Source organism: Anabas testudineus, chromosome 1 (assembly GCF_900324465.2).
Source record: "Anabas testudineus chromosome 1, fAnaTes1.2, whole genome shotgun sequence".
In the NCBI taxonomy this organism is placed as follows: domain Eukaryota; kingdom Metazoa; phylum Chordata; class Actinopteri; order Anabantiformes; family Anabantidae; genus Anabas; species Anabas testudineus.
This window is the reverse complement of record NC_046610.1, coordinates 20,824,210-20,968,388: the sequence shown is the minus strand read 5'-3', so window position 1 is coordinate 20,968,388 and position 144,179 is coordinate 20,824,210. Positions and strand designations below refer to the sequence as shown.

Here is a 144,179-nt window from a genome sequence, read left to right as displayed (position 1 = left end):
GCTGACGTACAGACATCCTCACACTATCCTGAAGAATTTTTTGATACACTTGGGAAATCATCTTCCCCGCAATCATTGCAAGCTGTCCAGGCTCTGATGCAGCAAATCATGATGTTTCCTCCATCATACTTTACGATTGGGATGTTTTCACATGTAGTGTTGTGTTTTCTTTCCAAATAGTTCAATAAAGTTTCATCAGTGCACAAAACAATTTGTCAATACTGCTGTGGAGTGTCAATGTCCTCCAAACTTTAGGTGTGCAGCATTGTTCTTTTTAATAAGCAGCAGCTTCCTTCATGGTGTCCTGCCATCGACACCCTGCAACGTTTTACACACTGTAGACTCATAAACACAGATGTTAGTCAGTTCCAATGATGCCTTCAAATCTTAATGCTTTCTGTCACTCAGGGTTGTTTCTTTACCTCATTCAAGAGTGTTTGTTGTGCACTTTGTTGGCCATGCATGTTTCAAATAAGCGTATTCTCCTTGTGCGCAGCAAACAGACAACACCTCCAAACTAATTTACTTAACTTATGCTAACATCTGACTCCAATTAGCTTTTTAGTGGTCATTGTTCATGGTTCACATACTTTTTCCACTCGCACTGTGAGGTTTTCATGGTTGTTCTCAATAAAGACATGCTATTATTATTTTATTATTTTATTTTTAGGTCCATCATATTTGTACTATGAACCTAAAGGTTCACATACTTTTTCTTGACACTTGTGGATATGGAAGGTACCGTCGAGTGCCAGGTTGCCATGGCGCTGCAAGATGCCAGTCTCTGCAACTTGGCAACAGACAAAGTAAAGAGGACAGCATGATTCTTGACTTTTCGAAAGGTTGAACCAAAGCTGTGTTTTGGGTTGGAATGCAGTTATTTGATGAGTCAGTCCTGCTGAGCGTCTTGGCTTGACTCATTAATTCTGACAAACAGTAGCCTATTTCTGGTCAATGCTCCGGCAGCTTTTTGGAGTAGAAATTGAGCACATAATTTTATTATCTTTTCAGTCTGAAAGTGAGGAACAATTGGCATTCACAAGCCTTTGTAAGTGTAAACAAACAACAGCTGTGTTTATGCAACTGTTGGAGTCTGCTTGGCGTATAAATGAAGTCTAGCTTAGACATAGCCATTAAAATCTTGTGCATCACATTGTGCCAAAAGCAAATCACATTTTAACATCAAAACCATCTATAATAGCAGCATTAGTAGAATAAGCTCAGATTTACATGTCAACATTGTAACAACAAGCCAAATGATAACAATTATATGGGACAAACAACTGCAGCATTCAAGTAGAATAGATTAAAAGCATTCTGCTGTCACATGCAATATTCAAGTATGATCAAGAGATCGTGCAGCCTATAAAGCAACTGAGCAAAATGTCTTCCCTTCTCGGAATAGTTTTGATGCACTTAACAGCACTGTTGAACACACTGTGATCACAAATGGAGACACATAAAAATTAAAATGCTGCTGACAAGACATCTGTGCCATCTTCAAATAATGCAGTGTCTGTGGATTTTATGCAATAAAGCCCCGACTTTTATTTCTAATTTTGCAGTGATTTGCAGTGAGCCTTACACTGGGGTTCTCAAGGGAGTGTGACATTGGTAGTACTTATTTTGAACCATATGTCATCATTTGAATCGCTAGGTATCATGTGGTGTGTTGACAACAACTTGACAGATTAAAGAGATAATTACCAGGCCATAAAATGTGAAACATTGTCGTCAGCCTAATTAAATAGCTACCGCTTTCAAAGTGGTATACAAAGTTAGGCCACCCTAAAGGCTCAATATTCTAAAGTAGCAGACATCTTAGATTTCTAATGGTGCATGGCTAACATAAAACCAAGGGTGAATGGTAAGGTGCCCTTTCATAAATCCTCATTTGAATGAGTGGCTTTTTTTTTTGTTCAGTCACATGGAACTCCCACAGAATTTAACAAGGTTGTAAGTAACTAAGTACATTTGTACTTTCCTGGAGTATTTTAATTTGAAGTTATTATTTACTTACAGCTCTGATTGCTACTGCAGTGTGTAGATTCCTATGAAAATATAATAAACCAATAAACAATAATGCACCCTGCACTGTCATACACTAGTTCGAATCAGCTTCACCTTTACCAGTCACTGTTTGTGTACTTCTACAAACCCTGGAACTCAAATGCATCATCACTGATGATGACTGGGTTTTAAATTTTACCCTCAGATTTAAACAGTGATGTAGGATGTTTTCATGAAATGCAGTTTAACTTTTGAACTGTTTAATTTAACGTACAGTAGGCTGTACAGCACTGTGATGCTCTCTAACCATCAGGCTGCTCTCGGATGTCAGTCGACAGTCACAGGTTTGATGCTTTGATGCTGTTTCCTTCAATATACTCAAAAAGTTGAGTTTGATGAAAAAAAATGGAAAAATATGCCCAATAACATTCTAGTTTATTTTTCCTCACACAAAAGTAGGAATTATACTCGAGAGGATGTGTGATCAGCATGAAGCACTGCTGAAAGTGACTCCTGAAAGCCCCAGTCTTTATTTTTCGGTTGAGACCATCTCCACTGCAAATTGCCAGCTGCGGCTTTTAAGGCAGGCTGAGTGCGTGTTGCTAAATTGTTGTTGTCGCTGACTTTGAAGCAAGGTAATGACACAAACATCACTCAAAATGCAATTACACCCCACCCTGTTCTTTTTGAGACCCAATGGAGTGTTAAAGTGAATGAAGGGAAATGTAGTGTGAAACCAGTGAGGCTTCATGGGCTGGCCTAATGGAAGCCACAAATGGTTGGACAGAAACCAGTCTGTCCATGAGGACCCCCCCCCCCTCCTCTCATCCCCCTCCTACTCGCTTCCTTTTAAAAGTCTGGAGTGGGAGAGTGATGGAGTGAGGACTCTGTCAAAGTCAGACAGGAAACAGAAAGGAATTTAGGATATTTTACAAGATGACAAGCACAGTTTATCTGAGCTGGGAGCTGGGGTGAAGTGGTGGGACTCTCATGATGTGTTGTTACAAGGGGGGCATGACACGAATGTGGATGCTCTGAATGAGCTGAAGAAGATGTGTGTGTTTGGCCTGCTTGTGTGTGTGTGTGTGTGTGTGTGTGTGTTCGTGTTGAGGGCATGTCACTATTATTTTTTTTCACTTCAGGCACCGTTTTAAGTTACAGGCACGAGCTGCATTCTCTTACATGCTGCAAACTCCTGAGTAAGCGGAGACAGCTTCAGTCATTCTCTCCACAGGGACTGAGACTAAGGGAGAGAGAAAGAGCCTTTGAGAGAGGGAGCAAATGGTGGAAACATGGTACAGGCAACAGCAAGAAAAGGAAATTAAAATATAGAGAGGATGGAAATAAACAAAGAAGGGATGCAATATTAAGAAAAGTTGGCGCAGCTCATGCAGAGAAGGGTGTCTCTGAGAATCACCGAGGGACAGAATGGAGAGAATAGCCTGTATTGTTTTGTCTTCCCTTTGATTTTCTGCCCTCAGCAATAATACCCCCTTCCATACACATGCACAGACACAAGCACACGCACGTATACAGTGACAGAAATACGCAGGGTTTGTTCTTCCTGTAACCAAAGACATTTCTAACTGGTTCTGTCTGTGAGCAGAAAACATAAGAAATGTTTGTCCTTGTTTGCTTCTTAAGGTCTGTAATGTCTCCCAGGGATTAAATAAATACCTCTCTGAACACCGTTTAGCAGCCAGTATTCAAGATACGCAGGATCTAGTGACTTTGAAAAAAATCCATATTACGAAGCATTAATTTAGGTGGTTGTACCAAGATAAAAAACAAAACTGCTGCTCATGTGTTGGTTGATCAATGTTTTATTTTGCAGAATCAAAATGTTGAGTGTTTTTGGGGAAATAGATTGATTCATTTTTCATTAAAAAATGGAGAAAAGTAATATTCTCACTCTGCTGCCCTAAATTTGAAACTACAAACAGCTGCTGCTTCACTTAGCTCAGCACAGAGACTGGAAAAAGGAGGAGAAAAAGTCAGTGTTGATTTGGACGATAGCTGTGCTTTATTTAATGACTAAATTGTAACGTCAGTGCTAATTTAAAAAAAAATTGCAACAAAAGTCTGAAACCATGACAGAACTTTGTAGAAGTCACATGGAACTCCCACAGAAAAAGACAGTTTTGCACTGTGGTGTAGAAATGCTTGTATTAATATGTTGCTAACTAGACTTTTACATAGATTTAAAAAAAAGTAAGAAAACCACCAATTAAAAATGTATGAACTAGGACTAAATACATAGTGACTTGACAAGACAGGCTTACTTTAACTTAGGTTATACATCTTGGCTCCAGTTTCTCTAAGTGAAGTTATCTTCCAAGGGGAATTTGAAACAGCTTATGAGCAGAACATGAACAAGACCTAAAGGTATTGTCATGTTCTTCATTGTTGTACTAATGCATGCTTCACATCATTCAAGGAGAGCAATTTTTGGATGCCCAACTGCAACTTGTTTTTGGTCAGTTCACCAGATGGACATGCAGTGGTGTTTTGTATTTTTGTGGACACTTCAACATTCAGACAGTTCAGATAGTTACAGTGCTTGCTCTGCCTACACCTACACAGCACAGAGTAGCAATTTATCAGGGGGATTCTGTAGTTCTTGTAAATGTTGCTCCTAGATCAGGATTATAAACTGATGATGACGCAAAAGTGTAACAGTATCACTATTTAACCCCAACTTGAACTAAACCTGATGTAACACAAAACCAAAACAAATCACCAATAACCTCCTCTATCTCCATCCTAGAGAAACCAAGAACATCTCAGAGGTTCATCGAGAGACACCTGCACTGTTTTTCAGAACCTTGTGAAGACCTGGTGAAGCTCCAAAGATGCTGGGCACAAGGACGGGAAGCCATGCCTCTGAATGCCAATCACAGTCTCTTGAGACACCTACTCCTACAAACTCACTCTCTCTCTCTCTTCTTATCTTTCCTTTTTCTCTTGTCAGGCGGAAGTGAGTGCTCAGGGCTACACGTGTTAAGCAGATGTGTGGGAATTGAAGAGAGCATCGATGTTAAGAGGAAAGGTGCACAGAAAGCCCCTAGGCAACTCTGCTACTGGTGTAAGTATTTATGTATGAAAGTCTCAGGAGAGGAAAGATATATTTGCATACACAGGTGTGTGTCAGAGAAAAGGGCATATTTACACTTTATGGGTTTGTGTGGGCATTTTTGTGTTTATGCATGTTGATGTACTGCTCAAGCGTGTCTGTTTTGTGGGTGTAATCAGTATGTTTGTGTTCATATAGGGTGCTGAATAGGAATGTGAATATTTGCTGTTCATCTTCAGGCTTGAGCTCCAGGTGGTACAGTGATAATAATGCCTCTCAGTAATTTCTATTTATACCTATGCATCTTTACATGTTGTTAAGATTATTGTATTTGATTATGTGGTATATATGTGCTCATATTATTTATTTTTATATATATATATGTATATATATATATATATATATATATATATATATATATATATATGTATACAATTTATATATAATGTGTTTCTTTCTATACGGTTACACAAATGTTTGAAATACATTTTGATGTGTACAGTATATTAATGTATAGTAAGTAATAAATTTAACGTGTATATATATAATGTGTGTACAACATATAGACTATATTGTTCATAAAATGTTTATAATTTAATGTATGACAGCTGTTAAACATCCATTAGGAGAAGTTTAATATTACAGGATGTGGAGTTGGAGGGCTGTACTAGTACCATTCACACGGGATCTGCCACAAGGATCCATGACAGCCGTGTGTTACATGTGGATGATGATATGATGGTACAACAACTGTGTTATAATTTTCCCCAGCTTCAAAACTTTCCCCTCTGATGAGAAATCCTTTGATGTCTCATGAGTACAAGTGGTGGTGAGACTGTGTAAGGCTCCTGTAAGTTCTCTTGTTCTGCTTTGGCCTGATACATTTCTTATTTTTTCTTCTACTTTTTTCTTTCCTTTTTTTACATTTGAACCATTTCAAGGTGCAAACTCTAATTGTTAAATCCCTTGATTGAGGGAAACAATGTCCAATATATAGTTCCCTCAAGAAATTCCACAATGAAATTACTTAGTATAATGCACACCACTTCATGCTAACGATCCCACGGTGCAATAAAAAATGAGCAACTCTACAACTGTCAGTGATGATGCATAATGACCATAATTACTGCTCACAATTGAGTAAACTAAGCATCCATTATATAGGCAGTACTGAAAGCTACAGTAGCAATGTATACTCAGACCATGTGCTGGTCCATGTCTGATTGTCTGAACACTTGCCAGCAAATTCTTAGGAAAGAAACACTTATATAAATAAATATAAACCTAAAATAGCTAAAATGAAATAAACTAACACTAAACCGCTCAACTGTTATGCGATTTCTCCAACCAGTCAAGCAGCCATGCATGTGCTCTTCTGTCCCATAGAGGACACAGCTTTAAGAGTGTGGTAGCTCAGTTTACTTCCGTTCATCAGAACATTTACACCTGAAGCTCAGTCTGGAGAACTTAATCTAAGTAAAACACAAAACCTGCGATAAGAAATATTTAAACTGGTTGATGTTTTTTTTTTTTTTATATATTCCTTCTTCAACTAAGTCTGAGGCAGGAATAAGATCCTTTCTGATCATTTAGCCAAATTAAGTGGACAAAACTGCCTCTGGAACTAGATTACACAATTATTGTTTTAAGATTAGCTGTTGTACAGTGTTTGCAGTGTGGGCTCCTATTAGTGTAGTTTCCATTGAACCATGACAAGATAATGGTCATTAGCAAATCACTCAATTACCCATCAATCATGATGCAGATAAAACCCTTCTTTCAGATCACTTTCAGGTCAAAAACATATACCTAAGTGCGTAGGCATTGCTGATTTTGCACTTTTAACACTTTGACAACGCACCCACAGAATAAATGCATGTAGCATGTATGAATACATACAAGAAGATTAAATACACAAATGAGCTATGAAAACAGTGACATCCTTACACACAGGCTTATCACATGGTTCCTGTCCTTTTTTATCCTTCCTCAAATAGACTCCATTTAATGGCAAACACCCTAAACACACACACTTGCAAAGCTAACCCTACACTCTCTTTAGCTGCATAATTAAGCCTGGAATACAACATAAATTCTAGTAGCGGCTTGTAATATTCAAAATTCCTCAATGCCCAGAGTGCACATGGTTTACCAAAGGATATTCATTTCTAAGGACACTCAAAAACTCCCATCTCCTTCGCTCTTAGGAACAAAAGACAATCTAAACCAAAGGAGCCCAAATTTTCTTGCCAGACAAACTCAAAACCATGCACCGGTCCCAGCTGTCACTCCGCAGCCATGCGTAACGGAGACAAACAAACAGTAGGGGCTGCTCTATCTCTGAATGCAAGCCATCGATCATAACACGGCATGGCACATTTCCTGGAAGGGGGAGACGAGATGGTGCGGGGAGGAGGAACAGTGGAGCCAGTGCATTGTGTGTGTGTGTGTGTGTGTGTGTGTGTGTGTGTGTGTGTGTGTGTGTGTGTGACTGTACAGATATAATAGAGCATTCTAGGACATTCTGCAGAGATCCTTGAAAGTTCCACCCAAACATCTGCCACCTCCCAGCCCAGTCTCCTGACGCTTCCTCCACACTATGGTCAAAGTTCTTGTTCCTTCGCCCACCAGGGGCAGACCCGGAAGGTCCAGCCCACTCACCACCCCACACAGCTCCATATTTTGGGCAGTAGAGTTGTTGACTTGTGTGGTACAGTTCTTTTTGAACAACTAGTTGTACTGCCCTGTTTTGCTTCCTTGGTGGAGCTCAAACACATGCTGAGTTTTGCTGATGCAGGATAATCCTTGCTGTATTTGAAAGATGTTTTATTGACAACCGTTTCATGACTGGATCTATTTTAGTTAAGGCTAGATTCAAGAATGCAATGCATAAAATAGCTATTGACTTTTATGACTGCTATAACTGCGCTGAGCGTGATCCGATCTCCTGCTGCACACACAGCGCAATTTGTTTTCCATAAAAGCCATAAAACCTCCCTGTGTTTGTGTCTTCCTCTGACATGATCGTTACAACTGATGCAGTCTAGTGTTAGTCATAAAAAACTCCAAGTTTACATAGGTAGTTTTCATTAGTCCCATTTGTGTTTCATTTTTATTGTTCATTTTTAATACTTATACTTTCTAAGCATTTTGAGGATGTTGCCATCTTCGGTGTGTAGTCAGTTACCATAGTTACAAGTGTTCTCATGAGGTTAGAAGAAAAGGTGGTTTATTTGTTAGCTGGCACTGTGTCCATGCCCCGAGCAGCAAGTTACTCAGAAGCTAGATTCACTAAAGTACTGTTCATTGGGTTTGGCTTGGGCTAAATCATCTGATAATAATAAAACGGTGATATGACTTTAGAAAAAGCCTAGAGGACGATTTAGATGGTTGAGTGCCAACATTAATCCTGCAACTCACTCATCCTTTTGATAATAATACAAAAGATATCTGAATCAAAGTTACATCCAAATCCACAGCACTTAATGTTAAATTATCCAACATATCCTAAACATCAGTGTTGTGCCACCTACATTTGCAGATTTTACCATATTATTTAGTTTATAAACCTGTGTCATCTTCAGTTGTCTGAGGCAGAAAATTATTGATTGCAAGATACTTTTTGTTATACACAATAACTGTTCTCTGAAGGGTTCTGTAAACATTGGTGTTAAAATCTGTTATGATCAGTCTAAGAACAAGGACAGGTAAACAAGACCAACGATTCTGGTACTACTGAGAGATGCTACTGATATTACTTGTTTTAAGAAAATAAAACAATTACATCAGTCTGATCATCCTTATGACAATTAGCTGGCTCTGCCACTGTGCTCACAACATCCTGGAGGATGCAGCTGCTTTAGTGGAGGCGGAATATGAGAGTAGGTGGCCCAATGAGAGGAGTAAAAAAATGAAACCAGTGGCAAATACCAATTCGAGGAGATTAAAGAGGGTAAACAATACAACAGGGTGGGAAGAGGGGGGAAAGACTGGGATTAGAATCCGAGTGATAAACCCATTTCCTCTTCCTTCCTCAAATTCAAAGGCTATCTGCACTCTCTGACTCCTGTCTCTCCTGCCCTCACACACGTTCCTCCAGGCTCTTCTACTCTCATCACCCTACCCTCAGTCCCGGAGAAAAGTTCAATCTTTGCATTTTCATTGTGGTTCTCCACACCAGTCCAGCACCTCATGAAAGTTTCATCTCCTTCTCCCTCTCTTTCCCTCTCTTGTCCTCTCTCTCTCTCTCTCTTAGCCTCTCGTCACGTATGCAACCATGGATGTGGATCCAGCTCCCCAGGTGAGGAATGATGATGAGAAAATGCGAGGCAACCAGCGGAGATTTGCCATGCTGGTTGTACATGATTCTGCTCAGGGGTGAATGAAAACAGCCTGCACACAGGAAGACTCGAGTTGCCTTCATATCTGTACCACAAAGCCCAAAGGAAAGGATGCAGCTGCTCTTATTTGAGGCCTTTTTGCTTCACTGGTATAAAGGTCTTTTGGGAAAATGCCTCTAGTGGACAGCACTGGATGAATTTGCTCTATGCTCCAGAGACTTGGCTAAAATACCTACTTTGAGTTTGCAGTCACAGACACTCATCATGTTACAACCATTCATACCAAGCTAATACGCAGTATGCACAGTATGTACACCTCAGTTGTTGCAAATCTTAAGCACAGTGCCCAGATTGTGTTGTGCCAGGTAGGATATGAAAAGACCACTGCAGCCATTGTAGGCATGCAAAAAGGATTACAAAGGTGAATACATCAAGGTGGCTAACAGAAAGACATCCACTCACTTGGGCTGAAATTGTCATATTATGATGAGAATTGTGAAACACACAAAAATTCTACATGGCAAACTGCATTTCTCTGTGGCGTACGGAGCCAATCTAAGCCTATTTGCCAATTAGCACCTAACTGGTTGTAAATGGAGGTATTGGGGATCATGTAAACAGTTTCAAGGCTGTCCATCTGACTTTTCTATAAATAATTCAAGTCTGGGTCAAAGGGGTGGAATCAATATTGAGGCATGACCGAAAAAAGTTCGAAAAGTTTGGCCATAACTTGACTTTAGTTCATTCTCAAAGCAATCGCGTCTAAAACAGAGAATTAATACCCTCCTGTGAGACATTCACTGACTCAGACCTTCTCCACACCAGATTAACTCCAACAAGCACAGAAGCTAGCAGAAAGATTGTCTCCTGGTACATTCTCTTGAATTCCTGGACGCCAGTTTCTACGCCAGTATCTGTCAGTTGGACTTGGTGCGGCTTAACATCACATAACAAAGAGGATCTGGCAAACTATCCCTCTCAAATAGAACTACTCCACAGAGACTTTGTCTTGCTTATTTACAGTAGCTCCTTAAAGCCAACCAGAATGTCAATGTGCCTCTATTACAGAGAGTGGGAGGGAGAGAGAGAAGGAGGTAGGATAAACAACACTTACTAAATACCAAATTACCACTGGCTGTCAAAATTTAAGGGGGGAAACACTCATATCATATATCAGGGTGAAGGCTGAGCTTTCCAATGTTGAAGCAGGCACGGCTGCCTATAATGAATCTTAATTGCCAGTGCCTGCTGGTTGTATGGCCTTAACTCTTCATTCCCGCATCTGTGTTTCTTTCTTCAGGCTTGTTCACATCCTTACTCTGCTTCTCCCCGTTCTCGTTTCTATATCTCTCACATTCATTCTTGTTCGGTTATCGTAGCCCCTATCGTACGACATTAATGAATCCACTTATTTTATCTCTCCCATAGTTTATTTTCGCTATGTTGATGAAGATTCTCAGTCATTTAGCTGAGGGTTGTCTGGAAGCTGAGTCATGCCAACTGGACTTCTTTCTTGTTAAGTAGAAGTGTTTCACTACTCATCCAAGTAGCTTCTTCAGCTTAAGCAAAGTTGGTAGGAGACTTAAAAATGTATCCACCAAAGTGGTTTCACTTCTCACTTGACTCACTCTTAGATCAGCTCCTACCTCTTTAAAAGTGGGTTGTTAACTTGCCTTCTTGGTGGATGTGTGAAGTGGTCTTGATTTTCCTGGGTATAGATGAAAGGGCGACATGATGAATTGTAAACAGATGATGTCTAATAGAGGCCTCCACCTGTGATAAAGGAGAGGGTTCTCCACTTGAACATGTATGACTTCTCTAATGTCACTTTCATTCACGCGGGCAGCACTGGACCATGTATTCTATATTCCCCTCTTGTGTTTTAGTGTCTGGCCTTGAGGATGAATGAGTCTGGGTATGAAATAGAGAGGTATGTGATGTTTTCCAAATGTCCTTTTGAGCTTCTCTGACATACCAACTACATAAGGATTGATAAGGTTCTTCTTTTGGCCCTGAGTCACAGACTGTTCATTGTCCTTCTGCAGAATTGGGATACTTGTTAAAGAATACTTAGGATATCTGCAGGCTTTAAGGGCTGTTTTCAGATGCCCACCTTCTATCTCCTTGACTTCTATAAAGGTGTAATTGAAAGCTTAATTCGGCTACATAAACGCTCTCACACTTCCCAGACCATGACAAAATAGGCAAAACTCTGAGGTCTGTGTCAGACACACAACACTGGCTAATTGTGTTCTCAGTCTGTGACTCTCTGAGCTATTAGCAGCATTAACAACCCTGATCAATTCTTGGCATACATGAATGAATGTCAAAACCAACTTCTATAGCGCCACCAAGAGGCTCATATTTGTAGTTCAGAAATGTCTGAACAGCCACTGACTGCACTGTAAGTCTCAGTTCAAGAAGGTGCTGATAAGCACATATTTTAGCACTTAGGTATAAGGACTTGTTGGAAAAATCCCACACAGATATAAGGTCAGCTTTCCAGCCTTCTGCAAATATCTTTCTGATGATGACAGGGCTCGCTTATCAGAGTTTTTCTCCGACTGGGAACGTGTTTCTGGTCAGTAACTACATGAGACATCCAGTGAAATGTTCTTATTCACATTCACCATAGCAACAGTGTTTACATGGTTGTACAACATTAGCTAAATGTTTCTACAGTGGTGACACTATATATAATATAGTTACACTGTCCGCTGATACAGTAAAATTAGACTGTGTTATTGCAGTCGCAGGTCTGCTGGCAATACTTGTTCCTCTGCAATAATCTGAGTGGTGCGTTGCATGGAATGACTTAACTGCCATGTTGCTATTCTGGATGCTGAGATATTTTCAGACATCCTTGTGCAGCTCAACTGAGGCTTTTTGTAATCAAACTCTGGAGCCCGAGGCTGAAGGAGGGGAAGATGGATCAAAACAGCTCAGATTCCCAATCATTTCAGCCTTCATTGAGAGCAGATATTGGTAGGCAATGATGTGTATGTCAATTTTACCAGAGCTCCATCTCCCATGGCCAGACTAAGAGGCACCCACAGCGAGAGCATGGAGGAATAGGAAGACAGCTTCGTATGAGGTGTGAAAGACAGGGTGGGGGTTAGAGATGGATAAGGAGGATGCAGTGAGAAATGCCGCAGCGGGGGAATGGATGAGTACACATACAAGGAAATTTAAACTGTGCAAGACATCAAGGGGTCAACAGAAGGAGAGAAAAGGTGTTTGCGTAACCGAATGAGTGAGACCGAGAAAGAGAGAGAGAGGGGGTGGAGAGCTGGGATGAGATGAAATGAGATGAGTCTGTCTGTGCTGGGAGAGATGGATTAGTGTGTCTCCTGCTACCTGTGCGGGGGTCAGTGTTAAACTGCTGGGGCCAGATAAAGGCCTGGCAACAGCTTGAGTGTGGGCAAGCATTGACTGGTTACCTCATTGATTTAGCTGAGCGTGAGCACAGAGCGGTGAGCAGAGTTCAGACCTGTACCACTGTTCATCAATGTGTCAGGGCCTTCAGCGCCCACCGAGGGCCATCTCTATGATCGCATCACCTGAGCTAATGTTGCAAAAGCACTGAAGAGACACTATGGATGAGAAAACGTGTGCAATCTAACCCCGTTTCTGCTCGAAATGACCATGAAAGATTTACTCTGTCATGCCCAGACCCATTTACAACTTCGCAAGTGCTTGGGTATCTGCATGGCTGTACAGTCATTCAAGTAGAAGTGGTGGTTTTTGATAAAAACAATCACTTAGGGTCTCAGCTATTGGCTCTTATACTAATACAGTACCTATACTAGTTCAACAAATCTTCATCAGATGCACAAATACATACTAATACAATGGAAACTCATTTGTACCTGAAAAAAAAGTGTGTTGTTAGCAGCTTCGGACGGCGCTAGGACATCTGTTTCCTTGTTTCCATGATAGTGGAAGTTTGATTTAAGTCAGAATTCCATTTTAATACTTTACCTAAGTGACTGTCAATGCACTATAACTCTTTACTTAGTCTTACTCTTTGTTTTAGTTTTAGGCTCTAACAGGCGTCTGTTTTACTCAGCATGTTGTTACATATAAAAAAATAAAACTTGCACAAACTTTAAAAGAAACTAAAATTCAACATTGTGCATGTACAGACAGTAAACACATGAAAAACACCAGGCTGTGCTTACCAGAGCCTTTTTTATTTCTTGTTCCAGGCCCACTGCTGCTCTGACATTTGTTTTGAGGGTGGTGGTGTTGGTGCAGGGCAGGTGGTGGGAGGTGGATAGCAGAGGAACAGCCCAGGGTAGGATGTCTATAATTACATATTGATTTCTTGGGGGCCGCTGTTCAGCCAGCGCAGTGAAAGTGTAGAATAAATCACTGGGCCTCTACGATAGCTAAGTATTTATTCTTTTTAATTCTGTTTATGGTGATCTTGATTCATGCCCTCCAACCCTGGTCATGCCTCGGTGCAGCTGCCCCCTTCATGTCAGAGGGAGATCACAGTACATAGCCATGTGTATACATCTTAGTGACAATAAAGGCCCTTATAATAAAGAGCAGTTTAGAGTCATTATCCTTATCCTTTCAATCTGAGGAGATTATTCGTGGAGCATTTTTTCCCTTAACTGTGTAGAGTCAACCAGAGTCACCTGCAGTTGGTGCTGATGACAATTATGATAATTGATGATAATTAATAATCAGCTAAAGAAGATTTTCAAGGCTAAAACAGGAGATGTGAACAAGGACAGACACTAAAAACAGCGTGGCTGATGTGTCCCACCTGAATTACTGCTCAGCATACTTCAAACATTCACTATACTAATTTGTGTTTCATTATTAAGGGACTGTGGCTGCGTGTGTTTACTTTTATTTACTTTCTGCTTTGTTTGCTCTCTGATTATATTTTTGAACAACTGAGGAAAGTGGCAAAATAATGTGTCTTTGAGAGTTTGAAATGACACTTATTAACCCCATTGAGATAAATACTAATAAAAAACAAAACATTGCAATTAAAAAACAAGATTTTGTATTTGGCGCTGATTGGCTCAGATGGGGAACCTGCGTCATTGGTTGTGGTAGATTTTTATTGCTGCCTCGTGGTCAAAAGAGGTCAAGAAGATTAGCTCAACTTTATTGATCACTGAGGGGGATTTTTGTTTATTACTGCAGCCAAATTATTACAAAACACAGCATATGCACAATATATTTACTGATTAAAAATGAACAATGCATCATTCTTGAATTATTGACAGCTAAAGTAACAATTTACAGATTTACTGACTGAGTTTGTGTTGTTAACTGCAGAAACAGAGAGATGTTAGCAAAGATTTGTTTTGTGCAGATGTGCATCTTAGATTTGTGCTGTATTCGTGTAGACAGTGAAGGTTTGAGGTGGATGTGAACAAATATTTCTCTGGCTTTTAGTCCAACTTGAAATTCAAATCATTTTGGCTCACTGCTCCTGAACTCGAAGTGCTGCCACGGTTGTGTACATGGACAGAGCAGAAAGGAAAACACACAATAGGTATATGTATTTTACTTTACAGTATACTAAAATGCTGTATGCTGTTTTTTTGCACTTACAAATTTTCTATTAAAAATAAAGATAAATTATTATTTGTAAAGTGACTTGTAGCGACAAGTAGAGTGACCAATATAATAATAATAATAATAATAAATTTATTTATAGAGCACTTTTCTAAACATATGTTACAAAGTGCTTCACAAGACAGACAAGAAACACATGTAGCCCAACAAGATCAACTTGAGCAAGCACTAGGCAAACAGTGGAGAGGAAAAACTCCCCCTGGGGGAAGAAACCTCCAGCAGAACCAGGCTCAAGTTAAACGGCCATCTGCCTCGACCGGTTGGGGAGCAGGAAACAGCTATACAAACAAAACAATAATACAAACAACTACCACATCGGTCCTTGGGGAGACCAGTTCCAACGTAAAGACATTGTAATCTAATGGAGAGTCTTCCCAAGGACAGATTTGTTTTAGCTTACAGAAGATCGCAAAAGGCTCGCCGGTAGAGGTATGTTTTAAGGAGAGTTTTAAAAGATGTTACTGAGTCAGCTGATCTTATATGCTCGGGTAAGCTGTTCCAGAGTTTAGGGGCTCTAACTGAAAAGGCTCTGTCACCTCTAGTAGTCATTCTGACATTGGGGACATACAGAAGATTTCTACCAGAGGATCTCAGGCTACGTGCAGGCTCATAAGGCTTTAAAAGCTGGGATAAATAGCTGGGGGAAAGGCCATGCAGAGCTTTAAAAGTTATTAATAAAATCTTAAAATCAATCCTAAAAAATACTGGCAGCCAGTGTAAGGAAGCTAATACAGGAGTGATGTGATCATATTTTCTTTTTCTAGTTAAGAGTCTTGCAGCTGAATTCTGAACAATCTGGAGCCGATTAATAGATTTCTGGCTGAGACAGGTGAACAGACTGTTGCAATAGTCAAGGCGTGAGGAAATAAATGCGTGTAAGATTACTTCAGTGTCATGAAAAGAAAGAATTGAACGTATTTTGGAGATATTTCTAAGATGATAAAAACATGCCTGGACAAGCTTTTTGACATGATGCTCGAAGTTAAGTTTACTATCAAACCAAACACCAAGACTTTTTGCAGTGGGCTTAGAATTAGCTAAGAGAGAATCTGTGCAGGGCAGAATGTGTCTGGCTACACGCTGTGGACTGATGACAACTATTTCTGTTTTGTCAGAATTCAGCTGCAGGAAATTTTGAGCCATCCAGTTTTTTATCTCATTTATACAGGAACTCAGTCCCCCGTGGTCTGATATTTTAAAGGGACAGTACAGCTGAGTGTCATCAGCATAGCAATGAAAAGAAACACCATGTTTGCGAATAATATGTCCCAAAGGGAGCATATACAAAGAGAACAAGATAGGCCCCAGCACTGAACCTTGTGGGACTCCGTACTTTACAGGAGAAAAAGACGACTTGTAGTTATTAACTGTAACACAAAACGATCTGTTGGACAGGTATGAGGAGAACCAGTCCAGTGCAGTGCCTTCTATTCCAGCCCAGTGCTTTAGCCGGTCTAACAAAATTTGGTGGTCTACTGTATCAAAAGCAGCACTAAGATCGAGGAGGACAAGAATAGAGCACAAACCAGCATCAGAAGCCAACAGAATGTCATTGGTTACCTTCAGTAGGGCGGTCTCTGTGCTGTGGTGTTTGCGAAAACCAGATTGCAATTCGTCAAAGATGTAGAAATAAGTGTTTAGACACGTACTTTTCTAAAATCTTTGATATGAAGGGTAGTTTGGAGATTGGTCTGTAGTTTTCGGGGGATGAGGGATCTAGACCAGGTTTTTTCAAAAGAGGTTGCACAGATGCAATTTTAAAATAATCTGGCACAATCCCAGTGGACAGAGAAGTATTGAAAATATTCAGGAGATAGGGAGCAAGCGAATCAATGATCGAGATTAAGAACTTAGTTGGGATGACATCAACTGGGCTGGAAGATGGTTTCATTTTAGAGACAGTTTGTAGTAGCTCAAATACGGACATGGGAGGAAACTGGCTTAAAGTGCATTCTCTAAAAGGGTGTGAAACTATGACTGGTGAGGAGTTGGGGATAACAGAAGCTCTGATTGATTCTATTTTATCATTAAAATAGGTTAAGAACTTCTCACAATCTGCATCACTTTCAGCTGGGATGCTAGGAGGGGGTGGGTTTACTAACTTGTCAACAGTGTGAAATAAAAATTTAGGATTATGGCAGTGAGCAGTGATCAGGTCTGAGAAGTATTTAGATCTGGCATTCTTTACCATCGTATTGTAGTGGAGTAATGCTTCTTTCATAGCTTCATAATGCACTTGAAGTCCGGTTTTCTTCCATCTCCGCTCAGCTTTCCTACACTCAGCTTTACAACTACGAATGCTGACATCTATCCAAGGCTGTTTGTTGGTGTCTTTACGAGACACATTTGAAGTTTTTAAGGGAAAATATAATATAACGGCAATATAACCCAACCATTCTGTTCCACTAAGCTTTACAAATCATTTTAGCATCTTACCTTCAGTGTTTTCATTCACTTGCACTGTTCTCATCAACGTTGCCTTTTGGTTTCACATTAAAGAAAGCCAAAAAAAAAAGTCTGTTTGCGCTCTAAGCTGTTCCGTGTCTTTCAGCCTATGGTGTCCAGATGTTACTCTGCAAATGTATGGTGTGCAGAAGCACACAGGCCAAAACAGAAACAGACGTTCAATCCCATCAAAGAAGATTTTAACTGAGAGTCCACAGGCTGTAGCATTGTTGTCTGAGTAGGTACCAATTCTTTTTAGCATGTTCCTTAATCTCGGTGTAAGAATTAGGTTTTTTGAGGACCCAAATTATAATGACAGATACAAGTAAATTGGTAAAGGCAGTTTTTTGTGGAAGGAAAGACTAGGTAGTAAAACAAATTAGTAACAGAAGACAACCGAAAAACACAGCAAGGCACAAGGCATACAAAGTAACTACTAAACTGGAGTGCTATTAAAAAAAAATGGGATGGGAACCAAGGGTGCGGCGTAAAACCGGAGAAGTAACAACTGAAAATCACTTCTAAACTGACAGTCTTTAGGAGAGCAGGGGTCCAAAACACAAGAAGGTCCGCAGAAAACCGTATCTCAAAGAGGCGAGGCAGTGGTGAGGTCTGGCTCTAAAGGTAGGTCAATATCACAACAAGAAACAAGGCGGGGGGTTACAAGGCTGGAGAGTAGAAGCTAAACTCAAAACAGAAGACAGGCGAAATCCAAGGGGGCAAGGCAAAGGCAAGGTCTAAGAAAAAAGAGGGGCAGAAAACACAAGGCAAAGTTGTAGAGTAAAAAAAGTATAAATGCCTAAAAAGAGAGGCAGGTGCACAAGTGAAACAGAGGACGTGATCAAGGTGAGTGAGCTGAGGGAGACACAGGTAAGGCTGATCAGGGTGAGTAGTAACACGGAGAACAGGTGCAATACATGACGTGCAGCTGGAGAAGTGAGGACAGGTCTAGGAAAAGGAAATGAACGTCAAAATAAAAGCATAGGCCAGGAAGTGAGAAGCAGGATCATGACACTCTGATGACATGTATTGGTAATTGGAACATTTAGTATAGTAATTCATATTGTTCCTTCAAAGCAGCCAACACACTTGATTAAGGTAAGAAAATATCTGCTAATTTTGGAATGATGCGAAATGGTTTATTTATGGTTTATGTTTTTTTTCTTATTTATCTTATTGGATTTTACATGATCTAATCTTATCTTATTGTCTCTCTGTTAATATGGTGCAGGCATCAAATCACTACATTTGCTCAAGACAGTGAGAAAAATCTCTCTCTCTCTCTCTTTCCATATATATATATATATATATATATATATATATATATATATATATATATATATATATATATATATATATATACTAATATAATATTTTTTTTTTTTCAAATTAATAAAGTAGTATTTTTTGCAGTTTAGAAAATATCCAGACTAAATAGGGTTTGGTTTTGTGACCATCTATGTTAAAGGACAACAAATTGTCTTAATGTTAATAGAAAGCAAACATGTAATCTGGTTGCATTTACGGCTAATACAAAACATATTTGTGATTTCAATTGAGCTGTACAGAAATGTAATTTTAACAGTTTCATCTTCAGACAAGATTTAAATATCATGCATTCACTGATTCAGCAATTATCAGCAACACCTCTTCTTCATGGTGCATTTTACTGTCACCGTCTTAACACGTGTGCAGTGATAGTCAGTATCTAAAGAGAGGTATTAGAGCATTGACAGAAAACACACCTACAACTGTCAACTTGTCACTGCGCCTGTGCCGTCATTCCTCCTTTTTTTTCCTCCTCTTCTTTCTTTCTTTTTTGCTGACAGCCTGGGTTGCACTCTGGGCAGCGCCTCGTCTTTTTTTCAGCACCTGAATTTGATCAAGATGGAGGCACAATGAGAAGCACCATTAGCATGATTTATAGTTGCCATCACAGTTGCTGTGGCAACCCAACTTTCAATACTCTCACCTCAGAAAAAACTGTCTGGATCCCTATTGCTTGACCACTAATGCGCATCGCGTTTGCGCACATACAGTGCGTATATGGAAACACACACACACACACACACACACACACACACACACACGGGATTTCTCAGTGAAATCAGCTCTGTTCTCCCAAGGCCAAGGAGCTTGTGTAACACACTTCATTTGACACATTCATCGTGCAGCTTGAGCTAAAAGCATTGCACTCAAATATGAACTGAATCCATTTGCACTAAAATAAGAGAACAAAAACAATTCAATAACCGCCTGAAATGACACTAGTTTTCTCTATCTACTGCGGCTCAGTGGCTGCAGAGGCAGAATGAGTTATAGCTTGAAAAAAAGAGGAGACAAATCCAATCCACCAGAGCTGTCATTGTGCCTGATGAGTATAATGCCACCTCAACTCATCTCTCAAGTTCTCGCTTGCTGTTCCTCCCGCTCAGCCACAGCAGCTCATTGCTGTTTTGCTCCTGTAGTGACCCATCAAAGTCAAGGTGAGGCTTGAGTCATGTCTGGTTGTTTTCCACTCTTATGTTTTCACCGAGGTGAGGTTTAGCAGTTGCCCTTGTTGGCATTTATCAAAAAGCATCAGCAGAGCACCAGTGCAGTCAACAGCACAACAATTCACACAACGAAATAGAGACAGCCAAAGTGCAACGAATGCATAATCCGCATGGAACGTGTCTGAGTAAGGAATGAGAGAGCATCACATTTTATGACGGATATGCTATCGGAGGGAAAGCAGAGCTGCCAGCAGCTCAGAGCCATTACACGTTCTATCAAAGCTGATGTCTGATCAACACAGCAGTAAACAAAAGGAGTTTGTGCTAAGTTGTTCCCAGAGCTTGTGTCACACACTGATTTTTACCGATTTCTTTGAATATATTTGAACAAAGGAAAATCTCAGTTTTAGCAAAAAACTAAAAAACAAAAACACTAATAACAAATAAAAAAAAAATAAAAAGCAACTCCAAGAAACTCCAATTAAAAACGTTGTATCCAAAGCACTGTTACAGTTTACTGTAACAGCAGGCACATGAACACATCCCCGTTGGTCAGCTTCATGCTCAAACAACCATGTAGGTTTTCTCATTTTATGCAGCAGTGCAGTGCTTAGTAATTGCTTTGGAGTGCTGCTATAACCTGAGTAATGTCTGAATTAATGAAACATGATAGAAAACAAATGTTGAATTGATGTAGTTATTTTTAGGTCCGTACAGTAAGTAATTCAAACATCACAATAATCAGAGTAGCCTGACAATTATGACATTTCAATACCACTCCATTCATTCAGACGGATGCTGTGTTCATCTCAGTCAATCTTTCCTGGCGGGAAAGGAGGCCAAACATCCAGTAGTGAGCATCACTGGCCATTAATCTATTAGTAAGTAACACATGACAACTGTTTCACCTTGTAGGTTATCAGTTTGTGTAGGTTTTCTGCCTTCAGAGGACATGCTGGTGTGGAGGACATGCTAGCTTGGCACACAGGATGGACATGGGTCCTCAAGAATAGCTGTGGGTTGTGCAGCGATTTTACTGTAGTGGCAAAACTGCAGCACTGCACATGATGATTTTCTTTTCCATACACAAACACAGGATTGTGGTGGTTGCAGAATGGTGACCTAATTATTCTGAACATCACAAGCTTTGTAAAATGTCAAAATGTCTGTTTCTATTCATTCACTAACATATGAGAAGTTTAAAAGAGCTGTATGATTCTAATATTTTATCCTATTAATGTATGTGATCAGCAGCAACAACTATTTATTTTACCACCACAGCGTGTCAGGTTCAACATGTTATTTTACATTAATGCCTAAAACATGAGTGCACGTGTTTTTTTCTGCAAAGACAACTTTGACTAAAGGCGAGTGAGAGATTAACATTCTTGTAGCAACATTGTATCTGCTGAGTGATCCATATTATTTAAATGAGTCAATGCTAATGTGAAGATTATTCACTGACACAAGGCCCATGGGCATACCTGACCTGCCATCCCTCTCTCCCTCTCTGCTCTCTGAAGTACGCTCCATCCATCTAACCTCACCCCTCTCCCCCTCTCCACCCTCCACCCCCCACACACTTCATCTTGTTTCATGTCCTGTCCAAATGTCTGGCTCTGGCCTGTCGTGTACCTTTTGTAGCTTTAGCGTTTGAATTGAAGACACTGGATCAGCTGTGCCTAACTAAATAAAACCTCACAAGACAATGTTAAAAGGAGACTGAATAACGGTATCTACAGTAGATATATTTCCTTTTCTCCCCTCAGAATGTGTTTATGTGTGTGCATCCATTGAGTGTCCCTGTTGACTTTCACTCCTGGCTTCTCTCTTTCTTTACCCTCTTTATGAATTGGCTTCCTTACCTTTTGTTTTCGCCAGCAGAGTAATTTCACTGCAGTCTACAACTTTATTTACATCTCTCCCAATTCCCTCAGCAATAAAGGCCACAGCTCAAGGCAACTGCAAGGACATGTGCCGACAAGAGAGGGGCCTTGCTCTATACGTGCATGTGTTTGTGAATACCTACTTGCATTATGTCTGGTCTGTGCTGTGAATTCCAAAATCTCTGCACACACACTTTGAGGAATTTCTATAGCGGCAGAAACATCTGAAAAGATGATTCAGGGCAGCAGAAATTTTGAAAGCACGCAAAATACAATTCTCCCTGTGGACACCTTTAGCCATTCAGTCTATCTCATGTCCCTCAACTTCAGCTCTAGGTCAACGCCTCCCCAAAGCCCTATCAGAACTTTACAATTAGTTGATTGAACCTGCCTCCAGTGAGCCATCTGCCTGGGCACACGCTGGAACCGATGTCCTCACCTGCCAGAGGCAATTAACTCTAAATACGACTCTTTCTGCTCATGCACCGCAGTTCTCCTCCCAGCAGAGTATAATAAGGTTGAACTACGTTGAAGTTGAAGAGGGGGCGGAAAGCCTGCTTCTGGCCCCCAGAGAGTGATGGGTAATTACTTCCGTCAGATTTATACTGGCAGTCATGCGGAATGGTGGCCGACTGTCTCCGACCCTCGTAGATAGGAGAGTCAGGGGAGGTTTTTCTCAGCTGCCTTGGGTCAACTCGGATAGGAGGGTGGGGTGTAGGTGGGAGAAGAGGGGGAGGCTGGTGGCGTGAAGGGAAGGTTAGGTGATTAATTGGAGAAACAGCTCAGGGTCAGCCTCTATTGTTGGGGCGATGGGTCAAATGGGTGCGTCACCTGACGCACAGCTCACCTCCAGTCGAAGAGAAGAGAAGAGAAGAGAAGAGAAGAGAAGAGAAGAGAAGAGAAGAGAAGAGAAGAGAAGAGAAGAGAAGAGACAGACAGGAGACGAGGACAGGGCAGAAACAAAAACACAGATTCTGTGCATTCTTTGGCATTCCCGTCTTGCGACTGACATTTCAATTAAATTGCTATCATAAGTGCCAAGAGTGGTGTTGACTTCATATCTTGCATAGATATGTTTTTTTTTTTTTTTCCCTCTGAAGGATTTGAATTCATTCAGACATGCACCCAAGTAAAGCAGAAGAGGACAGAAGTGCCAGAAACATTCTCAAGTATCAGTGACAGTCAAGAGAAAAGAAAAGAAAAGAAAAGATGGAAACACTGTTGTCCATTCACAAACAGAAGAACTAAGGTAATTCCCCTTCACTCTTCTGCATCTAGACATTGACGTCTTTTTGAAAATTCCTTCAGGGTTACTGTGATGTGAATGTCACCGCGGCTCCGTTCTCCTGCTCAGCCATTAAAGCCGGCCTGGAACATGACAGATCTTTGAAGTCGCACTCCCACTTTTCCCAGCAATGCTCCTGTCCTCGCAGCCTAAAATGTGCTGTGCAGTGTTACGTGGCTGTATCCAGCCTGTTGCGGTAGCGTCGGTGACAACGGTTTATTTTTTGAACCATCCTCTGTTTATTTCTCCTGCATTGCTCTTTCTACTATTCAGAAATGCAATTTTAAATCGTGTTATGTATCCTCAATGTCCTTGAAAAAAAAAAAACAATGAAGATCTACAGAATGCTAAGAGGCACATAGGCGAGCTATCAATCTTTGATACAGATGGCCTATCAGTTGCATGGCTTCGTCCTCGACATGTCTACTACACCACACAGAGGTGACCTTTCAAAGATAATGCACACTAAAGATGATGGTGTTTGCTCTAAAGCAAATTTACTTTTTAGTGGAAAGGCAGCATGTGTTGCGGTGCAGTAGACAATGCTGATAATCATTATTACTGTAGATAATTATTATTTCATTGTTAGTTTATGTCCTGTTTTCATAGGAGCTAATGAAAGCTTTGATGAAATGTTAAATAAATGATTAGGCTATAACCAGCTGCCCATTGTTCCAGCATCACGTCCTGCTTATCAACAGCTCCAAGTTGGCTTTCACAGCACAAGAAAGAGCAGCCGTGTCAATCCTTATTAATTCTCCCAGTGAATTAGAGGCAAAGTAGATGATAGGAAATTAATGTCTGCAAGGAGATACTTAAATTATTCAGCAGTAACCGGATTATGATGAAAGATCACTACACTGGCTTCTTTCTCTTCCAGCCCCATCAATTCTTCATCCTTCAGCCTTTTCATACTTTCTCACTCTCTTCTTGCTTTCGACTGGCGGCCATTGAAGATATACTTAAAAATAAAAAAATCCTAGTGTTATCACTAATGTTGATGTATTGCTGCACAATTTTTACTGTGTGTTAAATTATAATACTATTGTTTTATTCATTCATCTTAACTTTATATTTTATGTTCTGACATTACATACCCATATCCTTTTGTGACGTTGGAGTTAGCTGCCAGTAGTCTGGTCACAGTGAAATATGGTGGAAATACCAATGGACCAAATGTCATGTCAATGTATTTACAGTATGTGCTTATTCAGATGTTTCTGATGTTGTTAACATGTTGTATTTTAAGTGTTTGCAGTGTTGACTGATACATCCAATTATTATCTGTTAATTATTGCCAGGTATCCAGCTGTGGCGCCAGGTATTCATTTTGCCCAGCCAAGAAATAATTTGGCCTTTAACATGTCTAAAATCTAAATATGTCATTTTTTTATTTTTGCACTAATGAAACAAATCAGATTTTGTTACCTGACTGAGCCAGATTAGCCATTTGCCCCTGTTTCCAGTCTTTATGCTAAGCTGAGCTAAACCATCACTGACTGTATTCAATTCAATTCAATTCCCTTTTATTTGTACAGCACCAAATTACAACAAAGTCATTTCAAGGCACTTTACAGTGTTTAAGGTTTAAGATGAAAGAAAATGGCATCACTTCTCACTCTTGGCAAGAAAATCGCTGCCTCTAAATCCCATAATGTTAAACTTCTGTCCATTGAACAGAGCATATAAAACGTTTTCACCTTTTGTTATTTACAACATTAAAAAACAATGAATTAAATTTTCCTTTTTGACAAAAAAAAAAATGCTTATTATATAAAAATAATATAAAATAATAAAAAAATATAAAATTGAAAATCCTTTAACTATCCATCCATTATCTTAACCACTTATTGACATTTAACTATCTCACCTAAATCCATACTACATCACTAGTACCGTACAGCTGATTGTTTTAACCAGTCACACAATTAGATGGAGAATTTAAAGGACAACAACTGGGTATAGAGAGTAAGTTTTAAGTATTGTAGTATAAATACACCTGTATTTAAAAGTTCTAGTTACTGGTGGCTCAGCATCATGCCCAATAACCACACAATAGACATCCACTAACATGGAAGGCAATGCCACAAAACTGTAATTAAAAAACACAAGTTAGAGGAACATTTCCACCTAACTGAATAAGGAATGCAGGTAAATCCATCAGAAAGAATGTGCATGTGTAAATCTGTGTACAACAGCTTTACCCTCAACACAAGAGTGCCAAAAAGGGGACTTGTGAAGGAGACCACCAAGACACCTGTGACTCATTTGTAGGAGTTACAAGCTTCTGAGATGGGAGAGACTGCACACACGGAAACTGTGGCCCAGGTTTTTCTCCAGTTAAAGTTTTATGGGAAAAAGGGAGAGAGAAAAAGATCATATTAAGTCTCTCAGCTAGAGTTTGCCAGAAGGCATGTGGGGGACTCTGATAATAATAATCCATACTAATAAATAATGCAATTTTTACATTTTAATTTTGCATTCATTTCATTTTTGCAATCCTCTGTTTTAATTGTGAGTATTATTTTTAATTGTTTGTCAAAAAAGACAAATGTAATTGATTTATCCATCTATCCATAATCCTAACTGCTTGTCCTCCCCAGGGTCACAGAGTTGCTGCGGCCAATCCCAGCTGTCATTGGGCGAAAGGTGTGTTACACCCTGGGCAGTTCACCAGCCTAGAAAAGACAACTGGTAAATGTTTGTGTATGGGTCATGTTGGTTCAGTCATTTTCTTTGAAGGTTTGATGGCTGTCTATGGTCAACCAGTTGCAAAAGGTGATTTTCTTATGTGGAATGGGGTGCTACTGCTGTGAATCAAAGTATCGCTCATATTTTGTCACTACAACCAAAAACCAAAACGAACGAGAGGGAGACGAGACCAAGCTGCAACCCCAGGCAGTGAGGCAGATAGAGAGGCTATGGTGGTTCTAAAACTACTGCAGTAAAGACTGAGAGCATCGTATAAGATGCACTGACTGGAGTTGAACCAACTAATGACTCAGTTGAGAACCATGAGTGAAAGCAGATTCTTTCTCCACTGAAGCAACCACATTACACTTAAACTACAAGAGAAAAGGTGTCTGAATTTAAATACAATTATTACCACATTAACTTAATTCCTCTAAAAAGAGTAGTGATGCGAAAAAAGACTAACATGACCTATGACCTGTACCTGTCGAATTACATGAATGAACCCAGACACTTGGAATCACAATAAAAATAGACAGGATACTGTCGATTTGTTGTCTGTCATGCTGCTTGACTCCTTCATACTTTAAGAAAGAAATAATCACCCCTGTTGAATTTGACGTAGTTGTAAAAGCTTATAGTTTGTTCTTTCTTTTTAATTGGAGTATCACTTTGTCAAAGGTGATTCGCATAATAGACGCTTTTCACCGAGGAGGGTTGATGCATAGTTCACGTTCCTGCAAAATATTCCTGCACTAAAATTCAGATTTTAAAGCTTGTTATTATGTAATCATTTTGGCTGTATGCTTCTTATACTGTAAGTTATAAAAAGCTTGTTACACCATACATACATAGACTGCACAGTGCCAGCTTACCATGGAAAAGCTAGCCATGAAACACTTCATCTCACTCACCAACAGTTAGTTTGTCCTCAGCTGGTTCTTCAGGATGTCTTCTAACCTGAGGTCAGGAATGTACAATGAACAAGCACTAATGATCACTCTCTTCAGTTAATGGTCAATTAATTATTAATCTGATGATGAGTTAGAGATACATGACACCATTAAGGAGTGAATGGTGCCTGAGTTGAGGAAAGTGCTGTGATTTTTTATTTTATTTTATTATTAACAGCATAATGTGCTCAGGCTGATGTTAGTTGATAGTCAGTCATATTTAGATCTCACCTAATGACAGCAGTGAGGTACATATTTATATATGAAGTCCCCATAAAGCCTAATAATTAAACATTATTTTGAGTGATAGCACTTACACAGAGTGTAGGCTCACAGTGAATAACTGTGAGAACAAAAACAAAAGGTTGTCCTAATGTCAGGGAGCCTGAGGCCGAGGCAAACGTGAAGCATTTGATGAATTAGCTCTTTATACCAAAACAAAAAAAGGCAAAGTGGAACAAAGAGATACTGGAGCAGCTGATTTTCTTTTCATTGTTTTTTTTTCTCCTGAGGTCAGAGAAAGAAGACGAGAGGGGGGAAAGAGGCAGAGAGCGGAAGTACAACGCGAGGCGTAATTAGAGACTTATAGTGAGGATTTTTTACAGTACAGTGAACATGCATCAAACCATCGCCTTGCCTCGGAGATATCCTGTTTTATTCAACAGTTTTCCTGTTCGTCAGCTGAGCTCCACAGCTTGAACTGCAAATAATGTAAGACGTTTTGAAGGATGCGGATCGGAAAGGGTGACACGACTGCCATCCAGAGAAGTTTCATATCAACAGAAACTCGAAAAGCAAGAAAGTTTGCGCAGCAGCCTGCTAGAAAACAACATTGCAGAAGTGTAACTATTTTGGTAATCATTATCATATCCTTATAAAAAGAGTCTACAAAAGAAGGCAGGATCTGTGCTTTACCTTAAACCTGCATTAACATAATTTTTGGCCACTTGGGGACAGCATAAGCTGTTTCATCAACACTGTCAAATTTTGACCTTCTAAAATTAATATAATGGCCTTTTTAGCAAACTGCTGCGTGTTCACACACTCAGTATTGATCAGGAGTTGTGTTTCCTGACATTTGGTAGAATCCAATATTTACTTTCCACAAACCTCTGGGAGAAATGATTGGTGTGTTCACAGCTAGGTTTTTGGAGCTAGGTTAGCTATCTTTGCAGGCCATGAGAACCAAAACAGAGCTGAAAGACACCTATGTAAACAGAAAGCATGTAATAGGAAGGAAAAAAGTAAACTATGTGTAAAACTACTTGTTATATCCACAAGTAGGAGATTCTTTGATTGAGATGTCCCATAGAAACAATCTGAAAAGGAAAACAAAATGTTCAGTTGAACTGTTTACCACTAATAGACTTGTCAGTAAAAACAACAACTTGTAATATAAGCAGGTCATGACATTTTCACTTTGAGAAAGAGGAAAGAACTAAACATCCTACATATTATCCCAATAGCAAAACGCTTTTAAGACAGCATCTCTATGTGCTCAGGGTAAATATCACCATCTGAGAAGCATTTCCCACAATTCCTCCCAATACTGTTCAGGCAGATGTCACCACCCTTAAAGAAAAGAGCAAATGAATCCTTTACCACGCCCATGTCTATTTAAAGCTAGGAGATCGAGTAAGCCAGATGTCAGATGTGTTTTCATATTAGTCACAGCTCACTGGCAAAGAGGATAAAGTTGGCCACATCAACAGGACAACGCTGGCAAACAGCCAGAGTTGTCCAGGCACATACAGACGACAGGCCCATCAACTGAATGACAAAGCTAGGTGGCTAAGATAATGTGATGTAATTCATTGACATTGCATTTTCCTACTGAGCCATTTAAAATGCCATCAACATAAAATGGAGCTAACAGATGCCAGATGGAAATATTAAGTGGACCAGAAATGAAGCTCTCTGACAGTGTCACATTCATACTGATATTCAGCTGTTTGTCCTGTATTGTCTTCTTGAAACACACGTCTGTGGTACACAAAGAAGAATAAAATAAAGAACCACGTTATTATGATGAAACTCCGTGCCGTTGTCGCCGTTCTTGCCAACACTTCATCACGTTTTCCTTTCTTACCTTTTTGTACTTGAGAGCTTTTAGGAAAGCTGCCACGGTTTCTTGAGGGAAATCTGGTGCACTCTTAAAGTATTACAGGGTTACGTGTTAAAATGTCTGGCTTTCCCAGTGAAGATGTGCAGCTCTCACTTCACATTATTTTTGATGCGATCTCATGCTTGGAGTAACTTGAAAATGCACTTTTGAAGAGGCTACGGCACAGACATGTCTGGCCTCTATGGAAAATGACTAATGTTATCTGTGGATGAAAACAATTTTTGATGTTTGATTGTGTGAACTAACAGCACTTTACCGCTTCTGTGGTGAGTTTGAAGTTCAAGTGTTCGAAGTTGTAAAATGTCTCATATATAATCGAACTGAGGCCGACTTGTGTTACACGGTGTGCACACTGCATTTCCCACAAAGCAACATGTAACATTTTATTAAACCCACTTTCTCTGCTGAATGACTGAATTTCTTTCAACTTTAGTTTGCTACAGGTATCGTCTGTCAAATATGTGTTTGGAAAGATAATCCTCTTGACATTACCATGATGTCTTTTCCATTTCTCATACATAATCTATAATTTTCTGTCATTATCTGCCTGGAATAGGATTGTTTCTCTGTTCCTCTCCGCGGGGTCTCCTTTATTTACCCCCCGTCAGAGTTCTTTTTTTCAGTTCGATGATCTATGAGCAAAGGATATTGTGTGTTGATATGTGTGATATTGGGTTATATAAATGAAATTTGATTTGATCACGGGGGTTGTTTTCGATAAGAGAACGGTCCCCTCCGAGTCAGAAAACTCATTATACAGATATTTGCACAGGCTGAGTTTGGCTGGGATGAGTGCATGACTGAGCTGTGTAAAAGCAGTGACGTGTCCCTTTAAAGTTGCATGTATCTGAGAATGTGATACTTAATGTGTCAGTTATGAGACAAGTTTGATTTGAGGAGGAATACAAGGACAGACGACACGCACTCTTCAGAAGACACTGATATTAAAAGTCGCCTCCTTTGATAAATGGCCTCAGGGCTGCAACGTTGCACACGTTACTGTAAATGTCATCATCTATATACATGTTTTTATTCTAACATTTTTGTGACTGTTACATACAGTAGGAGATACAATGGTTACTGTAGGAGTTTGTCATGCCCACATTCATGTGACTTTGTCCAACCTTCAGGAATAATACATGACATTATACATAATGAATCTACAAACTTGTCACTCAGTAATTTTCTCTGTGCTTTGTCTGCTCTGCAGGTGGCTGATGATACATCTGAAGAGGTGCTGCACTTTCCTTATAGCTCAAGTGTGCAGGTAAACGAAATGCCTAGAAAATGCTGTTAGGGAACAGTATGGAAGTACAGTGTGCTTGATCAGTACAAGATGGTCTGTCCTCAAAGCCTTTGAGGAAACCTGCTGTTGTATGGATTGAATGGGTAAAAGGCGATAGGCCTCTGTACAAGCTGACATATTTAAGTGATCTAATGAAAACAAATGATGTATAATGTTACACTGAGGTCTGTATGGCCAATAAGGTAGATACAAATGGACTGTTATTGTGTTACGTTGGCTCAGAGATGGGTGATTTTTTTTGTGGGTGAAAAAATAAAAAAAGCTCTAGAACATCAAACAAAAACCTCGACAGAACAGTTGGACTGCAAAAAAATAAATTACAAAAGCACAAGGGGTCAGAGGTCTGCATTTCTGCTGGAGGACAAATTTGGCTTGAAGCAGGAAAAAGAGTGAGGTGAGGCCAAAGGTCAGCTCTCTGGTTAACAAGGTCACCTGAAGGCAGACCCGACAGTGCAGCCAATCCACAGCCAGACATCCACTCCACTCTAATAAAAGACACCCATTCAAAGGTCAGATCACTGGCTAGGAAAATTGTCAGAGCTTCATTTTAAAATGTACTCTTTTTTTTTTACATGAGAGAAAAATATCCACACAGCAACAGGCGCAGACAGTACAGCACAAAGAGGCAATTTTTAAACATCTCAGTGTCGGATGAGATGGATGTTTTAAAGAGACCTTTAGCAGGTCAGAGTGGTGAAGCTCGTCTGGACAGAGACACTCGAGGATTTCTCTAACACTGAACTTTTCATGTCTACAGCGTAAGTGCTCTTTATAGACAGCTTTATGATTAAAACCTTCAGAGTACATTTCATAAACCGCAGATGAGGGCGAAGTGGTCTTTGCTTCTGGTCCACATTCTCAACCATCAACGCATGTCTCACGACCTTGAAATTCCCATTTGTATCCAAAAAAAAAAAGAAGATGCCCAGTGATGCAAGTCGTGCAAATGTCTGCATACAGGGACAACATTTTTATAAAGATTATAAAGAAGAAGCTGTACTCATCACGCTTTCAGCTCTGAATCACAGCATAAATGCACTGACAATAAAAAAAATGAGTCACTACAGTGGAGGAGGTTTTCACCTAATTTACAGCAAAACAAATGAGAAAATGTGACAGATCAGTTAAAGAAATACCTGTTACAGACATGGTTTCTATTGAATGGAAGTGAATAAGTAAAGAGGAGCGATACTGAATCATAAAGATGAAGCCTCTCTTGTCCATCCATTGGAGAAGGAGACTAATAATGAAAAGCACGTCCATCTGCGACGATTTGAGTGTTTGGACTGCGCACACACACACACACACACACACACACACACACACACACACGTGCACACACACAAACTCACACACACACACACACACATTCTTCATGATTTATTTCCCAGCTATTGCCTTATCTTCATATCCATGAGACTGGTCCAGCCTACCGTAAACAACCTTGTGTCCCCTCATTAGTAGGACAGCCATGTCTCCTTTGGCCTCATTGGCATATAGTGGCACACAAACACTATCCCCGCGAGACCAGGCCAGCCATCACCATCATAAATCCATGGGGCGCACAGTCTGGGAACGAAGGCTGGGCAGCTAATTATCCAGACAAGTAGAGGCGGGCATAGAGGTGACTCAGGCGCACAGATTGGGAAACCCAGAGATACACGGAGAGAGATGGAGGCTGATGCCAAAATACTGTGGGTTGTCCGCTTGAGGGTTGGTGTCCCAATTTTCAGTTCACCACTGAGAATTAATTAATCAATTTAATCACTTGGTTAGTAATTAAGGTCCTCTAGGGTCAGAACTTAGCTGCCTGAACAGGTTTTCATCCCATTACAGCATTTCTTTCGATGAAGATGCTGTAATAAGCATCCCATTGGCCAAACATTGCATGTTTGTTATTAATTTATATGGATAACTGATTATTAGATGGCATCACAGGTGAGGACATGAATCTTATCCGGAAAAACATGGTAATTCCTATGTGTAGACACACTTTGACTGGTAGTGTTTAAATGCAGTATTTGACTTATTGGTAAGTCACATTTTTTGTAGTAAATATACTATATTAGTATAGTTGTAGATAATGTCAAGAAAATAATGAAAACCAATGGATAACTGGAACACCACAGAAAAAATAAATTCTAAATCTTCCTGCACTGAATGTAAAATGTTGACCTGTGATGTAAAGTATACTGTAAATAATTTGTGCTTCTCCCTTGTTATCATGTGAATCCAGTAGTCAACGCTTCATGATGTCTGGCAGTGTAACATCACAAGGCTCAGACAGTCACGCTGATTCACAACTAGACTGGCACATCAGACTCGTGTTTAATTATGAGGAAGGAAATGTCGAGAGGAAATGCAAATAGATTAGATCTGTTGAACTTGAACTTGGACTTCAGTGTCTGTTTTTATTTTCAGACAAAAATCCATATATGCATACTTAAGAATGAGTCAGACCACTTCCCTTCAGAGTTGGCACTATGTGCATGTCTCCCACCTGGTGTTATCATGCTCCAGTAGGTCGGTCCAGTCGGTTCTTGCCAGCCTCAGCCTGGCTGCTGATAGAGTCATACTACTGCTGTTCTGGGTATGTTTTAAAGGAGGCACTGACAGACAGGCGAATACGACCTGCTGTGCTGCAAGGTGCCATGTTATGGTGAGGTGGATGAATGTGTGTGTGTGTGTGTGTGTGTGTGTGTGTAGTGGACTTGACGAGCAGACTGTGAGTGGGCTGTGTGAAGTGTGTGAAGCCAAAAAAGGTGGGGGTAGGTTGGGTGGGCAAGGGGGTGATGACAGCCAGGAAAAGACGTAGGACACAAACAGCTGAATTATAGATTAGAAGACGTCTACTGTGACACTGCCTCATTGAGACATTTGTTACATGACATGACTTGATATTTCAGCAACTGAAAGAATGTACACTATGTTTTCATGTTTTGCCAAGCGTGTATGACACACAGGCTTTAATTTACCATGAAAAGTGACGACCACCATGACACTGACAGCTGTTTCCATTTTTGTATCTGTTTACCAAGAGTCTGGTGTCAGTGGCTTAGCTTGGCACAAATAGAAATAAACAACAACAACAACAACAACAACAACAACAACAACAACAACAACAACAACAAAAACAACAACAAAAACAACAACAAAAACATCTGCATTAAGACAGACGAAAACCAAAACAAACAAGAGAACATACAGAACAACAAATCAACATTGTTTATCAATTAGTTGCAATGGTCCTCGAGTTTTTAAGCACTTTTAACTTTTTGGATTAATTGGTTGCTGTCATATTATCACTTTATAATATTATTCAGTTAAATATTAGCATCCAGCACATTAAAAGTAATATTATACTCCATCGAGAGTTGTTTTTTTTGGCTGCCGGATGAATATAAGTATAATATTCAGTTTCTATTTACCTCTCGTTTCCTAGTTGCTAAATTTGTATGTCTGTTGTTTGGTGTTGAACAGGTAGCACACTGCACATTGTGTTTGTCAGAGCCTTTCAATTAAAAACAGCTGCAAACATTAAAACATTAACCAGGACAATTAGGTGAAAGATGCTACAGAGCTGCAGTATGTGAAACTGCTGAGTTAGCTAAAAAAAATGTCTACATTCAACCAATTTAAACAATAAGCCTACATGTTTTATTCACTTGTAAAAATTGCTATGCATGTAGATGCATGTTTCTTCCCTCTTTGTCTTTCTGTTTCCTTGTCTCTGCTTATTGCTTTGCTCCTCACCATATCCCACTACAGAGCATCAAAGTCTGAGATCTTCATTTCATATCAAAATGTGAAATCCAAATGAACCCAGAGTGACATCTCTGAACTTATAAAGCCTTATCCTCTATCATGTATCTTTCTCAACTGCCCACCAGCCTTTGACATTTGTCAGCACTGGTTCCCAGTGCAATCAGGTCTGTGTTCTGCGTGTCGCACAGCAGCTGGTTGCACTCTGACAACCCAATCAAGAGCACGAGGGAGACAGCAGCTAGCCACACTCACAATGGGATTACAGTACTACCACTACAGAACTTCCCCTACTATTGTAGGACTGGAGAAACCATTTTTTACCAGGTAGTTTGTGCAGGATTATGCTGCAAACAGTCTGAATAATGACGGTGTTTTATCTACAGACGCTGAACAAATGGTAGCTATGCTTCTAGATATAGAGGCCTGAAAATGAGCATGTGCTTTAGTTACAGGTACATAAAACTCCTTATGTAGAGGGAATAGGGAATAAATTTTTGCCGACAACAGCTCAGTGAGGCTTTTCGATCAAATAGTTTCGGCTCCATAAAATGGCTGAGACTTAGAATGAAATTCCACTGAAACACAAGCTGTCTTTACGCTCTACTCGTGCACTGCAGAGTAGCCAAGCTGTAGAAGGGACAAAGGACTTAGTCCAAACGCAGACTATTTCGCAGTGGGTGAATGGAAAATAGAGGTTAGACTCCTGCCATCCCAGCAGTCATTCGACAGAGCATCTATTCGGTGACACTGAGCCGTATACTGTGGATGGTTCTGCCAACTGCCAACCTCCCACCTGCAGTACCAATCAGAGCAGAGAAGCAGCCTCATTATTCAGGACAATTAGCCAATGGGCTGGGTGTCCCCTGTCGTTACTTACGGCTCATTTGGTCCCAGTCAGATGACGGTGCCATGTCCACTCAGGCTGCATGTCACTCAGGGGGGCAGAAAGACGAGAGTGAGGCTGTTAGACCAGCTCAGTCCTTCTCATCTACTGAGTGTGTTAGCTACATGTCTTCGTAATAGATCCCAACAAACAGACGATTGCTGCAAAAGCTGAAACGCATAATGAAGCATCTGAGGAGGAAATATCATTTTATAGCTTTTATGCTTTTATCAAATATGAAGGTGTTGTGCTGATGTGGTGACAGCAAGTGAAGCTTCGGGGGGGGGATTATGAGCGTGCGTGTCCGTACACACACATGTGGAGAGATGAGACGGTGTATGCAAACGTTAACACTGTGCCCCCATCGTCCTGTCAGGAGTGCGTAGTTCACTAACTCACAAAGTTGGATTCTCTGCTTATGTGTGTGTGTGTGTGACAAAACATTTTCAGTGGTATTGAAATGAAAAGCATGAGTTAGGCTGCCTGTGTCTGAATCACCAAACACCTATGCTGCTGTAATGAAATTACAATTTGCTAAAGTCCTAAAAGTTCAGTAATTCTTCAATTAAATACATTACGTCTGATTCATTAATAATCCAATATTCCAACAGTATTTTAATTTTAATTCGAGAGCCCATATCTACACTCATGTTTGAATGGCTTTTATTACCAGTTTAAGTTTAAGGCTATTCAATTTCTACGTGTATTGTCTGGGTTTTTGATGATCAGAATAGTTTAAATTAATTATTAACGTCACTAAATGAAGACTCAATACAAGTGGAAATAATCTTGCCAGTCAAAATGGAATTAAAAATATATTCAATTAACGCTTTGACTAATCTTAAATTAAACATAGATTTCAGTAATGTGAGTTAGCTTACCTTATTAAATGATAAAATGCCTTAGTGGTAAGTGTCATAATTATGTCTTAGTAACTCTAATTTGTAGAGACACGTTTCGGGATATCGTACATTTTTCATTTGTCTGTGCTTGATTACACTTTCAGAAATGTTTACATCAGAGGACGCTGTCATTTTGCTTCAAAATCAAATTTGCAGGTAATTTTACAATAGTCCACCTCGAAACAAATGACAGAATAAATGAAGATGTTAGCCTGCATATGTTACTGTAGCTGCTTAGATGTAAAAATAAATATGACATAGTGAGGGGATAAATATACATTATAAAATGAACAACAGAACACAGAATGGTGAATAATGTAAATGAAAAGAAGTCATAATTCATTAAAAAAACTAAACCATATTAAAAAAATTCAAAAGCACGTGTCTAAAGTGTTGTTCAGTTAAGCCAGATTTGATAAGTAAAGTAAAGATCATTGTTACACAGTTTGTAAAGTATTTAGCAATAAAAATATTTGATGTAAAGCTACTGACTTGCATCTGTTTGATTTGTCTAACGCAGATCTTGAAACATCAAAAAGCTTATTATTATTGATGCCAAGATTTATGTTTGACAGCACGAATATCATGACATCATATTATCTACAAATATCAATACAAATACACATTAATATTTAACCTCATGAGCCAAAAGTGAGACGGTCTGAGTGTCTACACCTTTTAAAAAATCCAGCACTATTAGACATTAAGTCAGACAAGTTGTGCGGTTTGTTTTTTGAACATTACAACCCTATTATGAGGCAGGACTATGGATAGTTATGGTGGTAAATTTCATTGGACACAATTTTCCACTTGGGCCTAGATGGATCTCTCAATTGTTATCAGGCGAATTGGTTCTTTGTTGTTTTACTTGTATAATCTTGTTATTTCCCATGTGAGAATATGTCTCTGTCATGACTCTGACAATCTCCCGCTGTGCACGACGTGTGTGAAAGCACAATTACGCACAATAGACAAACCTAATTCTTCCATTGTTGTCCAGAGATTGTATGTGAAAATGATTTTTGTCTGTCTGACAAAATTGTATGCGTATTTTAAAAATGTATAGTACATTCTAAATATGTTTTGTTGTGCAGAACTTTATTGGGTTTTTTTTGTTGTTTGTTTTATTTTGATTATAATATAACGTTATTTTACAATCCTAATTAATGAGGGTTAATATAATAATGGTATAGAGCACTATTACACTAAATTACAGTGTAGTAATGCATCTGTTCATATTCAACCTTTGGAGCAGCTGCTCAGACACGTCCCCCAACCTGTTTTTTTCACGTGTGTAACAGGTATTGATATCATCCAAAGTAATACAGGATGCACAATGAGCCTTTGGCACAGACTCCTCTAGGTCTTCTGTGTTTTTCATCAAATAAAAGAAGCACTGTATTGTGTAATACTTTGAGTGGGAGGGTCTCCACCGAAGGGGAACACAAATTATGTAGGATTTATAAGCAGGTGAATATATTAAATGACTCCGGTTTCCATTAGGCATGTTGCACCAAATTGTTTATCGACCCATATCTCAGAGCTGACACTCCCTGATTAATGATGTTATTAACAGGGGAGGAGCAGTGGGGGAAAAAGATGACAGGCTGTCCTGTGACTGCTCAGAAACACTCACTGTATGTGTGTGTGTGTGTGTGTGTGTGTGTGTGTGTGTGTGTGTGTGTGTGTGTGTGTGTGTGTGTGTGTGTGTGTGTGCATGTTGTATGGGCCAAGTTCATATGAACTGTTTGTCAGTGGATATGAGAGAATGAACAGAAGTGGTTGTACAGTGCGTATTGACAATCTCATCAAAACAGTAGTGTGAACCAGCTTGGCATGAAGTGCTTTGGTGTTTTTCCACTGCTCTCGGATAATTTCTCAGCTAAACACATATTCGAGTCAATTACTGCAGAAAATACTTATTTTGAAAAATTATCCCCATTCTGGATAGTACTTCCAGCCAAATTGAGGTGCTTTCATTCAGCATGACAATGGCTCTTTTCAGCCTGGTTAAGTGTTCAGCCAGTGTTTTGAACAGCATGTGAATAATACCAGCCACATGCCAAGGTTTTTGAAATGACAAGATTCGATCCAAATTTCAGTTTTGACGCGCTGTTCTGCAATCATCTCTGTGACACTGCAGAAGAGGCATTTTCCACTGCCACCGCAATGGCAAAGAAAGAATCATATGTTAGGAGGGACTAGTAGGCCAAAATCATCGCTGGCAAAGACTTCGCAGAGCTGCCGGCACCACAGTGAGAAGTTTTTGTGCTGTTTTTCTTTGAATGCTCCAAGCAATCTCCATCACGCTGGCTGCTTCTTGAAGTTTTCTGTCAGCCATCAGTCCCACTGGATGAAGCTCCAGCCACTGGCTGCGAGCCCAGGCAGTGAGAGATACTGTAGGTCTAGATGACCTTTGAGCTTGTGGCAGGCTGCAAGTCATCTGACACCTGTCTCATTCACATCTGCTCCAGGACCTATGGGCCACTGATTTGAGTGTATGCGTGAGCTTGGCCTCACATGGCATGTGTATAAGTGAGACAGAGTGAGAAGCACAGAGTGAGAGAAGTGTCTGTGCCTCACTACACCTACGACGGATCAGTAGGGGGGTGGAGAAAAATGAACTAATCAGCCTCTCCAGTGGTGGAATCTCACCCAATTTATTTCCAAGCTAACAGGCGTTGGTTAATGAGCTGAAGCAAAGCATCCTCTCCTTTCCTTCTCTCTCTTCTGCTCCTGTCCTTTGCTGTTCCACTGGTGATTCTGCAGACCAAACCAATTACTTCTAAGCACGTCCATTCGTATGCACGTACATTCACAGCTTCGCGTCCGATCACAAATGTGCACAGTCCAGCACAAAAAAGAAGGAAATGCAGATGCGATAAGAGAGGATATGCTGTTAATTACACACGCCCACAGACAATCAAACTAACTCTCTGAATCTCTCGCCCTTTGTTTGGTCTGCCAATTACTAAAAGTTTGGGGAAGGGTAAAAGACCTGGTATTTAAGAAAACAGAGAAATCCAGGCAGAGTCATCACCGTTTCCAAGACTTTATGAGACAGATCAGTGAGAGTCTAATTGAAATAACACCTTTCTGACTTTTTGTTAAGGCCAAGGATGCAGCACAGAAACAGTCTTTATAAGTGCAAATTCACTGTGCCACTTGAACTTTTACGCTCGTGGCAGGTCTTCAGAATTTGTTGAGAATAGCAGTTTGACTGAAAGCTTGCTTGTACTATAGTGTAGTTCCAACAAATTGTCATGCACAAACTTGTGGGAATTCAATATAAAATGTTCTCAAAGTTCACAACCCTCTAAGCGCTGTTAGCTTGAAAACTTTCACTGTTGCTTTTACAAAATATGTCTTCATAGGCAGACTTATGTTCCAAGATGTCTTGTTCTGTATCTACAGGCTGCATAGTAGCAAGAAATGTAAACGTGTGGGAAGCACAGGATTTAAACTGCAATCAGAGAGATGTTTTCATGGGGAATGTAATTGCAGCCTGATTACGTTCGCTGTTAACATAATGACCATATGTCCTCAAATAACAAGTCGCAAATACTGATACTTAAATCAACTAAATGTACAAACACAAATGTATCTGACTCTAAGTCTTTTTCGATTGGCTAAACCTAAAGTTTCACATTACATACAAATACTGTATTTACTCCCATATATTGAAGGAGCAATATCTCGTGGTCAAAGTACTGAGAATGGTAAGTTAACAGGACTTTTGGTCCATAACTCTTTATTATCTGCTCTCCATAGTACACATTACTGACTCCATGCTGTCTTGTCTTCTGTAGATATGCCACCAAAAAGAGAAGAGTCATCAAGAGTACATGAAGAAAACCCCCACAGACACGGAGAGAATGTGCAAACAACACACAGGACATAATAACTGGTCCGACCTCAGCTAGTGGACAACATACACGATAAACTCGGGAATTCATTTTCCTCTTGATGGTGTCTTGATCCCTCTGCAACACTTCATGATTTGTTTAAGGCAGAATAGTGAACGGAGACATGAACCAACCTCCAATTGTTCCTTTAAGGCGTTAGATTTTTAGCCCACTGCACTGTAATGTTCCTGTTTCTAACTTATTTTGAATAACAAAATCAACTATCAATCAAAATCATTCAATAATGTTTTCTATAAGAGAAAGTAGCTTTAGCCCGCACCATCTGGTTTCATTAGATAGAGCCAGGTTTGCTTCACTTAGCTCTGTTGATGTCATTTAGCAGATGCTACAGTTGTACAGTGGTTAGCACTGGCGCATTATAGAAAGGTGTTTTCTGCACGACCTCAAACCCGCTGGTTGTTCAGGGCCTTTCTGTGCAGTTGTTAATCTCTCTGTTCTTATGTAGCCTCTCACAGACATGCAGGTGACTCTGAATTGCCTATAGGTGTGAATGCGATGGAGACTGTCTGTCTCTCTGCCCTGTGATTTACTGAGGACATGTCCCAGTGTCAGCTGTGACCGGCTCCAGCACCCACTCCCCTCTCCCATGACCCTCAAAGATAAGTGTAGCTGATGGATGTCATTAGCCTGAGGGTGCACATACGTTTTCCAAACTCCGCTGTGAATGTTTGTCAATGTGAAAAAAGGAGAACAATGATTTGTGTTAATGATTAGAATAGATTGTTTGTTCAGGATTGTTACTTTTTATTATTTATACTAATTTATGGATAAATGCAAATGCAAAGGCTTGAAAAGTAGGGTATAACTTGGTTTATGCAACTTGGTATGCAACTCTTTTGCATTCCTTATTTACAGGCAGCTAACTTCTCCATTAATCAGAGCAGGGTTAGGGTTGACTTCATAGTGCTTGTTAAACATTGTGAAGTCAACTTAGATATGGGATATTCATCATTTTAATCCTTTATCAAAGAAATACACTGGAGCAGGAGTTCTCAGAACTAACACTAACCCTTAGAACTGCTTCATTCAAAATAATACACACAGTATTTTTTATTTGTAGTAACCTGTTAATTTGTCTATATTCACATTATTTAAAGTGGTTAAAACTTACAAATGTACAGTATAAATGTGTGTTTCTTCAATATTGATTATGTTTGGTTAGAATAGTAATAGAATCTCATACATCTCATGTGTTTCTTTCGAGTCTTCATGGATATGAATGGAGTGGTTTATGGGGTTTATGGGTTACAGTTAAACTGAGGTAATGCATGGAAGTTTAAGCTTATTTGTAGTGTTGCTATATAATGGACCAACCAGGGATCTTTGCACCCTAGCCAGAATCATACCTCTCACCGGTGGTCACTCTCATAACCCAATATTTAATAATGTAGTAGACCCTCCCATCTTTTCGTCTCCCATGCAAGGTGTTTATTTTAATGTGTGAGATAACGTGCTGAAACAAGTACAACAGCACCAGAAAAAAAAATTGCATGGGAGAGCTACACATTCATTAGATTTTCTTTTAACAACTTTAAATCTGTGTGCAGCAGCAACCTGTTTGCTGGTTATCAAGGCTACAGCAGGAGCTCACAGTGGACAAGCTAATGAATCTACTGCTGCTCTGTGCAAAAATGCACACAAGTGCCAATGCTGTGATGTTAGGTTGCACTTCAGCCCATGGATTTGATGGGTCAGTCTAGAAACTCACAGGATTTGACAACACTAGAGAAGGGTTAAAGAGCTGTGGGTTGCCAGCTTACTCACAAAGGTAAGTTATAGGATACGGAAGCAAAATTTACATGAACTTAGAAGTTTAGTTCAGGACACTTCTGTGAAAGAGTGGACCAAAACTTTTTGTGACACTTGAATTTCACCTCCAGTGTCCAGTCACACAATAACAACAGCAGCTGTTCTCAACAGCTTCAAGTGGCCTTACTAGTGAGACCACTTGAAGCTGTTGCAGCTGAGCAAAAGGATGTCACACCCACTTCCAAGCACCAGTGTTCAGTATAAGTTGAAGTGCTGGCTCAGTACTGGTTGATGAGAATTGGGCAGAAAGAAAATGTGCCTGTAACTCCCTCTTGCATTATTCTTCTCCATAGCTCCGTTTTTCAATAAAGACAGTCATTTTGTTGCTGAACTGTAGGACAAACATGTGAATAGACAGGTTGTTGCGTGAGCTGGATATGTCTGCCAGATAAGCAAATTTCAACAGCCACTTTGTGTCTGAGAAAGGTTTTACAACACTTGAAGGTCTAGCTTCATACCTCAAACTGCCACTGCAAAACACACACCACACAGCACTCTGGGGTATACCCGAAAACCATTCATGCCCACATACACAGCTAAAGTCATTTCAAAGTCACCAGTTAACCTAAACCACATGTGTTCGGACTGTGGGAGGAAACCAGCGTACCCAGAGGAAACCCATTTAGGCACAGGGAGAACATACAAATTCCACACAGAAACACCCCAGCTGGCTGGCAGGATCGAATCCAGAGCCGTCGTGCTCGGAGGCAACAGTGCTAACCACTGTGCCTCCTCTGGTAAGTATATTCCTCACCCTTCCTTCAAAAAAAGTCGGATTATTCATATGCTGCGGGTGCTGCATTGTCAGATGGCACTTATTTTGGTGACAAAGAAAGACAGATCATGCATTGTGGTCTCCGGTTGCTGCTCTCAGTAAAGCCAATCTCAATATAGCCATCATCACATTATGTTAACCTTTGATTAAGGCTCTTGCATCTAGACTGGATATACTTAGCATGCTACCACCAGCAGCATGTTGCATCAAGCAACAGCCAAGTAATCACCCTCTGCCCATGTAAGCAGTTAACAAGCATCTATTTCTGTATACCTAACTATCCTGCTCTGCAGCCTGACTGACCAACATACTGACAGAGCCACCTACAGTATCAAACAACAAATACCCTGTGAAATCATGGTGTTGCTTTATCAATTGCTGTCAGTTGGAAATTGTACCAATCATCACAACTGCTAGATCACGACTGCGGTTTTGAAATGTCACACATACTGTACAGATGAACCTGAACCTGCCACAATGTAATCGATAAATAGAATAGTGAAGTCCACCCATGTGGTGCCAATACTATTGAACATATCAGTGGAAAAAAAGCATACTCTAAAAGTCACATAACTGAATGGTGCATGGCTCAGGTGACCTTTTGAGAAAATGCCAGTGGAACCTTGCAGCAAATTCCCACATTCATGGAACAGCAGTCCTAACATTATGGACGGGGATTTGTAAAGTCTGTGGCAGTGAAAGGTAAAACTGGTTTCCAGTGGGAGCAGTTATCTCTCCAAAAGCCACGGAGGATTTAATATGAATAAGATAAAAGGTGTGGGTACACTCCCTGACAGGACTTAAACATACACTCCAATGTATGTGCTATGTAGAAGGTACCAGGTAAAAATGTCCTCAGATTTTAATTCAGCTTGTCATGTCAGTTCTTTGCTCAACGGGTTCGCGAATGTACCAGCGTCATGTAATCAAAATTGAATAATTGCATTAGTGGCAGTCTGAATAGTGTTACCCTTTAAAAAAGGCACCACTGAATTGTAATGTACAGATGAAAATTATGTACAGTAGAGCTGCATTTTTATTCAAAGCTCTGAAACTGATGAATGTGCATGTTTGATTAAAAGTGACAGCATTTTACTATGGGGAGAGAAAGAAGTTGTCAAAATTTACATCTGTGACAGTGTTCAAAAAGAAAATAATCTCATAAGCAAATGCATATGCAGCAACATTTGTGAGTGCAAAGGAATTGATGTCAACTCTGATAAATCATTTCATGATTTCAAAGCACCTGGAGGAGTGCTTCAAATGAGTTTACATGGACAGTTAATGCTATTTTTAAATCTGCAGGACAAGTTTCATGTACCCTTGAAATGCAGCATAGTCAGGTAAGAATGGAGCTACGGCTTTGACCTCACTCTATATCTTCTGCATCTTTTGTAGCCTGTGCATCTGTGACACCAAAACCCAACTTATTAACCATTAAGGTAACGTGTATCTCCATTTGAGTCTGAGCTCATCTGTGTTAGTCTGACATTTCTTGTCAGGGTTGATCTCGTCAGCACGCTTGATGCAGAGTCACGGCAGAAAAGGCCAAGAGTTCAAACCCGGAGGCGCAGACACCAATCACTCGCGAGCACTGGGCACCTGCTTGTCGTGTTTCCATGATAAGAGTCTTTTCCTTCACTACCGTGGAACCAAGGCGTCCCTCGAGGGTGCAGCGAAAGAGAAAGTCAGAGGGAGAGCAGTCTGTGCTGGCTCAAACTGAATCGTTCAATATTCTATCAGAGCTGAGCTTCATGAAGAAATCAATAGAGACACAAAGAATTTTAGCTCGCGTGCTATTCAACACCATCATTTCCGAGTGATATCCCTCATACAACACTGTGATCTGATTAACTCTTACAGAAAATCTAGGAAATAATTTAAAGTACCCCACAGATCTTAGCTTTATTGTAAGATTGTTAATTTTTTATCTGAGTACGTCCTTTCTGCTCTGCCCTTCCTCCAAACTCCTTTCAGACACAGACAAAAGGGAGCTTCTTTTCTCAGAGGAAGGGGCAATTAAAAGGCGAGTTGCTTTAACAAATTCCTGTAAGAGAGTATATCTGAGCGCTGCTTGGGTAGTAATTAAGTCCTCCAGAGTGGTGCAACCATAAGAGCTCCGAGCAACCAAAGGAGGACACACCCAGCCCAGTGACCAGATTAAAAGACTTCAGGCAGTCCATCAGCCTACAAGGTACGACTTGAATCACCTTTCAATAAGGAACACAAACCTCCCATTGGACTTCTTAACACCAGACATACAATCATATCAAACTAATATTCATATTATTATTTATTATATTTATATCCATTATATTATGTATTCATATATTTATATACATTATACATTATGTGGAGAAATTTCTGTGGAATTGTAGCATCATTTTAGGGTTCAGTGTCTTGACTAGGTACACTTTGACATGTGGGCAGGCAGTGGGGGAAACCAGGAGTCGAACCACCAACCCTGGAGCTCATAGAGTAAATTTGAGTTTAAATGACACACAAATTGGGGTCAGTTTAAGTGTCATAAACTGGCAAGATAAATGTTTAGTTATCCCAAATTCCCAAACCCCTAGCTCTAATGCTAACAGATTAAATGGCGGATATCACTTTACAACATAGTATACGACAATGTGAGCGGCTACTAAGTAACAGGTGGGAAATTTATACTTATAATTGTCATAATTAAATAATCATTAATGACAAGTTTCTGAATAAGTCAGAATCAAGAACTATGTATCACATCATAATGAAATACTAGAGAACAGACTGGGAGATACAATATCAATGGATCAATGGGTTTGTTTCCTCATAGATTGTTCCTGATTGTCTGAACAGTACAATCTACGAATTACAAGAATATGTGTAATAGTTTGGTGTGGCAACACGGTTTAGCGATCCACACACTTTGTTCTGATTACAGCCAACATATGAGACAACAAATTTTTATCATATCAGTGGGATCGAGTCCAGTTCTTTCAATTTGTCTTCCACTTCCAGACCGCCTGAAGAAATATGACACAAGGCTACTTGGGGGCGAAGCAAGGAAAACCCTTTCATTATCCCCAGTGTCTGTGGTGTGGGAGAAATCAATAGAGGTGTCCATGCTGGATTCATCTATATTCTACTGTGTGAACCTAATATCCTCACACGGCGAAAGGAAGATGAGTGGGTGGTTTGAGGGAAGGAGGTGAGAGAGTTTCAGATGCAGGGAGGTGCACTGGAGGGGAAAAGGAAGTCAGCAACGCAGAGGTCAAAGAGTTATTTATACACAAAGTTTTTTGATGCACTCACACAGGTTGAAGAAGCTCTGCTTAAAGCAAGTGTAGGGAAATTTAACATGCAGGTGGGAAACAATAGCTGTACACTTAAGCGCTTGTGAACGGTGAAGAGGAAACAAACCCATAGTATGTTGGTAGTGTGAGGTATAAATGGGAACAAAAGGGACTGTGAAACAAATCAAAGGGGAACATAAGGCTGTTGGAAACGCACTAGTTGAAATAACAGACATTATAACTGCAGAAGTCATGCTAACGATGCACTTGTTCAACCTCTGTGAAAATCCACACCCACACACACACACACACGCACACGCACACACAATCTAACAACCACATCACCTGTCACTGGGAGCCTCATTAAGCTGACAGGCGCTGGCCTCTCAGGGCAGGCCAAGACGTCAGAGTCCTCTCCTTCCTGTCATGACATGATGGATCTTTCCACCAGCTGCCAAGCTGCCACTCAAATCCACCTTCCTGTGGGCTTCCATCAGGAAACACTTGCTAAGCATCCCGCTGATCAGCTTATTTGTATACATCCACTATTGGTGATGTCGAAGGGGCGATCAAGATCGGCTCTATTAGCAAGTTCTTTCCTGTAATTTGCTAACATGTGACTGAATGTGGTTTCAATGGATGACTTTATACTGCACTATGTAATAGTATTTTTCTAGACATGTATTACCACCAGTTTGTTCAGTCATTTTAATTTTGGTATAGGTCTGGTATTGTGCAGTAGGAGTTGATAGGATAAAGAAGGAAGCCGTTATCTTCTTATAAAGCTTGTTGTGTATGTGCATGAAAGATACACTCCCCTCCAAAAGTATTGGAAAGATAAGGCCAGTACTTTATTTTTGCTGTAGACTGAAAACATTTGGGTTAAAACAAGCAATTGTGAAGTTGAGAGAAGATGGAAAATCAATCAGAGCCATTACACATTGGCCATAGTCAGTACAACCATCAGGAATATCCTGAAGAAGAAAGAAACCAGTGGTGTACTAACAGATGTTGAACGAGTAGACTAAGAAAGACGACAGAAACATTGTGAGAGCTGTAAAGAAAGACCCTAAAACAACGGGTAGTGACATCAGCAACACCCCCAGAGGGCAGGAGTGAAGGTTTCACAATTTACTGTTCACAGAAGAACAAAAGTACTGAGGCTACACCAGAAGATGCAAACTACTCATTAGCAAGTTTTATGGACTGATGAGACAAAGATGAAAATTTACCAAAGTGATGGAAAAGCTAATGGTTAAGAGAAAGAAAAGATCTGCTCATGACCCCAAACAGACAAGTTCCTCTGTGAAACAGTGGAGGTGATGTTATGGTTTGGGCTGCATGGCTTCTTCTGGGACAGGCTCAGTAATCTTCATTGATGATGTAACACATCATGGCAGCAGCAAAATGACCCTTTGAAGTCTACAGAAACATTTTGTCTTTATTGTATTTATTATTATAATTTAAAGAAAGATGCAGCCAAACTAATGGGAAAATGCTTCAACATGCAGCAAGACAATGACCCAGTACTATATACTATATTGTAAACCTTTTAATCATGTTGAAAATTTTAAGTTAAAACAATATCAATGAGACAGACTTTGGATTTGATATAATTGTCTCTATGTTTTGGTGTAAAGAGGAGAAACAGTCAAAAGCTCAAGACTAATGACAGCCCTGACTTTCCCACATATGTTTTGGTATCTTAAGGTCCTTGAGGAGACCCAATAAATTGTCAGTACCACTGATGGCCGAGTCTGATTGGACAGCTGTCAGCGAGTGTGTGACAGAGAGAACTGCAGTGTTGTGGGATTGTGGGAAGCAAATAGTTCAGTGATCACAACACAGATATGATGAAATCAGGTTCAACCAAGACCTTATAAAGGTAAAAGAAAAAAAAAGACAGGCAGGGTTTATGACTAAAAGCCACGATATTTGGCTTTGAACACTACGTTGTGTGCAGGATGGTGGGTACAACATGCCATACAGGTCTCATTCACCACTTCATAATCATGGCAGAATCATGTGATATTTCTAGCTGCCTGCGAAGAAAACTGTATAAGAATTTCACTAAATTCTCTAAATTGACCTGTGACTTTTCCAGTGTGGACTAATTATGTTGGACTGTGTGGTAAAATTATGCATGCTCTTGTTTTCAGTTCTGAAAAAATAATCAAGTAATGCAGGATTGACATCACGTTAAGGTTTGTAATTGTACACCCTACTAATCATGATGATGCAGAGTCACTATGTGTGTGGTGCTTAGAGCCTGTTAACGTACCAGACCAGCTATCAGATCCATTTATTAGCAGCCTTTACGGAACCCATTAAGCTTTTATGCAAACAAATGTTATCCTCTCACTGAAATACTAAGGAAGCTCAAAAACTAAACACACAAAAGCTGCGGGTCAGTAATTATCCAATGACTTTCTAAAGACATATTGGACACAGAGTTATATATAGTTATTATTATATTGGTCTTTTTCTTCAAACACACTCCTGAAGCTCATCTAGTATCTCACAGGGTGAAAGTACAGAAACTCTGTCAGCTTTGGTGATAACGATCTCAGACACCTGACACCTCCATTGCCTGATCCTTCTGCCCAACATTTTCTGTGTGTCCCTTCCTGTCTTTGCATCATCAAAGAGCAGCTGGTGGCACACGGTGTCCCATTGAGATCTGTGTCTGTCCGGCTGAGCCGTTTGACAGTAGTATAGCACACAGACGCCTGGCCAGCTGGTACCAATTCAATGCTGGCTGCTCTCATACGTGAGTCTCGGTGGTGACCCAGTGACCTGGGCGCTGCAGAACAGGGGATGCTGTTAATGGCTGGGTAGACATAGGTAATGAGGTTATCAATTAGGGGGAGACTTGCTCTCATTTGTCCCTGTTATGATGTTGTGTATTAGCAAAAGGGCTTCCGGGGAAGGGACGCTCCAAGTGTGAATTTGTAATTGTCATTTCATTAAAGGATTCACTTGTTTTGCAGCAGATGTTTACAATGTGGAGAAGGTTTTCACAAGTTCAACAAAAAAATTACAAGACTACAGGTGATGGTGGACTATTATTCAAAATCTTTTTTTTTTTTATTCCAATGTCTCATCAGAGTTTGCGTAAATATGCACATACTGTACATGTACTGTATATATTGCACATTATTGGCCATTAGTGACCTGCCGATAACAGCGTGACTGTGTGTGTGTTATGGGTGTTCACTTAGTATTCCTCTCAGCCAGATGCTGTGAGCGTGAGAGTTCCAGTAGGTGAGCAGACAGGAAAACAGTCCGGGCCAAGGATCTTATTCCCCCTCCACATCTGAAGCCTCAGAGGACATGTATTATTCACATAGGAAGACAAGGGATACACCACAGCATGAGGAATGGCAAGAGAAAAGAGAGGAGACACCATCGAATGGGACAGTAGCAGAGAGAAATGTGAGGATGACAGCACTCGGGGGACAGGGACGTGCGAGAAAGAGATAAACTGATGGAACCACCGATAGACATGAAATAACTGAATCAAAAGTGAGATGGAGATCGCTTGCTAGTAGGAAAACCGCGTGTCGTCGAGAGCCACGCGTCTGTAGCAAAATACACTTGAGCGTTTGATTTCGCTGATTAGTACACCTTCAGTCAGATGGGGAGGAACTAATCAGTGAAATCACCTGCTGTTGTGTTTAGCTCCTGCAAATTCCTGTGTAAACATGATTTCAATAGCACAGGGTTGGAAGCCGCTGAACTTGACAGTAAATGTTGCTTTGATTGTGGAAGCGTTTTTAAAAAAACATAGATGTCGTGCAGAAATTTGCACCTATGCAAGAAACGACAGCAAATAAGGGCATGAATATATTTATATTCCTACTATGCACAAGGTGTCAATGATTGCATGATTACTTGTACTGTATATGAAAGTAGCTGCTCTTGGTAATGAAGCCAGAGTGGTATGATTTGACTCTGCAGTACCTCCATAAGGTCTATGGCACTTCATAGCATCATAGCATAGCATTTTTGTTTTGGTTTTCAGCCTCAGTTTGGTGATTTGGTTCACTCTGACTACTCTCATCAAGGCTGGAACAAGCCTTAATTGAAAAAGCTCTGAATACCGCTATCCACTACCCGCCCAGCCCCAAACAGCAGACAGTTTGTGGCATTTAGCAGCTTTACTTAGATTTATCATGCAGGGAGAGGGCCAAGCTTCTCTTAGGGGTTGGTGGAGACCATGAACAGGGCTTAAGTGAATACTGGACATACATTTAGGGGGTAGGACACGGCTCCAAATTAATGATCATTTAGCACGGTATTTGCTGGGTGTGTAAAAAAACAACAGTTTGCTAAAAGGCCTTGAAATCACACCAGCACCTCTAAGCTCTACTAATTGATGTGGTAGCTAATGATGTGCCAGCCCTGCCTTCTTATTATGCATAAAGCAATAATGAATGTAAGTTTTGAACGTGACCTCTGTGGAGGAAAATGCAGTGGTCGAGAACAAAAGAAGGAGGGGAAGACCTGTCAAAATGATATGAGAGCTGATCCTTCCACAGTCTGAAGAAGCTTGATCAGGAGTTGTCTTTGTGGAAGGATAGAAGCCAAGAAAGCACTTTTGGTTTTCCAGTTGTAAATATACTACATATTTTCATCATGGCATTATAAAATAAAACAAATCTAATGGTGGCATAAGACTTTTTCATAGTTCTATATATAATCAATCATGAATTGTGAGTAAAAGCTGGAGCTTATTTCTTCCTGCTACAACCATCCCCATCACTTCTGCTCTCCCACACCGTCAATGTTTCTGTCATTCACACATTCCTATGTCATCATGTCTGGTCAGTCATCTTGTTTTCTTGAGCCATTCGATTGTTGGATGCTGCAGTTCCACTATCAGGATCCTGTCACTTTGCTTATTTGGTTGTTTGTTTGGTTGCTGTCTCAATCAATCATGCCATACATTTCTAACCATTCTCTCCTGTTTGAACTTCTGTTGACAGGAATTTTTCAATTGTCTTCCACCATCTGCCACTGCTAACAACTCCAGAGGCTTTACAGTAGCTCTATCCCCGCAGGATTCCCAGTGTCTGTCTGTGTTTAAAGAGACTTCTAACGGATTGTATCTGAATTAATGCACAGCAGGGCATTATTAAAAATGCAGCACAGTGGCTTGTTGATACCACCAGTCATCTTGATGGTTCACACTAAACATATTAATGTCTCTAAAATAATATGCCAATTATTTTTGGGTGAAGGCTGTACACAGTCCATTTAAATTCTGACAGGATTCTGTCAGTGTGTGCTCTTGCACAAAAGATCGCCCACACTACCCAGTCCAACTGTGTCATCTCTTCATCCTCGGGCTAGCCAACAGTGGAGGTCAGTGCGGATTTCTCTCTTTCTCTCTCCACACACAGACCATCCCATCTCCCGGTTTCTTCTTCACTCAGTGTCTCTAACAGACTCTCTGCTGCACACGTCTATACAGCTCTCCTAATTGCATACGGCACCACACACGCACCTATCAAATTACATTTACACACAGAACCCTCTTGTGCTGTCACTTGGCTGACTGTTCACCCACTTAATTAATCCAGTTAATCAGAAAAGGTACGTCCGCTTAATCAAAACATGTGTGTTGCATTTGGCTGCGTCATCAGTGTCGTCCCACCACTGCTCAGCAGGGTGTGAAGAGTGAGACGGGGAGACGGGGAGACGGTGAAACTTCCATTGTTGTTTTCCTCCTTTTCTCATTATCCTCAATCATCTCGAAACATGACACGGAAGCTATGGATGCTAGACGTTGTTTTGGCCAAACGGTTTTGATGGATAGATGGATGAATAGTGTCCTCATATTTACTGTCTTTGTGGAACAGAGATACCTGAGGCAGGACAGTTTTTTTGGGAATCCATTTTTCTTACAAATTAAGCAAATGTTTCAGTGAAGAAACACAGATTTCACACAAACACTGTTGATTGTCCTGTCACTGCGCTGTGTCTGAATTAAGTCAGGCCCACACCTGGCCTGGAAGGGCAGCTTTAATGACTGGTTGAGCATCAATCGATACCAGTGGCTCCGCAAGCTGAATATTTAACACTTCAAGCTCATCCCACTAGTGTACTAAAGAAAGGTCTTAGTATATGGACGCCTTTTGGTCCAGCCTTCCTTCAGGGCGTTAGTAGCCATACTTGCCTCTTTTGTCCTGATCCACAACGTGACTTTGCTCAAGGACTTCGACAACTCCATTTTGATCAACTTCTTCCCCATTCACACACACACACACACACCACACATCTTTCCGTCTCTCTTCCCCTTCTGTTTCACTCCTCCTCCCTTCTCGTCAGGCTCCGTTGACCATACAGATGACGGTATAGACTACGGCACCACTGTGTCGGAACCAAGAGCTGAGGAGAGCGATGAGGGAAGGGAGAGGAGATATAAGACAAAACAAGATGGATAGAGAGGAGGAGAGAAAGAGAGCCAGTCCTTCCTAGACGCTACCAGCCTTTTTATTAGCATGATGTCGGTGCTTTTATCAGAGTGCCCACCAGCAAAAACCTCTTAAACCCAACAGGGCCACAGCTCCGGAGACCCCGCTGAATGGCAAGCGGGTCTGAACGCTCATTTGAGCCGTGAGCCACTTGAGCATTGCCAGCGACTCGGGAAGATACAAGGGAGAGAAAGAAAGGGCTGCAGGAGGGATGGATCACCTCACTGACCTTGTGCAGAATGGAGGGAGAGGAACAGACTGCATGTTGAGGACAGCCAGTGGCAGTGGTCAGTGTCACAGAGAGATTTGTGGACAGGCAGAGGTTTAGAAGAGATGTGTTTGTACATGGCTCACCTTGTGACAACCATGAACCACGATATCCCCTCTTTGAGTCCTGCAGGGGCCTTTTGCTGCATGTCATTTCCCACATCCCTCTCTCCCCCTTGTCTCCTTACTGTCAGTTCTCGAATAAATGCATTAAAACCTAGATAACTGCACTGGTTAAATTGCAAAGTCTTGTTCCAAACACAAACAAAGTGTGGAACAAATTGATTGTTAATTTTATTATTGATTTAGAGAACCTGCTGCAACATTACTAAGTTCCAGGGAATAGTGGAAAATGATATTCACTCATGTATGGTTGCAAAATAGATGGTGCTTGAAGTTGGGTGACACAGTCACTCCACAATAAATGAACCTGCAACATCTGATTCAACTATTTTTGGGACAGTAGAAACAGGCAAAGATATGGTGTATGTAGTTTGAGCTAAGCATTTTTTCTACTCACCACATGACAGGAGTTTAAATATGCAAGAGCTGAATTGGAGATGATGCCAGATTCTAGGAATATCACAGTGGAGCAGCCAGTGTAAACAGTTGCAGTAGAAACAAAGTGGAAGCCAAGGGGGTTTCACAGGCGCAGGCAGCACTGGACAACTATGCAGACTGACCAGAGGGGTACTGCACAAAAGCAGAATTATAGTGGCTTTATTAAGATTTTTCAGCATCCTCGACAGAATAAAGAAAAAAAAAAAACAACTTGCCACCAATGTTGCCCACTTTATGGACTTCTTTTAAACTGCCTTTACAAAATGATCAGCCGTTTCTAATAAACTCAATCACAACACACGTATTCTTTAACCACAAATATACGAAGCTTCACAAAACTAGTGATATAAAAATATGTCTGACAGTAACTACAATTACAACATGAATAGTTATAAAAATAACTATGTTAAACACGTACGTATGCATTATTAAATCAAACACTATCTGTGGTATTTTATATGAAATTAGGCAATATATAGTAGAAAACATTAATTTTAATAGTTCAAATAGCTAAACACAAAGATAGGTCCATATAGGATTAATCTATCCTGCTCTGGACCAGGCTAACTTCAGAGAATAGATCTCTGTAGGAGCTTAATTCAGCTTCATTTGACCTGCTTATTTAGTCTGGGCTAAATAAAACAACCACATCACAGGCAACACAGAATAACTCTCAATGGAAACTAGAATGGGATTAATTTATTGGGCATTTGTGCAACCAAGTCAAGGATAAGTTCAACCAGGATATCTGGAAAATCCCAGTTTAAGCCCTTATCTTGGTTTTGTGCAACATCCTTCATGAGACAGACGTGTATAATAATAAACAAAAAGACCTATTAAGCAAAACAACAGGCTTACTTAGAGTTCTGGATAGCCAAAAGCACAAGAGATAAACCCGAGGCAGGTACGATTAGAAAACACTCCAACATAAGCAAAGAGTTCAAAAAAAGAAAAGCAAATAATAGGTAACCCCTCCAAACACAGGGAAAACTCCAGGAAAAAACATAACTGGAAAGCTGAAGCATGAAAACACAGCAGACAAAATGACAGAGAACGTGCGAAAAAAGAGGCCGACTTTATACTAGACAGACTAATTCCAACAGAAAACAGGTGTGTGTGGAGTTAGAGGGAAGCAGAGCTAATCACAGCAGAGTGGGGCCAGGTGTCAGTGTGTCTGTGAGGGAGGCAGGAAAATAAGGGCAGACAGAGGGATGAGGATCTAAGGTTGTGGAAACAAGACTGAAATAAACCAAAACACAGGCGCGACAAATCAAACCGGGGGCACAACTGTGGCCCCTTTGCCAGCTTCCTCACACACGTTTTCCTGGGCACCTAGTGGAGTTAGTCGGTAAGTAAGAACTTCATTCAGCAGGGTCGCTAAGTATCGAATGTGACTAAAAGACTGAGTGGTCAAATGCAGGCCGTGATGCCAACTGCAGTCAGGCGATAATTCACTTTGGGTTTGTTATTACAAGTAACCCGAGTAGTCATGCGATCCATTATTAAGTTAAAAATACGAATTATGTCTGGTTTACGGTTACACGTTTAATTTAAGGCATCTGCGCTGCTCTGGCAGAGCCGGGATGCTGAAGGCCCTCTTTCATTTTGCCTCCTGCTTTTTATTCGCTCAAAGGTCAGCTCTGTCAGGACTGTGCACCATTAATCAATAGTGCAAATTTGCAGGTCACAAAATTCACCAAAGTTGAATCCTGTGTGTCGGCTCTGAGCATGAAACAAATGTACTTAGCGTCTATATATATCAAGCAGATTGAGGAGAATTGATTGTAATAGACTGCTTTTGCTGTTACATAGTAACTAAGTGACTAAGACTTGAGACTAATATTCTTCCTCTTCGTGCGTTTTTAAAATGATGAGTGATGTGAGACTTTTGCTCTCTATGATTGCGTTAGTAGGGACGGAGCCCCCTAGCTATCTCAGATCTGGCACCCAATAAGTCGGCATTAGGTTTCATAAAAGGGTGACATGACACACCTCTTGTACTGATAGAAACTGGCACCTAGAGTCCGTCTGGGTCACGTCTCCGCACACACACACACACACACACACACACACACACACACACACACACACACACACTTCAGTTCCCACAAAAAGCAGCCAGTAGATACTCTTACACATCATCCTCACTGCTGCCCATCTTATCATCATGCCCCTATGAATATTTAATTTCTCTCCAGCTCTCTGGCCCTCTCATCAAATGTCTGGTATTAATGTGCCACAGACAGTGTGCTGCGCCCTCCACGCTTCCTCCCTCTGCTCTACGATGTCTTGTGTCCAGGCCAATGCATTATGACTGGTAAGGGTGACTCAGGCTGGGCAGCATGCCATTGGAGTGTGCGGCGACACGACTGGAGACGGGTTATGTTAGGTTACGCACTGATGCAAATGCAGCAGACACAGGACCAGTCATGACTCTGTAAGGATTCTGAACTCTCTAAACCATTTGCATAAAAAAAATACTAAATACATTCACTCACAGTCATGAGTTGAATAGATTTGTGAGATAAAAATGTACATGTTTTATTGTAGTTTTGGAAAAACCAGCGGGGACACTATCTGATTTTAAAAGCTTCCACTAATCTATTTTTTGCTGGGGACTTCTCGTAAGCCCTCAAGGATCCCGGAGGGTCTCTGGAATGTAGTTTGGAGCTATACCTACAGACTGTGTGTGGCACACAGATAGTGCTGGTGAAAGTGTTGGTAATGACAGTGATGACACATGTTGGGATGCAGCTGATCTCATGAAATCGTGCCAGAATGTCAGCTAATAGTAGATAATAATCTCTGTGGGAAAAGTGACTGCATCAGATAGAAATACCTCAACAGTTTTCTCAAGGAATATAAACAAGGTGAGAAAAATGGAAATGCCGTGACTCACGTCTGCAGCAGCCTGTCATGTGTTGTGAACTTGAGCGATGAGGTTGTGTGATAGAAATGCTGACCCTGGTGCGCTGTTGCTGCTGCTGCTGCTTTCATTATCCAGGTTGCTTCAGACAGCCGCCGAGCTGAGTGGCTCACACTAATTGGCTGCATCTCATCAAGACAAAATGCCATCTGATGAGCCCAATGCAGCGCCGTAGCCACCATTAAAGGGCTTAGCATTGAGCAACAGGCTTTCAGAGAATGGCACTCATTTTGAGCAGGTATACCTACCAAAGCGGGACCCCTGTCAAATGAGCTGAAAGAACAGGAGACAGGCAAACACTAACAGTGCAGAGGAGAGAGATGAGAGATAATGATGAGCAAGAAAGAAAACCACCAATTCACCTTTTATTGCTAGGTAGGAGAACAGGAGAAAAGTGTAAAGCTCCACATAGCACGGTGAACTATGAAGAGAGAGAGGTAGTAAGTAAGTTATTTGCACTGGAAATGTCAATAACCTTTAACCAATGACAGTACTCAAGTAAATTACAGTGAAAGTCCTTTTCTTATTATTACTGTGAAAGCTGTGATGCGTCTATATTGTCTGTGTATAAGTAACACTTCAGACTTCTTCACCAACGGTGCTTTTTACTGACAACGTTGCTTCTCATTCACCTCTTCACATAACTTGGCGTTCGATGTCATGCCAGGTATCAAGCCACTGTCCACGCAATGGGTGGATGACCACTCTTGATCCACAGCTCACTCCTTAAAAACATATGAAACGTCTTTTTTTTTCCAGTTCCAAGTGTTCACATTTTACTAATCAGTATGTTCATTGCTTTTGGACAGGAGGAGTGAAATTCCAGCACTCTAACAGGTTGATAAAAGCAGCTGGTACGATTAATATTGTAATACAAAACGCTGGTTTGTGCTTGGACCAATGATGCAGGACAAAGAGATCACAAAGACAGTGTGTTTGCATGGCTGGTTCTGGCAGCCACTATGCACTATAAAAAGACGGCTCTTATTACTAATCACTGAAGGTTAGCCTGCACGGCTCAGCTCGGTGCAGCGTTAAGGCATTGTTTTAAGGACACTTCTCTGGTTTTTGGCATCGGCATCGACTCTCACGGCTCTCTGCTCTATTCCCACCAAAGCTGATGCTATGAAACAAGTTCAGACAATCTAAGCGGACGCCAACTTGCCAGAGAAAAATGGCAGAAAACAGGATTAAATGACTGGATGGTGAACAAAGTCCAGCATTCAGAAAAGCTTAACACAACATATTTCTCTCAGAAGTTAGTGAATTGAACCAGAACTAAAATACTAGTTATTACTGGACTTCAAACACAGTGGTGTTCTGTGACTGACTGGATGTAAAAATAGGCAATTATTTGCTAATATGTTAACAATTTGAGAAGCTGTTTGTTTCTGCCAGAATATTAAATCTAATCTAATAACATCCATTCATAAAGTCATTTGACGTCATCGTTACTGTTTCCACCTCTGCTTTACTGCTAGGCCAGGTCAAGACTAACTGTTAGAGCATCACTAAGTATTTTTACTAAACACTAACTTTGGAGCTCCGGCCTCACCCATCTCATGGTCCACCCTGCTACGTTCCAGCTCGTGCGGCCAATATTTTAGTGTCCTAACATCAGATTTATGATGTTTGTTATGATTAGTCAGTCCGCTGTGTAATTTGCTGTGGTCTACTGGCATGGCTGACAACAGCTGACAACAGAAGCTACAGTAGCGAGAAAATAAAAATAGATTTTTTTTTCTACCCCCACCCAGCATCCTGTGAACTTGGGCCTGCTGTAGTTCATTAAGACATTTTCTGACACATTTTCCACCGTCCAGTGGAAAGCAGAGGTTCAGGATTCAGGCTGAATCCTATAAAAGTGTTTCTTTACAGACAGCTCTGCTATTTTAGCACTTCAGCCTCTCTCAGCCAAACAGCAGCTTGACCTGGCTGTGCTCTAATATACCCTAAACATTATAAACCATATGGTGTTTGGAAGAAGAAAGAATAAAAAGATATGTTTATGTGATACTTGTTGATTTTTCCAGGGATCCACAATTAACTTAGCACAATGTCGCTTCATAACACTTAAAAGGATGAAATCTCTAACTTCTGCTGTCTTGTCTAGCGTAACACTGCCCCCTACAGGCAAAACCATGAGATGGTCATGTTCATTTCTTTCCATTCAAACTTTATTATCTCCAAAAATTAACAGATTCTGACCAAATGACAATAATTGCCCCACCTCCCTCGTCCTCCCCCTCCCACCCCAACCAAACTAATCAACTCCCCCTAAATGGGGACTAATTGGAATATCTTTGAACTCGGTAAATAGTCAGTGGCCTTTTCATCTGTCAGTGAACGTCACACAGCAGATGAGTTGAATACAGAAAAATAATTGGGGTCCATAGTTTTCACAGTGCATTACACAGCTCAACAGTAACACAATGAGCTTAAGAAATTACAATTCTGCCTTATCTTTCTAAGTTAAACTCAAGGTCGTGACAGAGCCTTTGTAGATATTCTCTTCGTATTTCACTTCTGTGGTTGTGAGGCTTCTTAACGTTAATGTTGGCCTGTCACACACTTCATCTGACAGAAAGTCATTCAAAAACAGCCACACGTTTGAAAGACATTGCCCAGCGAACAAACCAAGTTATCAGTCGCATCTGATTAGAAATGTTAATAAATTAATCAACTATCAGTAAATCCCTATTGCTTCATACTCCCCACCCCGAGCTACCCTCCTCAAAGACAAAAAACAGACACAAATAGTATTCAAACCCAAAGTTCCAGCATCCCACCACCACTTTCTTGAGCTAACAGAGAAACTAACATCAAGTATCTGGCATCAAGCTTAACTGCTTACAGCCACCATCAGGAGTGAAGTACAACACAGCAACGCATCTGACTGATATGATGTGACCGTGATGTGACAGTCAGTAGAAGTCATTATTAGTTTCTATAATAACAAATTTCAGGGTCAAAACATTTTAAGTTTGGCATTTTTTTCTAAACATTTCACAAATTTTCATTGTTCATGGCTCTTTGGAGACCTGTTAAACATAATTTAGAAAGGATGTACAAAAGTGATACCAATAATAAACTAACAAACCAGAAACATTTTAGTTCAAACATTTTCTTCTTAACGTTTTTTTTATCGTTTTTTGCTAACTTTAATGTAATCAAGTTAATTCTAGTAGCTCTGGTTAGATCATATCCTCTTCCATGTTGTCTGAATTGACACCATTGCTGATTGATGACACACATGGTTATGCATGGTACCTGATATTGCTTTAAAAAAAAAAAAAATGTTAGGACAGATATCAAAAGCATTCACGTGCTTTCAAAACACAAGCGAAAGATTTTAGTTGACCTCAATAAATTACAAAGGTATAAAAATGGCTCATACTGGTCACAAACATCTGGGAAACAGATGTTCGCACAAACGGACAACAACCTGTAAAATGGCAGCCATCAGTCCAGAGAATCTGAACAGCCATTGAGGTGGTGGTAAGGTTGAGTGGTTTATGTGGGCTTCACTTAGGGCTAAGTCACATCTTCGAAGCTAAATAGTTCACCACCACCCGTTATTAGCCGCAGCCACTGAAGACGTTTAACTTGGCTAATGCATTGTTTGCGAGGGCGCGGGTGTTAGTGTGCTATTCGGTGTACGAAGAGGTGAACTATGGTTGTGTTCTCATGTGCGCCTGGCCTTTTGCCTCTTGGCCTGACGTTTGGCTTCATCCATAGCTGCACTTTCTGTGCTGGCTTGGGCCATGCTCCTCACGCCCTGGATACGGTTCACTACCTGTAGCAGAAGGGGGATCACCTGCAAAATAGGTGCACAAAAAGTCAACACTTCCCTACTCAAATGAAGAAAATCCATGATCTACTCCAACTAAACAGAGCTCCCTGGAAACAGAGGAGCAAGTGGTGGTGGATATTTACCTTCTCATGGTTGTACGCTGCTAACAAGAGAAGCAAAGTGAGGGGCAGAGCTATGTAGGAGCCTTGGGCAACATCCTGGTCAGGAACTTTACGCTGTGAGGAAAGCACACAGCACACATCAAAAAAACAAAAACAACTACAAAAAGAACATATTACCCCACAGAAAACACCAAACATCAGCTAAAGCTTAGTGCATTTAAAACAAAACAAACGAACAAGAAAAAGACTCTTACCGTGGGGTTAAAGGTGAATGTGGTGTGCTTGTGGTAGCCGGAAGAGGAGAAGGAGACCTGGGGAAGAGTGAAATCATACTGGGAGCGGGACAGCGTAGAGTACAACATCAGCACATAGCTCTGGAAGAGAGACAAGAAAGAGAATCCAAGGTCATATGTATACGTCTGAAGTGCTCTACAGATGTAATACCATAGTCAAATATAACAGTCTTGGACATGCAGACCTGCAAATCTATTTACAAGCAAATACCTCTCCATCTCTGTCCAGGGGAGGGAAGTGGAAAAAGAGGGACTGTCCCAGAGAGACACTGTTGATTGGATTGTCCAAGTTGTCACTCTTGTACAGTTTGACCTGGATCGGGGATGAGGAGAAGGTAGTCGTAAAACTCTGACTATAAATCATATTTATATGAATTAAAGACCAAAACAGATCAAATAGATTAAGAAGCCATACCGATAGTGTTGGGAGGTGTTCAGGGGATGTGATGACGTTTCCGCTGAGGTCAAACTGATTGATCTGCCTGAAGGCGATGATGTTGATCCCTTCAATGTCACTACTGCCGACCTGAGAGATAACATACAGAGCTTAATGTACAGATACAACCTTGAACTCTTAAGGAAAATAACAACTCTGGATAAGGCTTTTGTACAAGTCACACGGTATGATAATAACAGAGAATTAAGTGGAATTAAGGCATTTCCAGCCTTGCAGAGAGATTAGAGGCCCTGCACTTTTCAGACAAGCTAAAATTATAAACGGAGAGGTTTAGACTTGCAGTGGGATTATCGCTGCTTTTGTTCTGCGTATAGAAAATGACCCGTGTGATAAGGCTGCTGATAAGTCATAATCACAGGGTTCCCACAGTCATCTGAACAATTCAATTACAGAAGTTTTCAACACCCGCCTATCTAGTTTTCATCCATGTGCGACTGTAGCGGGAAACATACAGTAATGGAAAAAATATGACATTGTAAATGTGTCCGTTTTGGATTGGAAGCTAGAGGTGTCCCATTTTAGTAGAGGATCATAGCTCAGTCAAAGGTAATAACATAAAACTCTGAAGTAGCTGTTGACGTTCTACGCCATATTTCATTCCTGCACACATATGCCGCCAGCCTTAATAACAGTAACTGTAATATTAGCATATTGCATTGTTTAATCAATAACACAGAAGCCTTCTTGAGCCTGTGTGAGATCTGCTGCTTACCTCTACAGCTCTGTGCTGTGGCAGGGCTCTCTCTATGTGGTCATTGCCCTCGGCTCGCAGCTGAATCAGATACTTGCATCCAGGCTGCAAAGAAACATTCTGTTAATTAGGTAATTAAAGGCTTACAGTCCTATATAGGAATACAGCTTTTTTTTTTCTTCACAGATTCAACATGCTTGCTGTGTAGAATGCCAAATGAGGCTTTACACAAAGCATTTTACCAGTGCAGTCACTCCTTTTCCAACCGATGTGGGGACAGACAGGTAAACAGACAAGGGGGATTTCAAACCCTACAATCTGATTTGAACAGTTCCTAATGTCCTCACCAGCAGGCCCCTGAGTCTAAAGCGGCCCTCCTCATCAGTGACAGTGTCCTCGCTGTAGAGGCTACACTCTCCCTGTCCCACTGCCTCCACAGCCACATCTCTCTCTGCATCCCCACTCAGAGACTGCACAGCTCCATAGCAGCTAAGGACAAAAGACCACAACACAGATTGGACATTTGTGCAGTGGGCATTTCAGAAACCATACATACTGTTGAATTTCTGTGCTTGCAGGCAAAATACAGGAGTATGAGAGATACAGTTTGTACTATTCTGAGACATTCCAGTACCTGTATGCAGTCTTAATGCCAGTTATATCAATGCTCAGGTTCTGCCCCTCCTCCACAGTGATCATCTGAGATGCGGGCTCAAAGCGGAACTCCTTCATCATAGGCTTAAAGTAGTACTGTCCAGGACTCTGAGGAGAGAGAGAGAAAGAGAGAGGAAAAAAACATGATTATGCCAGACAGAAGGCAGGAAAATATACACTAGCTAGACAACAAAAGAGGTTAAAGAATTTTTACAATCTGCTCTACAGCTTTGAGGAATGATATCATACAGCAGAAAAAGAGACAGAGACACATGAAAGTGGTTGTTGGTTTCTCACCAGGTTATTGAAGGTGAGCAGTCCAGTGTCCTGGGTCAACAAGTTAGACCGAAACTGTCCTCCACTCAGAGACAGGAGGACGCCTGACAGGGGCTGACCATCCTCCGATTTGATCTACAGAACAGACAGAATACTTTCTTTGGCTGAGCAGGAAGGACTTCAACATTTCACAATAAAAGATTACAGAGATAACAGAAAAAATGAAATCCCTCAGTAGTGGCTTAAACTCTGAGCACCAAATTATTTAGTAGTGGCTTTACTCTGGCTGACAAGTGACTTTAGTGTTTTGTTTTGTTTTTTTTAAAGCTTTTACAGATAAAGGACAAACAAGGACACAAAACTCTTTACAAACGCTGTGCAGAAGATTTCAAAGCCATTCATCACACAGTCCGACAGGGAAACTGACACTGATCATTTGTGCCAGGATCTCGTGGCCGCTGTAGATAATTGCAGACCATTTTACCAGAGGCAATACAAAGGCGACGCACTGACAGCACCAAAGTAAAGCACACAACCAATGCTTGCATCATCACTGATCTTTTTCTTTTAATTATATTTTTTTTCATCATGTCATTTCATATGTACTTTAATCAGTGAGAGTTGTGAATGAACAAAGAGCAATAAATGTAAAACACTCTAGATGAAAGTGTCAGTGTCAAGTATTTTGGATTTCAATGTGAATAGGGATTACTGGCATGTCATGTATGCAAATAACAATGGTCACCATCTACCTTGAAGGTAACACCAGCCAGAGCGAATGCCTTGAAATCTCCCTGGGTTCCCTCCACAGGGCTGAGGACGAAGCCTTCTTTACTGGCACTGATGTCGTACTGCCGGTCGCTGTGGAGTGGACCAACACTGAGGGAAAGAGGAGAAGCATAGTGGTTAGGACTGCACTTCTTCAGCACGGATACGTCTATGTTTCGTTCAGGGATCAAGGCAACAAACGGAGTATAATGTTGACGTGTGGTCAGCTGTGGGCTGACCACTTTCACACTGTAATTTTTAGTCCAAATTGTTTTGTGTGTGGTGCATGCAAGTGGCACCATTAAAAGTAGGTCAAATAACTATTACCAGTCGCTGTTTAGATTCCACCCATGGATGTACAGACTATGACTTACTTACATTCTCAGGCTAGTTCTGCAGCAAAAACTGTCTTTTTTCTATAAGGAACTTAATATTCATTCAACATCACAGATAAGTCTGTACATTATGAGTTGTAACCACACGCACAGCTGAAGACAAAAAGCACTGAACAACCTTTAACAAACAACACAAGCAATACATTTCAATATGGTTAATGTCTTTGTGCAGCTTCAGACAGTGTGTACAGTGTGCTCCTTTGAAATAAGCTGCACCATTCAGCTGGTCTCTAACACGAGCCTCGATTTAATGGGCTAACCAAACCTAACGGAGTATTAAATAGAACACACACATTGCTGCTCTTTCCACATTTCTTTTTTTTAATCTACTGTATTTATGATGTTGCAACTGGATGTGGCAGTTGGTATATAATTACACACCAAGCACATACATTTATAGCAGAACCCACAGACGGCATTATTATAATCTGTGATAATGACCTAGACAATTTGCAGTTCTGTTCTGTGTTTTTCTTTTTTTTTTTCTCATTTAAAATGCTGGCTTCTCATACCTGTATACACCCATCTCATTAGTGGCCACAGTAATGAGTGGTGCAGATGCTCCTCGTTCAGTGATGGAAATCTCTACATCCTGTAGCTCTGGTGACACCTTGCCCTCCAGGAAGAGTCCTGCACGCCCTGTGATTTCAACTAACCGCCCTGGACAGGATTCTGTTGAGATAATGTTATTACTTTATAGGTAGCCCTTTAGTAATGCATGCCACATCATTTCAGCAAATGTTTCCTCTTTTCATTACTTATCAAGTTGGGGCAAAAAAAGTAAAAAAAAAAAAACTATAAGCACCTTGGTAAATGATTACTGAAGTAATTACAGTGAGATTGTTAGATTACAATGTGATGGGTCTTACCTCCAGTGATAGTGGCCTCTACTTCAGGAGGATAAAACAGCAGTTCTTTGGAAGAAGGAGTCACTGTGATCTTCTCTCCAGCCCTGTGCAATATACATTTATAATGACGAGGTATTTTGAATTTGCATCTTATTCTCCTAAAGTCTTATGTACCAGAGGCACATTCTCAGGTGAACAGTAGTCTTTACTAAAGTGATAATTAATTAGTTATACTATAAACAGCACAGATGTGGTGTAAATTGACAAATATGATGTAACCGACCTGGCCCAGTAGGAGAACTCATAATGGAACGGGCCTGTCAATTCATCAGCTTTCTCTTGGACTGGAGGACTATCATCCCTTGCACCTCCGTCCTCTTCTGTGGCGCGGCGCTCCCGTTCCTGACGGCGCAGCTGAATTTCTTGAAGCTGCTGCTCCTGCCTCTGCTCTTCTAGGCTCCGCAGGGGGCCGAGCACCAGGGCTGGCTCACTCTCAATGGACGATCTTATCGAGATCACAGCAGCATAACATATTAGCTGGACCATAATAAACAGCTAGTACTTGTACAAAGTCTACAAGCATGTGGAGTCTTTATTACTTGATAGTAACTGTAACGTCTAGGATCTTGTCCGTAGTGATGAGCCCAGTCATGTGATGTCGCACTGCAGTGAGCGTCAGGATACTCGGGGCCGAGCTGTTGCAAACAGGTAAGCAACAGTCACTAAGATTAATTGTTGGCGAGGGAACTTAAGACTTTACGTGAACACGGCATCTTGCTACTTACGTATCGTATGTGTAGAAGTCCTGTTCGAACTGGTGGCAGGAGCGTGGGGTGACTTTGTAAACACCTGGACAAGTCATTTTTAGGTGATTAATTACTTTGCTCCAGTTTTATTTTTAGCCAAGTCTGACACAGACCTTTCGGCCCGAAGCACTGTACTCTAACTATACACAAGGGAACAGTTGGTACCACTCATATTTTTCTCTTCTCAATATGCTAATTCATACTATGTTTAGCTAATAAGAGGTCAGGGCAATGAACCTCACCAGGCTTGGAGAGGCAGAAACGGTTGACTCCCTTGGAGAGGTTATACACACCAACGTTCTCAGGTTTGCTGCCATCTTGGAAAAACTCCTGTTCAGGAAAAACACTGTAGTTTAGAAGTAGAGTAACAATTGTAATCCATAGCGATAATGCTGCTGCAGTCACAAAGTACTGACCAAGGTGATGGCATGGGAGAGGGAGCAGCGCAGGATGTAGCCAATCTGTCTGAACTCCACGCCCAGGACGTCAGCGTCGAGAACTTCCACTTCTACGGACTTATGTTTCCAACACCACTCCTCATGAGAAATACTCACTGACGAGGGCGAAGACAGGAGAGCAAAAAAGAAACAAACAAAAAATAAATAAAAAATAATAATAATAATGAGCAGACAGAAAAAAAGAAAAAGCTAAAAGGTGCTGATATTTGCTGAGAGGGACTAAAGCTATCACACTAGTTCAGGTAGAAAACGGGCCAGTGATTCTATAATGATCTCATCTTTAAACAAATGTTTAAGAAAGTTAACTTCTTGCACTACTCTGGCCTGGCAAAGCTACAAGCTGAGTAAACATGCCTCAAAGATGCTGTGTGTGCAGATAGCTCGCAGGCGCACAAACAGATTGAGTGTATTGAGCAGTGAGGGAGATTGATGCAGCACCAGAAGGTACAGAAACACTGGATGAATACAGGCGTGCCTCCTGAAACTTGGTACTAAACAACAATTATGATTGAAAGGCAGTAATTATGAATGGATTTCCCACACAATCATTAGAGATTAATTACTGTGATTTCCTGATGAATTCTGAAATGCGGGAACAATGCTTTGACTTGTTCCAGTGAAAAACAATATGCTGACTTCACATAAATGTTGAAACAACTGTGAGAAACCCATACTTGAATCCACCAATGTAGCAGCTAATAATATCACCAGGGCTGGGGCCAAAAATAAAATCAATATGAATCATTATCATTATATATATTTAACACCATTATATCACAATCATAAAGAATAAAATGTGCTCATGACAGGGATTCCTCACCTTTATATTTCCCAGGCAAAACATTGTCGAAAGAGAAGCTGAGGATGTCGCTGCTGCCAGACAGAGGCACTGCCCTCCTCTCTCCCTGTCGACTCACTGGCTGAAGGGTTACTGAGAGGTCATCACAGGAAGCTAGTGGTCCAGCAGAGAAAAATGATGTCAGTTTATGAGAAACATTTTTAAAAACTCACTTTTCAGTACTTTTTTCAGCCAGTAGCTTTTCCAGCATCATCTTTTTGCTCTTTCTGTAGCAAGCGATTTATTGACCCACTTCTTTTGTAGCAAATAGCAGACATTTATAGTAGTTTTACTCTGTGCTTGCCTAGACAGTAGACTTTTCCAGAGACAGAGGCCATGAACTGAGTGAAGAGCAGGTCTGTGAGGGGCCGGTCCACAAGGGACACCTCCAGGGCCTGAGGTTGCAGAGCCAGGCCTGCTTTTACTTCTGCCTCAGGAAGAGTCACCTGAACAAATGGAAAGGAAGAATAAATGTTTTTAACCATAAAACAAAACACTTAAGCAGTGCCATCAGGGTCATAGGATGTGGATAGTTGTTCTGCTTGAAAAGCAAATCTCTCTCTAGACTATTGGCTGCACCGCTGTGTAGATGTGTGTAGAAAAACAGTTACGTAATAAAACGCTATCCTGACATGCTACACTGCACTGTGGTTCTGACAACAATCAGTGTTTGGTTGAGCATCTGTGTTCTATTTGCCTTTGTGTGTGCAGGTTGTACATTAGTATAAGTATTAAAAAAGAGATACTGTAAGAGGCTTACATGGATGCTGTAGTCTCCAGGTTTGGCCTGAAAGCAGAAGGCCCCCTGGGGGTCGGAGTCGACAGTTCGGCTAGAAGTCTTGTCTTGGTGTGTCAGGGTGACCTTGTAGCGACCCTGCTGCTTCATGCCCTCAGGCAGGCGACTGATGGCGATCTGGCCACACACACTGAACCTGGTTTGGGACCAGAATCACATTTTTGTAAGGTTTGTTAGCAACAGACCAAACTGACAGCACGGGCATTTACACATTGTAATTAATTTACTCTTATGCCTTTATAAATGGGGGTGGTCAAACATACCCGGCTGTGACGATGTCAGGAAGTTGAGGTGTGTTGGGGGCTATCTTCGCTGTGATTGGCTCAAAGAACATGAGGTCCTTGTTGACGCGGATGGTGTAGGTACCAGCTGTCATGTTCTCCAGCCGGAAAGAGCCATCCTCCTTGCTGATGACTGTCATGACAGTGTAAAAAAAAAAATCATTAAATGCCAAATTGAGCATTTCCAATTTGGCATTTAGTGAAAATACTTTATAGGAAACTGGCAGCTTCTGGTTTGGTTACCTTTTATCTGGTTGTTGAGGGACACGGTGGCATCAGGGACGCCCTCCCCACCTAAACTATTTAGAACTCTACCTGTCACAGAGAAGCCCATGACACGGAAAATGGGCTATACATGGAGAAAAAGAAACAACATACACGTCAAACTGTGGTTCTGTACATATATTAGTTTCATGTTTTCTATGTGATTTAAGACAAATAATAAAAAGTAGAAGCATAATTTGACTCCTTACCTCTAGCTTCAAACTGTTGTGTTCCACCTTGAAATTCATCCTAGAGGGAGCGACATCAAATGTGATCCTTTCTCCCCTGTAGAAAGGCACCTGAAGTGCACAATTTCACAAAAGCAGAATTAGAGGCAAAAGTATTTAAATGTAGTGACACAATGTTTAATATTTTTTATTTACATGCAGATTTTAATAGCCTTGTTAAGCATGGAATTGGTTGAGGAACCTCTAAGGGGAATATTCAGCATTTGTGTTTACAGCCTGACATATATAGGATATTCATGTGAACTGTCGTCAATCTGAAGTCTTCACTTATCATACATAAGTGCTTCGCTGTTCACTGTAGTATTAAACAACCAAGATTAGAAATGGAATTGTTGGGTCTTTGCAGAAAGCTTACCACGGTGTACTCTCCGCTGGCCAGTGACGGGAAGATGAAGGTGCCATCTTCCCTGGACAGCGCGCTGCACAGATAGATTTGAGAGCTGTCCCCTGAATCTGCACCCTCCACTGGGGACATGTTACAGCCTGTGATATCCTGGAAATCACAACAAATACAAAATTATGTAGAACAGTTTAGACAAGTGTGACTACTTGATTTAATTTGATTTCTTACTGTTTCTAAAATAATGTTTTACCTCTCTCTTGACACTGGCTGAGTACAGTAGGAAGGTGACCTCTTTCATGGGCTCTCCATCACTGCGGACCTCCCCCGAGACATCGTAGCCTCCAACCACCAGATGGTCGGCCGCCGGGGCATTGGCATTGGAGACGTGCACTGAGGTAGTACTCTATAGGAAAACGGCAAAGGTTATAATAATGGCTCTGTCAGGAGCAGTGTGATTACCGCCAGAGATCATTAGTTATAAATCTGATAACCTGACACGCGACCTTACAAGCTGAGCACAAGCTGAAAAATAAAGTTTTCTACAGCTAGATGATAACAAATTAAAAAGACCTCCGAGATCATGGATTATGGTCCTGGATAGTATTAATGACACTATTCAGATGTGACAAACGGTGATAACGTGGCTATTACCTGGATACTAGACACAACACAATCTCTCTCAGACACATACAGTTCTAATGTGACCCCTTCAAAATCATTCATTAGAAACATGACATTGAGTCTTCTATGGCGATATCATCTCTGACTTCTGCTCCACTAACCTTCATGGCACGTTGTAATAGGTTTTATCATAAGCTACTGAACTGTTCTGCATTAGAAACAGCTTAAAAACCAAGAAAAAGAAAAGAAATATTCTCTTGCATTAGTTTTAGCTGGATGTACCTAAAAAACTGGCAACTGAGTGTATGTTTTCATTACAAGAGACCAAAGCTTAAAACTATATTTTGGTGGAAATTTACTGGGCTTACAGCTCCACCCATTGACCAAACTGAATTTTCCAGCTTCAATAAATGACAAAAACTGGACCAAATGGACAACACATTTTCTTTTTCGCTATTATCATTCACAACCCAGTGAGACATGATGGGATTGCACCAACCTGCTCCAGAGTCCAAGAGGGATGGGAAGCTGTGATTTCATAATTTCCAGGGAGAACTTTTAAGAAGGTATATCTGTGTTAGAAACACCAAAGAAAGGAAAGGTCTTAAAATCCTGAATATTATGTCTGCTGCACAAACACTTGTGTAAATCGTACAGAAAGATGTGACGAACTTACTTTCCCCCAGGTTGTGTGATGACACTCTGAAGTTTCTCCTCTGTTCCCGGTAGGCTGAGTTTGACTTCTACTCCTGCCGGGCCCAGTAGATGGCCCTTACTCAGAACCTAAACAATGCACAGTAGATTAGAGTATAAAAGACTGTTTGTGAATTGTCTATATTATAAAAGGTTATAGGACTGTGAAAATAGCTTTGTGGTTCTTGATGCATAGATAGAAACAGAGAAAACTAAAAAAAATATATGTGCACAGACAAAACATTGCTGCAAGTGTAGAGAAACCGTGTTTTTCTACAAATAAGATGAAGAAAGAAGAATAAAAAGATGCAAATCTCACCGTTCCTGCAACTGAAAAACCAGTAAAAACAAAGTTGATGTCTTCTTCTTTTGTACAGATGTCACTGACTCCATCCACATGGAGGTCAACACTGGTAGGCTCTGGTGACAGGAGAAAAAAACACACCAAAAGACATGAATAATAATGATAACGATAATAATAATAATGAATACTTTGTGAACAGTGAGCACGCAGCTGTGGTAGTCTTACCAAAACTCCACCCAAGAGGAGGTTCAATCTTCAAAACAAAATCTCCCTGTATAAGAAGTGAAGACTACACATTAGAACCAGTATCAATGAAAAACCGAGTTATATGAATTTCAATAAATGTCTCCCATACCTTGTCATATAGAGGGATCATGAAGTAGCCATTGATTGGGGCACAATCCGTCTGATACTTCAAGGAGCCCTGTTTGGTGTACAGCTTAATCTGTGCACGAAAGATAACACTTTAGTACATTTATGAAGTTGGTGCCTACACGGACAGGCGCAGTTTGATTGGCAAGTTAAATGGAAAATTGGTTAAGTAACTTGCACCAGTCGTCATGAACAAACAGACGAGTCTGCCAGGGATTTAGTTAACTTGACTAATTAGCCAAATGGCTAATCCCACGGAGGTTGTGAATGAACAAATGGGTTTGCAGTTAATCCTGTCAGCGTAGCTCACAGGAACTCTTCAAAATTAGCAGACAGCGTTAACTGAATAACATGAAGAGCGTGTTAACTGTTGTGGTTTGTGTTGTCTATCAAATGAAACACTGAGTTTGTCTTAAAACAAACTTATGCTGGTATTTCATTCAAACAAGTATCCAGTCTCCGCCTAACCTTTAGCTTCCTAGCACAAACCAGCTAACTGCTAGCTAGCTACTAGCTAGCCGGGGCGGCTGCACTCTCACCTCGATTAGAGAGTAATTGATTTCAACGTCGGATTTAACGAATCCCCCACACGCCACCACGATGTCATCGGAGGACACCGCCAGAAACTGAGAATAGATGATACAGAATAAAACCCAAAGGGATCCCATTTCAGCCCGGACCGTAATTCTCAACATTTTGGCTGACTGTGTGATCTCTCGTAGAACCGAGCAGCAGCACGCTTCCTCCGGTTCCGTACCAGCTGAGCCGCTGTCAGTGACAGGGCGGAGACACTGAGGGCGGCAGCGGCCTCTGCTGGGCCGGAGGTGGAATAACCTGACACTCACAACACTGGTGGTGGTAGAAAAGATCAACGTAGATGACAAAAAGGAGAAAAACAGGGGTTTGACTATTTCCAACATTTATTTTTTATGTACATAGTTCAATGTTAAAGGCAGTCACCACAGTCATGTAAAACATAAAACAGATCAATCTAGCAGATCAAACAGAGTGTTTATTATAATACTGTGCTAAAGTACCACCATCCAAAAGAAAACCATTTTAGAAACCTGAGTGACATTAAAAAGAACATGGTTACAGTTTAGTACTGTGAATTGTAATATTTCTCTGACTTATCCTGCAAGCTTGTACCAAATAATAATGACAGGTTACATTTAAAAACATCAAGCCATACAACAAATGTATATTACTATAAAGGCAAACCTGGTAAACGTAAGAAAATGCTAGTGTTAATACTATTAAAGTGCATAGAGTTGAGAAAGTTTTTTAATTCCAGTAATAATGCAAGTCCTTCTTAGAAGGAAAATATGTCAGACAGAATATACAGTAGGAAAAGCACCACAAAAAATATCTCACCAGCCACAACTGTTTTGGTTTAAAAATACTTGACAGCTTAATAGTTTTTATACTAATTAGAAAAAGAACACTGAAAAGGCAAGACGCAAGTCCATGGAAGCTCCCATGTTGTGTTTTTCACAATACAAGAAAAAGAGTTAAGACATGAATTTCCGATCCAGTACTGCCTCTGGCTTTTGGTTTGTAAGATGAGGTCCTTGTCTCACACATGTGTAGAGGAATCAGGCGGCGGGTGTGTCAGAAACAGCCCTTCGTTGAAATTGCTAGAGAAGCTGGTGTGGTAGCTGGGGCTGCCTCCACTTCTGCTGCGGGGATGAGATGGGAACACTGGGGATTTGGCAGCTGAGACACTCTGGGCCTGGCACAGCTTCTGGATCAGAAAACGTTTGTCACGGCCCTCCTGGGAAACAAAATGACAGACAAATGTGTCAGAATGTTTACCTAGAAAAAACAGGCAGACACGACCAATTCCTGAATAAACCTACCATGGCCAGCTGCTCTCTCAGTTGGTTAATAACTCTCTTGTGTGCACCAGCCAGTGCAATCACATAAAACATGGCCAAACTGTAGAGAAAACGAAAAAGAAAAGTCTAAAATTACAAACAAAAAAACAGTTAAAAGCTTCATTACCTGTTTGAAACACATACCATGTAATGACAAAAAAGGAGATGGCAAAGACTTCTGATGAGAGAGCGAAGAGGAGGGTTTGGATTCTACTGGGGAGCTGGGATACTGTGGTTGGCAGCACCTCCCAGGAGGTTGTGTAATTCACAAATGGTCCACAGGCCTGGGAACAGTTTATTCTGTGGTAAAGGGAAGGTGTATATATGGAGAACAACATGTAAGCACATTTACATAGACAGTCACAAATCTGCTTATACTGAATAGAGAAATTCACCATAGTATCTATACTTCCACTGGAGGTTGTATCAAAGCTGCAGAGAAACAAAGAGGTCATTACTCACTGTGCTACACTAACAGTAACAGGTACACAAGCCAGAGCCAGGCCGATCAGCAGCACGCACAGGAAGAAGAAGTTGGAGCTGGACGCTCGGAACGGACGTGTGGCCGGGCGGCAATTTTTCACTAATGACACCTGAAAAACCCAAAAAGAACGAAATGCTGCAGTGACGTCAATCAAAAACATTCTAAATGCCAACGTCAGAAAACCTACATATGATTTTGATCCACACAAGAAAAAACAAACAAACAAAACAAAAAAACACCTTTTTGATGTAGAAGATAAAGAAGTATTTGATGGTACAGATGGCAGGCAGGATCGGGCAGTAGAACGTGCCGATCCAGCAGATGGTCTGACCGTAGACAATCTCTAACACATTCTGAGGAATAGCAAACTCCTGCTGGCCCCACCACTTGACAAGGCCACAGTCACAGTACGTCACTATCAGCCTGAGTAGGACAGTGCAATGTAGAAATTAACAATGGGACAAAACTTTCAAATGAATGTTGCGAGGACAGGCGGAGAAATTGATCCAAATGACTAATTCAAGAATGATAGAATTACACATTTACACAGCTGAAATGTCTCGAAACAGCTTAAGGTGATCTTATTTTTGTACACAAACACAGATGATTACGAATTTTTCAGGTAAAGCGAGAACATACTTTCGGGGAAACTCTACAAAGAGGGTGACAGCTGCAATTATGATGAAGTCAAATATGGTCAGTTTGTACATCTCCTGGCCAACACGGGTCTCCCAACACTGTGGACAACAAGGTGGGTGGACAAGACAGAAATTAAAGACATGCTAACTATATTTCACCACAGAACTTGTCATTGCTTCAGATCCATGCCAGTAAAATAAATGATATTGTACTATATAAGACAAAAGTAGATTTGATGCTGGCACATAAAGATTATAATTATTATTATATAGTATTAGAACTTAAACTAATGACTTACAGAGTAAAGTGAATGGTTATAGCCACAGATGCAGGTCCCTTCTTTACACATAGTGATCTGAGACCAGAGAGAGAAGAGCAAAACCCCAATGCTGGTCAACCGCATGAAGACACACCTGTGAAAACAGAAAAAAATAAAGGTAGCAGTTCAGCCATTTATCCTCACTGGGATTCTAAGGCAATTCATTTCCAAGTTAACATAACCATCGATAGAATGAATGGATGAAAATGTAAGAAGAAAAGTCCACTGCACCTCATGAGAGTGAAGCGAATCTCAAAGGCTGGACTGTAGTCCTCATAATTGATGATAATGGAGAAGAGGAGGGGAGTAATGAAGTTGGCCAAGGTGATAACAATTGAGGGCAGATACTCAATGATGAGATCCATAAAGGAATTGCCCTGCAAAACAGAAAGAGTTATATTTAGAGAATTTGATGGCTACTGGTTTCTGTTTAAAGCTTTCTTAAAACGTTTCCCCAAAACAGAAAGAGTATGTTAAAGAGCGAAGTTCCAAAAAAATCCTAATAGTTTGAATAAAGTTTCCGCATAGTGTGCAGAAGGTCTGATTAATACTACTACTACTACTACTACTACTAATAATAATAATAACAATAACAATAAAGGACAGAAATGAATGAGAAATGGAATAATTACACAAAGCACTTGTCATTACCTTTTCAATAGTCTGTGCTTGCTGGGAGAAGCTGGTGGCTACATAAATGCTGTAGAAGCAACAAGCCAGGACGCTAATAACAAAGAGGTTGAGGATGAGGCGGATGAGGTAAATCCGACACCTCTCTTTGCGCGTGCGATCCGCTATTTTCTGCTTGATCCTCTCTTCTTCCAAATCCGTCTGAGGAAATACAAAGCACTCAGTGGAAACATCAGTCATCCTGTTACATGTAAAACACCTTCTAAACTATGACTCCTTTCAGAATAAAAAAACTACATCCATCTACATGATTGAAAAGGATCTAATCTGTCCATGTTAACATCACCCAGCTTAGTCATGTACCCAACCAAAAACTAATTTCATATCCAGACTAAAACCAAACATCTCTCAGGACTCGGTTCCTCTGGGATATACAACGACTAACCCTGAGCTCATAGAGCAGACTGCTTCTCTTCAGCCTTGCAGCATTCTTGTCAGTGATGCAGAAATCCCAGCCAGCAAAGATCTTGTTGCAAAAGCTTTGGAAGCGATCCTCATCCTGGACCAGGTTACGTTTGAATCCTGTGGCAGATCTTAAAAGAAAAGAAAAAAAAAAACACTTCCAAATACAGTTCATTCCAATGAAATTAATTCATCCCACTTTTGCCCTTTTGGTACCTTTTAACGATCCAGATGAGACTGAAAAACAGATAGGCTACGGTGGCCAACAGGTACGCCAGTGGTAAATTGTAAGTGATGTAGGAAAAGTGGATTTTGTCCACCTTGTAGTAGCCATAGAAAAGATAGGTGTCTTCCAGAAATCCCTGCAGGTGAAGCACAAGCAGTGAGTGAGAAAACTACACGGAACAACATTTTTCTTTTATGGTCCATTTAACACAAAGTGCAAGAACTTACTTGACCAGAGAGCAGATCCGCAAGGTGATCGTGAAACATGACGAGACCTCGACGAGCACTGCTTGGATACACGCTACACACGCTACCTGTCACATGACATGGTAAAACCTCAGCTCAAGAGTACAGTACGTTCCGTTTACGCTCTAGTTCAGAACAAATACGCTTTCACTGACCGTTATTCTGGCTGTAGGTGGTATTTGCAGAAGCATACGGCGCAATGATGATGGGCAACATGACGAAGCTGAACATGAGCAGAAAGATGATAAAGTTGAGCATCACCAGGAAGCGCAGGAAGGAGAAGTAGGACAGGATCCCTGTACCGAACATCCCTGTTGGAAGGAAAAGAGACAAAAGGGAGAACGTAACTCTCGATCAACAAAATCACACCTGATGCATTTTCTGTAGAGCCAAAGAACATTTAATTTAGAAATGAACAGTGTCTCTGTAAAGACACACTTTTCCAACGGTCAGAAATCTCTCACCCTCTATCAGGTGGATGTCTCCCCTCCAGAGCTGCAGTGCCTTCAGCCACACTTGGGCTTCATCCTTCAGCCTCCTCATACACCTGCGAGTGTTTTCCCTCCACTGCCCCCAGCTGCTGAGCTCGCAAGCTTTATCCAGCTGTCTCCTAACAGGTTATGGAGTTAGATAAAACGATTGTTGAGAAGCCAGCATATTATTCGCGGATGTGTTAATCATATGATTTTAAAAAGAAGTAAAAAGTAGAACTAGAAAAAAAACAAAAACAACACTAATTTCTACTGTCCTACTTGTGTGCACGTTTCTCCTCCATGCTCATGGCCAGTTCCCTGATGGGTCTCTGCAATGTAGGACTCTTCTGTATCTCCTGTCTGGTGAATGTGCTCACACTCCATTTCAAACTACCAGAGGAGCTGAGACGCGATCTAGTACTGCCTCTTCGTTTGGTGCTAACAGCCGACGGCTTCCTGCGGTACAGCAGGGACTGATAGCTGGGGAGCTGGTCCAACAGTGGGTTACTGGTCGCTTTTCCACTGCGATCGGTGAAGAACACTTGGAAAAGATTAATAAATATGATTTAGATCCTAATGAATTAAGGATAGTTCATCAATGTAGTACTTATGGTTACCATCTAAAAAAATACATTTTCATTTCTATGTGTTTCATTTCTATGTGTTTCATTATGGTTAAAATTATAGAGTATAATAAAAATCCAACGTAAATGACTAAAATTAGCCAGATGTTGATTCAGACAGTGTGAACAAGAGAAAAATCAGAGTCCCGAACATGTTTGAGGGCATTTAAGCTACAACATTTAGGTAAATAATGTATTAGCCAATAAAACTCATGCCGTCCAATACAATATGTGCCTTTATAGGCATATATGACAGCAAACTGCTTAGAGTGGCGAGAAAAAGTATGTGATGGTCAAGAGTGAAAGCTCACAGTGAACACACACATGTGAACCTTTGAAAATGTTATGGTTTAGTGCATAAATATAATAAAATCTGATCTTCATCTAAGTTATTAGATTAGAGTATTAACAAATCTAATGTGCCTAAAATAATACCGAGAACAACTATAAAACTTCATATTGTGTTAATTCATGGATTCACAAAGAAAACATCAGGCATGTTAATTAATGAGAATAATCTAAGTTGCAGCCTTAATTCAAAAACAATATTTACTGTATGTTTAATACACTATAGTCAGATAGATGCAGCGTTAGTGACTTGAAATCAGGATATGCCAGGATATGTCTATGCAAAACTAAGTTTGTCATATGACGATCAGGTTGTTGTGAATTTGACATTGTCTCCACATTCAAACATGACATCTCTGTGTTCAATCATTACTCAGATGACTGTAATTCACTCCTTTGCTGTTTTTAATCCAGACGAAGACAAACAACAGTCAAACTGCAAACAGTGAAAAAAGACACCAACAAAACTTTGCTAATATCCTAAACACTGGTACCGGTGCTGCCTCATAAGTTTGCTAACTACAAGGATAAAGGTTTTCTGCTAATTTAGCGGCTATTAGAGCTAAGTTAACTTCGAAGCTAGCATTACTAGCTGGTTAGCTAAAGCCGAGCTAGTTAGATCGTAGAGAAGTGAAAAGAAAAGACAGCAGAACACCGAAACTTTTACCTGAATCTACCTCCATCGCCCCCGCCTTTGATTACCAGATTAAGAAAGACTATTAATCGGATAATATTGGAGTCCCAGTTTGCTAACCATTAACCTGAGGTTAGCAGAGTTCGTGCTCCAGCTGTCAGGAAGAAAACTTCCAGACACTTCCTGAATGTGGAAGCTGCTCCAGGAGCAGCTCGGAGCTCCGCACGGTCTCGATCTTTACTACTGTAAACTTAACTTATTGATCTGTTCAGGTGTTTTTATAATGCTATTTTTAATATTTGCAAATTGCATTATAATTATTATTATTATTAGCAATACTTATTCGTTTATATTCTTAAATAAATCCATGTAGTTGTATTGTTATTATTATTAATAATATTTTATTAATATTATTGTTGTTGTTCATGATAATATTTAATATTTGGATTTTTTTAAGTTAGAAAACTTGCAAATCAGGCTTGGAATAATAGTCAAAATCGAGGCAGCAGACCAAAATAGGCTGTGCTGACCTTCGGACCCTCTGCAAACACTGGCCCCTGTGCACCTCATTGTCATGTTTCATTAGGGGTTTCCTGGTTGCTCATTCCTTTCAGACTGCATGTTTCTAACATGCAGTTTTATATTTTATACTAGAAATCTGAAGTCATCATGAAGACACCCTCAGGGCTATTTTCTTTAACTTTAAACTTTGACAGTGGATCCATCTATCAGGTAAAAACAACAACAACAACAAAATACAATAAAATAAACGGAGGAGAAGAAAGTATTAAACCTGTTCAAAGAAAACTGAAGTATGATTTTTTTTTTGTGTGTGTGTGTATGTTCAGGTTAAATGTAATTTAATATCTAAATATTTGTATATGTAAAAATTTTATTCAGTGGTGGCCCATGGGGGAATACATAATCAACAATATTTAAAATGTTATACATGACTAAGAAACATTTCATACACTGGTCAAAACTGCTCCATTGGGAAAAAAATCTGCATATTAAAAGATGTTAAATAGTAATCAGTTACAAAAACTGTAAACTTAACGTGTAGGCACAAATGCCCTGTTCAGAAGCAGTGGACTTCTACCTTTGCGAAACTGGGAGAGTAGCAGGAAGTATTTATATGTAACAAGAACTTCCTGCCAGTTAGCTGGACAGTCCCTTGCCTGATGCCACTGACGGTGGCTGTCATGCTGATCAGGCTGATCGGCAGGTTATTAATAAGTGACTGTTCTTAAACTCTCTTCTACACAATATATTCAGCATCTATTCTCTCAGCTTTACAGCCAGGTAAGCAGAGTTTTTTTTCACAGAGCAGAATGTTATATAAGAGTATTTGTTTAATCTATAGCTACATGTCTTAATACACTATTTTGGTGCCACTTACTGTGTGATTATTTGTTGATTTTGCAGACTGTAATTTCCTAGTTTTGTGGTTTTATTCAGATTTTCCTATCCTGCCATGCGGTAGAAACCAAGCCTGCTGTATGAATTAATGATGATCAGACAAGGATGAGACTAAGAGATTAAATGACACATGCTTCCTTCTGACAAAAGCTCTCACACTGACCACAGAACTCCACGTAGTCTCAAAATGCAATGCTGCTTGTTTAGGTTGTTAACTTAGCTGTCAACTGGAGTCCATATAAAAAGTAGTTTTAATGTAGGCAAACACACTTATCTTTCTCACGATAGCTCAATTCCCACAATTCTAGTTATCTCTTTGTTTATTTAACAGAACAAGTCACTACAGTGCTTTACTGGAACCGGGCTTTACAACAATGAACATTTTGAAGAGCGACTGAAGCAGGGTGAGCTGAGGGATCGTCACCGTCTCCACCGAAAAGAAAAAAAAGGATTAAGTTGAAGGATCCCATGGCAAGTTACAGAAACAGCGGATTTTTAAACCCTGCATACCATGACAGCGAGACTCTGGAAATTGATAGAAGGTCTGTGGAAATATAATAACATAAAAAAATCTGGTTTGAGTGAGTACTGTGTGTTGTATTGTACTTTTAATCAGAGGGCATGCTGTGCTGTGGCAGAATGAACAGGATGTTCTCAAAGAACAGGCAGCTGTGCGGATATGGTATCTGTTGCTTTATTCCAGGCTGTATGAAAGCTTCAATTATAAGTTCTTCTTCTGGGTAGGAACTTTAAAGCTTCAGCAAAGTAAACTTCACAGACAAATTGATTAGACCATCAGTCTCTCAAGTTTACTCCCAGACTTAAATGTAATCCTGCACTTGCTGTTTATCTGTAAAATGACCCACAGAAGGAGAACATTGCATACTTAGCAGTCATATCTATAGCTCTTGTTTACTTACAGACAATCGTGTTGTTTTCATGCCTTGAGATCCCAGTTCCCTTCTTGAACTAGTACTGGTGGGTGCTGTGTTTGACATCACTGAAAAGCACTTTAAGGTTCACATTAAACAGCGTTTGCTCCATGTCCCCTCTAGGTCTTCCAGCAAAGCCCACCATGCTAATCCTTATGCCAGGGAAGACCCAGCCGGGTGGGGTGACAGGGCAGACACGCATCACTCAGCACCTCAGGGCGGATGGCAAGACGAGAGCAGGAGGGGCAGAGAAAGTATCCCCATGGGCTTCATGTCAACTCACCCTGAGAGTCCGTCTTGGCAGCATGACCTCAGTGAGTGAACGATCTGAGTGCATTTTGAAGTCTTTACAGCACTGTATTGTCCTATTAAGTCATTTGGTATACTATGTCGGCTGGACCGGTATTTCTGTATATGCCTCTGTGTGTTGCTATGTGACACTTCTGTTGATACTTGTTCTCCTCACTTTAGATGACACAACTTTCAAAATCGACTCAGTCTCTCATGTTCGATCGCTGTCTCTTCAGCTTCCTTCTTCAATTTCAGGTAATAGTCAAGTTTATTTTATGCCTCACATAACATAGCTACTTTTGACAGTCAGTCTTTGAAAAGCTCCTGTAAGCTTTCACACTGTTTGCTATGGTATCGCTAAGCAAACACAAAGTGCATTACAAGATAATAATTTAAAATAAAGAACACAACAATGGTGCTGACGTGTAAACTTTAATTATCAATCAACCTAGAAAAATCCAACTGGATAATTATTAATAGAGGCTGCAAAACAATAAATGACAAGGAAGGCAAGGAAGTTGGCAAAGAAAATAGAACCTAGGGGAGGGGACTTTTGTGTTATGTTATCTTAAGCTGGAGGACACTCTATACATGCATCAGTAAAAGGGAAAAAGAACTCTAAGTGGACGCTCATTGTGTCCTTTGTGCTGTACTGTAACTTAATCTTTGCATATTTAAAGATTTAGGATAAAATTCTTAGTTCTTGCCGTGTTATAAGGTAGACGCAATTTGACCTGTCAGCATCGGCCCCCCGCTTTGTTACAGGCAGAAATAGCTTGACAACAGGGTTGGATCATTGGTTTTAATCAGAAAAAAAGATCATGTAAAGACATCACCCACAGTAGCTCAAACTGTATATGACGCTATCATATACGCAGCATATATGACACTGCTATCAGTGTATTTACAGTGGTAACATGTTCATCTCAAAGGTGTCTCAAAGAAGCCCTATCACTGGTGAAATAAGTGCTCAGAACTCCAACCTTAAATGAACTTAGTAGTACCACAGTGTAGAAATACTCAAGTCCTTAATTCCTCCATACGTTCATTGAGGCCAGAATTGTAGTGGAGTATATTATAAAGATGTGTTTTTAATGTTTTGGTCACACTAATAACGTAAATTAACATTAGTAACCCCTTTTATTACAGTTCATTCCAGTAGGAACACTCACTGTGACCTTAGTAATAAACATATAGAAGCTGGGTAGCTGAATCCATAATATTACATACATATAAAACACAATATGTTTTCTAAGCATTTTCTTTACTAAAAAGTTATAGAATAAGTATAGCATCAAATAAATAGGAGTATAAACAAAGTACATATATCTTAAAACTGTACTTAAATACAGTACTTGACTGATTGGACTTTCTCTCACTAACCATTGTGGTTCTGTGCATAGGTAAAGAGAAGGGGAATGTTTGAATGTGAACAGCTGCATGTGCTCCTGTACTGTATTTCACATCTGCTCTGTAAGTTTACTTTTAAATATCAAACTCATGTGAAAACCTGTGATAATCACTCTTCTCTTTCTGTGTGTTCATCCAGCTAACGTGACGGTGAGATGGAGGGGCATTAGAAGGATGAGCATGTTTCCTAACACTGATCCCTCCCATCTAGCATTCGCAGAAGACGCCATCAGGGATGAGATGGAGAATGGTAAGGGTGTCAGATCATTTATGTGGATCTGAAATGTAAAGTGTGACACCTGATCACTATTCTGGATGACGGCCACAACGTGTAAACCTGTTTTGTCATCCTCTGTGTGACAGAGGAGCAGAACCTGGTCAAGGAACTCGTTGCGCTGTCAACAAGAGACCAAATCCGGGCCATTCGGGAGCTTCCGATGAGCTTTGGAGAGAAGAAACATATCAGGTCAGGTTTCGAATCACAAGCAGTTAAAGATGATAAGCTTCCTTTTCAGTGTCATTCTGCTGACCGAGTTAACCATTACACCTTGCAGAGGGTCATAAAACAAAATAGCACTGTGCAAAGACTAGAGGTAATGCACAGCTTAGTGGTGTTGCAATATAGATCACTGGGGCGCCTACATATCTGAACAGGCACACACACTGCCATCTTGTTTCAAGGTACATTACACAAGAAAATGAAAGATCAAAAGTTTATTTGCAGACCGCACCATTGTGGCAAGTATTGTAACGTAACAGGAGTCTGTGGATTTGACTAATGACATTATCAAACCAATAAATGCTCTCATTTGCCTCCACAGGACCCAAGTAATGACATTCAAGTCTTCCACGCAATCCCAACAGTTCACGTGTTGTGCAGATTGCTCTGAGAGTATGTCACGGGTAAGCGCTTCTACAATCATAAGAAAAACATGCAGCTGCACCATAACTTAGATTTCAGCTATCTGCTTCAAAACCTATGCTGCTATGTCATACATGATGCAAGCTGTTCTCTCAGACTTTGCGCAGGTGTGGTTACAGTTTGAAGTCAGCGAGCCAGACCCTGGAACTGTGGCAAGGCATCATGAAAGAGATTAGTGGCAAGTTTGGCACCAGCGTCCTCTCCTATTTTGTATTCCTCAAGTGGCTGCTCATGTTTAACATCTTCTCGTTCCTGATTAACTTTGGGTTTATCACCATCCCGCTGCTTGTTTATGATCCCTTGCCCAACATACCTCCTAATGTGAGCTTCAGAGGACTGGAGATACTGACTGGAGTTGTAAGTGGTGGCTCTTATCTTTCATACCTTTACCTTCACAAGCATCTCAATTACCCCTGTGATTACATTTTCTAATGGCAGTCTAATTTAAAACTGCACTTATCATTATTTTTACATTAGCAATGCACCGCAGAGATTTAGTTTTAGTATCTTTTGGCTCATTGTTTTGGTTAAGTTCATAGACGCAGCAGAGAATAGTTCTCTAGTCTCTACTGTCCACCACCACTCTCTGTTAATTACTTGTTTACGGCTTGTTATGCTGCCACAACTGCCCAATAAATGAATTCATGTAGATTATTAACATGTAGCTGCTTGGTAAAAATGCCCAGCATGGTCATATTACATTATCATGCTATGTTATACTTTTCCACTGCATAGTACATGTGTGTGCGTTTCACCAGGGCTACTTCAACTACACTGTCATGTACTATGGTGGGTACAGCAATGAAACCCTTGTGGGGCAGGTGGACTATAACATGCAGTTGGCCTATTTCTTCACCATTGCGGTCTACATGGTACTGTGTGGAATTGCACTTATCTTCAGGTTAGTCCACTATTTCAATAAATTTTCCTGAATTTTCATTTTTGAATATACAGATGTTATCGGATTTTCTATTCTGTGTCATGCAGCATGGCAAGCTCATTTAAGACAAACCATGTACTAGCTGACCCAGCTTCAGAAAGTGCCTGGCAACTTCTATGCAGCTGGGATTTCAGCGTAACCAATGAGAAAGCTGTGAGACAGCGCAAGAACAACCTCTGTGTCCAACTAAAGGTGGCTGTTCTTGTGTTTCAGACCAATTGTTGTCAACTAAGACCATAAGTCAGGAAAGATACAGTAGTGTATGCATTTACAATGAGATAAATTCACAATAGACTGATCTCATTATTCTTCATTACCATGTCCTCTTGCCATTTGTCCAGGAGTCTTTATCAGAAAAGGCCCAGAGGAAGCGACTAACCCTCTCTGAAAAACTGGGCCACTTTGGTGTTTATCTGGGGTCCTGGCTGCTCTCCACCTGCTTGGCTGTTGGCTGTGGAGCTAGCATCTATTATCTCTGCAACTATGAACAGCAGGTACATGCAAAGTCAAGACTGAACCATTTGTCTTATTGTTAAATAATAATTGTTTTGTTGGATATGCTATAGACTACAGTGAGGAGATATAAAGGCTTCTTGTCTATGTGGAAAATGTAATTCCTGTAGTCCTATATAAGAAAATAGAAAGGTCCTTTTATATGTATTTATTTGTATTTATAGAGAAACTGTCAAAGATATTACTTTATGGCATGGTCATAAGCTGATTACTGTCAGCATGCATCATAAGCTTACAGCTTCCTGACAGTAATGTGTTAAGTCATTTACCAGTGTGACGAGGTTTGCTTCTTTTATTTGCACACAGCATGCAGTACTGTATGTGTCATCTTGAACTGATCTCCTTCTGTTAACTTTATAGATACTGGCAACAGATGCTGCAAACTGGTCTCTGCTTCAGGAGGCAAAGACTCTTCTGGTCCCCTTTGTCGTGTCTCTGATGAACCTGGTTGTCCCGCTCTTCTACTCCCTCTTCAACAAGTTCGAGCACTACTCCAGCCATCGGAGACTGATCTATGCTCTGGTAGTCAGGTCAGAAAGCAGACGTAGTTTCTATCAAGAAGAGCACAAGCTGTACAGTAAACAGCAGAAGACGAAGGAGAAAGTGTTATTTTTGGTACTAAAGCTTTTGGAAAATATGCTTATTTGCCCTTTTGTTGATAGTTACATGTAACACCTGATAACACTCACATATCTGTGTGTTCATTGTAAAATATATATTTTAAGCATGATGACTTTAAAAAAAATGTAGTATTCATAAAAAATTATAATAAATAAATATTATTTCAAACATTATTTGTAGGCATTGGCATGGCGGACAAGCTAACAACAACAGTGAGGCTGTAAACATCTCTCTTTGTCTTGTACTTGTATCACGATAAACCATAAATTACCGCTATCATTTGGCCTCAATAAACTTTAATACGCCTTAATAATCAGGCCAGCAGGGCAACATGTTTCTGCATTTGTTTTACATAATTATCTGAACAGACTAAACAATCTCGGTATAACGTGTCAGTCATGGGAGTGGTGTTTTGGTTCCCAGAATAGGATTCATTTAACGCCCCTCAGTGATGCTCTAACCCTTTGTTTCGTGCTTACAGGAATGTCTTTCTCAAGGTGTCCATTCTAGCTGTGTTGTGTTATTACTGGATGAACGTGGTGGCTGAGACGTTTGTGGTACGTTGGACATGAACTTATCATTTGCCTTTTTATTTTAAAATAAACAAACATTAGTGTCACCATATAAATCTTCATTTTCCAAACGTTATGTGTGTTCTCCACAGTGCTGGGAGTCCATGGTGGGACAGGCTCTGTACCGCCTGGTCGTTGTCGACTTCCTTTTTCTGATGTTGGGATCCTTCTTTGGAGAATTCCTCAGCAAGTGAGTTACATAAATTCAGTCATTAACAACCATATGAACAGGGAAAGTTAACTTAGACAGAAATTCTATTACAGCGTGATTGGAACCAGATTACTACCACGAATCGGGGTTCCAGAGTTCGACGTGGCCAGAAACGTCCTCGAACTCATCTATGCACAGACTCTGGCCTGGTAAGAACAATAAATATAAATACTTGTAACTACTTAATACTGTAATATCATTGTCTGTCTGAGTTTTCTAGTACAGTTGTTCTATCGTCTTCTCTCCATAGGCTTGGGATCTACTTTGCTCCTCTGCTGCCTGCCATCCAGATTGTGAAATTTTTCATCTTGTTTTACCTAAAGAAGGTAAACGCAGTGTCACCAGGTTTGGTAGCATGGTAAACTGAACTGCCATAATGACACGCTGCCATTAGCAGAAACAATGCCAGCACTGCCTGAGCAGCTCTATATACTCTTTTAAAGCTCGGGTTACTCTGTTTGTTCCTCTGGGTCGATAATTAATTTAAAGCCTCTCATTACATTGGCTGCATGCTTTGTTTTGTGTTATGGAAAAGACAGACAGGGCTTTGTATGTGTGGACTGAAGTCTTTGATTGCATTGCACAGTACCGGGCAAGGTCAAGCAATTCCAGAAAAGTAAATGTCTTCAATAAAATTTGTAATTTGACCCAGGACAGATCTAGTGTTGCTGAATGCTTAATAAGCATGCTGAATGACCTTTGAAGCAATGCTTTCAAAAGCTCTGATGAGATCCTTGTGTGTTTGATCATATTCAACCAATAAAGTGAGCTCATAGTTTTGCAAACTTTAATAGTGTTAAGTTACGCCAGGAATAATCAGTGAAAGTGGCATCTGTGTGTGCGTGTGGTTCATTTGTGTGGTTCATTTGTGTTTTTTTGCTCTTCTCCAGGTTAGCCTAACACAGAACTGCCAGCCTCCGCAGCGAACAGGCAGGGCGGCTCAGATGCAAACCATTTTCATCGCCCTCCTCTTTTTCCCTTTCTTTGTGGGGGCGTTGTCCATAGTTGCATACGTTTCCTGGAGGTATGCAAACCTATACACAGTTTAATGCTATACAGGAAACAGCTTGGACACTAAATGTGACGTCCAGTTTAATTAATCCAGTTTTGTTCACGCTGTTCACCTGTAGTCTAACTCCCTCTGAGCACTGCGGCCCTTTTCGGGGACTCAACAACTCCTTCAGTGTTGTTGGAGTCTGGATACATCACCTGGAGGACATTCCTGGTTCTCAGTGGGCCATCTGGATTTACCAAAACATCATCAAGAGTGAAATATTTTATTTTATTGTCACACTCATCATCCTGTAAGTGCATTGATGTGGAACTATAGTGTGTGTGACATTGAATCATGGTGGATTTAATTTGACTTATTTTCAAAAGAAAAACACTTAAAACATGAAAAAAGACATCAGACCATAGGAACTTCTTCTAAAACCAATTAACTCTTTGATATTAAAGAGATTCTCTGTGTTGATGAGTGAAACAAAAGTAAAACTGAATCGACCATGATTCAGAGTTGTAAAAAACTAAATGTGGAAGGGGTGTGAATATTTTTATATGCACTGTAGATCCAAAGTTCATTTATGAAGTTGAGGATAGTAGTAGTAAAAACAACGTTTAACTGTTATTGATATCACATCATCCTCCTGTTTATCCCCTTCTTGGTGTATTTTGCATTCGTAGAACATCATGACTTCATATAGAGCAGTTAAATGTTGGAGGAACAGTCTAGAGCCATGCTAGTCCATATATGAGGCATGATTTGTATTTGTGGTGGATTGAGCTAAATGAAAACTGAAAACTTTTTTATCTGTTTATATTTCTACTGCTCAGAATGATCATATATGTCTTCTGGCAAGTCACTCAGGGCCGCAAGGAGCTCATCGTTCTTCTGAAGCAACAGATTGTAAATGTGAGTCTTTATTGAGTATATTTTGTCTCTAAAATGTACAAGCTGCCTTGAGTACGCTCAAAAAAGTCTTTTTTTTAATTCAATTTTCTGTTGTTTTTTTTTAAACAGGAGGGGAAAGACAAGTCCTACTTGTTAGACAAACTCCAAAATCTCCAAACATCTCAGCCTAATAAAACAAACAAACTGATGAATCAAAAAAAGGTTTGATGTAAAAATTATTTAATGCAAACTAATGCCTTTCGTCTTTAACTTTGTCATCAACCTCATTCAGTATTTACTCGTCCTTCAGCACACCAGAGGCTACTCAGATGGCCGCTCGCCAGGCAGTCAGACCAACTCAAGTGCAGTGGTTCAGGCTTTACTTGCTCGGCAGCAGCTCGAAGAACAAGGAGAAAGATGCGACAGAGGTGGAGTGCCCGTTCCCGCCGACATCTCCACCTCCAGCGCCTTGATACAGGCCATGTTGGCCCGTCAAAGAGCTGAGGACCTTGACGAAGATTTTTACCACATGCGTGATAATCATACATCATCCTTCACCACCCCAGCACCTGCCATGCAGGCCGGAGAGAGGGCAAAGGTTCCAGAGAGAGATGAATACTACAGTACAACAGAGTTTTCTGAAACTCCTGTCAACAGATCCAGTGCTCTCACACAGGCCTTGCAGGCCAGACAAAGAGCAGAGGACAGAGCAGATGATACAGATGATCTGCCATCCTCTGTGTCAGGTGTTATGATGCAAGTCATGCAAGCCAGGGAGAGGGCAGAGGCAGAGGACGCGATTCAGTGGGTTCCCGCTTCCCCACAAAACCCGGCTCCTCCAGGATCCAGCGCGCTCATTCAGGCCATGTTGGCCCGACAGCAAGCCCAGAATGAGTATGATGATGGCTACTGAGCAAATGGCTCTGAATTGACCTTAACAGCATGGATTTTTAATAACTGAAATCAGTCGTGTTATGATGTTGCATCACAACAGTGCAGTACTGTAGCAGGCCCAGCAGACAGAGTGCAGGTTCACCTCTTTATGCACTTTTTTTTACAAATATATTTTCATAGTATATAATATATTTCATCATTTCAATTACAGTGTACAAGCCTTTTCTGATAAATAGGCATAGTACTATACAATATAAACACTAGGCTTGATATTGTGCCATCTGTAATGAAATGTGTGTATCATAAGCAGAAGTTGTTCATATTGTACATATTGTCTGTGAAATGTTGATAAATATAAGGTACAAATAAAAGCAAGACAACATGAAATTAATACTGTGACCTCTAAGTTAAATTGTTAGAAATGGTGCTGAAACTCAAAATAATTCATGCAAAATAAGCCACTAACAAAAAACAATGCAGCGTTGAGAACAGTTTGTCAAGACAACACTGCCCTCTGTAGGGATTATGGATACAGTGCCCCAGGCTTACCATTACTGCCTTCTTAAATTTAGTGTACGGCCAGGGGATCTTTGGTCCCTTCAAAGACCCCTTCAGGACATTTCAATACATAAAATAACAATTATAATAATAATTACTCTTCTCCCCTCCGGGATCAGTATTTCCCAACTATTGGACTCATACAGTATGCAGTTTCCCCAGTTTGCTGGATACAAGAAGACATCCATCGTGGCAGTGTGATGGTTTTACATGCAGTGCTCCCTGAGGGCTAGAAGGTCACACACACGATTTCCAGCCTATATTGACTGAGATTTCCCTGAACATGTTCAATTGCAGTCTTTTTGAACTGACCGACAATCGAGTTGTCAGACTCAAAGTCAAAACATACAGCAAATCGTGATATAGTGAAAAGATACATTTTGACATTAGCCAATCTTTATTTTCATCCAGTCAAAGCAGAAACATAAAATGCAAATGATGTGATGGTATCCGGACTAATTGTGCCTTTACAAGTTGTTGTATGAGTGTTTTCTTTTTCAGTGTGGTTCACAGTGGTTTTAAGTAAGTGATTATTAACATCCAAAATGAAAATATGCACGTTTTCACAATGATTCTGTTCACAGCCATACTGCACACCTACACTCTGCCGCTTATTTACAGTTTATATATCTAGGCACGTCATTTGCAGTGAGTATTTGTGGCCCTGTGTTACAATTAATGAACACTAGTTACACTCATAGTTTTGCATTGATTTATTGTTTAGCTGAAACATATTTAATAAGGCTTTTAGCATGTGAAACCCCCTCCCCCTATTCATAGTGGTACACTTTCAACCTTGTGTGATTAAAAATCTGCGACCTGTTGTGGTTAAGGCAGTGTTCAAATGTATTCAATGGAGCTAATGATGTGGATTGAAGTTCTGTTAGGGGTTCATCCCGTACTGAAAGCCAAGCAGAGTGGGTGACAACAGCGCCTCCGTCCATCGAGTTGTCGCAATACCACCACCTACTGTCTCATACATTCAGCACTGTTCTTCTCCTAAGGATGCTGTAATGTCGCTCAGGTCCAAAGAGTCAACAGGTATGGGAGTTTTCCTGCCGCCTTGCATGCTCTGGCTGGAATAAATCTCCACAGATTTGGAGAGGGAGTGCACCGAATGTTCCCGTAAGTATCCGAAAGCCTCCCTTGCGTCCTCCTCACGGATGCTTTGCTCAAAGGTCTTGCGTTTGTGCCTGAACTCGATGACAGTCTTTGTGTAGGAGTTGAGAGTCGTGACTGAAGCGCCCATACAGCAGGTGAAGGATGCCCAGGCAATGCTGACAAAGAAGAGAGAAGAACTCAGTTGAACTTCTGAGTCGGGACACAATCCATATTGTGTTTTTTCATTTCTTCCCTTAGTATTTTGGCAGTGTTTGCAGAGATTAGTGTCAATCATTTTTTAGGTCCTGCCTCTCCCATTTAAGCATGCAGGGGACATGTGAGATCACACAACCAAATCATCGTCTCATGTACTTTTCACACAGGCTGGTTAATGCCCACAACAGGTCAAGAATTGTTCAGTCTCTAAAATGAATTCTCAGCATACTGTGCATATTGTAAAGGAGCGAAATATTATCCCCTTATGCAATTCCAATCACGCCTGTATTGGGGCTTTGGACACCAAAGCCTAATCCGACCATAACATGAGAGCTTTGGGCTTTTTTCATTAGAGACAGTGATGCTGGGGAGAGGTGAGAGCATAGCTACAACTGACTCTCTCAGCATGCAGAACGGTCGATCGTCTAATGGTTAAGTTAACTTTACATTTACAATGAAATGTGTATATATATTTGTAAATAACGTACACAGTATGAATAAATCTGTGCTCTGTTGTGTGTCTGTAGATTCATACCAGAAGGACCAGCCATAGTCCCAATTGTAAGGCCTCCAGTCAGGTGGGCCGTGGCTGACAGTGACCTGGAAGACCTGGGTGTACATCACATGAGCCACCATGCCAAGAAGACCTGAAATCAATGTATAGTTAGCTAGTTAGCTGACTGTAGGACATGGTTCAAAATCTAAATTTACACAAGCAGCTTTCTCCAAGAACAGATACAACGCCTCATACCTATACAAATATATATGGGTAGTAAATCCAAACATACTGAAACAATGTAATCCCAAACCTTAAATCCCTATACCCAAGTAGTTCATGCTTGTTAATACTGAAATGCTCTGAGCTGTAAAACAAGTACCGTCTGTAGTTTCATCTGAGCTCCATGTTTTCATCAACCACCACAGAAACTAACATGTCTTCACCTTTTGACTTGGCACTATGATGGATTCTGTTCTTAACTGTACTCCTGCGTCACCCATTTTAAATTCAGTTTGGATTTATTCCTGACCAATGCAGGACAACTGGTTCCTTGGATTGAAACAGGATGTCAGCAAGGTTGCATGTCATCTTCTAAATTAATTTTTAAAAGCAAATGACGTAGGTTTTCTTATTTTTCCCTAATCATGAGATGGGATATGGGAAATCCCACCTCCCATATTTCAGACAGCTCTTTATCAAATCATCATGGTCATGGAAAATGGAATCACAACCGCCTCAGATTAACGTGCACTACTACCTGAGAGCACAGTGAAGATGGCAGCGAAGGCATTGAGCTTGAGTCCGTCTATGACGTTGCTGGAGTGGACCAGCTCCAAACACATGAGGCTGAAGCCCACCACCAGCAGAACGATGTACAGCATCTCAGATATCAGGGACAGCCACAGCATCCCTGCAAAACAAGGACATTCAATCAAGTGGCACTGTGAGAAACTTCATACTTTAGTTTTACTCATTATCTCATTTAATATCTCATTTATTATTTGTCTTTAAAATGTATTTTAGTATTTACATTTGAACTTTGTATTTATATCACCCCTCTTTAAGAGCAAATATTAATTGGCATGTGAATAAGTCTCCAAGCATCCTTAAAATCGCACGAGATGTAAAGCAGACATATGTTTGATTTAGATTTAATCCATCGTTTGAGGGTTCAGAGCTGCTAACAGGAGCAGATGTCAACATTTTCAACTGACGGGCAGCTGTTCAGTTTCAATTCATCTCAGAGCTCTCCGGTCCGCACACATTCGTATTCTGCTTCCCACTTAATCAAGCCAAATGTAATCTGGCTACATCTTTCTGACACTTTGCATATCAACAGGAAATTAACATTTCTCAAAGGACTATGTCGGCACAGCTGACATTAACACCAAATGTTTATTAGTTCATGTATAAAACTAAACTAAACTAAATAAAAGGCACTTTACACAGACAAACATCCTCTATGAGCTTTTGAAGGATGTTTTCATGATGGACAGATCTTCTGATCATGAAAAGCAGTCACTCACCTTTCTCTGATGCTGGGGCCAAATCAATGAAGCTTCTGCATCTCTCACCTAGCAACAGGAACAGTGGGAAAAACAAACTGTTATATCTTAGCGCAGGACAATTTTGCAGAGGCGTATTTAGCTAATGCTTTCTGCTGGACTGCCTGTGTGGTGATTCGTTTATGGAGGATCAGAGGAGGACATATAAAAAGTTAAAAAGGTCAGAAGGAACAAGACCCAAAGAATAAACAAACACTCTTTGTGCTGAACTGATGCGGAATTAATTCCAAGTCCTAATTTGTCTTTCATTCCCAGTTTCTGTCCAGATGTGTTTCACAGGATCAGCTCAGTCCTCACAGTGACACCTCCTAACAGGTGAAGCCACACAGCTGTTACAGTTCATCCTGCATTATGTCATTTCAGCCCAGTGGCATATCTCATACCACCTCAGTCACAAAGCCAATGCTCGTGGAAGCTGTGTGACGTTTTACTCACAACCTGTTATCTGTTGGATGTATTTTTCTCCTGATGTGTCCCTGTACTGTTCCTGCTCTGATGGTAAATAACTGTGTCTGCGTCTATGCCTGCTCATCATTACTTGTATACTCACCTGAACCTCTTACCACGTGGCTGGCTGTAATAAATGTTAAGTGTGAACTTAATCTTATCGATGGTTGTACATTTTAGTCCCGCTCCATATTTCTAAACTGTCACTGAAGCAACAAGAACATCAGAGTTCACCAGTTCAAAAACTGAATGAGCAGGATGTTAAATAAGAGCTATATCCGAGAGCTGCAGCTCATTCAGTGTCACCAGATGGTGCGCTGGCAAGGACATCTGCTTCTTGTTTTATTGAATTATAGATTGCACAGAATAGATTTTTTATAAAACGTAATAACAGGTGTGTCTATCAAACCTTGAATAGACTCTGACATCTAAGGAGAACCTTTGTAAATGTAGGGTGTAAAAAAATGACTGTCGACACGACACATTCCTGCAGATGTCATTTTTTCATCTGTCGAGCGGGGTGTGTCTCTGGATTTGTGTGGAACACTTTAATCAGGTAGAAGTAGGGTGGCAACAGCTGTTTTGAGGAAAAACTCATCAAGGCCCCTGTTACATAATCCTTATTAAATCAAGCTGTCTCTGCCCCCCCTCTCCAAAGAACAGCCACTTGATGAGATAGGCATGTTCTAGCTATTCCTACTTAGATAATCTCAGTGTGTGCTTCGTTCCTATTGTAAAAACAGGTCTTATTAGCACAGGTTATGCTGATATCAAAGACAGTTGGAGTTCAAATCGGACCACACCTGAACCGGGACGCTCTCTTTCTGATGCGTGTTACCTGTTCAAATCATCTTTCCCCTTCACTCTGTTTTAATGGTTTTAATGTTAGATGTGCCTCTAGACTGGATAAAGCTTGTATTCCAGGTCTGTACAGTTTTATAACCCTAGAAATAGAAGGTGAGATTGCCCACTTGTGCTGTGTGGCATTATGACAAATAGACACCTCTATTCACCTCATTTCAGAGGTAAACATTTGTGTATTCGGGTTCGTTTTTTCAATTGGGAATAGTGAGTCAGTGTGTTAATGGGCTCACACATGTCAGATTAAATAAAATGTGACGATAATAATAACAGTAATCTGTGAAATACATAAATAAATAAAATGGGAGTAGGCAGACACATGTATCTGCAAATGCAATTATAAAGCTGGTAGAATTAAAAAAACAACTAAAATACAGTTTTTCTTCTAAATAACATCAAGTCACTGTCTGATTGGGGAGTTAGAGTAGGTTTGTAGGCGCACACACACACACACACACACACACACACACCTTCGCCTCTTACTTTCATCGTGGATGTTCTCCTCACATGAGGACCAGATGCCGGTGTGGAACTGGCGGAACAGGAACCTGTCGTCCCCGGTCTCCCAGCTGTACACCACCTTGTTCGGGTCCGTCTCGTTCACTCCGTAGTCGATACACTGGTGTGTGCGCAACTTGCTGCACTTGGGTTTGGGCACTCTCTGGGTGCCCACGCACCAGTACGTCGTTATGAACGCGGTTATGGAGAAAAGCAGCGCGAAGAAGTTCAGGCTGACAGACAGAAGGGTCCTGCATTTGCGAGTCGACTTCATTGTCCGCGAAATGGGTGCAGAGCCAGAGAAAACTTCATGGGTGCACGGTGGAGTGTGCGCACGAACGCACCGGGTGAGGTGGGGGTCCCATTTGGCACTTCAACGCGTCCCAAACGTCTCCGGAGATGCGCAACGCACGGACAGCATCCCCTACACTGAGCTCAGCTGGGTGCCAAAGTGTCACATTCCCATGATGACACTGTTCCCATGTTGACACGCGTGCGTCCAGCCTGTAGGACGTCACGTTGTCAAAGGATTTGACGCTCGCCTGCGTCAAGTGTGGGATTTTCTTCATGATGTTACTCTCTCTCTCTCTCTCTCTCTCTCTCTCTCTCTCTCTCACTATGATGCTCCACTGCTTACAACCTACCAGCAGATTGTGGAAGTCAACAGTTGCCACTTACTTACACATCACTATAATATGCAGCCAGAGCTCACTGCAGAGTTTCAGAACATCTTAGAAACTACTGCTGCATAAGTGAACACATTATATGAAGGGCCTCAGTGATGTGACCTGGGTGAGGGTTGGTTGGGGTTTAAGTTTGAAAAGTGTTAAAGGAACACAGTGTCTTTTTAACATCAGGCTTCACTTCAGTCTTAAACCATTAATAAATCTTGATGTCTTTTCAAATACCTGTAGATACACACATAAATGTGCATATTTAGGAATATAAGTAAACTAAGGTTGGACATTACTCTGAATCCAGAAGCACATTGATCAGTCAATAAAACCAAAGTAATCAAATATAACCACTGTGTTCATGGTAAGTTCATGAGTGTAAATGCAGATTTAGTCGTCTTTATTTCTGAGAATTATTTGTGTTTTCAGAGAAGCTGACCTGTGCTCTCTTGTTTCAGGGGAGGTCCCTGAGAGGATGATGAGCCTGCTGCTGCTGCTGCTGCTGCTGCTGCTGCTGACCACACTGACGATGGCCTGTCGAGCTCTGCACATTGTGGCAAGCAGAGATCGTTCCACAACACGCTGACAGTCTGCAGTGACTGTGCTGCATCTCAGAGACCAGACTACGCATGAGTGCTGCAATTATGTGTGTGAGAATGAGCTAAAAATACAAGATGTGGGAGCCTCTTCAGGAACAGTGTTTACAACCCCAGTGTAAATGAGGCCAGATAGGGCCGACATCTATGTTACCTCAGCAGCACGCCTTCATCCTCAGCCCCGGAGGCTAAGCCGCACTTCAACATGACTCTAAAAACTAACAAATCAGGCCAAGGCTCGACACCGAAGTGCCCCAAATACTGTTGAACAAGCTGCTGGTGATACAGCAGGTAATTACCACCTTGGCGGGGTGTTCGAGAAGGTAATCAACGGGTGAGAGGCACATTTTCTGTTGCAATTACACAGGATTAAATCTCCCACTTCACGTGCCACTTGCACTACTTGATCCAGACTTGTAGGTGCAAAAATAGCAAATGGAATTTGATGAACTGCTTTGATAATGGCTGGAAATATTCAGGGAGAAGAACCACGGAAATACCAACAGCTCACTAACTCATTAATCCCCTGTACGTGATTAAAGATGAGAAAAGTGCTCTGTGCCCTTAAATCACCCTGCGGTTAGCCAACAGCCGACAAGAGTCTTATTGAATATCAGCAGCATATTGGAAGTCACAATATTTGGCTTCGGGCTGGTAAACACTGCTTATGACTTCTATGCCACTGGTGATAGGCCCTCTCTTGTGTTTGAGGCAATAACAAGAAGTTAATCCCTGCTCTCAAGTTGACACGTTTTAAGTCCTTTGCCGCAGCATGGAGGAAACGAATGTTCACACATTCACCAGAGCATAACAGGAGACTAATTGAGTTTGTTATATTTCAAAAAAGACAGCAATGCACAACAAGTTATTTACACTGATTCAATAAACATGAGAAAAAACAGAGAGTACAGGCACCATGTGTAGGAGACTCACGGACAGAATTGCCAAGTAGTCGCCATAATGCACAAACAGTGGATTTTAGTTGGCTGGAACAAAGCCTTGTGGACTGCTGAGTCCAAATTTGAGGTGTTTGGATTCAAGTGAAGACCATACAGTGCAGAGTTTATACACAGAGCTGATGAGATCAAGACAGGTGTCACCTAACACCATCAGGGAGGCACGGAGGTGGAAACGTGATGATCTGGGGATGATTTGGCAGCGGGAGAGTGGGTGATCTGCGTCGTGTTCAAGGCATCATCAGCATGAATACCACTCCCAAATGATGAGACACACCATTCCCTCTATGCAACGACTAAATAGCTGCTGAACCATTCTTTATGACGGCTGCCCACCACCTCAGAAAATTACACAGCATAAGTTAGGGGAGGACACCCCCACAGGCATTATTGTGGAACTTTCATGTTATATTGAATGTTACCTGTCATTATTGATTCTGTTCGCTGCTTTTATTAAATTCTCCACCTGTGCAACAAATAAATTATTTAATATGTAATCAAATATCCATTTCAGAATCAACTCCAACTCAACATGTCCGTGCACCATTCAGTATTATTATTTTTATTTTGTTATGTTTTGCATGTCTGACTTTTTATTTGATTCCACTGGGCATGGGTTTTGCTCGTCCTGCATGAACCTGTGGAGAGATGTTCAGCCACTGTTCAATGATGATTCTTTACTTCTCTTCACTGTGGTAGTCCTGGTCCGGAGTAGTTTTACTCTTTGGTTGACTTCGTGCACATGTCCATCGTACCGTCTGATCAGTCACTGAAACACCATTTTCCACAGATAATCCTCATGCCCTCTAATCTCGTACCCTCTCCCATCTTTATATAGTCTGACAATCTGGTTTCCTACTCGTTCAAGCAAATCCTTACCATGTGAAGCCATGTTTCATTAGACACAACCCAGACCAACGCTGAGGAAACAGTAGTCTCTGCAGGTTATTTCATAAGCAGTGCAAGCAATTAGTCTCAACTGGTCTCTCTACAATTTATTTAGTCACAGATTGAATGAAGCGTCAGTTTATTATCTTGAATCATCTGTCTCACTATCATAGTCATAGTGTCATCGTAACATTTTACATTTATTTAGACACACGCCTTTTAATTACTACAGTCAAACTTTGATGTTGGGCCAGTCATAGTTAAACGTAGTTCACACTTATGTAAACATGCTATGACATATTCTATATATAAGTCTTACGTAAGATCTATGGGACAGAAGCCAGCCTGGATTTCTCTGGCTGCTGGACTAGAACTGATCTGTTAGGATTTGATAGGAGATAATAAGAACACACATTTCCTTACAGCTTTGCCTAAGCCTGGGAATCACATGGACATGAGCATCATCAATGATCACTGAAGAAACGCTAAATTGTGGGCTCCGAGAAATTGTAATGTGCTTTTGTTACTCTGAACATCATTGAACATGCACAGCTGTAGCCTTTGCTTGCGTCAACACTTCCAGCATATAGACACGGAGATTAACAGACCTGATTATTTTTCCTTTATAAGATTTGATGTCCATGTCACACGTCTACAGCATCACACAACTGAAATATGCGCAGATCTAAAAGAAGCTTTCAGTATTCTGCAGGGGTATCCATGTCAAAAAAAAAAAAAAAAAAGATTTAAGAGCCTTTGTATTGAATCTTTCCATCTGGCTTTGAATAACTTTGGAGCATATGTGGCTTCATATTGCAAAATAGTAAGTCCTAAGATCTCAATAGACATAGACGTCATTTGTATTTTAGTAGCAACTTCCGCTTAAAGCTGCCAAGAGTAGAATTCGCCTCTAAACAGATAGCCCCTAAGGATTAGTCTTCATAATCTGCCGTTCACTGATCCTCGAAATCATACTGTCTGGGTGCTCTGAAATCAGCTTACAGTGACAGTAGATGGTGTGTGAGTGGTTTGATGATTAGGATTGCATCCTGCGCAGGCTTTCTGTACAGTAGCGACGAATAAAAAAAAAAGCACAATCGTTTAGGCACTGTTGCTTCCAATCTGCACAGAGGATATATCACCTACTGTTGTCATAACATGCTGTGTGCATGCACCATTCTCTCTCTCTCTCTCTCTCCCAGACAGGCACGCTATTGTTCAAATCTGCAATACTAGACAGATAAGAGCACGGCCAGATGCCTGATGTTTGAACTGAGCAGCTCTGATAAGCTCTGACTTCCATGTGAAAATCCACTTTTTACTGAATGAACTTCTGTTGCACGTAAGCATCAAAATTCAAATGTACGGTGGCCACAACATGTCATGAAATGGGAGTCAGACAAAATCAGTTTCCTGTGTTCTTTATAGTGACAGTATTTCAGTAATCTGAATTGAAGACTGTCCCTTTTACAGAGGCAAACTGTGAATTAAAGTTTTATTACAAACACATTCTGGGAGGTCACTGGGTGTGAAATACAAGATGGGGAATCATATGGAATGAGTAGACTAAACTATAGAGTATCCTAAAATCTAAGTTCAAAATAAATGTTAATGCTCATCATTAAAAACAGGAGTCTTCCACTTTTGAGAGAGTCTTATATTACTCAGAACATGAAACCTCATTATTCAGAGGGAATTTTCTTTGAAAACACTTTTCATAAATACTGAGATTAATAAGCTATCGGTGTAAAAACTGTTAAGCACTGTGCATCAAACATTTCTTAGCCAGCTAGAGGTACCATTATAATTTATTATTGAGAAGAACTCTACACATCATCTTTAGATATACACAGAGCAAAATACTCTACATAAGCATCCTATTAAACAGCATCTTTACCCAAGTTGAATGCAGCAGACACACAGTTTAGGACAAACAAACAAAAATAAAGCACATTGAATTAATCCAATCATTCTGCATGTCCAAGGTGGTATCAAATATATAACAGGGAATGTGATATTGCTTTCATGAAGACAGTCTGGTTCTGGAAAATTGGAGCCATTTCTTATAAATAAGAAGTTTATGTTCAGAATATAGTGAAATAAAGTTAGCATATACAGTAGACTCTCTCAGTTTGGCTCAGGAGAAATGTTAAAGGATCCCAATATCAGAGCAGGAATGTTGTGTCACTCCTTTCTTCATAGTGGAACAGAAACGTCTACGTAGAGCTGGAAACGGCCAGTTTCTTCAAGTGGTCCATGAAGACCTGCAGGCTGACGTCATCAGTGAGGATCGGGGCTCCAGTCTCCTGTAGATGCATAAGAAGGACAAAAAGAAAAAAGAAAAAAACAGTAGTGGTGAATAGTGATTTACTTGCTTTGAGGACAGATCGTTTCATGACATAACTCTGATCCCAAGATCACTTTAATGAACCAAACACGTTTATCACTAAGATTAGCTTATGCAAGACCCCGTTTGTCTGGATAATCTCATTCTCAGACTGGCATAGATGTATTGACAGCGTTGTCATAAAGCAGGTTATGCTTTAGCTTTTCTTTGACTTAATGGGAAATAAGAGATTAATGCTATTTTCAGCTTTCAATTTTCTCCACTTAGAGTCCAGCTAATCCAAGATCTGTGTTTGCTGACAGTTTAACTTTAAATAGTCTGAGATTGTTTTTCACCCAGGACACAGACAATCTTGTCTTGATGTAGACAAAAACAAGGAAACTGGAAAAACCTAGGAGATTTTAGAAATGGTTTTAGGCTCGTCTGTTTATGAGTGTTCTGTAGGAACATCAGTTTACTGAAGCTGAATGTGGAGAAATGTTTCTATTGGACAGAACATAATAGGATTTCCCTCTTCCCTACTTTTGATAACCATCTATTTCCACTTCTGGTGAAGAATGTGACCTCTAAAATCAATCTCCCTTTGAGCAGACAAGCACAAAAATAGTTGTATCCTATAATACTGTACCTGTCCCCAGGCGTAGAGGTTGTTGTGGGTCTGTGATGGGTTGACCTTGGACAGCAGGAAGCGGGCCTGTGAGCCTCCGTGCTCTGTGTCGATGTAGCGTGGCATGGGGAAACGTGTCTGCAGGATCTCCTGGGCATCATCTAGAGGAGCCTGCAGCAGCTGTTTGAAGTTCTCATACTCTGCCATTTCCTGGTAACCTGCTTTTCTCCACTGGGCAATAGTCTGGAAAGACATAGGACAGTGTCGGTTTATGAATGATTGCTCATTTCAACAAAGCCTCAAGAGAGAAATTAAGGAAATTCGACTCTCTAATGGATTTTTAAGATGTTTTAAAATTGTAACACAGCATCTGTTTCAAAGCATTCCCTCTCTCACCTCTCCATGGTAGATAACCAGCTGGAAGAAAGTGTCCATCAGCAGGATTCGATCGGGTAGGATACTGCTGCTGTCCAAGAGCACGGGCTGTGAAGAACAGAGAGGTTCAGGACACAGTTTAGAACAATTCAATACCAAAAAACAGGAGCATTGAAAAAGATCAGATGTTCAAGCACTAATGAGACTCGTCTAACATTGATAATAATGCTGTGTTGGGTGTGACGCTGACCTCTGGTGGCCCATGGAAAGAGTATGAGTACAGAATGGGCTGGATCATGATGAGTGACTGGGTCAGGTCCTGCCTGACAAAGTGGTGCCTGTAATAGGAGGACTCATCTGGGCTGTTGTTAAACACCTGCAGGAAGGGCGACCTCCTCAGGTGGAACATAAACTGCAGGTGGATGAGAAAGGAAGATAAAAAAAGTTATTAAAATTAATAATTAGTCTCATGTAATCAAAAAATGACCAACAAATTTTGAAGAGTTAAAGTGGGGACAGAGGTATATTTATAATTAAGTTCACATTTTAAGATACAAAATTAGTCTCAAAAATATAAATTTAGTATAGATTTACTTTCATGTGTTTACCTGTGGGTAGAGGGACAGAGACTCTGAAAGTCTGAAGGATGCAGGATCGTCCTTATTGAACTGGCCGAACTTCTGGCACTGCAACCAAGGGAGACAAAACACTGTTTAAATACTTAACATGCCACATTAAAAACCCTGCATAACCTGTCACGTCACACAGCAGTATGTTCAAACCATTAATGACGTTTTTACTATTTATACCACACAATTCCAACAATGCCAACTATGTACTGTTCCACTAGTCACAAAGCACAGGTAAAGGGATTGGTTTTAGTCTGGGAGTGTCACCTACCAGGCGGATGAGCTGCCTGTCGAGCCAACGCAGCACATCGGGTCCCTCTTCCGACTCTGCTCTGAAGACTCCAAGGCGAGCCATGAGCACGGCGGACGCTTCCTGGTCGAATGATGATTCAATGTGCTGAATTTGAGACTGGGCGTCTGCCCAGCTTGAATTGGGACGGAAAGAAAAAAATAGGGAGGGAGGGGAAGGATGAAGAAAAGGGTAGGAGTGGCACAGGTAAGTGTGGGTGTGAATGTGAATGACGCACACGTTCGTCATGGTTTTGTACTCAATTAGAGGAACCTAAACAACCTTTCTGACGAGGCTAAAATTGATTCTAGCTGTCACTTAGTCAGGTTAAAGCCAGTCTTATTATACAACTAACTTACACTAGGAGGTGCATAAAATAATAATAATAATGTGCCACTTTGAATACAGTCTTGCCTGTTATAAATCACTAAGCTTTCATAACAGCTATACAAAATATGGTCTTACTTCCTGGCGATGGTGGTAACCCGTATCCTCCTTTGTGTGTTGGAATGCTGGTACTGCGTTACAAACTGGACTGCCCCTCGGCCACCCTGGGGAACTGGCGCGTTGTGCTACACACACACAAAACAGTACAGATAGTAAGACTACAGTTGACAATCATTCCCATGTTTGCATGAGTCGAACAAACTGGCACCTCTGGTGCATGTTTAGCATGTTTTTTAGGGTTTCTGACCTGATTCACCACCTCAAAATAAATGCCCAAAGTGGTGGAGGGGCTGAGACTGCACACTTTCCACTGGCTTGTGCCACCGATGCCCATCTCCTATACAAAACAGGGATCATACTATGATGAGTAGCAGAAAATTACAAAGCTTCCAGTATACCAGCTGTGAGAATCTGAACCCATTGTTCAGTTTTTGGGACATGAACTCACATTCTCAGAAACACAGGAACCTTTGGAGTGGAGAGAAACACACGGCCCAATGGCCCCGCAAACCTTCAGCTCCCTTGATGTCTGAAAGTGAAAAAAAGGGTCAATTTTTTCATGATATCTTTAGGTAAATATTACAATGGTTAATGACACTGATCACAACTCCAAAGACTAAATAACTTATTTACCTTGACTTCCAGGACGCCTCCAAAGGCCATGCGGAAGTCTCCGTTGTAGTCTTTACTGAAGACCCTCTGGAAGGTTTGCTTGAATAGGGAGGTGTTGAAGGAGTCTCCCATCACGATGTGACCCCTGATAACATAGCACAACTAATTGTTAAGATGTTAAACGAGACAGATAAATTCCAACCCTTTAGCCAATTAAACAACAGTGCTGACATACCCAGTGAGATTAGATAAGCACTTCATCTCCAGCAGTCCGGTCTGGTCCAGGGCACAGGCATAGATATCAATACTGTGGCCATTAACTGCTGATCTGTTGGCCAAGGCTTCGTAATACTGTATGATACGAAACAAGGAAGCAAACACAAAAACAAAAGACATGAAACAACTGTAAAAATTACACAACCAAAGCTTTTAGGGCAATGGATGGGTACAAAGATTTGACTGAATTTCAAGTACTACACTGTTGTAGATGAGAACTTAACAGATTTGCTCACCTTGGTGGCTTTCTTCAAATGCCGTGCATTGTCCTTCTGTATATCATGCCAGGAACGGATGGGAGTTTTCAGCTCATCTCCCACCACCATGCCTGGGCCCTGTGTGGGGGGCCCTCCAATAAACAGCATCACACGAGCCCCTGTGTTTGGGAATGTGCCCTGAGGGAGAAGAGAAGAGGAATTTGGCTTTAGTAAAATTCACAGATTTACTATGACAACTCAAAAATGAGTTGATTCTTCTGCTACAGGAGGAAATGTTTATTTTATTCAGTAATCTGAAATTATTTCATTCTATTATTTTCTAGTAATCACTCAACCTGAACTATTAAAAATGAAATTATGCATTAGAATTTATGGATAAAGCACAAGTCTGAATGAGCCTTAAAGGAAATTTATTCCAGCTAAGGGAAACCTCACAGCCAACACAACAAAGTTCAGAGTCCAGGACTCTGGGAAAGTTAGAGACACAATGATACATTTGGAACTAGGCCATATAGTCACAAAGCTAATAGGATAATCTTTTAATGTAATGTGACCATTTGATATCAGGTTTTACGTAACCACATATTCATTTATAAAAGGGACAAAGTGTACCCATTCACCCAGAACAATTAAACGAATAAGCCAGCCAACAGTGTGTGCCAAGTGCTTTTTGTAGTTTGCTTTGTATGTAAAAGATCTATTCATCAAGCCAAATGCCCCTCGACAAATCAGTGAATCTGAAGACGAATTTATTCTAATCAGGCCTCATCCTTCTGCTGACAGAGTGCACAGTGAGGGGAATGATCTGTTGCACTAGCAGTTATGTAACCACACAGATTAGCAGAAGAGAAGAGAGGATAATGATGGTGGAAGAGAAGACAGAAAGCCAACAACAAGACACCAGCCTTTGGACTGACAGAGCACACACACTCTTACTGCAGAAGTTAATTATCAGGAAGTGTGCGTGGAACCGTAACGTGGCAGCGTTGTCTTAAAGAGGTTAAAGTTCAGGTCACTGTGAAACATTGCAATGAATGACTGCTAATTAATTTGTAACCAGAGAATTATGTGCACATAATATGTCTGTGTGTTTCTGTTTGTGTCATTTAATTTGTGTCAAGCTGCATGTGTAACATATCTAAACTATTTATAGTGCAGCAATGTTTGTATCCACTTAGTGTACAATGGAATCTGTATGGTTGTCGTACCTCCAGCAGACCCACGGCAACAGACAGAGCAACACCAGTAGAACGGAGTGGTCGTTTGCCCTGAGGGACAGGCCAGGGGTCTCTCTGAAGCTCGCCGAGCAAGTCCGTCAGATTCATATCGACTCGGTGCACGGGCTGAAGGAACCTGGGTATAAACAAACACACCACACACAACTAAGACAAAAAAATACTAATTGCCATAGGGTCGCCAAGCTTGTTGAATTCTGTTGTTGAACTCCTTATCTTCTGGAAACAACTAACACTGACAGAGAAAGACCGGCTCCTCTATACCTGCAAGAGCCTGCAGCATCCTCGGGGGCCGGAGGACGACCTTGTGGTCCTGACGCTCCTGGCTTAGATAAACCCAGCATCTCCTGAAATACACACACATAGTTAGTTCAAACTATGAATTAGGCTGAACTGACAGTTTTAATGTTTTTACAAATTACAAAACCTACAGATTTTCTAATATTAAGTGGAAATCAAATTGAACCAAGTAGAATCTGTTCTCTCTTATTATAATCACAGATTACCATCATCTACCCATCTCTTTATTTCCATTGTTCCTCAAATTCCCCATGACTTTGCCAGCCACCTACCCACCTGGATCTGTTTGGAGGAGAGGTCCTTGGTCCCCCTGAAGACGTAGCTCTTGGCAATGCCCTCACAGCTGAGCTCGTGAACCTGGACCATACGTCCAAATGTGATGAGGCCCACTAGGGAATTGGGCGGCAACAGACTAAGGGACATCTGAAGGGACTCTTTGAGGGCCTGGAGGTCTTCTTCTTCCAAACATGTATCCACAACATATAGGAAGATCAGAGGAGCAGGGGCTCCACGCTGGAGGCAGAGGAAGGACACACTATGATAAGAGTCATAATTATACATACTATCATGTAGTATACACTAAAGCAACCGTATGGTTCTTTTATGGTTTTATTCTTGAATGCAAAAAACATTTTGCTATGAACATATAGAGAAAATGAGGCTGAGTTAATATTTAATGTAGAGTTTATTGTTTGCTGAATTCACGTTTGTTAAAAATTTTTCATTAGTAGAAGCTCTGTGATCAAGAGCTTAGTTTTTAAAAACATATAGAGTATTTATAACCAGTTATGCTCAATAACCACAAAAGCAGCTACACCAAGAATGTTTCACCATAAAGTCAATTACTAATATTTATTATAGTCTCTTTATCAACTAATACTGTGAGGAATCTCAGTGTTATCTTTGACCAGGATATCTCCTTTACATCATACATAATAGAAATCTCTCCAACTGCCTCCTTCCTCCTAGGGAATATTGGTAAAATTAAGAGCATCATGTCTCAAAGTGATGCTGAAAAACTAGTCAATGCATTTGTTACTTCCAGACTACTGTAATTCACTATTAATAGGATGTCCCAATAGATGCTTAAAAAGCCCCCAGTTAATCCAAAATCCAAACCTCTACTGATACACTGAGCTTCCTAAACCTTACACTGTAAAGCGCCTTGAGATGTGATTGTGAATTGGTGCAATACAAATAAAATTGAATTTAATTTAACACACAACCTAAAAACGACAAAGCTCTTTCTAATTGCTTGCAGTTTGGCCCACCTAATCACCAAGCTGATCTCAACAACTTCTTTTTTTTTTTTTTTATATATATATACCTGTGCTTAAACTGTGGAACTACAGTAAATGTTTCCTGTACCGGTAACAAAGGGGCACTGCAGTATTAAGATAGATCAGAGAGGCATTATGTGGTGTTTTAAAAAAAACAGTAATTTTTACTATTGGAAATTGTTAAAGTTCACCTTTGCACTGTTCCTTGTAATATATACAATCTCTGTGAAAATAGCTGAGGTCGGAGTTCACGCACACATGTAGTATTTACCTGTACTATGTACTCAATTGTTGAGAACTGTGGCATGAGTTCAGCTGGCTGGTTCACTTCTGATATGCCTGCATACGAGGGAGGGAACTGTAGAGACAAAGAGTGGATTCATTAGAAATTATAAAGGAATAAAAGAGCCAGTCAAACATACAGGCTTATATAAGACATCAGAAATAAAATGTCCTGTCAACATTAGGACTTACTGGGTTTCTCTGAAAGCAGAAGTTGCACGCCCAAATTTTTGCTCTGAAGTCGACTTGACTGTGAAAGAAGGATCAAAATAATAATAATTAGTATCCAACTGGCAGGAATATAACTTACACACAAGGTATGTTTGCAGTTCTTACTGCCACACCCAGTGCTTATGACACCTCAGCATTCAGAAATGCTTATATACTGAACAAGAAATTCCAATTCCTGCAACCCACACTGCCCCAATTCATTCCTATTGACTCTTGGGCTATGAAAGAATTACAATACTAAAGAAACATCAAGAACTGAGTTTAAAGTGGACAAGAGAAAACCAGAAGTCAAAATAAAGTCTGGTAACACAACATCACTAAAATGCACACAAACGTAAGCCTGGGCAATATTTTTCTGTTTGACTCACCATAGTGGGTTCAGAACTGCCTTGCAGTTGGCCCGGCTGCACAGAACTGGTTCATATTGGACAGGTGGAAGGTCAGGTCTCTCCTTTAGCGGTGTGAAGAGGCAGGAGACGGGGACAACTAGCCTGGTGGCTTCTAGACGACTGGAGGGCCAGAGGTTCCAGCTGAATCTTACCCCATCCCTGTCCTCGTTCTGTTGGATGAACTCCTGATAGGTTGCCATCACCAAGCTTTTGCAAAAATAAATAAATAAATAGATAAATAAAACAAAATGAGACTGCTGTTCCGATTAAAGAAGTATAGTCCAAGTGACACCGGTAGTCTAGACTTGTTCCTGCTTCTCTCCAACTGCTCACACTGCTGGACTGAACACACGCTCTTTATACCGGTACACCTCGTTTCCTGTGTTAAAATAAGACCTAGATCTTCGAAAGCATGACGCACACACAGATGTCACTAGAACCTGACCAGCAAGTTTTGATAGAGATATGAGCTGTGAATAGACATCCCAGGTGGAATTTTCAGACTCCGCCTTTGCTGGCATGTGTCAGTAAAACGTCAATGATAACTTAAGCAATGCATCATTACAGATCTTGCTGTAGCAACTGTACACTCCACCCCTTTCTTTTTAGATACCAAAAATACAATGGTATGTCAGTCAAATTACAAGGAACAATTCTTAATTACTACTTTAAACTTTAAGCTTTTTATCTAGGCGTAAGATTTGCAGAGTGTAAAACGTTAAAGGCCTGTGTACCAAGTAGGACTGCAACTACAATTTATTGTCATGATCTTTGAATCTAACAGTGGTTGGTTCAATGAAGGTATCTGAAAGTTACCAGACTCCAATATTATGTCTTTACATAAATGGTGAATTGTCTAATTAACGCCAAAAAAGGGACAATAAATGGTGGATTCTTTTTTCTGCAGATAAGACCAACTATGTCAGGAATGACCATAACCTTAACTATATTTAGGTTACCCCAGTAGAGCTGAAATGATTAATGAATATGAATAAGTATAATCAGTAACCAACTATTTGGGATTATCATTTTTCAGTAAAAAAATAAACCATCCATAGTTCCATCTTTTTGTGCAATGTTACCGTTTGTCTCTATGTTGTGTCAGAGTAAACATACATAATCCATATCCATATGTTTATTTTAGACTGATGGTCAAACAAAAAAGCAATTTCAAGACCTCAAGTAGTCACACTGACTTTAAAAATAATTCTCAATTCCTGCATATACAGATGTGGCAGTAGTACACAAACAATGCTCATGTAAAAGTACAAACATCAAATACTACTACAGGCAGAAGCACCACTTCAAATGCATTACTCGAGTTGAAGTACTATGTGCATGCTGTAAAGTTAAAGTAAAAACAAATAGCCAACTAGCAAACCAGTACTGAATTTGATGTGGTTAATAGCATACACGTTCAAGTCTAGTTTAGATGTGTTTGACAAACTTTCAAAATGAAATTGATAGTAATTAGTAAGACTTGGTGTGTAACAAAACAGCACCTGGAGCTGGTTTTAACCATGTACAAGGTTAACAAGTGGTAAATCCATAGTAATACATTAGCATTTATTAATTGGTTATATTCTGTAAACAATGCTGTAAGATAAACGTAATTAAGTAAAAAGTAAATATTTCCCTGTAAAATACAGTCAATGCACTCAAAATTGAAGTACCTCAAATTTGTAAAGTAGTCGAGTAAATACACTTAATTATTTCCCCCTTGTCTGGTTCAGATTACTATTCAGTGTTTTCTGAAGGACTATGACCTATGAAGGAGCTGCAGGAATGTTGTAATTTAGGGTATTTTCCTATAAATACTGTATATTCCCCTCACACACTGTGTATTTATGTACATGGAGCGCTTATAACTTTTTAAATAAGAAATATTTATTAAATAGACATTTATACAATAAATACGTTTGGCTACTGCCAGGCCACGTATCATGACCGATGAGACCACCACTGAAGGTGTGTATCCATTTTGAACTGCACTAAGAAATCATTAAAACATGATCATTTTCACGGTGTGTGCTCCCACATGAAGGTAGGAGAGAGACGGTAAAACCAGAAATCCAATAAATCAATCACCAAATGTTATATCATTAAAGAATCGTAGCCATTAGTGCCTCTCACCACTTTAAGCTAACGCTACGTTAGCTAACGGAATGTAGCATTAACCCACTTCCGTTCGGAAATGAAAGCAGAAAACGGCCGACCTACTTTCGAGCAAAATTAAGTCGGTGCTTACCTTTCGTGTATGGTTGGCCTCGGGTCTGGACAAGAGTTAAAGAATATATTCTGTTCCGAACAAATTAAAGCATTTGGGGGTACAAACACACGGATGTAGAGGACGGCAGAGGGACGACGGTGAGAGGATCACTCCCTATCAGCCGGCTTCTGCACTTCACTACACTGACGTGTTACTCCAGGCTCACACGTCTCCCGTTGGCTCCTCTCACCGTGACGTCACTACAACTTCCTGCGTTGGCCGTAGTACGTGTTGGTCGTGGATGCGTGAGGAGGGTGATTATGGGAAATGAAGTTTATAGCATTTTAGCCTCGGTGAACATTGGGATCCCAGCGGTTAGTCATGGAATTGTGGTGACAAAATGTCTAATGTCTAATAACTAAGAACTGCACAATGTGATAATGTGATAAAAACAAGTCAATTATTTGGCACAGAAAGCATTATTATTATAGCTAAAAAGATTATAATTAAGAAGTGTGCTGCTGTAGCCTTCCTCTATTACCTATCAGAGTTTATTCCGCATTTTTAAGTAGATAATTATTTTGTAATACAAAAATTAATTCAGATTAATTAAAAACCTGATAGAGGTTTAACAGTGGCAGCCTACTCCTAACCAGGTTTAGTTAATGATAAACTGTAATAAAGTCCCTTTCAAAATAAGCACTTGCAGCCTGTCTCCATTTCTCTATATTCTGTAGGCTGCAGATTTATAAGTCAAGGTCACGCACGTCGTGTTGCTGTCCATGGTACTGGAGTAAAACTATGCATGTGGGTTTGCTGTTGCGTTCACGTGCACGATCGTTTGGCACCTGTGTGCATCGAAACCACCTGTCCTGTTCTACCAGTACGTGGCAGAATCGAACAGGAAGTGTGAAGAAGGAGGAAACGTGCGTTTTCCCAGTTGCATTTGCAGTAAACCCTACACCGGTAGAGGAAATGAACGCAGCATCTTATGCAGCTTGTTTAGAATAATTCTGAACATTAGGTGGCGCAGTAACCAAGCTATATTTTTCATGAGGCACAAACCCCTAGAGGGGGGAGAGCTATAGAGAGGGGGGGAGAGAGAGATGTGTGTGTGTGTGTGTGTGTGTGTTGGGGGACCTGCGCCCTGTGTGTTTCTGTCATGCACAGCAGCGGGCTGGCTCCTCGCTCTCTCTCGCAGTGTGCTGAAGGTGCAGGTGTGTGCACCGACCGTCCGCCGAAGCTTTATTCACTTTGACTACGTTTGGGACCGGTTCTGGATACTATATCGAGACGATAACTCACGCCGCAAGTAGTCTGCCTGGAGTCCATCTCTGCTGCGAGGATGTTGCAGTAATAGGTAGGAGGTGGAGGGTAGAGCATCCTTCTCCACTGTATCGCACTCAGCCGGCACCGTCAGCTGTTGCTCTGTGGAAGTGTCGGGAGTAACAGAAAAGGCCAAACTATGCGACTGATTTCCAAACGGTAACCCTACGTAGACCGAGGAGCGGATGCGAGCAGGGGTTGTCAACGAGCCTCTGAGTATTTTCTGCCCTTTGTCGGTGCCGGAGGAGCCGAGCCAATGGAGAAAGCGACTCCGCCGCCCCAGCCCCAGCTCCAGCTCTCTATAGCGAAGACCGAAAGTCCAGCAGAGGACATCTCCGGTCTGACTGACGAGGAGCTGCTCAAGTGGACCAAGGAGGATCTGGTGCGGCGGCTCAGGCGGTCCGAGGCCGACAAGATGAGCGTGATTCTGGACCACGGGAATCTCATCCGAGAGGTCAATCGCAGCCTCCAGCTGCACTTGAATGAGATCAGGGGGCTGAAGGTGAGGGGGCGCGCATTGGTGGAAGGATGAGATCATAGGTTTGGAGCGCACCTGAGAACGCGCATGGCAGGAGGAATCTAGCTACTACAGTGTAGAGAGCGCCTCTGCAAACGTGGTGTGAGAATAGATGGTATCACAGAAGTTCCCTGTGCCACTGTGCAGGCCTGTGTGGGGATCTGAGACGTCTGAGTGTCGAGCCTGTGTGCGCAGGCTAAATATGCATGCTTAATGTGAGACAGCCTTACAGTTTCAGTTTAGCTTTAGTTTTTAATTTTTCAAAATTAACACTTTTTTTTGTTAATTTTTGTTGTTTTATTAAGAAGGAAAACCATAACCAGCAACAAGGTCTGTCTACAAGTCAGCTTATTCTGTAAAACAGAGAGCAAGTAAACGTAACGTGCAGGCCAGTGATGTGCATTCTATTGACACTGCAAATCTACAGCTCTGTTTTTATGCCAGTGCTTAAATCTGGCGTCCAGACCTCTCTCTGGCTTAGCTACACACACCTGATACTCCTAAACTACTGTATGTGCAGGATACTCCATTCCTGCACATACAGTGGCAAGAAAAAGTGAACCTTTTGGAATTTCGTGGTTTTCTGCATTAAAACATGATCTGATCTGATATAACGTGCTTAGAAAATAACACAAACAATTCCTTTTATGTCTTTATTGAGAACAACCATTATAACCTCATGGTGATAGTGGAAAAAATATGTGAACCTTTGGAATTAATTACTGGGTGACCCCCCTCTCCTTTTGCAGCAATAACCTCAACCAGACGCTTCCTGTAGCTGTGGATCAGACCTGCACATTGTTCAGGAGGAATTTTATCCCATTCTTCCTCCAGAACTGCTTTAGCTCTGTCATATTCTTTGGACGTCTTGTGTGTCACTCACCTTAAGTTGTTCCATAGCATCTCTATTGGGTTAAGGTCTGGGCTTTGACTTGGCCACTCCAAAAGATGGATTTTGTTTTTCTGATGCCATTCTGTTGTGGACTTGATTTGTTGTTTTTGGTCAGTGTCCTGTAGCATCACTCAACTTGTACAGAGTGTCAGCTGACGTACAGACATTCTCACATTATCCTGATTCAGGCCAGGCCCTGATGCAGCAAAGCAGGCCCAAATCATGATGTTTCCCCCACCATACTTTACAGTTGGGATGATGTTTTCATGATTATATGCTGTGCCCTTTTTATGCCAGATGTAGTGCTGTGTGTTCTTTTTAAATAGTTCAATATAGTTTCATCAGTGCACAAAACATTTTGCCAATACTGCTGTGGAGTGTCAATGTACTCTTTGGCAAACTGTGCGCAGTGTGCAACAATGTTCTTTTTAGTAAGCAGCAGCTTCCTTTGTGGTGTCGTGCCATAGACACTCTTCTAGTTCAGTGTTTTACACACTGTAGACTCATGAATACAGACGTTAGTCAGTTCCAATGATGCATTCCAATTTTTGGCTGTCATGCAGGGTTGTTTCTTTACCGCATCAATGAGTGTTTGTTGTGCTCTTGAGGTCATTTTGACTGGTTACCCACTTCTTGGTAGAGTAGTCACAGTCCCAAAGTGTTTCCATTTGTAGATTGTTTGTCAGTAGACTGGTGAATTTCTATAGTCTTTGACATCACTTTGTAACTCTTTCCAGCTTTATGTAAACCCACAATTCTTCATCATAGATCCTCTGAAAGCTACTTTTGGTGAGGTATGGCTCACATAAGGGTATTCCTCTTGTGCGAAGCAAGCTCAAAAAGTTTGAGTGGTTTTGTTTCAGTCAAAGTGGCCTTTTTCTTTCCACTGTATGTGCAGGAATGTTTAGGAGTATCAGGTGTATGTAGCTAGGACAGAGAGAGGTCTGTATATACATGTATGCAGTATGTGCAGTACAGTTTACCACTAGAACAATGTGGCATGGCATTCTGGTTTTCAGTAACCTTTACTCGCTGCCTTCATTTTCTGCACTGCTAATAACAGAGGCGTATGGCACAATGTTTACAGTTAAAGCTGAGACCTAGCCTGAGGTAGACTCAGAAACACATGGGGATCATTTGCTGTTCGTGGAGACCTTGTCACCTCTCCACCCATCCAAGCTCCCTAATTACAGAGGAAATAGCTTGAGGGTAAGAAAGGGAGCGAGAGAGGAGAGTTAAATCACAGAAATTACTAATCGACAGAGGAGGGATGAGGGAGCTGAAGAAGATACTTTATGGGTAAATAAATGTTGCATGTAAAATGTTCTTGGTGTGTGATTTAACTGCCCTTACCCAGTCTTATTTCTTTGTGTGGCCTCCCCGTTTGCTATGGAGCATTCTAATCTAAATTATGTAGTTCACATTGAATGGTACACAGTAAGTCAGTGCTTTTATGGGAAAGACAGAGAGGATTAGGATTTCATGTCATTATGATTGCATACAGTATTTGACTCATATCTAAAAGAGCAGTGAAATGGATTGAAATTGGAAAATGGCTGCAGCGCTTTACTTTGGAATGCAATTAATAAAAGAAAAACGATTTTGTTTTGTACGAAACCAAAAGCACATTTGCGTTCTTGCTACTCTGATCAGCACTGGCTTAATTGATGGTGCTTTCTAATGCTTAGGTCTAATGCCCTGTTTAACACATCACTATTTTTCTCCCTTTGTTGCTTTTTAATTGTTCTCCATCTCAGGACATTAACCAGAAGCTACAGGAGGACAACCGTGAGCTGCGGGACTTGTGCTGCTTCTTGGATGACGACCGCCAGAAAGGAAAACGCGTGTCCAGGGAGTGGCAGCGACTGGGACGGTACAGCGCCAGCATCATGCGCAAAGAGGTGACCCTCTATCTCCAGAAACTGAAGGAGCTGGAGCTTCGACAGGAGGAAGTGATCCGGGAGAACGTTGAGCTAAAGGAGCTCTGCTTACTGCTCGATGAGGAGAAGGGGGTTGCAGGTGGAGGAGGTGGTGGAGGAAGTGGAGGGGGTGTAGGGATGGGAGGGTGCCGCAACTCCATAGACAGCCAGAATAGTTCACTGCTGGTGCCAGGGCAGGGGCTCCTGATGAGAGACATGGGGGATGGGAGCAGCACCTCCAGCGCAGGAAGTGCTGACAGCTCCGATCACCCTCATCATAAACAGCCTCACCTGACTACAGGAGTTGGCGGAATTGGCAGTGCTGGGGAAAAAGGGAGCCCTGAGCTGGTGCATAAACCTAGGTGTAGCAGCATCAGTGGAATAGTAGGAGGAAGTGGAGGAGACAGGGAAGTGTCCAGCCCTGAGCATCCAGGTGGGCGCCACCGGAGTACAAGCCTGGAGTACCCCTACACCCTGCCTCAGCTCTGCAGACCCCGCTGTGGCTCTATATCTGTGCCTGACCACAGTCGAGTCATGCGTGGCCTCAGCCCTGAAAAATATGGAAGGAACCTAGGCCGAGGGAGTCCGGAGCAGCACCCGAAGCACCACAGCTCTGATCTTCTCCTGGGCCAGCGGCAGCACTTCCTGGGCCAGGGAGGTAGTGGGGAGCTTTTTCAGAGGCACCACAGGAGCAGCATTAGCAGTATAGGCTGTGGGAGCCCCGAACCCCGGCAAACACATATAGGAAGCGGTGAGCACCATGAAAAAGACTGCATGATCCAGGGGGGCAGCCCTGAAACTCACAGGCACCAGTACGGTATGAGCCCTGATCACGTGAAGTTGGGCAGCCCCGTACGAGAGGGGCAGAGGAGGACGGCTGGGGACGAGCTGTCACCTCATCATCGGAGCATCTACAATGGCATGAATGGTAGGTGTGTGTTTGTATGCGCAGGGTCATCTTTACATGTGAGTGCATGTGATCATTCTGTGTTTTATTCTTCTAATTAGCATCGCCTCAGCTCACAGCACGAAAGCTGGCAATACTGAAAAATGACCTGTTAAGTGCAGTGAATGACGCAGATGCAGTACAACATCTTTCACACACAGATATGTACAAATTCAGAAACACATTCACACGCACACTCAGGCAAACGCGAGCAATACTTTTAAAGGTTTTGCTGATTTAGTCAATATGTATAATGTGTGATTGGAATGCACTTATTTATTAAGAATGCAGGTATAATCTTACTCATTTTGACTGTTGCAAAAACTTTCAGCATTATTGATTTGTTGGTGTCTCTAGAGAAATGTGGGATGTCTCTTTGAGGATGAGAGAGAAAACAAAGGCCCCAGAAATATTTAGTTTTCATGTCCTGTACCTAAGCTCAACAGAATCAGCTCGAACGAAGTGTGCTCAGATTTCTGCTTGTGGTGTTGCATTGCACCTGTTGGCACACACACACATATATATATATATGTATATATATATGCAGTTCCTATAGCAGACAGTGAATTAGCCTCAAATCTTTGCTGCAGCCTCGCCCATCTTCAGTGGGATCAGTGGGAGTTAAGGATGTCAGAGAATAGGAGGAATATTAAAGTACCAACTTGGCTGCTGTTTAAATATCCCACAGTGGCTGATAATGATTTCTGGAGTCCGGGTAAAAAAAAAAAAGTGCTGAGTGGCACAGAGCTGGCAGAAGCTAAAGGACAAATTCCTCAAGGTGAAATATTTGCCTGACTTTGCAATATGTGACTGAAATTACAAGAGAAACAGACACAGAAACAGAGTAAACACAACACAGGTAGGGTTTCAGTTAGTAGGTACCTGAAAACGTGTGCTCTGGTTAAACTTAAGTTATATTAAGTGATGAGTCATTCACTGTATGCCTGTTGATTACTTGGATTTCATTACAAATAGATAATTGCAAATCAAAGACACAAATGGCTGGTTACAGATTGTGCTATCTTTGCTAACACCGTTACGTTTAAAGGAGCCTAGAGATTTTACACATGATCACACAAGATCAGTTTACCAGTCACTAAGCTGAGTGCTACTCAGCCTGTGAAAATAGTTGTATAATGTCATTTGAGGCTCTGCAGCAGCTTTAGCATGTTAGAGAAAATAATACTAATGATGTCATTGTGATGTCATCGGGGTTATCTAAGAGACTACACATTTAGAAGAGATAGCCTCTGTTACAAACTGCGTAAACCTAAACTGGGACCTACTGTACCCAAACACTCATGGTAAATCCAACAAATAATATTAAGTTGCATCATGGGAAATGTGGATATTCTGACGTCTGCTAATTTAATTATGACAATTGTTTTTGTGAACTGTATTTTGTGAGTTTACCTTTATGAAATTGCTAAACTACCCCCTGAAGTAGCCTCAGAAATGACTAGGGGTAAACACGCACTCTCTAGCCTTTTTGCAATCTCTACAGATTGTAGCGGATTATTAAGATTATTTTAAGACACGTACAACTTTGGATCATCATTCTGTTTCTGTTTTAGCTGTCTGTGCACTCTGCCCAAAGTTTCAATCTTCATGTAACCTGAAATCATGTGATGTCTGCAAATGGCCACGCCACATTAATGCCTTGCAAATTCTTAATTAGGAGATGTTGTGAGTGTACAGGGCACTCACTGGCCCTCCACCCTGGTGGTTTGCCAACTGTTGTGAATGTAGCTCAGAGTAAAATGCACACATCAAATAGCCCTAACCAGATCCATAAAGACCTCATTAAGCCTGTTGTTGGTATATCACAGCTTGTTGTCTGTCAGAATATCTGCTTTCCTCTATCATGAACCCGGCCAGGCAGGGCTGCAATGCCTCCACTGACCTGACAAGGACACTGACTTGAAGTGTCACAACACGATACTGGCAGTCAGATCAAGACATGCAATCAGCTCTTATAGCCAGGGGTTGGAGACTCTGCTATTGTGGTGATATTGAATTAATCGCTTACTGATGGATTAAAATACACCAAAACACCACTTGAACTATCTAGAGTGCAGGTGATTGAGAAAATAAAGGATAAATAAGCAGAATAGATATGGAGTGAGCCTTTAGTGAAATAGGAAGAATAAAGAGAGCAGCTTTGTGGTCATGTCCGCGTGTGTCATCCACTGACCCATCCTTACTGCCATGTCCTTTTTTTGGACGAAGAGAGAATTTAATTCCTGTGAGGATGTAGTACACTCAACTCGCTTGGATTATCCTCTAAGCCCTTTGCCCAGTATTATTTCATTTTTTATGTACTTGCATGTATGCTTGTGTGTGTGTGTGTGATTTGAGTAGATGTGCTAAAGTGTCCCATCCAGGGTCACTGTGGTAGTGTAGGCTTTTACTCAGACAAATGAAAGTCTCATGTTCATGTGCCACTTGACAGCACTAAAGCTCAGGCCATTTAAATTCCTGTCAAAATCCAAAATGAAAGCATAACAACTCCCTGACCTCTGCAGCTTTTTAATACAATCTGCTGTTGCGTCTTTTGCGAAGTTTATCACACATGTTCTGCTATTTTTACAGCTGCGAGAAAGGATTACCCCCCAACATACAGTAACTATACGCACTCTCCGTTGTGCTTTGGTAAATGTGGCATATTTTCTGACGGGAGAAAAGAATTAGGATCTTCTCATGTCAACAATACATGATTACTAAATAAGCAAGTGGTGTACCTAAAAAGACATTCAGAGAATTCAAATACTATACAGATACTGTACAGAAAGTACATAAATTAAAAGATAAAGATCTCTTTGGAGTTTTTAAAGTTTCCTAATAAAATAAATACTGTCTTGCCCATATGGGCCTGTGAAGCTGTTTGTGTGATATTGCGCTATATAAATATAAATAAATAAATAATTGTGCTTTCGGTTTGACCCAGATCAAAAATATCAGTTGCATGTGATAGATTCCCTCTTAGTGACAGATAATCAGCCATGAGGACTGTGGTCTCCTGACCCAGACTGGAGGGGGAGAGTGTTCGCTAAGCTTATAGGATCTCTGCGCCGCAGAGGGTCTTTTTCAGAAAGACTAGAGACTTAATCATGTTTTCTGCTTTAGCAATCACACATTCTGCACATTAGCTTAAGCTGCTCAGATGATCAGAAGGAGAAAGAAAGGCAGCATGAAAAAAAAAAAAGATACTACAGTGTGTGCTAGAACCTCTGGCCTTGGGATGCTGATGAATGGCACACACACACCACCATGTGTACTGTGTAAACAGATATCTGTAGCTATACAAGTACACACAGAGTGCTTGCTTTACATTGTTAATGGTATACCACTTGAAATCTTTGTTTGTTTTTTACAGTATATGTTCTTCATTTTACACAGAGAAGCGTGCATTTCTTTTTTAAGCAGCAATCCTTGATTTCTCTTCCTGAAATTACATGACTGTCAGAAGTAACACCGTAAGCTGGTTGAAACCTCTGGCTCTACGTGACTTTTGCTCTTGTGTCATCTCAGCATGTGTAGGAATCCCAGGCCTGACAGACCAGTCATGCCTACACTTGCTAATGTCAGTTTAACAAACATATATTCTTTTACAAAAATTTAATATCTGTTAGAAATGTCTGCTGTCATTTAGCATATATGTGTTTTTCTCCATTTTGTGTTCTTTGACTCAATAAGAACTGACGTGTACCGACAGCATGGTTCAACTGGTTTTCTCTATTCTTGAGCGTTCTATTAATCTTTGTAATTGTAGTTTCAGTTCAGGCTATTCAGCTCCTCCGGCTGTTGTTTGGAAGTGCTGCTGCCTGTCAGTGCAACAGGAAGTCATCACTGAGGCTTTGGCCTCTCCTTCTCCACTGTCACTGAGAAATCCAGTCTATCACTCTCCCTGTCTCTCTGTCTCTCTTCCTGTCTCTCTCTCTCTCTCTTTCCATCCTAATTGGCCGCCAGTGTGAACAACCAGCTGTCGGACAAAAAGAAAACTCTGATTACAAAGCAGTCCGGAGGATGCACTGTTTATCAGGCTGAGCTGAGGAAAGCGGGCTGAGGAAGTATTTGAGTGGATTACTGGCTGTTCACCCCCCTTCGTCTCTATCTTTCTATCTTCCTCTCCGTAACACATCTTCTCTTCTTCCTCTGACTCTTGTCTGCCAAGGCGATGGATGGAAAGCATCCCCTTGACAAATTGTGGCGTCTCACAGCCTAAGCAGCGTGAAAAAACTCAAATGTTTGTCACAGCTGCATGGCATGAAAGGATTTTGGGGAGCATTAGAAACTCAAATAGATTATTATTATAATGCACCAGACAGCCTCATTGCATTGCTACTGTCCCAGCTTTACATTTCCTCTAGCTAAAGTGCTAAAGCTTGTTAAAGTGGCAAGATCTTGTGTAGGTTGACTTATTTAGGCTCATAATATGTTCCTACCACAACAGACACCATAAAAAATTATATGTCAGCTTCTCTTTCATCATATAAAGGCTAAAGTTTTCATTTTAAACTGTGTAGGTATTTCCTGCTTGCTGTGTTATCTTCCTTATGGGGATTGGGAGATATTTGAGGCCACCAGACACCTGAAATCCCCTAGGTGGATGTCTTTATCACAACCCTGCAAATGGGAAAATGGTATTTTTAAATGCTATCATGGCATTTGACTTTGTAATCACACTTGAGACCAATTATTCCAAACACCCTTGCTTATGCCCACCAGAGCAGCCATTACCAAAGGAGTGCTTGATTAAGCATTTTGTTTATCTTCCTCTGGTGCATATCATTGTCATTTTTAATCAAGTCGCTGTCAGCTTCAGGTATTTTAAGTTTTCTCCACCTGGATGGAGCAAAGAGGCATAGCTTGCTTTTTATTTGTGTGTGTGACGTCAGTAGGAAATGGAGTGTAAAATGTTTCTAACAACCGAACAAAACTTGTTTTTGGCAAGCTTAATTATAAATTAGGGATAGGCCAGGAAAACAATCCTTTACTGCAAATACATGCAAGACGTGCATTTGCAATACTACGAGGTCGCACATTATATTGTCATTTAAAATTTTATGATGTCTTTTTAAGAATTAGCCATATAAACACTAGTTCTGGGTCTGCTGCGAATTGCTAACCATTGTTGCACGCTCCCAAAAATGTTCCCCCACCAACATCTCCTCCTTGGCGTGCACTAACGTTTGCTCCAGCACAAACCCCAGAGGTATGTGACAAATGTTCCACAGTAGCCCCAGCCATCCGGTAGACATGCAAACCCAGTGGAATGGAGAACAGTCTTTGTCCTCTTATGCCATGCCAATGGGGACCGGCCCACTGAGCTGAGAGGAAATTAGCTTGCTAGGCCAGGTAATTAACTGGAAGTTGAGTGGCTCCCATGTAGGAGGGTAAGGCTGGGCCTTAGGGAACCTCTGCCAGTCCCAAAATCACCAGCGGTAACCACATTTGGCTATGTTACATTTACTTATTCTGTATAGGAGCTGTGTGGCGTGCTGAGAGCTGGCAGGATAAGGTGATCAGGTGATCAAGGGGAATGAAAGACAACAGTGGAGCTGGTGAGATGTAGCTGAGTGCCTGTACTACAGTGTATGAAGGCTTTCAATGCACTGGATGTTTGGCAGCTTTTATTAAATCAAATGTATCTTGCATGAGTTTCATGCATCATATTTAAATCAATGTACGTTTAGTCCTGAGTGATTTTTGCCAAGAAACTTACAGACAAGCTGTGTCACTGCTGTGTCACTGCTGGACACCAGAAGTTATAACTTCTGGTGTCCAGCAGTGACACAGCTCCTTTTCATGTACCAGGTGCCAAACACAACACAACATAAAGGAATGTGGCTCTTTCTGTATGTGTGAGCAAAGCCTTGATGGATGTCTACAATGCAAACAATAGTACTGCAGTCACTTTTACAGAGAAATGAAGACAGCAATAGTTCATATTTCATGGCTGAAAAAAAAAAGCTTTATGTTTGGTAATATGAGCTTACTCTGATGTAACCTGCTAGGGAAGCCTACAAGCTACACACTTCAACAAAGATCGGATTAGAGTGTATTGGTAAGACCACCGATTGTGTTGAATTCAGCAATGTTCAGTGATGTGTTGCTTGTCCTTTTAGCTGTCGGTCTTTTGTATCGCTGGTCAAACAGCGGCGAAGAGTTACCTTGCCGCTGCCACTTAGTGTGATGGTTTTTACAGCCCGCCATCTGTTACAAGAGGGATGCAAAGTGAGATAACACATCAGGAGCATAACATGTAAAAACCGCTGCATCTGATGGGAACATTATTACCCCCCCCCCCCCCACACACACACGCACTCACACACAGAACAAGCAGGATGTAGTTATCCATTTCCTGGGGCATGAATTTATCTCCTGCCCATATTGTGCATTATGTTCATTTGATATAATGTTTTTCCTGATGAGAATGACAGCAAGGCATGTGTGCAGCTCCTATTACTGCGGACGGATGGACTGATACCACCAACATGAAATGATTGGCACCACTTGTCATTATATTTATGTCATTATCTCTTACTAGTTCTCTTTTAGTGATGCCTTTTGGTCTGTGAGATTTCCTCTCAGAGATATTGAAATCAATTTCATAAACCCTCCCCTCCTCTTGCTCCAGACTGACTGGCTCATTTCCTTTACTGTTACAGCAAAATGTACATTTAATTACCTCTTTCATCTGACTTTGTGGGAGCTTAAGCTGCAGGTAGAACATGTAATTGAGGAAAATCAATGGTTGCTTTGTAATGCTGTAGACGGTAAATTTCTATACTGATATTTTACTTTTTTATTTAGTTTCACACAGAAAGACTGAGGATTTTCAGCAGTATATATTGATTTCTCCAAGTATTCTAGTTGTTTTCAAGTGATACAGTCTTTTTATCATGTATAATAGAGTGCTAAAAATCTATTTTCACCCCTTCTGGGAGAGAATACTTGGGTGAGACGTGTGCAGTATTATAAAAGAAGATTAATGTAAATTTTTGTCCACACCTTGATGTAACCCTGAAGACATCACACAGAAATGATCATGTCAGCTCATACTTCAGGCTTTATGTGCCAAAATCTTACCTAAATTCTATATTTCATGGCATTATTCAGGTTTTTGCAGGTTTTTATATCTGATGCTATAAATTACACTATTTCTAATTAGCTACCAAAGGCTTCTGGGAGTTAAGAATATAGAAGTCATTAAATGCACGCCATTGGTGCTAAATGAAGCAGCAATGAATTACGGGATGCTCAAAATCCATTGCATCTCATCCCTGCCCATTGGAGCCACATGCACCACACTCCTCTGCACGCTAGCGTATGCCCGGCCTGTTATATTATTCATCCGCTCTGAGGAGTGGTGACATGTTAAAATGGGACAACAGCAGTTTATCTTGCAAATGTCTGCTTCAATATTTAATTTACCTTTGAGAGTCATAGCAGAATGCATACCATGCCAATGACTGACAACATGCCCCCCCCCCACCCACCGAGAGGGATGATGCAGAGCTTGAAGACGCAGGACAAAAGAAACAAAACAAGAGTTAAAGGCTGATGTTGTGGGAGCAGTCTCTTCTCGAAATCTTTTCCACTCTTTGATCGCTTGTGTTTAAACATGAATCTATAGAAATGTTAGGTTGTAGAATAAAGCATATGAAATGTTAATGTCTATCCACCAGCTAAACCAGTATGTGTGCGATTACTAAAGCAATCAGACTTTCCTTGCAGTATTCAGAATGTAATCCCTGTTCCCCAATACATGAGTTTGCATTCGGTTGCATGACTATGCTTGCCCTTTTGATGGTGATATGTGTCCTAAGGATCACAAAGGCAACATAACAACACACACACACACGCATACACACAAACAGCTCTTGTAGGCTCGATCAGACTACAGGGCACCAATTATCCGGTTCTACTCCAGCGAGTTTCATACTCTCATCTCTTCATAGTCCACTTAAGCCTCACAGTGAGCCACACTGCAGATACCAGGGTTTCTGGTTATTTGCTGCTCCTACCTGCTGCCATCACTCATGTCAATGGAGCAGTAGTAGTAGTAATAGTTTTTGTAAAGCAAAACATTTTGGGAATCCTCAGCCTGACATTTTGCTTGTGAGTTTGATTTGAAGACTATCCAGACAAGATGGGCCTTTCTGGGAAAAAGTGTGAGCCACTAACCAAACACCAACTTCATTCTATAAATCTCCTGCATTTTGTTTCCGCTTGGTGTTGGTGTTTGTGGCCATGCATAAAGCCTGCATTATGCATTCTGACCTCCCCCTCATACTTCAGAGGCGCACATGACAGCGCTGACTGCAGCTGCTTCAGGGACGTTAAGACAACTACAGTGCTGTAACTGTAACTGACTGGCTGTCTGTCTCTGATTGTCTGACTGACTGCTAGCTGTACGGAAGGTCACTGATCTACCATGCATCTCCACAGGCTTTCCTGCGCAGCCAGCATGAATAATTTATGTGGCAGATTTTTAGGAGATCTGAGGGAATGGCCATGTGAAATTACCTTTCATTGATCCTGTAAGTTGAGAGAAGGAGAGGGAGGTGGAGGGTTGGGGGCCAAGTAGCTCTGACAACAGGTTCAAGTGTTTACTAGCTTGACCAAGATATCAATAATAGCTTGATTTACCTGACAGATTATATAGCAGACATTCAGATTTTTGTCAGATTCAAGTGTCCTTGAAGCAGTTTTACTAACTTGTTTTTCGACAAACAAAATCAGATGCTATTCTGTTAACAGCACCTATAAAAAAACGACCTCTGGATTCCACGATGAAGCGTATGATTATGTGTATTATTGAGTTAATAATTGGTGCCTTGCTGCAGAGGGAAAACCGTTCCCCATCCATAACAGTGATTTATTCAGAGTGGGAGCAGCTTCTCCCAAGCCAATCTCACAGATCTCATTGTGGGGAAATTTAGAGCCTTTGACTTGAGCTTTGCTGTACAGACGGGGTTAAGGGGGCTTAGGCCGCACATTATTCTGTAGTAATCACATTATCTATATGCTTTTCCCCTGACCCACACCAAACCTCCATTCTTCCAACATATGTGTCACATCCTGCTAAATCCAATTTAGGTTTTAACACCCTGCCCATCACTATCAACAAACACCTTCCGAGTGTGCTGAATGTTTTCTCACTTTATCGCTCTTCTTGAAGAGGTCACCTCTGGTTGGAATTCAGAAAAAAAGCTACTTTTATTAGACGTTGATCCCGTTCGTGTTAAAGGGATTCTGTGGATTTTGGCACAGACCTGGTGTGTGTTAACTGGACTTCTCCATCATAAGACAACCATTTCTAATCTTGTGACCTATGTGTGTCTGTGTGTGTGAGACTTCCAACCTTGAGACAGTAAATCCATTTAAGTTAGCTGTTCTTGTGCTTGAGCTATGGTTTAAGTCCCAGAACCCAACACTCAAAAGATGTCTCCATGTTGTGGTACACTATAAAATGTCAGAACAGCTATATTGTAAGTGAGACTGACACAAATGACCGTGCAATAAGATTAAAATATCATGCATGTTTGAAACTGATCTGGACGTCCCAGACAAGGTAATGAGCTCAGGAACAGAGGGGCGCCAACCTTTGTAGAGCAAATTGATAACAGAGCCCTGTCGGCATGTGTTTATTATGAAAGATCATCTGGAACTAATCATATTGTATAGTGGGCAATTTTCCTAATATTCATTTTGTATTAAACAAAAAGAACATAAATCATAAATGCATGTTTCAGAGCTGTAGCATCAATCCAAAGCACATTTAGAAACTGCTGGCATGTCATTGCTTGAACGCTTTTTCTATCTAAATAGTGATCAACTTACACTAACCTTGTTCGTCTCAACACAGCTGTGAGTGGAAAACTGCAGTTAGGGTCCATTAATAATGGAATGATGATAAGCTTTTTAGTATTTGACCTTTGTACACCACCACACTGAATTTGTAATGAAACACTCAAGTTGGGAGCAAAGCCAAGTCTTTCAGGTTTAATTCAAGAAGTTTGACAAGTGTGGCACACACACACACACACACACACACACACACACACACACACACACACACACACACACACACACACACACACACACACACACACACACAAAAACAGAATTTTTTTTAAATGTGAGGGTCACTCAGGAATAAAACTCAAACGCTGCTTTCTCAACTCAAGCTCATGCCATTTAGCTTACTGCATACGTATTCAAGTTTAAGTTTGTGATACCCCAGAGATGGTCTGTCATTTTTCGTCTGCGATTGGTAAGCTTGGGCTATGTGTTTTGTTTTTTTCCTGTGCTGATAGAAATGATATTAGAAAGTAGAAAGCAGTCCTTTGTGGTGCACCTAATCACATTACATAGTGGGAGTTCGTGGCCCTTTGTTATAGTGTAACCAACATAAATTTGGAGCTGATTTCTAAGGATTATATTCTCCTGTATAGCCTCAATTGTTTTATGTGAATCGTTTCTCTTGCATCAATACCAAACCACATTCAGAAGCTGTTGTAATATCATTGCTAGACCACTCTTCGTATTGATCCATCAGAGCACGTTCAGTCAATGTCCTACTTCAGATGTACGATCTAAATAGCTATCAGCTACACTTCCTGTAGACATTCTGTGTACTTCTTTGTGTTACTGTGCTAAGAGGAAGTGAGTATTGTGTATTTGCCACTCTTCCACTGGCCTGAGCTCTGCTCCGGCCATGAAATCAATCTCATTCCACGCACCCAAATGAAAATACCCTCCAGCCCGCCACTGCACATCTCTCACTCTTTAAAGGAGTTTTCATATCCCTCTGCTGTCTTGCCTCAACCCCACCTTCTCCCCACACAAAGATAAACTCAGTGAGGGAAGGGGCATTGAACACAGTGAAGGTGGCTGCTGGAATCCTCGGTGGTCACAAGAGTGTTATGAATCTTTAATGTGAGACGTTAGTGTGCCAAGAGAGGAAATGTGCTGAAAACATGATTATGGACGTGTGGGGAGGAAACTATTGTTGGAGAAAGAAAGAAAGAAAGAAAGAGAGGGAGATCAAACAGGCGAGCAAGGGTAAAAGAACAGTTTTGAAGGGCAGAGGTAAAGAGGAATAGTATTTTCACTCCTTTAAGCAGAGTGTGTGCTACGTTCTAACTAAAACTACTGACAGAGCAAATGCAGTATTTTTCATGAGAGGCAGACATGTAGCAGCAAACTCTGGTCAAGGATGTCAAGATACAGTCAAGAGCTCTGCTTGTATGTCAAGGCAATGAGGCTGAGCATGATACAGCATGACCTAACAAGAAGGAAGTCCAGTTGCCACGACTCGACGTCTAGATGACTTCATCTGGATGACTGAGGATCTTCATTGACAGCATGACTTTAAATTTAGTGGACAACGCTTCCCTAAGCAGCATACATCCTTGTTTTCTGTGTCTCACTGTCTGCCCCTCTTTGTCTCCTTCCAGTGTTTCACTTTATCTTGTAGTGTACGATTTGATACGCTTGGTGATTAAAGTCAAGATAAATCTGTATCCCTGTAGGTGTTCGTGAACTTTATGATTCACATTCAGCAGCCCTGTAAGGGCTGTTGCTGCTCTGCTCGCTGTCGCTCGCATCGTTGCCGCTGAGATTGAAACAGACGATGGGGGAAATGTGGAAAAGGTTTAAATGCTGCAGATAAAACAGAACACACAAAGTGGAGGCCATGTATAAATAGTTGTGTTTTATTTCATAATAGAAGAAAGGAATAATCGTAACTTGAATCACAATGGTTCTGTCTGTTTTCGTGTAAGTGGAGCATTTTCTAATGCACACTAATTTCTCGTTTCGTCTTTTACATATCCACATGCTGTATGCTTATAACTGGTAGTACTCCATCAGCATGTTTTATGCATGAGTCATTTTCCCTTGTTTTTGCAGGGTAAACAGACAGATGTACGCGCTAAATCATTAGATTAATGAGGCGCTCTTCTCTTGTCAACAAAACACATTTAAAACGTCTCTTCCTCTGTCTCTTTCCTCCATCTTTCTCCCTCTTTCTATTTGTCACAGCTTTGATATCGGCTGGCTGCTGCACAAACAACTGTAGAAATGTCAAGCTATGGGACAGGTAAGAAACCCACTGCAACTGGCTTCTTTTTCATAAACCTCTTTTCCTGTTAATTAGATTCTTTGAAAGAAGAAGAATAGCAAATTAAGGTCATTGTCTGTTCTTTCTATAAGGGCCCATAATCCTGTAATTAGCTCCCATGACTCTATTTTAACACATACACTGTTTGTTCCTATTTGCATTTGGTTGTTTGGTTGGGAGACATGTTTAATTTACATTAAGTAATGACAATCAGAAATCTTTCAGCCATGAGTATTTTCCATCTGTTTGCTAATCAGTAGGTGATCAACAAATATGTCCTGTCCTACATCACTGCAGGGTTGTTCTATGACTTAGCACGGTGTACCAACTCCACATGAGTAATGTGTTTGCATGCTTAGTCTGGCCCAGTTCTAATCACAGTGGGACTACAGAGTTAGAGGTGACTCTATCCTGTCCCCACGTGCCATCCTACATCTTCAATCAGGCCCCAGTGGGAGGGCGAGAAGGTTGTATTAATATTTGATGACTGCAAGACAAGACATACCTCCCCCTGGAGAATAGCCACTCCTGTTGCAGGACACACATGTGATCATGTTTAATCACAGGCGTGGTTCAAACTCATTCACACGGTCATTCTCCCATATAACGAAGTTTATGTCACTTCTTCTTTTACATCAGTATTTTGACTCCAACAATCACTATATGCCTTTACCTTTTTCAAACCACTCTTACTTACAGTAACTTACCCGTACAAACAACCTAATGGATCAGGTGAGTAAAAAGAAGAAAGTGTTCTTTATGTCAGAAGATGATTTGTGAGCCCAGAGAAAAGCAACAAGGTTGTTCTAACAGTGCAGACTGAAGTCAGGTCCCATGGCCGTCCCTCGCCACTGGAGACAGACATAAGCGGGAACAAAAGGATCTGTCGCTGATAAGAAACACAAAAACCTGCAGTGACCGTCTTATTCACTGAAATGATCCTTTAACAGGGAGAATGTTAGAACAATGTCTTTTTTAATGGTTAATAAATCAGCGGTTTATGCTTCATAGTTCAGCAACAAACCAAGAACAACTTCTGGGTTGCCAGATTGTGAAGCATCCCTTTGGGTGGCGTAAATCCTCTTGTGTTGCTGAGCGTCTGGATCCATTTATTAACAACTTAATATTTACCACTGTGGTTATTTTAGTGAACCTCAAAACGATTACCACCGCTTTAAAATCAGGAGATGTGTCACTATTACAGGCATGTGAGCTGGACTCATCCAGCCAGTGAATACAGGTGAATTGGGTTTTTACCACAGAGGATATTTTGACATGTCAGCAACAGATGAAATGGATGATGGTTGAAGTCTTGTCTATGCCATTACAGCACACCCCTAATTTTCTTTTTTTAAATAACAGTTTTCTTGTTTTCCCTCTGCAGCTTTGATGCCTCCTCTTGACCCCAGCTGGACCAGCTCGGTTCCTCAAACAAAAGGGGGGTGGGAATGGCACAGCCTTCCCTCGTCTCCGGCCTTGACAGACACAAGAGCCTCTGGATACCGACCCTCACGGCCTCCAAATTGTCTGTCGCCAATGGCCTCATCCATGTCGTCATCTGTTAAACAGCCTCCACGTTTTCATTTCTACACATCGAGAATTCGAGCAGGAGAGGGAGGAGAGTTTACGAGTTGGGCGCTGCACAACTTGCTCTCTGGATTAGAGTGGATATCTCTCCCTGCCAACTGTGACGCGGCTACCTCCCAGAAAGCACCCAGAGAACGGGAGGGACACTGGGGATTGGAGACAGACAGGACTCCAGACTGTTTGTGCCACTACCCTCTGTTTACAAGTGTAGGTGACTGGTGGAGAAGCACATAAACAAAACTATCTTTAACTTGCTATCTGAAACTTATTTTCCTACGCTCTTGGTTCTTCCTCTCCTCTGTTCCGCTGTGTTGTCTGGTGTTTTCCACTCTCTTCCTCTTCTCCTTCATCTTCCGACAATCATCATCCAAGGTGTATAATGAGACCAGTGTAATCTAATGTTCCATCATTCGAATCCAGCCGATGACACATAGTTGCATTGTCTCCGCTCTCCTTTCGTGAAGTTCCACACGTTTTCAGCCTCTTCAAGCTGAACTTAAAAACAAAACAACAAAAAATATATTTGTCAAAGATGTTCTAGCAAAGAAAAAAAAAAAAAGAAAACAACAACCTCTTCCTGTGTCTTAAACCGAGATGGTCACCATTACTAGCTGCTGACAGATGTTCTAGTTCTATAAGATGCAATGTTCAGGTGTATTTTTTCTTTTTTGTATTATCTTCTTTGCTCCCCTAAAGCGCCTATATTGAAGCTGGGGAGAAGATTATACATTTCTCCATGTTGTTTTTTTTACAAGGAAGTAAAGTCCAAGTAAAAAAGTAGATTATTGGATTAGTTTTCTATGTATCTATATCAATATCTATATAAATATTATATGATTATTATTTTTGACTTACTGCTATTAGAACAGTTATAAGAAGATGCATATGATACATCTATCAAATAATAAACAGACTTCTTTATGTAAAAGTGCATCGTTTGTTGAGGGTTTTTTTTTCCAGTGTGCTGAAATGAGCCAAATGTCCACTTTCTGAATAGTCTGCTCATGCACTCAGTGCTTGGCCGGGGCTTCTTTACCATCAATTACTGCACCAGTGTGGCATAGCATGGAGGTGATCAGCCTGTGGCAATGCTGAGGCATAATTAAAGGCTAATTTGCTTTGATAGCAGCTTTCAGCTCATCTACATTGTTGGGTCCAGTGTTTTTCATGCTCTTCTTGACAGCAACGCCATAGATTCCCTGTGGTGTTCAGGTCAGGGCTGACCAATCAAGTACAACAGAGCAGTCAGTGGCAGTTGTGACGCTGTGGGCAGGTGGTAAGTCCTGCAGGAAATTGAAATCAGCATCTCTAAGAAGTGTGTCAGCAGACAGAAGAAGTGCAGTGCTCTGATATTTCCTGGTAGACGTCTGGATTGATTTTGGAATTAATAAAACATAGTGGACGAACACCAGCGGATGACACGGCACCTTAAATTATCAGAGACTGTGGAAACTTCACTCTGAACTTCAAGCAACCTGGATTCTGTGCCTCTCCACTCTTCCTGTCTTCCACACTGGGACCTTCAATTCTAGCACTTTCAGGAGGGTGTCAGCGACCATCTTATACATCTTTATACTTCTGGTTATGAACAGTCATTTACTCAAACTCCAAATTAAACTTTCCAATATTTGAAAGGCAGGATATTTAAGTTTAAAAAGAAAAGAATAAACAATTTACTGAAACATTTGGACACTGCAGTGTTTGACAAATGTGACTCAAACTGGAGTGAATAATGCAATTACTGGGAACTATTTTCAGCTGCAGATTAATACACATTTGATGTTCCAGCCAGTTTTATAGCAGCAAATTGACTCCAGTATACCACAGAATCCATGTACATTGTAATGAGGAAATGTGTCGTACATTGCAACAGCGTCACTTATTAATGTATTTTAATAGATTTGAAGAAACAATAAGAATAAAAACCATCAGGTTTTAATCACAGACAATGCACGTTAGTTCTAGTAACAAATCTATTTGTCACAAGTAATGTTTGATATGGTTACACCTCCTGAAAATAAATGAAAGTCAGTAGAAGGTCAAGGTCATCACTAATACCCCTGTGTCCTTGTATGTGTGCATTGTGCATTAGGTTGCTCAGTGGGTTGAATATTTTCAGTATACTCATGGTGCAAATGGATGCTAGGAGACCCTCACACGCAGATCTGGTTTGATATTATTACTCAGAGAGATTAGTTTCCCCCTCCAGAACCTCTTTAAGCTGTGCTGGTATTTAAGTCAGATCTCTTGGCACAGTTTTTCCATATTGTCCTCCTATAAAATGCTCTATTGGGGTGCAGCGTATGATTGAATTAGCTTTATCAGTAAAGCAGTATGTGCTGTTGCCGTGAAGTAACAAAAACAAGCTTTGAGGACTCAGAAGGACGTTACTTAGAAGAGCATAGAGAAATAAAGGACAGTTCTTATTTTTGCTTCTATTGTTGTACATTAGCGAGGAAGCAGAACACACACTGTAGGCAAAAACATTTTTTTTACCATTTAATCTAATAATAAAATGCCTCCAAAAAAAAAAGCATTAGAATAACAAGTGTAATATACTGTACTTAGTTTTGCTGCATTGGGTTTAAGGTCAAAAGAATAATAAATAGAAGTTTAGAATTCCAGCTTTTCATTGGTGCTATGTACACGACATAGAGCGTCAGACCTTCTGTGGATCATACAAAAGTGAAGTGAATAAAAATACTCAATTAGAGTGTTTTAAAGTAAATTAAACTAGAAATAAAAAAAAGTTTCTTGTTTTGATGCTTTTCTCTTTGTTTTCCCGCAGTCTCCTTCATTTGTTTGTTTTTGGGGGTTTCTCCCTTCAGTCTCCTTTTCAGCTTTTTCAAAGTCTGGTGACTGACTTTCCCAGTCTAAAATAACTTTCAGCTTTTGCCCTCTGATGAAGTCCTTTGTTGAAATGCGTCTTAGGTTTAATGTCTTGCTGCATGATGAAGCTTTTTCTTTCCAATTCATTTGAATGTATTACTCCATAAATTAGCAGAGAAAATGTTTCTGTTCACCTCTGAATAAATCCTGCTGCTACCATCATATCATTAATAAAGATTAGTGATTAAGAAGATTAGTCTCCTTCTTCTTCAGATCACCACTGCTCTAACCCTGCTCTGTGGAGGTTGTTGGTGACGTCACTGACTGTTGTTTTTGGGTCTTTCTTCTCACAATGCTTGTCAGCCGTTCATGGCCGTCCCATTCTGTGAGTGTTGCTCTATAGAGCAGTGATTCCTTTCTTTTTCAAGACGTTATGAAAGTGGTTGGCACAGCACCTTTGATTTACATTCTTTTTTCAGATTCAGTGTGTCTAAATTTTCTGACATAGGCGGCTCTTTGGCTTTCATGTTGATTTCTCCTTTAGCAACGAATGGATTGTTCACAGTCCACAATCCATTTTTAATAACATCCCTGGGTAACACGAAACAACCGTTGTTCACATGTTCTGTTGTCTTTGCTTGGCCAAAATCTGGGTGATCTGATACAAAAGGGTGCTATCTTTTGTGTTCTCTAACAAACTAGCTGAAATTCTGTGTATTTACATTCATAAAGCATATCTTCACTATTGTCTACCTTTATTTCATGGAGGCATCGTTTACCTGCACCTCTTTGGACCTCATGTTGACAGTTCAGCTACAAAATGGAACCGTATTACTCAAAACCACCCACAGACCTTTTACCTGCTTGATTAGTCATGGAGTAGTGAGGAAACATGTCATGCCTGACCATGCAATTGCTTGCCAGCCATTTGTCCCATTTTTAAATAATAATCCAACAAAAATTATGGTGTGTGTATAAAAATGGCAGCAATAGCTGAATGCTGAACGCCACACTTCTGTCAAACCTCTGCTGAAAGTCTTCACTTTTCAATGTGGTGGTGTACAGTATTAGATGACTGCCCCACCTACTTCTTGAGTCTTGTCCCTTCTTGATTTAAAGTAAAGAACTAACCCACAAGTGTTAGTGTTTGGTTCCTCAGTGAGACTTAGAATGAGCTTCTTTTGAGACATATATGATCTGTTTTGTTGGTGATGGAGTGATGCTTTTGGAGGTGAGATGAATTGTTTAGCTTGTTTGCAATGCTGTCTGCTTGAAGAGTTATGAAAACGTTTCAGTATTAACCACTGCTTGATAGCAATTGAAAATTGTATTTCTGGACCTAGCTATAGGTGTGCATCATTGTGAATAAACATCCTGAAGGGCACATGAGTGTATTTGTGACATATCATAGAAGTAAATGTGATCAAGTGTTATGTGTGTTGTTCAATATGCAGAATCACATGGCTGGTGTATGCATTTCAGCCAGCCGAACAGAAGCAGATGAAGAAGACACACCCTGGCCTGTTTTAGCATAACAGAAAAAAAAAAAAAGTAGGTGTGTTTTTATTGAACTCTGTCTATTTATGTGCACATTTTTCTGTTTCGTAATACGTATGCATGAAATGTGTGTTTGTGAATTGCATTTTATCTGTGCGTGTGGCGGTGTGTGTGTGAGAGTGAGTGCATGTGTGTGTCTGTGTGTGTGTGTGAGAGCTTGCAGCGCCACTGATCTGCTCTGCTGCATTGCAGCACGTCCTGCCCATCCCGAGGTCGCCGTCGTCCTCCGCCAGGGCGCTCTTCCAAGGTCACAGCAGGTCAGTCCGCCCCATCTGCATACCCAGCCGCTGCGAGGGTAAATCCATAAACACCACACCAAATCTGTCAGCTGTTAGAGCAACGAGACACCAGGAAGAACCAATGTGGGATTTAAACATATTCAGGATGCGTGGTCATAATAATTTACTGAGGTGGAGATCAGACATGTAATCTACCCAGATGACCTGTTTGTGAACTACTATGACATATTAATGCAAACTGAAAACACATTCTACACAGAGATACATGCCACCAAAGTAGGGATACTTTGACTGGGAGCTAGTTAAATGTATTGTCCATCTGAAGATGAGGACAATAACATTATTGCTTTATGTGTAACTAACCTATCATATAGAAACACATAAGTAGATTTTTGTTGCTTTGAAAAGTGCACAATAAAAACAGACTAACTGCAAGTTGTAAATACTTGTGCTTACAGGAAACACACTCCTACATAAACTGACAAGTCTAAGTTCAAGGGCAGAATGAAGCAAATAGAGTATTTTCTTTTGCTGCCATGGATACACGTAATTGGGCAGTGTAAGCACACAAGCACCTAATAATAACAAGAGAACACAGATGGATTTTTACTAATATGTATAAGTCACACATTATCATGAGGAATTTCCCTCTATGTTACATACTCGTAGAAGGTATATGCTATATTAACAATGGTATGGGGCAATTACAGCTTGTATAATGTTGTATTCACCAAATGAAATCTTACCACAGGACACATAAAGCAGGCTGAACATGGTAACACACAACAATTCAATCTATGTTATGGTTTAGTGTTTGCTAAACCATCTTGCTGTTTTTTGGCAGTCCAAAAAAGTCCAAAACTTTGTCCCAGAATATTTGAGGCTCATTTCTGTACTGCAAATTCCAGCCTGGTCTTCCTGTTCTTCTTGTTAATGAGGAGTTTGCATCTTCTGGTGTAAACTCTCTCAAAACCCAAATCTGAAACTGAGAGTAGACATTCAGTTCTATTTATTGTTTGAATAATCAATGTAATAGGACACCTGGGAAACAAAACTCTGTCATTCACATGTTCCAATACGTTTGCTCACATGAAAAATGGGTGGGTTTAAATCAAAGGTGCTACTGTATCTTCTAAGTTGTTTATCACATCCAGATATAAAGACCTGGAAATAAATAAGCTGAAATGTTGGATTTTTGGTCATATTTTAATGTCAAACCCAAACATTTTCAGTCTACAGAAAAACAACTCACATTCCTTTTCTAATATTTCTGAAGGGGAGTGTAGGTTGTTGTCTTCAGTGGGCTAGGGATCGCAGACAGTCACATGTGGACAGGAAGCGAAGGAGCTGTGGTTATGAATAATATTCCTGTTGAAATTTGTAAAGGCCAAAAAGCCGAGTTGTTGTCGGTTCTCTGGTACAGACCACTCTTTCACAGCTGCCCCCTTCACATACACCTGGATGTTGTAAGCCCAGATGATAAACCCCAAAAAGGAGACTGTGGATGCGTGAAATGCACACTTCTCCACATTGATAAACAGTTGTTTCTCTAGCAGTCATTGTAACATGGCTCAGACATGGAAGATATGCTCCTGCAGGGACTGAGAAAAGATCAGAATGTAGAATATAAGTACACAAAAACAAAGCTGTTCATCAAACCTTGGGGGATGTTATTGACAAGTCCCTGGAAGACGATGGTGTCTAAGGTGAGCCCAAAAGGCATAACAAAGTGAGAGTGTTAAATACTGTCTTCCACTCATTCCCCTTCTGGACATGCACCAAGTGGTATGCAATACAGGTGCCAAGTTTTGTGTAGAAGGTGGAACCCTGTAGGAGCTCAAAAGCAGAGATTAGAAGTCGGAGTTACCACGTTTTGGTTACTGATAGTGATTCCATTTAATCTCCATTAGTCAATATAAGGATGGGCAAAGGACTCATTGGGAAGAAAGACAAGTGGATCAACCTGGTTGCCAAAGACCTGGACATTCATTTTTGCATGGCCTTTCAGGACCAGGTGGGAAATACAAACAGCCTGCTGGGGCAGTGGAGCCAGGTAACAGGTCAACTGTCAACATAGGACTGGTGAGGAGGCAAGGGGGTGGTGCACCTTCTTATTGAAGATTCACGTCCAGATACTCCTCTGGAACAGCAGCTACAGTAGATCAAGAAAATAACTCTCTCTTTCTTCTTAAACCAGTGAACAAGATTCAGGTGTAGAGAAGACACTGATCTGCTACGCAGGAGTTCAGTTTAACACCAGGCTGGAAAGTATACTGTAAGTGCGATATCAGCAACAAACAGTCTTGGCAATATGTGAATAAATTGAGTAGGTTAAATAGACCTGAAAACAAGTGCATTTAGTCCGGAAGTAATCAGCATGGACCAGACCAACAAGAAGAATCAAGACAGAGTGGGGAGATAAGAACCAAGATGAAAACAGAGAAAGATAGTAATCTGCAGAACACCGGGAAGTCAGGCATCAGTGGACAGATTATGACACTACTTCAGACCAGGCTGGCACAGGAACAATACAAGAAAAAGATAAAAATCAATCACGTTAATACTTTCACTGCACTATAACTGCAGGTCTTAATAGAAAAAAATTGAAAACCTTCAATAAGCTACACTGATTTAAATAACTGCACAAATGCATGGAATTTGTACAAATGTTTCACTGTTTTCTATATCAGTAACTCACAAAAGCAGTACGTTATCTCAGTGCAAACGGATTTTTCTGCAGACGATAATAAGTCGATAAAAGAATTTAGTGATCACATCCAAGCACACTCTTATAGCAAAGCGTGTCACTTTTCACCACATGTATATCACCATCATAGGCAGGAAAATCACGTAAGTGCTACGTACATCTTAGACTCATTTGCTAACAACCCAACTCTAGCACAATAGGAGTTAATTATATCGTCTAATGACTTCATACGCCAAGGCTAATGGCCAGCAGAGATAACACATCTCTCATTACCACTGTGCACATATCTCGGCTGGAATGGAAGGCTTATTAAACAAACTGCTCGCACTTCATTGTGGAGACACTTGCCACATTTATAGAGGTCTTGAAATGGAGACTAATGTGTTCAAATCTGTCATGCAGAGCCGCTGCCATCACAGCACACATAGAACTGGTGAGGAAATTTAGCTTTTTCATAATGTAACCAGCACTGCAAAGGGTGTCTGTGGAAACACAGTCGATGATCTGCCATGGATAAGATATTCATATTCAAGGTAACAGCAATCTGATCTTATTTTATACCTTATAATGGCAAAAGCTTGGAAATTAGTTATTTTATTAATAGGAAATAGTAAAATAATTAGTTATTATTTATGTAATCTTGTATTATTTAGGGTAACTGAGATTTTCAGTAAAATACTTAAACAACAATAGACGTTCTTTGTATAAAGAGTTAAGCGCAATGCTGTGAGTATATTCAATTTCATGACTGATGGCCATTTAGGTTTGTGATGTGGCTGTAACACCCTCTGCAGTAGAGCCGTAATAGAAATCCAAGTTAACAGGATTGTTGGGAGAAACTTTGCACATCCGTCATCTAAACTTTATTTCTTAGACAGAAAATCCTCAATGCTAAAAACTACACATATAATTCCAAATTATGTTACCCTATAAAAGGAAGTCTTCACATGTATCAGCTAAAGAAAATAAGCCAAGTCAATGCTTGAAACACATTTTTGTGATTCCTTATGACAATTCTGCCGTGAAAGTAATTCAGTTCATGTAAGCCTACGTTGACACAGCTGTCCTTCAGATGTGCAAGCTGCAACCTCACCACAGCTTTATTTTAAATTGATTTTTCCTCCCCTTGACTTCATGTTAGTTCATCACGTTTGAGTTAAATCTGTGGCGATTGCACAAATAAATAATGTACTACAGTTGTAGGACCACTTATAGGATAAATGAAAAAAACAAAAGAACTGCTGTCTATAAAACAGCTTGAGGGGTGGGACTGATGGGAGAATACCCATCAAACGAACTGTAACTGTCATTCAATAACAAAACCCAACCAATAAAGCATACTGAAGCAATGAGGCAGCACACTAACCTGTGTTATGGGCCTCAGGTGAATTGATCGTGCGGGCTGACAGACAGGTGTGCTGATTGATGGATGTGCAAAGAAAGCACTCCTTCTCTTTGCAGCCACGATCTGTGTGTAATTTGCATCTGATTTACTAAAGGCAGCAGCTAATTATGCAATTAGTGACTGGTACTGCCTGCTTTCTAAACTCATTCAGCATGAGACAGAGAGCTTAAAAAGTAGACTTTAATCGAGGGATTTATGTGAAAATTGCTTCTTTCTTTCAATTTCCCTGGAGATGTTTTATGATGTGCTCAGATTGTCTGCTGTGAATGAGATTTTGATGAAGAATAAAAGTTAATTAAATTTGCTCTTTCACATCAATATACCTGCACAATCTGCACATGCTTTTCACAGCTGGAAAATTTCCCACACGAAGTGACTCTAAGAAGTTAAGAATGATACTTGTGTAACGTCTCAGAATTGTTTTTAAGATCTGCTTTTGTCTGTGTTCATGTGGTCACTGTTGGGATTTCTTGAATATTTTCTGCATTGTTTCTTTCTGTCCATCTCCTTTCAGTGCTTGTTTTTTTTTTTTTCCTGTCTCCTGAGTGGGTGAGCAGAGCCATGAATGGTGAAGTGAGACTAAGCATTAACACAATGCTGATATGCAGTGACAGCAGCGGAGGCAGGCAGATACAGGAGCTGAACTCAGGAAGAAGAAGACCAGAACTGACTCATCGAGACAGTGGCGAGAACAGGAGACCGCACTCTTACGCCCAGCTCTCACATGAAACTGCCTCGACCTCTGTGGCCTCTAGTTCGCATCCTTTCTACTTCTGCATCTCTGTGTTTTCATGTGTTTTTTTTTTTTTGTTTTTTTTTAGTTTGGGAATTGGCTATGTAGTCAAACGTAGTCAAACTGATGGGAAATGTCTTTTCATCCATTTTCATGTACAAAGGGTGTTATCCACTCTAACCGGATTAAAATCCTTGATAGTTGCTAAAGCTGAGTGCCTCTGCAGGAATGAGAGCCTTGATGTACTAACTAATGCAACTATGCTGTCACAACCTGGCTCAAAGCTGGACAAAGGAGGGAAGACTACACATGAGTAACTAGAAAACTATATTTATTTTATGTAACTGTGTAGAAAAACTAACAAAAGAACAAACCGAACTGCAAAACCAGTCAGAGTGGAAGCCCAGGGGAGAGAGAGACTGGTTGACTGCCTCCAGTTTCATTCTACAGCCAGACCAGGTGAGCTGAAACTCACTGACAACCCAACTCTACCCACCAGCCTTTTGCAAAGAGAAATGTCTGTAAAGGCAAAGGGTCGTCACTATGCAAATAGCTGGTTAAACAGTAAACAGATGAAATAAATGCGATTTGTCTTATTGTAGAGCTTTGTATGGTCTCCTAATGTTCTTGTGTCAGTACAGTTTGGGTACAACAATTTGCACAAAAGTGTTCAACTTATAAACTTATAAACAGAATTCCTCCTGTCACCGCCATTGTTGGTACAGAGGTATAAAAATTTTATGAAAAGAAATTGGTGGAGACCAAAAACCGAATGAAAAGGAATGTGAATATCTGACTTACATTCATTTACCAACTTGTCAAAAACATGCAATCAAATGAATGAGATCAGTATGCCTCCTGACAGTGTTAATAATAACTGCTTTCTTACATGTTTTCCATGACAACTTTATTTTATAATGCCATTGTTTGAAATGCAATGAAAAGTAATAGATGTAGCGCAGTGGAATGTGCTAACAATTCATAAAGTGGATTAAATAACTGAAACACAATTTCTGCCACATAATATTATCTAGTGTTGCACAGAAGCTGCAGTATTGTGTGACAGCTGCAGGTAAATACAATGCTGCATTGTAGTTTAAGTCATATTCTGTACCCCGCAGTAACACTCTGACAAAAAATTTTCAACTCTCCTGCAGGGAGAGCAAAAGTTTGAGCTTATCTTTGTATTCACCAGTGACACAACTGATCTCTATGTTGTCAGGGCCAGTGCAGTAAAAAAATGTCAAATTCATCTTGTGCGGATTTTAAAATCTTCACTTACTGTTGAATGTGAGAATGAATGGGGACAACAGGAAAAAACACAATACCACATCAAGAGCATGCAAACCACATTGTTCACAGTGGCCAGCTAGGACAGAGCAGGCGGCGAGAGCCTCAGCTGGATGTGATGTGACTCAAGGAAGTGGATGTGAGTTCACTGCACTGCTGGGAGGCATACCATGTATTAGACGCACAAACAGCACCTGGTACAATGGTGAATTTGTATCCCCAGACAAAGGCAGAATGCCTTTGGTTAATAATTTGCTGCTTAATCGCCTTGTGATCTTTTAGATTCAGGTCGGGATGAATTTTTAATCTGTGACAGTATGACTTTCAATCTATCTTTGTCAATGATCAAATGAATAGAAGATTGTCTCTACCAGAGCAGTGACACCAGCAATAAGCCACCCACCCCAGTCACACATACACACACGTGACTGCAATGTAATTATCCTTTGACTGAAAAAAAAAACAACAACACTGGACAGCCGATTTTTAGCTGGATGTGTCCAACTTTTCACCCACTACTGATTGGAGTAACGGCCTGTGAACTAAACTACTGAACGGAAATTTCTGAACAAAATGTTAAAACCAGCAGGGTGCCATTTTAGCTCCTCTTCTCAAAATGATAAGGCACAAGGGGGCACTCATTGGCGTGCTCGCATGCACACGCGGACACACAAATGCATATTCCCACAAGATGAGGTGAGAAATAAAGGCCATCTTAGATCGTTTCACTGTATTAGTTTAGCTATGGGGCTTGAAATAAAGGATGAAATCACTCCTCTGGGATATTTTTGATGACTTTGTCCCCTCCTGTTCTTTACCTCGCTGACATTCCAAGCTACCTTTTTTCTCTGGTTTTATTATCACTTTAAAATTAGCCATGCCCCAACAACCTCTGTGCACAAGCAGAGTACTGCCATGCTGTCTGATACAGTAAAAGAGATCAATCTGCGAGAGAAAATACAGTGAGTGAGAAATGCATGAATGATTATTTTAATAAAAATTATAAAAATATATATATATGTCAAGATTTGGTGCTTTAAAGCTGAGTCAGTCCTTAATGAATCACAGGTAAATTCTACCCTTTCTTTCTAACATCTCTTGAAACAGTAACACTTTTTTGATAGCACTTTGCTTTGATGTTGTTTCTTCTTGACTTAGATTTTGTTTGCTTGCCTTGTTCCTCACTTGTAAGTCGCTTTGGATAAAAGCGTCTGCTAAATGATTAAATGTAAATGTAAATGTAAATGTTTTTGTTTCTGAATCATCGCTATGTGTCACGGTCTCCAGTCTCACTTGCTGCCATGACCATATATGGTTCATTTAATGCTCTCCGTCTGTGCCTCTGCTACGCTCTGCTCTGATTACACTGATCTGATTAACCTGTGCTCACCTCCCCCTTTATAAGCAGGTCTGCAGCGCTCACACATTTCCCAGATTGTGCCACTTCATGCTCTAAGTCACTCTCCAGCTTTTGTTCTCAGCCTTTGCTTCCTGATGACCAGCTGCTGACCGGACCTGTTACTCTGGCCTGATCTCCTGCTTTACCCCTGCTACTAGTCTTCTCTCTGATCTGACCTGTTTTCTGTTTTCTGACTTCTGACTCTGCCTTCTGGATTCTAAACTTTGGATTGTTTGCTCTCTTTCTGACTTCTCTTTCCCTCTGGATGTTGTTTTTTGCTGTATGGTTGTCCTCTCAGCCTCTTCTCCATAGACTCACCTCAGCCACGTGTTTACCTGGATTCCACCTTCTATCATTCCTACTTCACTGCCACCATCTCAGGAAGTCACCTCCACAATTCCCCTGTGGTGATCCGCCCTAAAACTCCCTGCTCACTTCCTGGTTCAACCCTTTCATTCTGATTGTCTCTCATTTCACCAGTGATATCTGCTTCCGCCTACCTCCTACTGTCTATATCTTCCTATATTACACTGTGCTTCTGACCTGACCATCCTGACACATCACCTCCAAACCTCCCTTTTTCCCGAGTCTCTAAAAATAAACTTTGTTTTAACCAGTTGTAACTTCCTTGAGCCTGGTTCTGGCACAACTCTCACACTACCACGACTGGTAGTATCTGTTTGTGTTTTGCGGTTGGGTTGCGTTGGGGGGGGGGTAATTCCTTCAAAGTGATCAGGAATGACAAAGGGCGCTCAGAAGTGGGATTAAAAGCTACCCAAACACGAGTGCACACTCCCTAGCTGTCGTACACAAACGCAATAATCTGTTAATCTGCATGCACATCAATATGCCATTAGTGTCATTTCAAATGAGAGGGAATAGGTATCTATCTTGTGAGACCATCATCTACGCAAAGGCTTTAGGCAGCTTTATTTGGGCTTATCCCTCTTGTTGATGGAGAGACTCTGAGACACAGAAGCAAAGAGAGTGTCGGAGTGAATGAATAATGGCGACGGAGGAGACACAAAGAGGCTGAATGAAGTGGAGTTGAGATAAAATGGGTGGGCTCTGGAGAGACAAACATTGGGAAACATCAGTGGGCCTGAAAATACAAGACTCTGCAGTAGCAACAGGGCATATACCTGGGGGCATCAAATAGGAATTCTTTCTATTTGTTTTTCTAACTTTTGGTGACTTAGTTTTAGCCTAACACCTGCACTGCAAAATACGAAGCAGAAAGAATAGGCCACTTCAACACACTATCAGACCTGAAGGGAAAAAAAGGTAGGGCAATTCACGATAAACATGCATGAAACTGGATTATAAGCGACATGGATAAAAGGGTTTTAAGTGCTCAGAAGAAATGTAAATTTGAACATCTACAATTTTCCATTCCACTGCATCTGCTGATTAAGATCATGTGACACCGTTGACAGCTCCAGGATCATTCAGCTCAATTTGGGATTGAATACCTTAGAATACAGTAAGTCATATTCGTTTCTGCTTCTTTGCATGTGATGGTGACGAGCATCACCAGTAACGCAATTTACACCTCCCCTCGCTGTCTTGTCTTTGTCAGACATTTCTTGCATAGCTGGGTGCAGCCTTGAAATTATAACCATTAAGATTCAGCATAGATTCCATCGCTTCCAAAGAAAATGGTAATTACTAAATAGAAATCACATGTAATAGTAGCAACATTTGTTTTTATTTATTAATTTAGTTTCAGTAAGTTCACAGTTCTAAATTATACCTAAGCCTGCTTTAGACTTCAGTATCATAGCAATTAGCATCTCTGTTTTAACAGTGAGGCTCAAAGTAAATGACTAATTATATGTTCATTCATTAACCAAATGCAATATTAAACCTCTAACAGCTATGGAACAAGTATATTTCAACATAGTGGGGGGGGGGGGGGGCATTATTAAGTGTAAACCGGTGTGGATGGTGTGAAACAGTAGATGATGTTTGAATCAGAGAGCCTGAGACAGGCCAGAGCAGCCGTCCTGCTCCCCAGCAGGCCTTGGCCTCATTAGAATCAGCAGCAGTTTGGTTCGGAGCGTGTGCGTGTATCTGTGCACGCCAGAGTGTTTGCTTGCACTAGCTGGGAGGCCCAGTGGGCAGGAGCAGATGCTCCATCCTCACACTCAAACTCCCCCAACACAGTGTGTTATCTCTCCGTATAGAGCTTTTTGCCTGCCTCCTCTGTGTTTGTCTCCCTCTCACTCAGCCTTTTAACCTCTGATACCTTCACTCGGTATATACAGTATGTCAATATATACACAACTTCCACTTTACCAATAGGCCAGTAACAGCGTCCATGCATTATGAATGCACGTAAGCGCTGCTTTTAAATATCAGTTCAACTCCAATCATGCTTTCTCAATGTTCTGTCTTCAGCACAGAGGTTATAGTTTACTTCCTGTCTGCACAATGGTGGTTGTGAGGTGGAAGAACATGTGAGTAAGGTGGCCATATTATATCATATTATCTTTTCTTCTTGCGCATTAGTACATCTCTTTGCACTGCATCATTTTAAGAATAGTGTGTCACTGTAACTCCCCTGCATCCTCACAGCACAGGGCTATGCTCTGACCCGTGACAATATGACCGTGCTCCCAAGCTCAGCCAAACTGTGATGATCCCTGCCCTTCTGTGAGTGCTGCTGACATCACAATAACCTGATTGGCTTAACGTGTGTGGTTGAAAGAGAGAGTGCTGTTTTTAAATGTGGTGCTTGTAAGGCTGCAGTGTATCATTGGGACAGTTTGGACATTTGTCTTCTGCAGTCTTCAGGAAGGAGCTTCACCCCATCCTGCATCTGCTCTCTGCTGATGTTGATGTTTAATATTTAGTGTGACACACTTTTTGCAAACACACCTTTTTTTCTGCTTCTTTATAGGTAATCTTTTGCACAGCTCTCGTTATGGCAATGTGGGCATCTTGTTTGCTCCGTTAGTCCACCGCTTTGGTCCAGACTGAAATACCTCAACAACTACTGCATGTGATGAATTGTCATTCAAGTCACATGGATTTTCATGGAGCCCAGAGAATGAATTCTACTGACTTTAGCGATCCGTTGACATTTACTGTAGAGTCTCCATGAGGTTGTCATTTTTGCTGTTCAATCAATAACATTTTGCCGCAAATGCTTTGGTTTATATAAGAATACCCACACAAAATTGAAACATTATACCTGATAAACAGCATTATTGTAGTATATAACCTCTGTTTCCTTTATAGAAGTGTGTCAGCAGGCTTGAGAAGATCAAAATATTCCCTTGACTGTCCCGAACCCGGTGGTGCACACTGGAAAAAAGGGATGTGGTCAAGCTGAATGAGCAGTCTTATCAGGCCTGTTTGGCTTGTGGGACTTCTGAAGCAGCTGATGAGTATCGGCAAACCAGACACAGTGCAGCCCAGACAGTCGTGGAGGCAAAAACTTGGGCCTGGGAGAAGTTTAGTGAAGCTATGGAGGACTCTTGGTTAGCCTTAAAAAAACTTTTTTAAACTCTGGTAAACCCTTCAGCACCTCAGGAGAGGGAAGCAGTGTTCTGCCAAGACTGTTTACAATGGAGGTGGGGAGCTGCTCCCCTTGACTGGGGACTGTCGGACAGTGGAAGGAACTGCAATCTCTGAACCGTTATAATAATAATTGATACTTTATTAATCCCCTTGGGGAAATTCTTGACAGTCTGCCACCTTGAGGCACCAGAGGTTACAGGTTTAGTGTCTTGTCCAGGGACACTTTGGCCAAGGATTATCTGGACTATGCTGCACTGCGGGAAGAACTGTAGTACAGTATATTGTTATCTTAATGGCAATAAAACAAAGAAAGACAAGCAGACAAGCAGACCACCATGACTCTTAAAAGCAGAGGGCTATTCCAAAAAAATCTGGGGCTTCAGTGCGTACAGTTTCCTACACTGTCAACTTGAAAACCGGAGGAAAGTCTCAAAGGAACAGAGCCCACAGACCCAGAACCACAACAGAGTCAGGAAAGTTTCAGCGCTGTTACAGTTTTAGGAAGAACTTTCTGAAGAATATTTGATTTCTGCTGCAGACACACTGCCATAAGTGTGTGCAGTGGTTACTCTACATTAGCAAAAAGTAGCTGTTTTGATAAGTTTAAATTAAATTGTATTAAAAAAAATTCAATTTTTTCTTCTCATTTTCTTAAAGTATCTTCAGACTCCTAGTGAATCAATGTAAAAGTTTTATAAAAATAATTTAACAGATTTAGATTTAACAAATGACACACTTGGTAAGGAAAGAAAGAAAATACAGCCGACATAATATCTACACAGTGCATATACAGTGCATCGTGGACAAACCTCTAGATGATATGAAGTAACATCCTTGTGGTTTTAGGTGACTCCTTGAAGGGAGAGATTCTATTTATTCTTGTGATGTCAGTTGAGTGATATCTAACATCAA

General features: G+C 40.8%; 6 protein-coding genes across 6 annotated transcripts; 2 read left to right on the top strand and 4 right to left on the bottom strand.

Annotated features, from left to right (window-relative positions):
- Positions 1-58,184: 58,184 nt before the first annotated feature.
- On the bottom strand, positions 58,185-70,845 carry nomo (nodal modulator). The gene is made up of 31 exons (XM_026359164.1): positions 70,642-70,845; positions 70,086-70,175; positions 69,956-70,001; positions 69,746-69,846; positions 69,410-69,516; positions 69,233-69,305; positions 68,363-68,515; positions 68,125-68,262; positions 67,731-67,820; positions 67,501-67,606; positions 67,240-67,390; positions 66,941-67,112; positions 66,485-66,626; positions 66,163-66,294; positions 65,301-65,437; positions 65,127-65,214; positions 64,864-64,927; positions 64,678-64,773; positions 64,362-64,583; positions 64,100-64,182; positions 63,743-63,902; positions 62,820-62,946; positions 62,089-62,202; positions 61,772-61,899; positions 61,485-61,626; positions 61,159-61,242; positions 60,405-60,515; positions 60,201-60,302; positions 59,951-60,070; positions 59,718-59,810; positions 58,185-59,598 (listed from the first exon to the last, which is right to left on the bottom strand). The coding sequence occupies exons 1-31, from the start codon at positions 70,795-70,797 to the stop codon at positions 59,467-59,469; spliced, it is 3,660 nt and encodes a 1,219-aa protein (XP_026214949.1). The 5' UTR covers positions 70,798-70,845; the 3' UTR covers positions 58,185-59,466.
- A 170-nt stretch (positions 70,846-71,015) lies between these two features.
- On the bottom strand, positions 71,016-77,252 carry LOC113161534 (transmembrane channel-like protein 7). The gene is made up of 16 exons (XM_026359165.1): positions 77,096-77,252; positions 75,737-75,998; positions 75,449-75,594; positions 75,140-75,295; positions 74,967-75,052; positions 74,730-74,875; positions 74,497-74,644; positions 74,073-74,252; positions 73,653-73,798; positions 73,401-73,515; positions 73,103-73,200; positions 72,703-72,886; positions 72,442-72,572; positions 72,124-72,279; positions 71,962-72,040; positions 71,016-71,876 (listed from the first exon to the last, which is right to left on the bottom strand). Exons 1-16 carry the CDS (start codon positions 77,109-77,111, stop codon positions 71,679-71,681), a joined length of 2,247 nt encoding a protein of 748 aa, XP_026214950.1. The 5' UTR covers positions 77,112-77,252; the 3' UTR covers positions 71,016-71,678.
- Positions 77,253-77,653: 401 nt separating this feature from the next.
- On the top strand, positions 77,654-87,990 carry tmc5 (transmembrane channel like 5). Its single transcript, XM_026358900.1, has 21 exons — positions 77,654-77,794; positions 78,813-79,023; positions 79,537-79,727; positions 79,885-79,959; positions 81,254-81,364; positions 81,478-81,580; positions 81,936-82,017; positions 82,133-82,393; positions 82,795-82,937; positions 83,024-83,168; positions 83,318-83,470; positions 83,850-84,019; positions 84,592-84,667; positions 84,775-84,872; positions 84,947-85,042; positions 85,144-85,219; positions 85,784-85,917; positions 86,024-86,197; positions 86,727-86,805; positions 86,914-87,006; positions 87,095-87,990. Exons 2-21 carry the CDS (start codon positions 78,950-78,952, stop codon positions 87,695-87,697), a joined length of 2,937 nt encoding a protein of 978 aa, XP_026214685.1. The 5' UTR covers positions 77,654-77,794; positions 78,813-78,949; the 3' UTR covers positions 87,698-87,990.
- A 1,228-nt stretch (positions 87,991-89,218) lies between these two features.
- On the bottom strand, positions 89,219-93,697 carry LOC113162279 (germ cell-specific gene 1-like protein). Its single transcript, XM_026360337.1, has 5 exons — positions 93,409-93,697; positions 91,579-91,626; positions 90,810-90,962; positions 90,089-90,200; positions 89,219-89,513 (listed from the first exon to the last, which is right to left on the bottom strand). Exons 1-5 carry the CDS (start codon positions 93,695-93,697, stop codon positions 89,219-89,221), a joined length of 897 nt encoding a protein of 298 aa, XP_026216122.1.
- A 4,630-nt stretch (positions 93,698-98,327) lies between these two features.
- On the bottom strand, positions 98,328-108,477 carry sec23b (SEC23 homolog B, coat complex II component). Its single transcript, XM_026360322.1, has 19 exons — positions 108,303-108,477; positions 106,034-106,261; positions 105,627-105,684; positions 105,424-105,510; positions 104,149-104,385; positions 103,837-103,919; positions 103,546-103,690; positions 102,356-102,514; positions 102,079-102,194; positions 101,865-101,988; positions 101,680-101,760; positions 101,479-101,568; positions 101,250-101,356; positions 100,767-100,920; positions 100,475-100,552; positions 100,117-100,278; positions 99,888-99,974; positions 99,513-99,734; positions 98,328-98,843 (listed from the first exon to the last, which is right to left on the bottom strand). The coding sequence occupies exons 2-19, from the start codon at positions 106,252-106,254 to the stop codon at positions 98,754-98,756; spliced, it is 2,301 nt and encodes a 766-aa protein (XP_026216107.1). The 5' UTR covers positions 106,255-106,261; positions 108,303-108,477; the 3' UTR covers positions 98,328-98,753.
- A 961-nt stretch (positions 108,478-109,438) lies between these two features.
- On the top strand, positions 109,439-128,292 carry ccdc85al (coiled-coil domain containing 85A, like). The gene is made up of 4 exons (XM_026358959.1): positions 109,439-110,091; positions 112,756-113,845; positions 125,918-125,975; positions 127,381-128,292. The coding sequence occupies exons 1-4, from the start codon at positions 109,846-109,848 to the stop codon at positions 127,397-127,399; spliced, it is 1,413 nt and encodes a 470-aa protein (XP_026214744.1). The 5' UTR covers positions 109,439-109,845; the 3' UTR covers positions 127,400-128,292.
- Positions 128,293-144,179: the final 15,887 nt, after the last annotated feature.

Coding starts and splice junctions, on each gene's coding strand:
- LOC113162279 (XM_026360337.1), bottom strand. CDS start 93,697: ATGAAGTCGACTCGCAAATGCAGGACCCTTCTGTCTGTCAGCCTGAAC. Junction 90,963..91,578: donor GGCCCCAGCATCAGAGAAAG/GTGAGTGACTGC, acceptor CTTGTTTTGCAG/GGATGCTGTGGCTGTCCCTG. Junction 90,201..90,809: donor CATCTTCACTGTGCTCTCAG/GTAGTAGTGCAC, acceptor CATTGATTTCAG/GTCTTCTTGGCATGGTGGCT.
- tmc5 (XM_026358900.1), top strand. CDS start 78,950: ATGGCAAGTTACAGAAACAGCGGATTTTTAAACCCTGCATACCATGAC. Junction 79,024..79,536: donor ACTCTGGAAATTGATAGAAG/GTCTGTGGAAAT, acceptor TGTCCCCTCTAG/GTCTTCCAGCAAAGCCCACC. Junction 85,918..86,023: donor GTTGCATACGTTTCCTGGAG/GTATGCAAACCT, acceptor GTTCACCTGTAG/TCTAACTCCCTCTGAGCACT.
- ccdc85al (XM_026358959.1), top strand. CDS start 109,846: ATGGAGAAAGCGACTCCGCCGCCCCAGCCCCAGCTCCAGCTCTCTATA. Junction 110,092..112,755: donor ATGAGATCAGGGGGCTGAAG/GTGAGGGGGCGC, acceptor TCTCCATCTCAG/GACATTAACCAGAAGCTACA. Junction 113,846..125,917: donor CATCTACAATGGCATGAATG/GTAGGTGTGTGT, acceptor TATTTGTCACAG/CTTTGATATCGGCTGGCTGC.
- LOC113161534 (XM_026359165.1), bottom strand. Junction 75,053..75,139: donor CACCTACAGCCAGAATAACG/GTCAGTGAAAGC, acceptor GTCATGTGACAG/GTAGCGTGTGTAGCGTGTAT. Junction 74,876..74,966: donor CGGATCTGCTCTCTGGTCAA/GTAAGTTCTTGC, acceptor CTTCACCTGCAG/GGATTTCTGGAAGACACCTA.
- nomo (XM_026359164.1), bottom strand. CDS start 70,797: ATGTTGAGAATTACGGTCCGGGCTGAAATGGGATCCCTTTGGGTTTTA. Junction 69,517..69,745: donor GTTTTTCAGTTGCAGGAACG/GTGAGATTTGCA, acceptor TGCATTGTTTAG/GTTCTGAGTAAGGGCCATCT. Junction 59,811..59,950: donor CATTCACCTTTAACCCCACG/GTAAGAGTCTTT, acceptor CTTTCCTCACAG/CGTAAAGTTCCTGACCAGGA.
- sec23b (XM_026360322.1), bottom strand. CDS start 106,254: ATGGCAACCTATCAGGAGTTCATCCAACAGAACGAGGACAGGGATGGG. Junction 100,921..101,249: donor GTTACCACCATCGCCAGGAA/GTAAGACCATAT, acceptor TCCCAATTCAAG/CTGGGCAGACGCCCAGTCTC. Junction 98,844..99,512: donor ACCTCTACGCCTGGGGACAG/GTACAGTATTAT, acceptor ATGCATCTACAG/GAGACTGGAGCCCCGATCCT.